The sequence below is a fragment of the Zosterops lateralis genome, assembly GCF_965231275.1.
Source record: "Zosterops lateralis genome assembly, chromosome: W".
Lineage (NCBI taxonomy): Eukaryota > Metazoa > Chordata > Aves > Passeriformes > Zosteropidae > Zosterops > Zosterops lateralis.
In genome coordinates this window covers 13,202,849-13,332,092 of record NC_139801.1, presented here as the reverse complement: position 1 = coordinate 13,332,092, position 129,244 = coordinate 13,202,849, and the positions used below count along the sequence as shown (strand labels likewise).

The 129,244-nt window shown below is 43.9% G+C and overlaps 1 protein-coding gene and 1 pseudogene across 3 annotated transcripts; both read left to right on the top strand.

The window, feature by feature from the left end:
• Positions 1–12,285: 12,285 nt before the first annotated feature.
• On the top strand, positions 12,286–72,752 carry LOC310922118 (moesin). 2 transcript variants are annotated; one of them, XM_083882492.1, is made up of 13 exons: positions 12,286–12,330; positions 46,394–46,477; positions 61,458–61,553; positions 62,062–62,336; positions 62,797–62,880; positions 63,225–63,371; positions 63,846–63,942; positions 64,997–65,160; positions 65,629–65,759; positions 66,407–66,567; positions 67,071–67,163; positions 67,579–67,812; positions 69,559–72,752. In XM_083882492.1, the coding sequence occupies exons 1-13, from the start codon at positions 12,301–12,303 to the stop codon at positions 69,721–69,723; spliced, it is 1,761 nt and encodes a 586-aa protein (XP_083738618.1). In that variant the 5' UTR covers positions 12,286–12,300; the 3' UTR covers positions 69,724–72,752. The 2 variants fall into 2 exon arrangements, with proteins under 2 accessions (XP_083738618.1, XP_083738619.1); XM_083882493.1 differs by lacking the exon at positions 12,286–12,330 and adding an exon at positions 13,222–13,339.
• An 11,609-nt stretch (positions 72,753–84,361) lies between these two features.
• Positions 84,362–90,158, top strand: LOC310922083 (adrenodoxin, mitochondrial-like; annotated as a pseudogene). The gene is made up of 4 exons (XR_014592773.1): positions 84,362–84,369; positions 84,565–84,822; positions 89,232–89,356; positions 89,785–90,158. The product of XR_014592773.1 is annotated as an adrenodoxin, mitochondrial-like (transcript).
• The last annotated feature ends 39,086 nt before the right edge of the window (positions 90,159–129,244 follow it).

The window sequence follows — 129,244 nt, the reverse complement described above, 5'->3', positions numbered from 1 at the left end:
TGTGGTATGGTCTCTGGGTAAAAGTCACTTGCATCCTTGCTCTGACCCAAGCCCTGAAAATGTGGCCTTCTCCTTGAAATCTATCAACCCATGCCATATATTTTCAGACGTGCCTGTGTGGCAGGAAAATTCAAAGAAAACTTTGCCAGGGAGATCTTTTCTGTGACTCATCTGTGCTAGGAGGGTAGAGTTTCTTTTTCATGTCTCAGCTGGGAGCGGTCCATCCTCCAGTTCCTCAGCAGGCCAGTTTCTGACTTGTTTCTGAGCCACTGCACCAACACAGTATGTGCAGGTCCAGAGAGGGAGGGCTGTGCTCTCTGTCAGTGATTTGAGGATAATCATCCTTTTTTTAAAATATGCCTTTCTGTCTCCCTCCCCCACTTTCCTTTTTCCTCCTTCAGTGTTGCCACCTTGTAGTATTTTAATCAGAGGAAGCAGATATATCAAGGAAGTCAATGGCAGGGGCAAGGCGGGTGGGGGGACAGAGAGGAAGAGGAGGAAAATCACATCACAGTCCAGTCTGCCAGTGTAAATGCTTGATGATTTCCTGTTATTGTAGCCTAAAATGTACCATGACATCATTTGCAGGCCTCCCAGAATCACTCAGAAGGAGGAAAACCCAGCATTTCCAGCCCGCCCCCAGCATGAATCCAGGGGATTCAGACCCTATATGGCAGTGAAGCTCTGCAAGCAGCAAAGATAGTGTTTCAAAAGCTTTCTTGTTCCTGGCAATGTGGAAATTTCACAAACAGGAAAAACTGCTTTTACTTTTCCTAAAGGGGAAACCATTTATGCCTCATGAAATATTAATGCCTTGAACTATGGTTACTTTAGAGGCAGAGCTGAAACACATGAAATGTTCTTAGTTGAGGACAAACACAGGGAAGCCCCTCACCAAAATCACATCAGTTCATCATTACCAGACATCGACTTTTTTATAATACCCACTTTCATTCCAGATCACTCTACACACAAGGCATTTAAGTCAAAAGCTGTGGATTATATAGAGTACAATATGAAATTAATCTGATAATTTTGAAAGGTGAAGCTAGCTCTCAATATAGCAGATATTGCCAGTGAAATGTTCTTCCTTTATTTCTGAGCATTAAATCAATTCCTGGAAAGTGAAGAGCCAAGCTCTGTGGAGCCTAGATACACAAACTATCCTAGAATTTGACCCAAGTCAGATTTCTGTCTCAGTTACAGTTAATCACTTAGTCTGCACCACTGTAAGGAAGAACAGAATCAGGTTCAGAGAGATGGGCTCTCATAACTTTTTTGAGAAGGATAATAACTAGGTTGATTTCACAGCACACCCTTCAGCTACAATCTCTTTGGGCAGACTTTCACATGACCACAGTGAGATATCTGCAAAATCGTTTTTTTTTTTTTTTCCTAAACAAGGTTAAAAACTTCATAAATACAGTACTGTATATGTAATCATTTGGACTCGTACCCTCCCTTGCACACCTGCCAACTGCCTGGCAAACATCAGTAACTACAGTGTAACTTTTTGTTATTGAAATATGAGAAATCAGTGTTTTCATGTTATATGTAAGGAAAATGATACACTGAGATTAAATGAACCTCTGTTCTACAGAATTAAATGAATTGTCTTAATCTGGGTTTAAGCCAATCCTATGCCTCTGGATAGTATCAGAATGTTATATTTGTTTTACCATAAAGTAGACTTGAAATTCTGGAGAGAGTCAGCCTAGAGAAGAATACAAGCAAGTATAATAAATAAAGCACACCTGAGACTGATATTAAAGGGAAACAGAATGGTCTTGCAGTTTACTGGACAAGAAGTAAAATCATGTATAAACTTTGCTGTATAAATTTTACTCTCACTTGGACTTACTGGAATACAAAAGTGGGCTGTTCCCCATGAGCTATTTATGGATAATAGAACCAAGCCATTCAATTCTTCACTATGCTGAGCTCTTTTCAAAGCTATATACACAAGATGATTATCACTCATTAAGTAGTTTGCTCTTCATTCCCAATGCTGCAGGGTGCAGCGCTAGGAACTGAAATGAATTTATGCACAGCTGTGCCAAGACCCTGCATCCAGTGAAGTCAAGTGCTAGGTTCTAATGAAAACATAAGGACCTTACAGACTTACGTTCAGCTGTGCTGCAAAAAAGGCACCAGGACAACAGTGCTCAGGCACCATTGTGAGAGCTGTGGAGTGTCAAGGCCTTGAATTAACTTCTGTTATTCTGCATCATTAGAGGGCTGAGATAATCAGGTGGGCTTTGCAAGGCAGGAGAGGAGATTCTTCTGAACAGTGAACTTGCCAGGTCCTTTGTGCAGTTATCATGTCTCTGGGATTTTTGCTGAGTCATATGAAAGCTCATGGCCTGCACACTGAGAGGGGAGATGGCAGCAGGGCTGTGTGCCTGGCAGAGAATGGGTGGTCACAGCTTTGGAGTCAGGGGACAGGTAGGTACCTGTGGAGCTTTGTGAGGTGTGAATGTTCTTCTAAGATACTGGTTTGTGTGTTCCTAGGATATTGATCTGTGTTTGTGCAGGAGGAAATCTGGGTCATGTGCTGAGTGATTTCATTCCCACAGCACAGGGATGACTTTTTACATGAGACTGCTTTCACTTGATGCTTACACACTGTAGGCTGCTTCAGTGCTCTGCATGGCAGGTTTTTTTCTGGTGATTTTTGATACAGGTAGTCTTTGTTGCTAAATGTTTCTCATTTTGGTTTTATGGCACGATGTGATGCCATGTTTCCTGGGTCTGGGTGAGATAATAACACAGTACTGTGATGTAGTATGATTGGGATTTATGAGAATACTTAATCCCTTATGACAAATACGAAATGATGTAGAGAGAAGATCAGAAAACATGACAAAGTAGAACTGATGGAAGTTTAGGTTATGATATATTTGGAAGAGGAGCAAAGTGTGCTTGATTCCCACTGGTTTGTACAGGATTATCTCTGTTTATAGCCAGGGTAAATCACCCAGGAAAGTTTGACTCCATTTATTGGGAAAAAACTAGGCAAAATCAAAGTGAAAGTGGAAAAGCAATCATTCATTAGGGCAGTAAAGCCAGATTTAGAACTCTGAGTATCAGACCGGAAACAAATTAGTCTGGTGATACTAAGAGCCAGACCAGAGGTGGCTCTTTCTTCCAGTTCAAATTTATTAAAAAACATTACTGCATTTGTTTGTTCCAGGAAGACAGATCAGACCACCTGTCCACATACCTATAGACTTATGCCAGATCAAATCTCATCTCTGCTGAAGTGTTTTAGCATTAAAGCATGAAATCAGCAAAACTCAAAATGCCCTAGCTAATCAGACAGAAATGTTGTCTGCTTCAGACAAAAAGTTTACTGTCAGCGATACAGAACTGTGTGAATCCAGTATTAGTGTTCACAGAAACACAGCTTGTGTGAAAAAAAAAAAAAAACAACTTCTAAAAGAAAATAAATACCTTATTTGTATTTTGTTGGTCTACTTGCTCTAAATTCTTTAAAATGGAAATTGCCAGAAAATTCGACAGAAGGGAAACTGACACAGCTCACATCTATGGTTTGGCATAGATTCAGGTAATTTGAACATATATTCTGTCCTCACACTTGGCCTTTTATGTTCCCTGAAGCCAAAAGACAAGATTCACATGGCAAGTGGACAGATATAAAATTAATGACAGGCCCAAGAAATGGTCCATGTGAAGTAACTTGAGAGGAACTTAGGGAAGGTGTTGACTTTTTAAGCTTTGTAGTTCATTGGTGTATTTTTGTTTTGGCCTGCTGTGGACATGCAGAGGCCTGGGGCAGGGACTGAACAAGCATGGCAGGGTGTGGCTGTGGGACTCATGCAGTAGGTTAGTCCATGTAGGTTTTGAGGCAAGGGAAGGGGATGTCTGCTACATTTTAATGCTAACAAGTAGAGTATGTGATGTATCATGTAGTACAGGAATCCCTCCAAACAACATAATTTCAAAATCATCTGCATCTTCATGGAAAGGAGGAAAAAGCCTGAGGAAAACAGAGTTTTCTGTGATTGTTTGTGGTAGACGAAACAGCTTCCTAATTTTATTGTTTGAAGTAGGTGTCAGCAGTCCGCACGTCTTCAAGTCACTGGTTTTGTCTGCAAGTCATGCAAGGCCAAGGAATACCTTGGGAGATCAACTGCTCAGCAACCCAGAAAAGTAGGTGGGCACTGTTTTTTTGACATGTTTTATATGTATCTAAGCTACAGGATCTTTTGTCTGGAACAAAAACGACCAAAAAGTCAGGCTCAAGGCTTTTACACAAGGAATGGAGCTCGTACAGGGTAAGCATTGCACTGTTTCAAGATCTCCTTGTCCCTTTGTACAATATTGGTACCAGCCATCAGTCTTAGGTGGACTGGGCTCTAACAGTTCAAGTAACACCACTTGTATTCTGAAAAACAAGGAGCTACTCAGCACTTCTAAGGCAACCCCGCAAAAAACAGCATCAGTTTTCTTCTTCTTTCCTTGTGTCTTTTATTTGTCCAGAGAATCAGGCTTTATATTCCCTGTTTATTCACCAATAGCAGCAGTGCTGGGGCAAAGGGAGTGGATCAGCTCCCTCCATGCAAGCACTTGGGCAAAGATCTGGCATATGAAATGTCTTCTTGTGATTCCTGCAGAGTCCTTAGCAGAGGTTTTAACAGTATTTTTAATGCTTTCTTACCATAAGATCCCCACACTTTCTCAGGGACCAGTGGTTTGTCCAATAAGATATGACAGATTCCCTGTCAGTCCCTCAGAATACTCATACCAAATGAATCCTGGAAAGCTAATGCCATGATATTTTTTGCTCTTGGGCCTCAGAGTGCACTGCAATAGTTAATTATGACTATCAGCATCCCAGTAATTAAGCATTGACTGGGGAAATTGAGGCAAGACAGAACAACTTGCAGTAATTCCTCTTGAGATAAATGAGCCATTCTTTCAAAGCAATCCATTTTCTCAGAGAAGGCATCAGCCCAGAGGTGGATTAATGAAATACAGTGTGGTCTTGTGATGTACTTCACCATTTTTTTATGTTATAGTGGGGCAATACAGGGTTTAAATTTTGTTCCAAGAAAGCTCAAGTTACCTTGGCAGGCTGTGCAGGTGGTTAATATGAAAGTGGATTTTGTTGTCTGTGTTCCTGAAATGAAATATTTACTGAATTGACATTGCCTGAAATCTTTACTATAAATTATATTTTTATTGTGTCTTTACTATACTATACTGTATTTTACTGTATCTTTACTATAAATTATGTAATTGTAAACATTGAGTTGAGGACATGATGACCAATGATAAGAACAAGTTTGCTTCTGTGCTATGCTCTGCCTTGCTGTTCTGTCCTACCTTACACCGTCCTGTTCCTATACTTACTATGCTTCTGGAAGCATTCAGCTCCTACAAATGCATCAAGTAAAAGGGTTAGTAGAAAATAGGAATGGACTTTCAAGAAACCACCTAGTACGTATTCCTTTCTTTAAAGCAAAGTTAATTCTCCAACTTCATATTTTCTGACAGTGCCAATCACACTGCAGGAAATTAAATACTAAGGTCAGCCAGTGGAAGCCCTTGGAGCTCTATGGCAAAGTGAGTTCAGTTTCTAAATCTGTCCTCCACTGTCTCTGGTGGTAGTGACAGGGTCTGCATGCTAAGTCCAGGATGGGGCCTGTCCCAGTTTCTCTGTATGAATGAAAACCTCTCTGGAGCAAATTGGCTCCAAGCTCAAGCAAAATCATTGTGCTGAGGCCCTATCATAAGGAAAATGAGGGGAATATGTATGGTGGGGAAGGGGAAAACTCCTGGGCTTGGAGATCTTCTCAAAATATATTTTGACTTTAAAACTAATTTTGACATTAGAGGGTTTTATCCTTGTCATTTTAACTCAGGAGATTTTCTTTTCTTAAGAATGAAGAAATAGAGATGGGTTAAGTGAGAGAAAAAAATTATAAGACAAAGCAAAAAAGTCATGGCTGTGTTTTAAAGGTAGAAGTCTGTGTTCCTTATGAAGACAGAAGAATTCTCCTGAAACAGAACAGGCATAATTGGGACTGAGTGCCTGCTTCTTTGTGTCTATTGCTGAAGACAGGAAGTTCTGTGAAACAGAACAGCCAAGAACACAGTATGTATCTATATATATAGATGTGTCTACCTGTCAATCTGTGATCTATCTATCCACCTGTAAAACTTCTTACCCACTTGCTCTGCTTGTACAAATATCCTGAATGCCTTAATTCTCTGCATTTTTTGATCAGAGATACCATCTGTTTAGCAAAAACCTAAGAAAAATAAATTATGTAATCTCTCATGCCTTCATCTATCTGGGCTGGGTGGTGTGTTCTGTGTAGTGCATCATCGTGTTTTACCATAGGGAAAAAAATGCTGGGTGCAGAGTGTGTGTGCAGAGTTAGGCTTGCCCAGGCGTGCCCATCTCTCTCAGTCATGTAACCCTGACTGCATATCACACCCTGTGATGTTAACAGGGTGGGAAGGAATTCCCTTCACTTGTGTATGTCAGCTGAGCGGGAGAGGTAGCATCAGCAGTCCCAGATTAGACTTGTGCTCTAGGCAGCTTCTGCACAATGGAGTTCTGGGTTTGAGTCCACTTCATGTTCTAGCACAGAAACAGATGCAATACTTACCTAGACAACACTGCCATGGGTCAGGGCTGGGTGTTCACCTTGAAAAAATCCTGATATTTGAGCAAGAGCCAGGAGTAATGCCTTCAGTATAAAATGTTCCTGCATTGGAATAAAAATGGCTGGCAACTCCCTGTATATTTTTAAGGTTTCCAAAAATAGATCTAAGTCACAGGCAAAAATGAATGGAGCTGAGGCTTAAATGGAAAGAACTGGTAAAGGGTCATTTGTCTGAAATGGTTAGTGCTGAGATCATCTTCCACATTACATGCCACTACCTGGAAACATGAGCCAGTTTTCTTTTCCCTTTTTATGACTTTCTGAGCCCTATTTTCCAATGCATTGATTCACTTGACCAAGTTTCAGTACAGTGGGGAGAACTGACTTTAATATTAGTGTTGAGACTGAGAACCCCACCCCTGTTCTGATTCTGCTCTGTAGGAGCTGGAATTCCTGGAGCACAGAGTCAGTCTTGCAGCCCTGGAGAAGCAGAAGATTATAAGCAGTTGCTCTGTCTGTGAGGGAGAGAAGGTTTTTAAATCACAGTGTCAGGTGAGAAGGTCAGGGACACTTGAGTGGGAGTAGGGGCAAACTGGAGGGTTAAACCTCTGGGAAGGTGCACTCCTGTTCCAGGAGGAAATTGATGTTTATCAGTGAAGCCTTAATGCATGGGTGAACCTGGGGCATTTTGTAGAGGGGAGAAGGAGAATTTTGAAGCCAGCTCCAAAACTGCAGTTTGGTGCTAAACCTACCCATTTCTCCCAGGCATGGCCTGGGGCTGAAGGTGCTATTCTGACCGCATTTGAGACTGTCTTCCTTGGAGGTTACTGTCCCCACAGAGGTGCCAGTAAATTTGCATGTCTCCTTGCTTCCTAACTGACTTCTGTCACCCCGATTAAAATCTATCTTGCTAAAAATGTTTGAACAGGTTCTATAGACACACAAGCAAGTCTGGATCATTTTGATAGGTAAACATGCCTACATTAACAAGTAATGTGGTGTAATAAGAGCAGATATGGAAAACAAAAGAGCTGCTGCTGACTATTTAACATTACCACTAAATGCGCTTCACAGTGAGATTATTTTGGAGTTGCTCTGTTCTGGTTTAATTAACTGAATGCTTGCCAACAGCTGGAGCATGATAGGTACACTCCTGGAGCACATTCAAAAGAATTCAGTTCACCAGGTATGAAACTACACCATGATGGAAACAAAATGCACTGAATTAGGAAATTAACTTCAAACTCCTGGTCTGAATTAAAAAGCTAATGTAAATGCGACTTGCTCATGCAGTTGGTGGCTGAGAAGCTGATAATCCCCAGGAGACCTAGAGGGTGGTGATGATGGGGATGTGGGAAAACTTTTTAACAACTATTTGTACACTGGTACAGGGTGTATGCAATGGGTAATGTAGGTTTTTTACCTTTAGCTTCCAGTATGTTTTAAGCTGACCATGATTACTGTAAATGCTTAATGGCCTCTGAGAAATACATGAGTAAGCATGTTTCCTTTTGGATACACATCACACCATCAAACCTATCAGAATAAATACCAGTGGAGTTACTTTTTAGATTAGATACGTTTTTCTAAAACTGAAAACCCTACCTTGATTCTTCCCATCACCCACAGGAATCGCTTTTCTTCACTGGTTTGAGGTGGAACAGAGCAGTGGGATTTACTCCACCTCCTTGCTCTAAGGAGAAGGTGTCAGTATCAGTCTCCAAACCTCACATTGTTCCAATTCTGCAAAGATTTAAGAGCATTTCTACATGTTATATATATTTTATATAAAGTTGGCTTTTCGCAAGATGTGTGCTATATAGTAAATAATGTTGTGGTAAGGATATAGAATATATATATATATAAAATATAAGTTTTTTAATTCTGCTTTTAGAAAAGTAGGTATAGTGGTAATAACTGATGCAATATGCTTAAACTGTCTGTGTGGTTGGGATAACATTCAGCAAAAATGTAAAGAGGACCCTCCTATTGATACACTACCTATCAACATCTACCACCTGAAGAAAGCACGGACCAAGGCCCAAGCTGGATGCGATAAGAAGGACACAGCCACGAAACACGCATGCTCTAAAAAGGCGGACCCAAGGAGGGGCCATGCAAAACAGTTCCTGGAATATGGAAACTAGTTTATGGAATTTTATGAATATTCATATATCGATGTAACGAAAAGAGTATTTAACGAGCGTCTCTGAGAAAGCAGTGTGGACTTGGCTGAATGCCAAGTCACCCGGCCGGCCGTAACTGGCTTTTTCTTATCTCCTAATTGTCTTAATTATTTTATTAAACATAGTTTTTTAAATTTACCAAAAAGTGAACCTCGTTTTTCACATACATCAGTACCTTTCACGCAAACTGGCAAAACATTCCCATTAATTGTTTTGTCCTTCCTAGTGATGTTATCTGTTATTTGGGTTGTAAATATTTGGAGTAAAGTCCCAGAATATCCATTAGATTTCTCTTTGTTCCCCACATTGCTTCAAGCAGTAAAAGATGTCAAAGGCACGAGCATTTTCTCCCATATGGTACAAAGAAAAACTTAAGATGAGACAATTCTAGCAGATAGGTTGTTCTTACTTTTTTTTTTATATGATCATTGCATTCATTGCAAACCTTTTGTCTGATTTGAAACCCTCCTCTTTAGCCTCCCCCTGCACAAACAGCATATTCCCAGCACATCCCCAGACATACAGGAAGAGATGAGTGGTGTGGGCCATACAGTGAGTCATTGTTCCTAGTAAAGCCTTCTCCATGTTCCTTGCAAGGCTGTCACTGCCAGTGGGGGATTTATATACTGGAGGGAATGAGGAACTAGGGCTTTACAAAGCATCTGGCAGACACAAATCCCTGGGATTTCCAGGCAGTTTCAGCTTTTTCTGCCCTGGTGAATGGACAAGCCATATACTGTAATGAGTTCATTTGCTTGAGGTAGAAAAGAGATCAGAAAAATGGGTTCACAAATCCAGTGGCTCCATCAGCTTCTGCCCTGTCACTGCAGCTACATGTGAATGGAATTATTTCCAGCCTTTTCAAATCCTGCCTTCCTGAATGAGGTATGCTCTCCCCTTTACCCCTCTCATCATTCCAGCTTGAGAATCACTGCAAAAGATTACCCCATTCTCAAGACATAAAGGTGTGATTGGAGTGATAGTATTTGTTTGGGAGGAAAAATGCTTTTTACCTCTAAATACAATTAAACACTAAAAAGATGCAAGATCATCACTGACAGCAAGTCACTGTGAACCTATAGGCATTAATGTCTGAGCAGAAGGAAAGCAGTAAGAACAGGAGAAAGAAGTTTAGCTGCTATTCAAAGATGACCTCACAACCAGAGTGGTTAATTTTAAATAGTCAATCCAGGACTACTGTGTGTTGAAGGTGCAGTTCTCATACTATGGTAACAATTTCATTTTGTGCCTTCCTTTACTTATGTGAATCAAACTAAATTTCAGCCCTCTGAAATACATCTCTAGTATGAAACACCTTTGGCTTCTATCCTCTGTCAAAGCTATGCAAAGGGGAGCTCAAATTACTCCTCATTAGTCAAAAAACTTGTATGCTCATGAAACAGCCCCTTGTTTCGTGCTCATGCTAAATAATTCTGTTATGTCAGACCAAATAATTTATGTGTTCTTTCTGCTTAAAAGAAGCTACTACAAAAGGCTTGATGAAGATAAAACCAAGACAATAAATCCCCAGTGAAATACCAGACCTCTTCCCAGGAGAATGCTTAATGTCATCCTGGCCTAATCTAATTCTGAAATACTTAAATATTATTTGGGATCTGAGCAGTCTGAAAGTAACAGCATTTTCGAGGCCCTGGGTAATATTACTCATTTCTCCAGCCTCCTGTAAGGAGGACTTTTAATCAGCTGATACTTTTGCCCCTTGGAATTTCATCCTGAAGTTAGAGGGAGATGTAACCCCTGCCTGCAATTCTCAAGGAATCCACTGATATGGTTGTTCTCACTCATAGCCAGGCAGGGAGGTCTCAGCAAAAGGCTGCTAGATTACACCATCGCTCCTCAGCAGCTGGTAAAGGAGAGGTCTGTGGGGAAGGTCAGGTCTTGGTGCAGCACCTCCACTGCAGGAATTCATCATGGAACTGTGGCTGGAGTGCCATGAGGTTCGAATTACAGATGTCTTGTTCTCCACCTCAACAGTGAAGTGGAAGGGGAAAAGAAGCAGGAGAGGAAGTGAAATGTAGAGACTCCTGTCTGTCACAGGATACTCTTGTCTTTCAAAGTGGCATGAATGGTATTTTGTTTGGTTATTGATATGAATAATGGGGAAGAAGGACAAGAGAACTGGCTGGGGTCAGAAACAAGTGTATGTAATGCTGAAGCTTTGTCTTAGCCCTTCAGATTGTTTGGGACTGTTTGACATGGTTTATGACTTTCTGTGGACATGGCCAATGCCTGGCACACTGTAAGTGGGAATACAGTTGCTTTGGATCTGATTGTCTCACTGGCATAGGGATTCATTTGCCTCATTAGCACTCCTCTCATTAGCACTATGAAGAAAATCTTAGGTCCCTGGATGTTAAACTATGGCCCCTTAAATTTGGCAAGGAAATTGCTAGACTTTTATAATCTAAAGTTTTATCACCATTGCAAAAAAGATTAATGGATTTATCCAAACAGTTACCTAGTTATATGGAGGAATGTTGGTATAGAAGTTTTAATAGAAGCAGAATTGGGCTCTCCCCATCATATATGTTGCTAGCATAAAAGAAGTCTCCACAGTCTCTTAATTTAGAGAGAAAGTTCACACCTAACATTTCTGGATCCAAACCTGGCAGAAAAATCACAAGCAAGTGACTTTATTATTCTGTATGTCTTCTGTCAGTATCTATTTCTGTAGGAAGTAAGTGTAACTCTCTCATGGACCAGTCTTGTTTAACCTATTCTAAGAAAGTCTCAATGTAAAAAGGAGACAGAAAAGGAAGAAAACTTTGTAAAACAGCCTCTTAGGCATGCTGTGACTTTCTGTGCAGAAAAGTTACACCAATGTGCATAAATCCAATTATACTCGTGTTTTTTCCTATGTTGGCACAGCATAGAGATTCTAGTTTAAGTGAAACCTGCATATTCAGCTGAAGCAAACAAAGCACCTGGACCCTGTTTGCATCTCCTGCCAGAAAAAAATATTTAACAGATTTGGCAAGAAGACACAAAGTCAAGGAAAAAAAAAAAAAAAAAAAAAAAAGAAAAAAAAAGTATGTTCCTATTTTCTTTAAAAATAAGACATTGCGTTTATTTAATTTCCTTCTTCTGGACACTGTTAACTTTAAAAAGAATGACTTATAATTTCCTGGGAGAAAATAGGACTTAGTTTGCTGTATGAAAGTTATGTTCAAAGTCCCAGATGAGCTGGCTTCTTTAAATCCCCATGAAAATGCTGAACCTTGTTTCCCTCCATTAGTGGTTGCATAACAGAGATGGCAGGAGGAGCTTTGGTGGATGGCCTACCACTGGTCCTCCACTATTTTCATCCTTGAATTTGATTGCTCATTTATATTGTGTGATTATGGGTGTGACCTTGGAGAAGGCTTGAAAAGCAGATGTGACTTGCCAAGCTTCAGAGAGTTGCAGTCCCTTGGCCTTTTGAAGCACCCGGAACTTGAGAGGGAAGATGTGTGCTAATGTCTTTACAAACAATTCGATGGGTAAAGGTATGGGTGTTAAAGTCTTTGAAATGGGTCTTAATGTCTCTACTAACTTGGGGCAGTAGGTTTGTTGCAGATCCCAGAGAGCTCGGCTCCTGAAACAGTCAAGTGGGTCTGCACAAGCTTCAGTTTCTGAACTTTGGGGTAAAATATCAGGTTCAAGGGGGGAATACACGGTAGGCGGTTTGGGAAGGCTGTACCTTCCTAGTACCTCAGCCAATGGGGAAAGGAAGAGGGAAACGTAAACGTGCGGCTGGGAGTTTAGGATAAAAGGAGGCTGCGCCCTCCAAAACCTTGAGAGAAAAGACCCTGGGGATGTGTGTATGCATGCCAGTGGACTCTCTCCCTTTATTCGAATAAAGTTACAGGACTCCTCTGCCTCTTTCATGGACACTGGCTTTTATTAGCGTGATTTTCCTTACAAGCTGGAAGTGTGCTTTTTAGTCAAACAGATGGCTGTGAAAACCTTGTATAGAACAGCATACTGACCCGCCACACCATGGGCCGAGGAGCCTGGGCTGAGCTGCACCTGTGTGCACACGGCTCTGGCTGCACGAGGGACAGGACTGGTCACAGGTCAGTGCTGCGGTCTTACTTTGAACAGTGCAATCGCCGACAAAATAGCATCATTTTCTTAAATAATGCTTTTATCAAGGAGCAGAAGTCCCAATGACACTGATCTGCGCATAAACTTCTGCGACCGGGGCTGTCAAGGCGCTAGTTTATGGGCGCTGGAAGCCCTCGGCTCTTGCACCGGTGGGAGTGTGCCGCAGCCCCCGAGGCCGCGCCCCGCCTGGGCCGCTCCGCAGGGACCGCCCAGCTCGGCCTTACCGGGGCGGGGGCGTCGTGGCTCCAGCCCTGCACGGAGGCGGCCGGGCGGGACCGGGCGGAGCCTAGCCGGGCAGAGAGGCGCGGCACGGAGTCCCGTTAGAAGCAGCGCGGAGTTCGTCCGGATCCTCACCGGCGCAGGAGGAGCGACGGCCGTGCCCAGCCCGCCGGGAAGATGCCGAAAACGGTGGGTGCCGCTGGTGCGGGGCAGAATGGAGGCCCCGCCACGGGGTCCGGGCGGGCGCAGCCTGGGGGCTCCTCCCGCCCGGGCTTGGCTGCGCCCCGGCCGGTGGTGGCCGCCCCAGAGGGAGCGGCGAGGGGCACGAAGGAGTCCCGAGGAGCGGAGCCTCGTGCTCGCCCCTCCATCTTGTGCTTCCTCTGCCCGGCCGCCGAGGCTCTCCGCGGGGTCTCGGCGCGGCAGGGTCGCCTCTCCGCCCTAACATGTCCGGCGGAGCGCGGCGGCGGCGCCGCCCGCCCGTGTGTGCGCCCGGACGGGGACGGGGACGGGGGGGGGGGGGGAGCGGGGCGAAGCTTCTGAGAGCCTGGTGGGAGCGGGTGACTGGTATGGCCGCCTCGTGCGCTCCATGAAGAGGAGAAGTTGGGGTTTTCACAACTTGCAGTTAGTCAGTTTGGGTTGCCAGGGAACCTTGTCCCAACTTGTCTTGAGGTATTTCTTGGCTAAAGAGATTTTAGTACTTTAGAAAGTCTAGTCGAGTCCGTACTTGACTCTCCTCGCAGCAGGAATTTGGTGACTAATAAGAGCATGGGGTTTTTCCATTTAATTTCTCCTGGTTGGAGTAAAAGAATTGGTCTCAGCTCTTTATTGATAAATGAGGAAGGAGCAGGCTGGAAGTCTCTGGATGTTTCCGTACTGGAGTGATCTGAAATGGCCTAAGAAAATCTAATGTTTAGGCTAAGAGTCTGTGGTTTACATAAAGGAGAGAAAAAAAAATTCCAAGCAAAAACTCATCCCTATGCAAGTAGAAGTTGAAATGAAATCCACCCTGATTTTCTTTTCTTTTAATACTTTAATTTTTTTACTTTAGATGATGAATGCCTATTCGATTGACAGCTACTTTTCCTGATGTCTTAAATGCCATCTCTAATAGCATGGATAGCTAGATGATGATATCTTAAAGGATATCAAACTTCAAGGTTAAGACAGTATTTTTTTAAGCTTTAGAAAGGCCTTCCATCAAATATTAATGATGATTAGTGAAGGTTTACTTACTAAAAAAGCTAAAATACAGGCAACAAGTTCAGTAAGATTAACAGAAATAGCACAAGTTAGGGGACTTCTGTGTAAAATGCAGTTGAGACCTTTTAGCCAGAGAGTTTACAGTCGTGATTAGTGATTTTTTTTTAGTATGTGGATCAGCCAAGAAATCCTGAACATGAGAGACTTGTGGGGCGGGGTTCCCAGCACCAGGCTGAATCTGAATGCTGAGTTCGAGGTGCTCACTGCAGCCTCCGCAGACACACCCTAGGCTGGATTCACCTTCTCAGTCTGTGGCTTTCTGGTTTTGACAGAGCAGTTCTGCTTTCAGAGCTTTTAAAAACTGGAGCAGATAGAGAAATGCAAGTGTTTTGATGTAATGCTTTGTATTGCACACTGAAGATTCTACAGAAAGCAGTTCCAGTGTCTGTGCCTGTTGCAGTACAGAGCTGCAGGCCTGCTGCTGTATCAGCCTTTGGTTTCCTGCCCCATCTGCTCTAGTTACAGACCCAACTGAAATATTTGAAACATAATTTCTTGATCTTTGGTTTGCAGGAACAGGATATGCTGGCATAACTGTGTAATCAGTTCTTCATGTTAAATAAACATGACTACTAGTGTACTAGCTTAAGATTTGTTAATAGCTGCTTAATTAACAAAACAATAAAAATGCAAGAGACTTTCATCAATCAAAGAAAAAAATCAAGGTCAAATGTGAGTGAAACCTGGGCAGTTAGATGTAGGTTTATGTGGGCTTCATCACAAAAATAAATCCATTGTGAAGAAGACAGATGGAGGAAATGTTCTAGGGAACAGTTCTGGCTGGGCAGGAAGAGCATTTGTGTCAAAACTACTTGGTTGGTAGCTCTTATTCATCTCACCAGGCTTACAGAAACATGCTGCTGCATGGCTTAAGCAGCAAAACCTGTTGAGTTCTGGGTCTCTACACTTCCTCAAGCTAGGCTAAATCTTAGTACATGTAGCCGGAAGTTTCCATTTTGTTATGTGAGGTTTGCTCTGAGTGACACTAGGCTGTGTAGCACTATTAATAAGAATCCAAGATTAACTCTGGTAACCTTTGAACTAGTGCACATGATTTGTTGTTGTGACATGTAATGGACGGATTTGGTTGCTGGAGGCTTTGTAGGCTGTGTAGAAAGTCCATCATGCATCAGCCTGCTGATTCTGCCATATTCTAAATAGGAAACCATCACTGTTTTATCTAGTGATACAACTCTGGTTTAAATATTTTGTGTTCTGGAAAGTTTGTGGAGTGTGAACAGTTAAAGCAGACACCAAAAAGAGCATATAATTCCCCCCATGCTTTGTATTGCAGAGGGTGAAAGTAGAGTGTTATAAAAATGAGCTGTTGTCAAGCTCTGAAAAGTCTCGCCTCCAGTTGTCAGCAGTTTGTGTATTTGCCATGAGTAGGCTCTGATCTCTCCCTGACTGATGGGTGCAAGGCTTCTGTATCAGGATTCATTGACTATTTTGCTTATGCACGTGCTTACTCTGTGGCTTTGTGAATGGATAGGCCACCAAATGTGGAATATGAGCATTCATCACATGTGAGGTGTGCACTCAACAGTCCTGTCACTAGGACTTAGGCAGTTCTGTTTTAGGTAACATAGTCTTCACTCATTGTAGAGAAAGGGTTTTAATCAAATCTAGTCTTGTGAATACAGAAACTTTTAGGAAATAATAAAGGAAAAGGTACCAGTCCAAACTTTATTATACCTTAGTTCAAAGCTAAGTGTAGCAATAGTTATTAGTATTCTTAGAGACCCCGTCTGTTGTTTGAATTGATGGTCCTAATTCCCAGCAGGACTCAAAAGCTTTTTTTCCATTGTTCTTTGGAACTTGAAGGTTCTGATTAGAAGAAAAGTAACTGAGAGATTGAGGTGTCTATCAGGAGAACTCTGGTTAATTAGTTTCTTGTGTGTAGATACTTGCTACCAAATGCTGCAACAAGATGGCAACTATGAGCAGAATGCTACACTTGTTTGAGAATTTTTCTTCTTTTTCTTTTTTTTCCTCTTGTGGAATTTGCTTGATGTCTTGAAGGGGGAAGGGATAGTTATGAAAACTGTGACCTTAATAGATGGGCACTTCTCTCTTGATCCTATTGTGCTATGAAGGAACTCTAGAAGCATTCTAGATGCCTTCTCTCTTATTTCATGACTGACCCATTGGTGCTCTCTTCCTTTCCTCACTCAGTATGACTTGGGAAGCTTGATGACACTGATCCAATTTTGACATGTGTGCTAACTTGTTAGGCAAACTCAATCCATTATATGTTTCTTCTAATGCCATCAGATATATGACTTGCTGTAGAGGTGTGTTTGAATGCTACCAAAGACCTTTCTTTATACAAAAGTGTTTCCCCTGTTGGTGATTTTCAGATGACTTTGTACTTCAGAAGCAACAATAGCTAAAACATGCTTCGTTTACAGTGGAACCAGGTAAACTACTGAAACTGGTAAGCAGTGAATTATCTATAGCTTTAAACCTACCATGGGATTTTGCAGAACAGGAAAGGCCTTTACACCCTAGCTTGTATTGTATTCAGCAGCATGGTTCCTAGGTTCTGCAAGAATAGCAAGGTTTTACTTCATGTCAGATGAAGCAATTAAGCCTGACAGTGAGAAAAAAGCTTGTTTGGTACTTTTAGGCCTTCTATATTAAACAGGGATTTTAAAGTACACCATTGATGATAAACAAACATTCACTTGGTTTACATACTGGTGAAATCTTCCTTTCTCTTCTTATGGCAAGCCCTGAGCTTGACTCGGCAAAACCCATCAGTCATAGTGGTTTTACACTGTTGTGGCCAAGAGCTGTTTCAAGTGCCTGATCTGAATTGGTAGTCATGATCCAGTTTACAAAACTTCAAGGTGACGGTGTTAGGTCTAAGAGTGCTTGTCATACAAGAGGTTTTAGAAGATTAAATGACTTAGTTGAGTCCTTTATTTAATTTTTGCCCTCTTGATCTGTTGCCTGAGGCAGCTGAGCAAGAAGCAGGTTGGTGAGGTGCACCCAATGAAAGGCCCAAGGAGAGCTTTAGGTCTGCTGCTTCTGTTGTAAGACAGGGGTACCTCCTATCAGGGGTTCATCACCACTTGCTTCTTGCAAAGATCCTGTCACCATAACGTTTACAAGCAGCATATTTTTAAAACCTTCAGGGCATTACAGCCCTTTCCTTGGGATAATTCTACCTTGTCTGATTAGTCACCCCTGAAGTTTAATTACAATTCTTACTTTTCTCATGAGGATGGTTCATAAGATGTCTTAATATGGACTCCTTTATTTTGAAAGGAAATGGCATCTCTGCCTCTAGAGGAAATTTGTTTCAGTTGTTTTATATATAATGTCTAGTCTGAAGCGAAATTCTCCTCAAAAAGCTCACTAAGTCCCTAGTAGCTGCTTGAAAGACAGCTGATGAACTGAAACCGAAGGATTCAAAAACCTTCTGCTTGTGACACTGGATGTGCCGGGGGACAGCACCCTCCTGGGGCTGCTGGCCTGGTCACATCCCTGATGATCAATGGCTACTCCACAGAGAAGCTCCCCTTCCTCCACAGAGGTGGCTCTGGCTCTGCTCCAGGGTATGAAGGAAACTGACTAAAAGCTTCCTCTGGCTGCGTCATCTCCTGGACTCTTTCCTGGCTCCGTGCAGCTCAAGCAACCTTATTTGGCTGAGTTCATTTTTTTTTTCTCCCCTTCTGTGCAGCAAGAGAGCCTCCCTGAATTTGCACAATAAAGCTGTTATCTGTGCTTAATCACTGTTCTGAGAACTACAATGGGGTTTGTTTAAAAAGAGGTCCAAGATTTCAGCTCCTTGCATCTCTTATCATTCCTGTCCCTTTCCCTTTTGTCTATTTGCTAAGTGATTCTACCAGAAACCAACTCCATCGAGGAGTCTCTGCTGCTCTAGTCACACTGTGGGAAATTCTGGCACACTATTGGAAAAGAGGAAATTTCTCTCTACCCAGGAATAATCCAGGGCAATTAACTGATGTAAATTAAAAGCGATAGTAAGCAGCCAGTTAATTGCTTGCTTTTTTCCTAGGGATACTTGGGAGCAGCAGGTATTTGCATAGTTCAGCCAATAATACTGAATTAAGAGTTTGTTTCTATCCCATCTGAAACTTCCAAACTAGGCTGAAGTCTCTAGGTTGATGGAAGGCTACTCTTTCAAGCACATCTCTTTGTAACATTCCTGTGGCTGTTTCTAGGTGGAGCATTCAAGTGTTTTGGAAGTTGTGGGCATAAAACCCACCCTTCTGAGTCCAGTAGCTAATGCTGACTCTTAAGGTAATGTTTAAAGCAAATACTTGGTGGGGAGGTAGGAAGAGACAGTCATTGGCAGGCTTGGTGGTTGTAAGACCACAGGGTCATCTACAACTGTTTGGATGTTTAGAACCTGAAATTGCAGAGCTTTGGGTGTTATATTGACAAGAGACAATTATGGCTGCAGCAACTGTGGCTATCAATAGGTAGGTGACCTCTAGTGCTGCTTCCTTCCTATGCAGCTGTGAAAGGATATATTCACTTCTATGAATGTGTGATCTAGTGTAGTAGTGGGGCAGTCAGAAACTCCTCACCTTTGTATAGCAGTTTGTTGAACTTAAATGGGGAAAAAAAACACCTTTTGAAGATGTTCTTAAAGGCATGACTCCTGCATAATGCTTTTTCTTAGTTGCTCTAACATCTGAGGCTGCAGTAGTTGTTCTGAGGAACCTATTGAAAAATACAAACTGTGGATGAAAGAACGTTGACCAGTTCTCATCCTGTTGCCAGGCTAAGGAATAGGAGTACTTGGCCATGCTAGGCCTCTTTCCCTTTGGCTGTTGCTGATTGATGCAGGGGGAAATGGGGCACTGAATAACAGAACCAATACGATTCCAACAGAAGCTGTTTATTGTTTTCATTACATGGCAGATATAGATTCTAGGTCTACTGTCCACGTGGACATGCATCTCTGGGTTGGCTAAGCTGCTTCTTCATGAGGCAGGCACACATCCTTCAGGACATCCAATTGCTCAAGCGTCCATCCTCTCGTTGTGCTTCCCCTATCTAGGGTTTACATTTTTTGCAGACATTTTCTCAGGCTCTCTTCTTATTTTTGATCCTGTTGTTTTCTCAGTAACCTTGATGAATTCCTGAGAGCTCTAACAACAAAACTGCAGGTGGTTTGATAATATTACTCACAACCAGTTTGGCTGGTGCATCAGAATGGCCTGTTATACAGATACATTGCTACAGGTTGATGAATAGCAATGGACAAGGGCACAGGAGTGCTCCTAAAGGAGGAATGAATGAAAAAGCTCTGAATCTGATCAGCTCTGTAGAGAAACATGTAATTAGGCAAGAATGAGTTGATGGACTAGAAGGGGAAGAGACACTCCTTTCTCTGCCAGCTGAGATTCTGTGTAGAGTAAAATGAAATCTCAGAAGAGCTCAGAAAGAATACCTGAAACAGTGAATCAAGTGCCATGGTATTCATGGTCCAGACTGAGCTGTATTCTTGCAAATTTCTAGTTCTCTTTGCCAGAGGAAGGCTTCACAGGAGACAGAATTTTACTGTCCTGGAGTGTGTATACTGTAAAAACTTGCTTGTTGTATATTTTTTTTTTATTTTTTTTTTTTTTTTTTGGTGGGGACAGTGGGGTTGTTAAGTTGATATTAGAGAATATTGCATGCAGCATATTAGAGAACAGTTATTCTGCCATTGTATGCCTTCCTATGTTCTTGAGGTAGAATCATAGAACCAGTTTGGTTGAAAAAGACTTAAGGTTGAGTCCAGCTGTAAACTGATGACTTTCTACAGCCATGAACCATTCTTGTCTGTATGTATATCACTGATTTGTACTATTTTCCTTTGTATGCCCTTATCAGAGCATTTTTTCCTCTCTTGATTTGGAATCTAGTTCTGGTGGTGAAGTGACTTAATACAGGAAAAACTTGCCATTGCAATCTGATCAATCACTTAGTCACAGCATTTAATAAATGTATTTAGTTTTATATAACATAGACTAATAAAGCATAGAATTCTAGGTTAAGTAATGGAATTCTGGGCTAAATTTTTCCTTGCCATAGCTTTTCAACTGTACTGTACAGTTGAAAAGCTATGGCAAGGAAAAATTTAGCCCAGAATTCCATTGTGCTTGGTTACAGTGCAAAAACTGAGCTGCCAGATAAATTACTAGGATGAAGTGTCAAGATGCTTGATATCTTCCATCCCTCGGATGTGTGGCTTTTCATTCATAATGTCTCTAAGAATATAAATATAGCACAGATTTTTTTAAATTCACTTTTCCAGAACAGTATACTCAGAGAGTAAAAAAAAAAAAATTAGTTCATCAATATGCTAAATGTCTTTTCAGGCAGTTTTCTGGATGGAAAAGATGGTTTTGGTTGTGTATAGTTTTTTTTTTTCTCTGTTAGAATCCAGAACTTGATATCTTCCTGACAATTGTAGTATACAGGACTTGCAGAATGTCAGCAAATGGTTCTGAAGGCACCACTGTAAGAAATAAGGCAGTTCCACTGCTGACAAATTCAAGCAATATCAGGTTGCCCAGTAAAAAAGTGGTAATGCAAAACCCACACAGTACTTGGTGGTCCAATACATCTTATATGAAAAGAATCCTACTAGTCCTATTAGTTAGAAATGATAGAGAAGGAGGGATTTGTACATATATATTAAAAGTAAGGACTTGCTTACAGATCATTAAGTAGACACTTTAATGAAGATAACCTCTTTGGACTGGCTGTGTTTGATGCCCCCTAGGGTGTTTTGCCCTCTTGTCTACAAGGGCACAGTGCTGGCTCCTCTTGGGTCTGCTGCTGACCAGCACTCTCAGATCCCTTTCTGCAGGGCTCCTCTCCTGCCACTCCTCTCCCAGTTTGGACTTGTGCCTGGTGTTACTCTGCTCCATGTGCAGAATCTGGCATTTGTTCTTTTTAAATTTTATGCCACTGATCAGTCATGCTCTGATTTATCTAGATGCCTTTGAAAGACCTTGTGTCCCTTGAGAGAGTCAACAGCGCACCCAGTGCTGATATTGTCAGTTCCTTTGCTAATGGTGCATTCAGCTCCCGCAATCCAAATAATTGATAAAAATACTGAGCCACACTGGCCCTATCATGGAGACCTGGGGAACATCACTGGTGACTGGTTGCCAGCCAGACACAGCCCCATTCCCTGCAGCCCTCTGAGCCCTGCTGCCACTGGTTCTTCATCCAGCACACTTTGAATTTCCTTATCTTGCCACTGAACAACTTGTCCAGAAGGATGCTGTGAGAGACAGTATCAAAAGCTTTACTAAAATACTGAAAAACTACGTCCACAACCTTTCCTTCATCCATTGAGTGGGTGACCTTATTGTAGAAGGATGCCAAATAAGTTACGGCTTTCCCTTCATGAGCCCATGTTGTCTGTGCCTGATAACTGCATTGTCTTTTAAATAGTTTAATGTCCTTTAAATGTCTTTCAGTAGCACACAGTAACTTGATTAATCTAATAACTCTCTGACTGATAAAACAGATCTTCAAGAAAGCAAAATTGCCTGGAAAGCTGGAAGGATTGAAAGAAACTTGCTTATATTGTAGCTTATAGTACAGCTGAGACAATAGAATACTTGGTGTCTAAGCAATAAAAACATGCGATATTGTGACATGTTTCGTTTGGTGTATGGTTTGTGTGTGTTTTGTTTTTAAAATCAACAAAGTTATTCTTTGGGATGTCACTAGATTATATTACTCATTATATTCATATGTTCCTCTAAGTTTTGACAGCAGTCATTAATGGAGACACCGCACAGCAGGCATAAGAAGGATGTTGCTTCTTTAGTGTGTTGCTTGTTACTACTGTACGTTACATCCAAATGTTAAGAAATGTCTGTGAGATGAGATTGAAAGCTTAAGCACAAATAACTGTTTTGCCAACATCATGTTTATTTCATTTGTTCCTACATGTATCTCAATATTAAGGAATCATAAAACCACTTTTGAAAAAGTGACTGATTAACTTCATTTGTTTTTTTGGATAGACAATGAAAGTTTCAGCCGAGATGTATTGAATCCGGGGTTTGTCCATATTCAGTGTTCTGTGGCTACAGTTATCCTTCTACAGTGAAAAATCAGGATCAGAGGTTGCCTAAAGTTGAGAAACCTGGTTTCTTCTGTTACTGAAAATGTGCTGTTTGAGCAACTGGATTTTTGTTGCAGTACCTGTAATTTTCACTAAGGCACATTCAACATGTGAATTTGTTTGCATTGGTGAAATACTGGAAGCAGAGAGCAGTAAAATTATTATGTTCTATCACTTCAGTATTCACAATCCCCTAGACAACCAGAAGCTGCTGTATAAACTGTTAGACATGACTGCTGATTTTTGTGAGCTGCCTCAAAAACTCTAAGGTTACTAGTAATTTGAACAATGGAGTCAGAAAAGACTAGTATTAGTAAAAATGTTAGGAAGCTGAGGCATAGATTTAGAAGAATTAAAGACTGTAGTCAAAATAGATAGTGCTGAGATAATGTAGCTAGGACTTCCCTTTTGCTAACAGAAGCCAGACTGAAAGAACTGATAATCCTTGGAAGGAACCGATCAATCAGAGGAGCTGTCAAACTAGGGCTTTTGCATCCTGAATAATCAATAGACCCCATGAATACAATACAATCATAAATCAAACAGTCCTGGGAAAAACAGGATTTAGCTGTCACAAACACTAAAGGTTAAAAAGTCAGAGCTGAGGAAGACAATCTTACTTCATCATTTTGGGACCCCACCCCATTAAAAAGACCACCGACCCATTTCAAAGAACAAACTACGCATGCTTGGTGGCTTTTTGGGCTAATTACCATAAGAAGCGGGGAATGGGAGGTATCAGAGCTATGAATATGCATTTGTAGTTTGTGTATTCAATACTTCTGTAGATAAAAGGCCCTGTGATGATCTGTAAATTGCGCGTGTGTTTCTGGGAGCTATCCCGCACGCTGCCCGGCGTCATAATAAACATACACTTTCTAACTTTAAACTGTTAGAGAGTCTTTGTCCGTCATAGTTGGATATTGGTATTAGATCAATGTCCATAGTTTTTTAATAAATCAAAGCTCCAAGCCCATGGTTGGGACTGTGGAAGGCTTGAAGAGTGTTATAATTCAACACCATGAAATGCTTTATAACTAAGCCAAGAAAACATTTTGATAAGTGATATCAGTCCTCCAGCCTGCCAGCTCCATTGTGCTGATTTTGTTACAGAAGCTGGACTGTAATTTATTCTTTGCTATAATACTGAGGTGACATACTTTCTTTGTTGCTATGCTAGTCCTTCACTTCAAAAACTATCGAGGAACCCCTCTTACCTGAAGTTGGTATTGAAAAAACCCAAGTATTGACTTAATATTTTTTTGTTTGCTTGAAACACTAAACTGCACCTGAAATTGATAGTATTCTGATCCAGCCATGACAAACTAGGAAGCAGTAAGTTCCTGAAAATTAATTTTCTTACTCTATTTGTAATGGCTTGCTGCTGCATGTGTCTTGGGCTTTGTAAAATCTAGACACCAATGTCTTCCGCACTGTATACCTGGGGTTCTGTTGACAGCCATACATGCATATGGTCCTTCCGAGCTTGTCTTCCTGGCTAGCTCTGCTCTTCAGATACCATATAAACCTTTGGGTCCAGATTTCAGACAGAGACGTGACCTTGCTTGGAAGAAAGGAGCAGCTCACACTTGGTGTTACTTAGGAAGGGGTTTATTCAGGGCAAAGGCCCAGGTGGTCAAAGTGTGAGAGTGTGAGTATTTTGGGTCTCCCCTGCTCTTATGAACATGGGCGTTACTGATGGAAATGAGGGGGAGCGATTTAGGTATGGGGGGCGGGGGGCGGGGAGGGAGGGTTTGACATTGCCATTTAGGGGTAAAAGGGGTATGGGGATACCTGAAGCCTTGTTTGAGCCACCTGGCTCAGCCAGGGCCATCAAGCACCAGGGAGTGTCCATGATAAGATACAATAGGTATACAATACACTGGGACAGGGCTATTAAGGAGATACAATGGAGGGAGCTAGGCCTATTGTGTGGGTTAATGACAGTGATTAAGGAAAAGGGGTGTGGGGGTAGGAATGAACCTTTTACAGAAACTTAATAACAAAAATCATACAAGACTTTAGAAAATCCAAAATGCACACAGCAACACATGCAGAAGTGCAAATCTCAAAAGCCCCCAATTTAGGGATTTTTTTTTCCTTTATCTTGCTCTGTGGTTTGTTACTGTTATAAACGCAACGGCAAAAATCGGATTAACAAAGAAACAATTTATTAATAAAACAATCCCAGTCACCGATAAAAAGAGAAAACCACAAAAGGATTCACAGCGCAGCGCCGGGTGGATGGGGGGACCGCACTCTAAGGCACGGTTTTCCCAAATCCACATGGAGCAGGTCGCAGCTCGGGGTTTTATAGGGGTTTTCATGTCCCGAGGCAGAACAGGTGCCCTGGATAGTCCAAATAGTCCAAATAATTTTCGGATGGGCTTCCTGGATTTGTCGGACTCTGCAGACCGTATTCCGGGAAGGTCCTTTCACATGCGGATGGAGCTCGCCGGCCCATGGTTATTTCAATGTGTATTCCTCGGCAGAGAATTCTCTTTTTCGTTTGGGGAGGAATTTCTCTGTCCGGGTGCGATGCCGATTCTTATCTGGGTTGGCTAGTGTCTTTGTTTCTCCTGATGGCCCTTGTCCCGTTCTTTTTGTCCCAGGACTGAGGACAGTGGAAACCTGGCTGGGGAAAGGTTTCTACAGACCATACCCTTTTCATATTTTATATTAACACCAATCTAACATATCTTGCTATATTCTTTAATTACGAATTTTTACCCAATGTCACATTGATCACATTACTAACATCTCAAATTGAAGGGTGACTGCAAGAGGCAATGCAATGTATTATGCTCAGTTTGAATACCCTTTTTCACATCCAGCAATTTAGGGTAGAGATCTTTTTTTTGAAAGAGGGTCCATGTCAGCATTTTCAGCTGTAAGAATATATCAGTATAGTAGTGTTGTCTTGAATCTACCAAAAGACAGAGCAAATAGGACTGTTATAAATGAAACAGCCATATTAGGAAAAATAAAATTAAAAAATAAAGTTTATTTTTGCGTAACAATAATTTTGAAAAGCTGTGATCCAGACATGAAGGGGTGGTCACCATTTGTTACCCCTGCACTTAGAGGGATAACAAGTTGCGACGTAGGTGTGGACCCTCACAGAGGACAGCAGGCAGCAGCAGGGACAAACATGGAAGGCTCTTTTTTATCTGACTCCAATTCTACTTATATACACTTTTTACAAAGGGCCCAGATTGGCCCAAGGAGGTTACAACCTCCTGACTCCATTGGTCAATATGACCATCAGTCAAATTCTCTCTCAGAGAACAACTATGCAAAACATACTGATAAATTCTAAGAATACAATATTGTTTACATGAAGCAGTGTGAGAATCAGGCTGCAATGACTCAAACACTCGAAAGCAAGAAAATGCAGGGGCGACAGAAAGCCACGGTAAAAGGACAGCCCCGACCCCGGGATCGGGACTGGGTGAACGTATGGACAGGCCTCTATCGCACCAGTCCTCCCCCATTCACAAATCTCACCACCATGAGTCCAATTTTTATACAGTTTATTTTCCCCGCGGCTAGATCCTTTGTCCACTATTCTGGGATGATGTATTCTTGAAATTTTCTTTTGAGGCTGTTCCCCTCCTGAATGAATTTCTGGGCAGAGTAGTTGAGTTGATTATTCTTTCCGGGGAGGCTGCATTTAGTGGGTCGGGTGGTTGAGTCTTATCTAGTTCCGCTCCTCCCTGAGTAATTGCCATCAACAGCCCATCTCCAGGGCAGGGGGGGCTCTCTTTCAGGTGTTGATTTCTATTATTCCCTTGCTGGAGACACCCAACCTGAAATGCAAGCCTAGTTTTCCCAGAACGAAAAAACTATTATTTATTAACATTTTATTTCAGCACGAATTATTAAATGTATATTCCCTATAACATTAGTAACTTCCAAATCATTAAAAGATCTGATCAATCTGAACAGTTCTTGCTTCAGCATCATGCACAGGAAATACAGTGCTATCTTAGTGTTTGTTCTGACATGCTAAATAATCAAGTAAAAATCTGACAGAAGGCTGTCCTGCTCCTTTGCTGCTTCAAGTTCTGACAGATTTAATACATAGGCTTTGCTGTTTGCTCTGTACTTGATTCACCTCTGTGCAAAGTCTCTTCTGCCCCTAAGCACCAAATGTATCTTAGAGGTGACCAGCCACTTCTCCCATGGCTACATTTTGAATGTCTTTAATATTGCAAAATAATGCTTGGTGAGTTTCTTTTTTTTCTCTATAGAACATTTTGGACCATGTGCTGCATTGCTCTGTCCTTTCAAGTTTTTCCTTGTCTTTTTACAAATAGCTTTGTGCAAATGATCTGGACTCAGAGAAGTTTGGCATAGAGGACTTTCCCATTAAATGCTTTTACCGTATTCTAATGATAGCTTTGATTTGGCAGTGTTTGGAAGGATTTGAAATTAATTGTGATCTGAGAAGATTCAGACAGTCTTATAAAGCAAGTGATTTTGCTGGTCTGCCATTCCCTTAGAGAAAGATGGGTGCTTAGATGCATTTCCACAACAAGCCTGAGCAGGAGTAGTTAGCTGCTCTTGCTGCTCCCAGTGTTCTGGAGAAGTGCAGTTAGGGGTAAGATATCTGCATGCAGGAACACTGAAGGAGCCCCTAACTTTGATCAAAGTTGAATTCATGTCTGCCAAGCCTATGCTGCTGTACCTTAGCATATGGAACAACCTGAAAACATAAAGCCAACCCTACACAGCAGGTCTGGGTAAGAGCTAAACTCTCAAGTTGGCTTCTGAATGTTCTTTGCAGAAGGCTGGTTTTCAGGCTCCCTGCCTCTCTTTAGTCCAGTGTGAAAAACGAGGTTCACTTTTTAGTAAATTTTAAGGAATATGTTTAATAAAATAATTAAGACAATTAGGAGATAAGAAAAAACCAAGAACGGCCGGCCGGGTGACTCGGCATTCAGCCAAGTCCACACCTTGCTTTCTCAGAGACACTCGTTAAATACCCTTCTCGTTATATCGATATATGAAATTCCATCCATATTCCAGGAACTGCCCTGCATGGTCCTTCCTTGGATCTGCCTTTTTAGAGCATGCGTGTTTCGTGGCTGTGTCCTTGTTATCGCGTCCAGCTTGGGCCTTGGTCCGTGCCTTCTGCGGGTGGTAGATGCTGATAGTTGGTGTTATCAGTAGCAGAGTCTTCTTTACATGTTCACTGGATGTTATCCCAACCAAACAGACAGTTTAAGCAGCTGCTACATCAACTACTCCCTTTATATCTAGTCTTACCAATAGCAGAAATAAACTTTATATCTTTATATCCTTACTATGTTATTAATCATATAGCATACATCTTGCGAAAAGCCAATTTTATAATACACACATATAACAAACCCCACCTCTTCTTTTTATAATTCATTTGGCTTTGAGCCATATTTCTTGTTTTCTAGCTTCCATTATTTCCTCTTATAGACACTTACTTTCCAACCAGTCACCACTGGTCCTTAAGTTTTCCACAATTTAATATTTTCCCAATTATGAATACAACTATCTAATTTGGATGGGTTATAACAGTGACTGTCGATATGGGAATGTGTAATAAGAAAGGAACCTCGGTGTCTTTTCATATAGAACTTTCAGTAGTATCTGTAGCATGATTTTGCCAATATCCTATAAGGCAAAAGACAAAGAATGAGTGAAGTGACAGAAAAAGGAATAACAGAGGTCTGGTATGGCTTATACCTCCACCCTCCATGCCTATGGGGTTGCTACCCACAGCAGGAGTATATGATCTTCTTGGTGGCAAGTACAGCGGCCAACCCAGTCTTGCCCTCTATTTCCTTGTTAATTCTTTTTGTTTGTTTGTTTGTTAGTTTTCAGACAAATTGCCTTTGACCTTTTTTTTTTTTTTAAACCGTAATTCTCTCCACTGTTCCTCAGGTATTTCCCACTCAACAGGCACTGGTAATCCCCATTTACTGGGATATATGTACACATGCATCACTAAAAGGCAGTAAAGTCTTTTAATCCAAAGGCCAGCTGCAAAGCCTTTTTAGAACTGACAATTAATTATGCTGGCCATAGCTGCACTCCGAGTAAAACTGCATCTTTAGTTCAACTATTCCATGTCACTTCTGATACCATTTAATTTTTGAAAGCTTCCACCTTTTTAACTGTAACTAGGATTGAGGGACAGGTTAAAAAGAAATTGAAAGAGAGAAAAAAATTTACTCAACAAAAAATAACTTAAACTACAGAGTGAAAAGAAGAAAGAAGAGAAAAAAAACCAACAAAAAACAACAGAAACTTCTTTTACCCCTTCTGATGTTCGAGTTTTATCATATTGAAGGTTTCTGTTGGGCCAATCCTCTGCTCAGCCTATTCTTAGGGCAGGAAGACAATGAATTCTTGCTATTCTAGAAGATTTTCCTTCACTATTTAGGAGAACTCAGAAAGATACATACACTATAAGATTTATTTCTATCTAAGGCAAACACACTCACTCAATTTGACATGCATTGATTTGAAAGATTAGATGCTCCTTAGAAACTTCGATAAGAACCCCCTTTGACAATCAACACCACCAGTTTTGTGAGCTAGGTCTTATCTGCAGCCAGCTGGAAAACTAAGAAAAAAAACCTTCCAAAACAGTTTCTGCAAAATTCATAGTAACTTATCAAGCAGGGAAATAAATGAAACTACTAGAAAAATTGTGCATATACCACAATAATATTTCCAAGCAGCAAGTATCTTGTCATTCATACTATCTCTCCTTATATTCCACAAGAAAATCTGACATCTTCTTATATAAAAAAAGAAAACCAAAACACCTTCAAAAGTTTCTTAACAAAGACACACAAAGAACTGCCCACAGAAAAAGAAAAAAAACAAACAAACAACAACAACAACAAAAAAAACTTCTCAACCAATATCTACATCTCAACCTCTGTCTAAGAGGCGAATGACAAAGTTTTTCCACCTTATAAAGTTATATAATTAGTACCTTAAATTATTTTTGATCCACCCATTTGAAGAACAAATCTTTATATCCCTTCTCATGACTTCTAAATAGTAGAAGAAAAATTTGCTCTTGAGAATAAACTTGACAGAACTAGATTTCTATCAGTAATTATCTGTACCTTTTTGTGGGGACAACGCTGCCAGCGTAACTGAAGAATGTCCTGTATTGGTTACAAATGTTGTGTGTGTACACAAAGGAATCACAGCTCCTGTATTAACTTTGACACAGTACCAGTTTAGTTGAAAACTCTTTCCTTAGTTCCCACTCTGTCGGGTAGTAGTTCACCCTATATTTTGTGAGCACTAACATATCCTCTTGGTATTTCACATAGGCGCTCTTCTCTGCCCTCCTTCTTTAAACAAAACAGATTAATAAGTAATAAAATGCCTTTAAGTTAGTATGAAAGAAGTACCTTAAACACACACAAAAATAGAAAAAATAAAAGAAGCAAAAACATATTGTTTGTTCTGTAAGATATAAAACCTAAAATAAATTAGCCAAAATGTTAGGGATATGGAGCCCGTCTTCTTCTTGTGATTTTCATGTACCTGCAATATTATACAGTGGAGTGACATAAACACTTTCAAAAAAAAAACCAATATTACATATTTCAATTTCAACTCCCCACACTAGAATTACTTGAAAGTCCATTTCCTTTGTAGCTGTGAAGAAACAGAGGTAGCATTTGACAGACCGGACTGATTTTTAGGTGTTATGCAGAGAAGTAAAACAGAGAAAGTCCTTTGTCCATAACTTCCAAATTTACTTGAGTCTTTTCCAGTTCATGACCACTCAGCTCTGTTTAAAATTCAACTTTGTATCACCTGGTTTAGATGCTACAGTTCATTCTTGGGTTCTCACACCGGTCTCTTGATTTTGCTGACGTTGATTCAAAACTTGCAGCTTTAGTTTTTCAGCCATACCGCAGCTTCAGTTGCCTGCAATACCTGAAAAAGCATCTTCCCACTATGGGGTTAAAGAACTTCCTCTCCCATTTTTGCAATTGTAAAGCTATACCCTCTTAACATTAATTTCTCTTTATTTCATAATTTAAACATTATCTCAAAGGGTGTTACTTTCAGGTTCCAATCTGGGTTGCATCTGGACTCCCAACATACATTTTACTCATGGCATTTGAGCATAAATTTTGTTTAAAAAAAAATCCCCAATAACAAAAGATCTAATTTCATCCATAATTCCTTCTTCTTCTAATTCCTTCTTATCAAACACCAGAACTCTCACAACTCTTTTGACTCCAATCTCCTGTTTCATTAAAACTATTTCTTCCTATTTCTGAGGTCACCCCCCAGCATTTGATGTCTTATAGCTATCTCTTTAGGCAATTTCAATGCACTCCCAAAAAAAAAGCCAAAAACCAAACCAAACAAAAACAACTTCTAAGACCTCTAAGAATTTCCAAAATTCTCAAAAAACCTTTCAAGACCTCTAACATAAGACTCTCCAAGCTTCTGTCCCACCTTCAGGATTCCATCCAGTCACTGCCTGGTCTCCTCTCTGCCATCCAACAGCCCGAACATCACCCCCTCCTTTTTTCCCCCGAGGCACAGAAAACTCATCAGCTCAGCAGCACAGCACCATGTGCTGCATAGACCATCTTTCAAAACAAAAACTCCTATTTTACTTCAGCAGTCTATATTACACATACATTCACTCAAGAACAACAATAACAACAACAATAAAAACTCTTCAAAATGAATTTCCCCATTAATCTGCAAAACTGCACCAATCCTCTTTTTAGACAGCCCTCTTCTTCTCCCAATCTTTCCCAGGTATGCATTATTCCCCAGTCAGTAAACATTTTACACCTTTTTTTTTTTTTTTTTTTTTTAAGTCCCATTCTTTTCTTTAAGATTTTCTTACAAACTATCAATACATTTTCTCTCTTTTTCTAAGAGGATTTTTTTTTATTATTATTATTATTATTTTTTTTTTTTTTTTTTTTTTGCCAAACTTTCTTTATTCTTCTGCTATAGCCTTCATTCCCAATAATATTCTTAGATCTTTTCCCAACACATTAAGACCCAATTCAGGCATTAATAATATATTTCCCATCCATATGTTGGTACTCCTTTTAATTACTATGTTTTTTATAATGGATGCTTCAAACTTTTTCCCTTCTGCAGTCACCATTTCTGAGATTTCTTTACTTACTTTACATCCTATGGGGCTTTTAATGATACATGTTTTCTCTGTTTTAAGATCAACCAAAAATTGGAATACTTCCTCTTTAGGACCTATTTTTAAAGTCACTAAAGGCTTTATAAAATATTCATCCCTTGAAAACCGAACTCTTTGTTTTTCTTTTAGATGTATCTCTGTCGGAGTTTGGTTTTCTCCCTTCTTTCTGTCTTCAAAACTCAAATCGAGACAATTTTGGATTCTAACTAGGCTTTTTGTCTCAAAGAGAAAGTCATTCATTACAGATGTAAGAACAGAATCTGTTTCATGGATTAATTCTTCTAAGGCAGAGGGGAGAAAAACAGGACTCCACGCCGAGTCCTCCGAGAACGAGGGGGTGTGAACCACCTCTGTTGTAACAGAAGCAGGTGAGGACAGGGCTGCGGGGAAAGTGGACGGCGGTGGAGTGGTCGGAGCAGTGGGACCCCCGGCGTGGCAGGCGGAGCGGCCGCGGTCAGGGCAGCCAAGGCTGGGTGAGACTGAGCTCCCGGTGGGTTTAGGGCTGGCGCGGGGGCCAAGGGGAACGGGAGCACATGCGGCAGTGCCAGTTGTGGGCAGGGGCAGAGGCAGGGGCAGGGGCGGGCAGGCAGCAGCACAGGGGCCAACGCTTCAAAGAGACCCCAATCCTTCTCCTCCCCCTCCCATTCCGCTTCCCGCGTTTCTGTCCTTGCAAACAACCTTCTTGAACCTGAATTCTTCATTAATTCCCTCGCAGTTCCCCCTTTTTGTGAGCACAACTCCTCAGAATTCCACTCTGGCCTGCAGTTCCCCTCTTTCCATTCAGACATTTTAACCGTTTCAACAATTCACTTCTTTAACACAAATAAACTCCACAACAAGCACACCTCTTCAGCTACACTTACTTCCACTTACACAAAGACAACACAAAAAGATTGGTACCCTTTTTTTAAAAAAAATTGTTAGTTTTTACTCATAGGTATTTGAGTAACCCCCAGATGTTCTTAGATTATCACACTTTTCAAGCCTTTAGTATTCCTCAACCTGGCAGCCTTTTCCAAAGCCCAGGTGTCTTGGACCTTACACCTGCAAGGCTTTTTTGTGTTTCTATCCTCAATCTGGCAAAAACCCCAAAATACCTATATTTGGCCAAACCCTAAATGCTCTTGGGTCTTACGTAACCCTTTTAATTCAGCAGCAAGTCTAGGTGTCCTTTGCTCTCTTCCTTTAAGGGCTCCAGCCCCTTTTCCTGGGACCCCGTCCCAGACCAGGGGGTTCAAATGTTTCCCCCCCCCCAGTATCCCGTTTTCCCAGTGGGTTGTATAGGAAAACTATCGGCTCCCTTCCTGAGGGTCCAACCCCTCCCTGGGACCGTCCCAGCCACCCGGGGTTTTTTTACAACCCCTCTTTCCTCTGGGATCCCGTCCCAATCACCCGGGGTCACATTCACACTTTTTATCTTTTGCTTCACCTCTGTGCTGGCCGTTTCCCTAGTGAGATAACAAACAGCATGAGAAGCCACACTACACTCACTTCACCAGTCTGGAGTACCCAGCCAATGTCCCATTCACACACCACGCAGACCCCCCTTTTAACCCGCTCCCCTGAGAATTACTCACAACCATTTTCTTCCTCAGGTTCTTCGTGCACGAGGTTTTTATGGAGCAAAAATACTGCAGTTTTAGGGAGCCTTTTCCCTTTTCCTTACTTGCTTTTTTCTTTCTCCTTGCTTGTCTCTTTGGATGTTTACCTGCAATCCCCAATTCTCACCAGGAAAAACAAAGTTTTGGGCCGCCAAAAACCCAGGCGGGGCGCCTCCCTCACTCCGCTTTTCCTGGGGTTTCAGGGTCGAGGTATATCCCGGCAAGAGCCCCCAAATTGTGAAAAACGAGGTTCACTTTTTAGTAAATTTTAAGGAATATGTTTAATAAAATAATTAAGACAATTAGGAGATAAGAAAAAACCAAGAACGGCCGGCCGGGTGACTCGGCATTCAGCCAAGTCCACACCTTGCTTTCTCAGAGACACTCGTTAAATACCCTTCTCGTTATATCGATATATGAAATTCCATCCATATTCCAGGAACTGCCCTGCATGGTCCTTCCTTGGATCTGCCTTTTTAGAGCATGCGTGTTTCGTGGCTGTGTCCTTGTTATCGCGTCCAGCTTGGGCCTTGGTCCGTGCCTTCTGCGGGTGGTAGATGCTGATAGTTGGTGTTATCAGTAGCAGAGTCTTCTTTACATGTTCACTGGATGTTATCCCAACCAAACAGACAGTTTAAGCAGCTGCTACATCAACTACTCCCTTTATATCTAGTCTTACCAATAGCAGAAATAAACTTTATATCTTTATATCCTTACTATGTTATTAATCATATAGCATACATCTTGCGAAAAGCCAATTTTATAATACACACATATAACATCCAGTGAGTTTTACTGTTTGCTTTTTTAGGTTATATCTGCATATATGTTGACCTATTCAGGAGATGTACTCAGCATCTGGCTATTTCTCTTCCTACTACCCAGTTGAGTTTCTCAGTTTTGACCTCCAGCTTTAGGAAGACCACTAACAGTTTGGCTTATCTGCATGTTTGGCTGCATAACGATGGTCCATAACATCTCTGTAGAGGAGAATCAAGGATGTATATATTGAAACTGCAATTCATGTAAGGAAATTACTCTTGCTCACTTGATACAAGAAGTCTATTTATGTTAATAAGTCTTACTTGACCACTGACATTCCTGGGCATTCAGCAATGTCTTCATCAATGCATCCCAGGACACAGGTGTTAGCTGAAGTTTGTCAGGCTTGCTTTCTAAAATAGCCCCATTTCAAACAGTGTATTTCAAGAAGTGTATGAATGTGAACCCAAGAGTGTGGATTTAATTGCAGCTTTGAATGACCTAAGTCAACTTGATCGCTTGCTTGAGAGCTTTGATGGTGTACTGCCACTGTAAAGTTTTGCATCAGTCTGTTCTGAAGTTCAACAGAAAACAGGGTTAATGGCATGTATATATGTGACTTGATGGTAAATCTCACCAAGGGGTTGTGTACCAGAGCTGCTGCAAAGGATAAAGCAGGTATGCCTGGGAGTGAGGAATAAGAGTGATTCAATACCTTGGTCCATTTTGTCCAGTTGTACCCAAAAAGCCATCTTGCCCTTTCTCTTCTATGGCCTGTAGCAGTGCCCCTGTGTAAATGTAGTGAACAGGACCAATGCAATTATTCTGCTGGAGAAAATAACAGAAGAGTTATTCCCACCCTGATTCATCCTTTTGAATTCCTACTTGTGATGTAGTTGTGGAGTACAAGAATGAACCCAGAGAAGTGATTGGGAGGGTGCACGTTGTTTAGGATGGCTTCCTGTGTGGTGGATACAGACACTGCATGTGCTATGTCACTGCTCTCCTCAGCTCCTGTGCCTTCAGGAACCTTTTGGAACATGAGGTTCTGTCATGGTGGTGTAGCTACTCTCCTCTGTATTAGGAAAGCTCAAATGCTTGAACTAGACAGAGCTTAAAATAACAAAGAATACTTCAGCAATTCAGAAGCTGGTCTTTTATAAACTGTGGACAGTCCCAACAGGACTATTAAAAATCTAAAATAGGTCAGTGGTGAGGGAAGCAAATATGGGTGGGGAAACTGAATATTAAAAAGAAGTGTAGAACTGAGCCATTTAGGGGAAATCATGTGTTTTAGGGAACTATGACCTAAATAGATATGAAAATGCAGCCACCCTAAATGAGACCCTGTACTGAAAGGAAGTTGCAGGATTTGTCTAGCGTGCTGGAAATGATAATGCTGAAAATCACAGGATGATTGTAGCACCGCGTGGCTACAGTGATCATTGTGTCCAGGGAGGTACAGGCGCCAGCAGAGAAACAGACGAAACAAGTCTCTGCTTTGTTAAGCACGAGAGTCCATTTTATTCCCCCTCCCTGACTCAGGGAGGGAGGAGAAGGCAAAAAGAGCCCGCAGGGGCAGGGTGGTGGGGTTTTATCAGGTATTGCAGGGGAGGAGTCTTAGGGTTTGGGTCAGGGGAGGAGATAACATAAGGAGAGTAAGATCAGATTTCAGCTTCTTAAAACGGGAGGATTCCACAGATGATGAAACAGCTTTAGCTCATATTTGACTGTGCATGTAGTTAAATTTGGAGGGATGGCTCATAGTCTGGGCAGTCAGATCCCACAGTATGACTGTGTTCTAGCTCCTAGAAGTCTGGCCATTGTTCAGAGGTTCAGTGAGGGCTGTGAGCTGGCCAAGAACTTGATGTGCCACACCCAGGCCATGCTCTGGGTGTCTAGAACAGGCAGCCCTGTGTTCAACTCCCCTCTCTGTAACAGAGCTAAACTCCTAGGAATCTCTTAGTTGAAGGACAGAGGGAAACACATGAAACAGATAAGCTTGCTCTGACTTTATCTAATTGTGAGTCCTTTAGAAGGAAGAGTTTGGCCACAGCAGTTATCTTTATGCTTTCTTCCCTGTGGAAAGTGTCTTTTGCCCTTGATGCCAAGTCACCTCTGAAACAATTCTTAACTGCAGGTGAATTTAGAGGCCTTTACATAGGGACTGAGTATTTAGTCTATTAGCTCATGAACCTCAAGTACTTACTGTACATCTGATGCCTCAATGCAGGTCACACTTGTCTTGTTAGCATCCTGTCTTGATCTTGTTTTGAGCTCCTTCCAGCAAAGTAGGTGCTTGTGATTTTGGCAGACGTTCACTGGATGCTATGTTTGGAAAGCTCATTGGCTTTATGAGAACATATCTTGGCTCCCAGTCTTGGCTGATCAGCCCCTCAAACTGGGTCTTTGCAACCGTTAAACAGTTCTGGGAAATTCCCTGCCCTTGGCTTGAGGATGGAAGGGGCAGAACTGGACTAAGGGGAGGTTGGGGGAAAAGTTGCCTTCTAAGAGCATTCTCAGAAAACCTGAAGTGCCTCTGATGGTGGTAGAGAGCACAGAGACTGTTTTGCTGATCGAGTGACTGCAGTCACAGCCAGGATCATGACACCTTTGTGCGGTGTACAACATAAGGAGGGTGGCACAAAACATTTGTAACCTGTGAGTAGGATTGCCTGGGAGGAGCACACAGTAGTGTGAGGAATGTCACCCATACCACTGCTGACATTCAAACATGCCCACTGCCTGCTAACTGCCCTTAAGTTGAAGAGCTTTAGCAAGGGATATGGTTAAGCTCTGACATGTGAAGTACAACTACCAACCCTATTAGTGTGCAGAGCCCATAATAGGTGTGTATATTTCTTCAGAGAAAAGCTCTTCTAACAGGCACAAAAAAAAAAAGGTGTTTACAAAACAAGCAACCTCACCAAAACAAAACCCAAAGCTGCACAGATTATAAAAGTTGAATGATGGCAACTGCACGTTGCTAGATTTTGCTTCAAGTTTTACCTCCTGATCCAGATGTTGCGGAATAGGGGTTGGGGATTTTCCCCATGGTATTTTAATTTCCTTCTGGGTTTCGACTAGTAAAGGATGTTCTCTCTAAACAGCTTAAACAACAGGTATAAAAATAGTTATTCCAAGGGCTTCTTCAAACTGACTAAAGAAACAGAAAATGACAATGTTAATTACTTGGAACAGCTACAGGAACGCAAAGGGAGGTGCATGAAGAATCTATTTATGGAAGAGGAAATGACAAAAATAGAGGAATTGATCTATTGCACAAGGTTGGGAATAAGTAGAGTAATAAGTGGCATACAAGTATCTGGTCTTGACTGTAAATGTGGGGATCCACCCATGGCTGCTTCTACTGGCTTAGTACTTTCATCTTGCAACTTCTTTCCTCTAAGTGAAACTTGTTTGCCCACTGGAGAGGATGCCAAGCTGCCAGTAGACATGGTGTTGAAACACCACTGGTGTGATGTGACTGGTTGAAAAGTAAGGAATTACATTTAAGCAGCTTTAACCTGGAAACATCATTAATGATTTTGGAAGTCATGCTGTGTAGGCAGTAGGGGAATTTTAATAATAGTTTTGAATTAATAATTTTGTAGTAGTCTTTGTAAAGTAGAATTTTTGTTCCTGAAAAGTTTGCCAGCCCAAATCAGATCACTGATTAAATTGGGTAAATGATACCTCCAGAGTTCTAAAATCTGGAGTTGTCCAGCCCTATGGAACCAGCATTGGCATAGCCCTGGCTTTGAGTGCTTGTGCAGTGCACTTACGAGTGTGTGCTCACTGGTGCTAATGAAGGAAGGTCCCTCCAGAGCAGTGGAACATTGATTATGAGAAAGCTGCAAAGCTGGGGCAGGATGAGTGAGTGAAAGCATCTAAAGTAAGGCAACTGCAAACAACAGACCCTTTGCATGAGGAGTAGGCTTTTTTGAAGTTTTCTTGTGAACTCTGAACATGGTTTGAAGGAGACCTCATTTTTTAGAGAAACTGTCCTTGAGGGTAGTAAATCTGATTCTCCACCATTTGAGAGAAAAAATGAATCTATAGTTTATATAAGGGTGTCTGAAGTAGACTCCCTGACTTGATATGAATAACTGATCTCTGGACTGATAAACACATCCTGCAAGGACGATCCCCTCCAACTCCACTTAGTGATCCTCTGCTTAGGCCTCTCTGAGTACCAGGTATCAATCACGTGCAAAGGAAGACTTTATCAGGAAGGTAGCTGTGGCTTCTCACACTTGGTCTTGAGGACTAGATAAGCAACAAAATATTGCTGCCTTGCTGTGCTCTGTAGGCATTGCCTTTTCAACAGCAGCAGCTGCCTTCAAGGAAACTGATTTTTTTTTTTTTTTTTTCATTTTTTAAATGGGAGCATTCCTGATTACCACTTGCTGTATGGAGGAATTTTATTTTCCTTCTCATCACTGTGAGATAAGCAGTACAAATTAACACAGGAATATTTTGAGATTAACAGTCAAACAAATACACCAGGGCTCTGACACTATAGTATGACAGGGTTTATATTAGAATAAATCACTTGGTTTCCTTCTTTGAAACTGACTACTTTAGCATTATATATTGTAGCAGATTTTTAGTTACAGACACATACACACAGAGAATATTCTGAGTTTGAAGGGACCCACAAAGATCAAGTCCAACTCTCAAGTGTATGATGTGTATGGGGATTGAAATTGCAACCTTGGATGTTATTAGCACAGTGCTCTAACCAACTGAGCTAATCTCATTAATCACCTCAGTCAGTTTCTTGTCTTTACCCTTTTCAAGAATAGGGTTAGGGTTTCAACCACTGGATGCAATGACCACTATAAACCTTGTCAGAAACCTCTTATGGAAATGCAGTTGGAATGGGCACAGAATTGGCTTATTTTGAACTCCTTTGTTAGGTAAAGCAGAAATCCTCTACTCTTCCAAGCTCCACATAGGAAAGCTTATCTTTTTTTTTGGCTGGTGTAACTATGTTTCCCCCCTACCCAGTGTTTGTAAATTGGTGCTATGAAGGTGAGTTTTGCTGGAAGCTATGGGCAAGCACTGGCAGCATCCCTTGGTGTCTGCTGCAGTGAGGTATTAAATGCCACAGATGACACAGAGCATGTCTGCCTAGACACTGCTGCTTCTATCTTTTCTTAGGTGCTGGTGCCTCTAGCCTTTCTTCATCCAGTTTTTGCAAGCAGACTTCTTAAAGCTGTGAACTTTCTTGGTTTTGCAGGCTGGTGCTCTGGCCTGCTTCCTCTTCCTGTCCTCAGCAGCGTGGCTCCTGAAGCTGTGTGGATACTGTGGTTTGTTGCCCACATGAGCCATCTTTGCTGGGGATGAAGAGCAGTTGCTGGTGGTGGGGATACAGCTCTGGTGTGACTGCTCAGGTGTGGCTTCACAGCAGCTTCTGAATCCAAGCTGGCTTGCTGCCCTGCTCCTTCACAAGGAAGAAATAAGTCCATATGAACACAAATTTAGTTAGATTTAGCCTGAATTCTTCCTCAACCAGGCTTGCTGTTGCTCACAAGAGAGGTTCACGAAGCTGGGCAGTAGCAGCTGCCCCTTCACTGCTCTCTGTCTTCAGGCTCCATGCTAAAGTCATTAGGGATGCTTTAAAAGGTGCATTCCTGCTACAGGCTGTATTTAGGTACCAAAAGAAAGCCACATACTCTATAGGATGTAAGTACTACTTCTGTCTCACTGGTACCAGAAGTAACATGGGAAGCTTTCTCCTTAGGTGGTAGCTTTATTCAAATAGTGGGGTGGGATGGGATGCCTTCTGTGGACTTACTGCCTGCCCTGTGCTTCAATCAAATGAGAAGTTCTGTGTCCCCAGCAGAGCAGGATGGGGCTGGTGGAGAGAGCTGGGAAGCTCCCAGGAGCTGCTGGGAGGGTTAACCTCTCTCTGGTGCCTGCAGTGTGGTGCCTAGGGTGTCCCTGCTGCTGTTCTGTTCCCTGATGAGCTTAAAGGTATGAAAAGGCCCTTTAAGACTGCTGGAAGGGGGCTTGGTTAATTAAGTGTAATCCTTTGAGAAATTGCAAGCGCTTTCACATGACCCGATCCCAGCCTCCCCCTGACACAGAGGAGCCAGGGCCAGGGCTGTTTCGGCAGGGTGCTGGCACTCGGGAAGGAGCCAGATGTCTGTGAGTATGGCTGGTGCTGGAGGTGTGGGGCATCACCTCTAATTCCTCTCCAAGGCAATGCAAAGCTCTGCTGTCCTGGCAGTGGGCCCGTGTTGGCTGACCAGTGTGGTGGGAAGTGCAGCACTGCAGAGCACCTCGTACTCCAGAATCCACTTGCGTGTTCTGAGGAACAGGGGGACACTTCTTGTTAAACTTACTATATTGCTGCTAATCTTGCTAAAAGCCTAAACTGGGCAGGTTTTTAGATTATTAAGGTGCTTTATGAGATCTTAGTTCGTGCAACTCCAGCTGGATTTGATGTGCTTCCCAGGTCAGACCTGTTGGAACTGGTGAATGGTATTGGTCTAGTATTTTTACGTGAAGTAACTGCTGGGTAAACTGGTGCCTTTCAGTGCAGAGGCTATAAATGTTGGTCTGGAATTTCTTTTTAATTGAGCTTACTTCTGTTCTGTACCAGTCAAATTTGCAATAAAGTACAAGTTTTCCCTATGTTACATTCTCCAGAAATAGTCTACTTGGTGGCTTGAACCTGGGAAGCAGGGAATATCTGAAGCTTGAAGCCTCCAGCCCAGCAGAGTATAACAGCTTCCTTGCATACAGGAAATGCAGGGAGGAAAGAAGCTTTAGCTCAGGGTCAGGGTTTTGTAGAGGTCGATACTCTGTTGTGCTGACTCCACTTATTATTCTGACATTAATTTCCTAGTACTGTATTACTGTCTAAACTTGTGACAAACAGAATTGTCTTTTCTACCTCTCGTGCTGCTCAATGCACTGGGGCATTAGCACAAGCAATACATCTGTTACTGAGCGTGACAGTATCAGTCTTTCCTGTTTGTCCTGCCATATGCAGCTACACATTTTCATCTCAGGATGTTGTTATAGCACACTATTAGGAGGACTTTATTCAGAGACCTGGAAGATATCTGAGAATTACTGCTGGTAGTAAAATTTATTTGGAATCACAGTGGGGCAGAAAGTGAGACTTAAAGGTATATGGGCAATATTAAAATACCTAGAAAGATGCTGCAGATAGGTGCCTGGTACCACTGTCTATGAAGTGTGTCTCTTGTAGGCTGCTGAACACCATGGGGGGGTGGGGGGTGGTGGGGTGGTGGCATGTGCCTTCGGAAAGCTTTTGCTGGTCAAAGGGAGCTTTCTTTGGCTGCAGCTACTGTGGGGCTGGAAGAATATCTCTTCCATGCAAGAGGTTCTGTCTGTGCAGGAGGTATCACACTTGACAATACTGTCCTTGGCAGCAGGAAGCTCTTTAATGTACTCTGGCAATGGCAAGCTTTAGCAGTGCTTAGACTGGTGGAACTATGGTAGTTCCCCAAATAGAGAAGAGGAAGGGTTGCTAGTTTTCTATCTCTTTCCTGTAGCTGTTATGAAAAGAATCAGTTAAATATGGGCACTTTTTTGGACATGTTTTTTTTTTAATTTGATGAGTATAAATTTGCCTGCTGAAATGTGATAGTTGAATGTTCTTGCAATGTGCAAAATGGCATCTGGAAGCATTTCATATAGTGTTACTAGCTGTTTGTATGAGAGGATATTAAATGATGATGGAAAGACAAAAGACTATTTAGAGGCCACCTACTAGAATAAATTTCTGTTACTTTAAGATCCAAGTAGAATTTAGAGAGTTGCAAATATTTGCATGCTGCAGTGGGTATATTATAAATGCTATGATGAATAAATTCAATTAATTGCTTTAAATAGAGTTTGAGGGTAAATTACTGCCTTAGGATAGTTTTTTTTGATAAATCTGTTGAAATCCAGTAAACCTTCTTAAAACACCTCCTGAGTGTTGAAAGTTTGATAGATGTTTAGTAACAAAATATTTGGAATACGAGAGTAGTGTACTTGGGGATGAGTGCTGCCACTAGACCTTGTGATTGAATCACTGGTGTGCAGTGTCTTTCTCTTGCACATTTCTCAGCACTGTGCACCTTACCTTTCTAGACTGACAGAGCTAAATTTGTATATGCTCAGCAGTCCAAGTCAGATACCTTATTGACATTTTTTCTGTTTGCAACCCAAATTATAAGTATGCCAAGGCTTATGCCAGCCCTCAAACCTAGGAAAACCTTATTAGATGGTTTAGAAATACAAAATCTAATACCTTAATGCTGATGAATCTTGAGGCTTTTCTTAGAATAATCACTGGTAGTAAACTAGATGGATAAATGGTTTAAAAGTGCTTTGGCAGGGTAACTCAAGGAACAAAGCAAATGAGTCTAAATTATGATGGGACTGCATAGGGTTGGCTTTGTTTTGCTATAGCACTTTTATTCCTATGTGTAACGTTTGTGTTGGTCAGTACTCAATGTTGCCCTCATATTTTTCAGCCTTCTGATGTTTGCATTTTTGTAGTGGAGTTTCTCACAGATTTTCAAGTAAACAGTGATTGTTTATCATTCCCTTCTTGAGGAGGGACAATTGATAGACTTCTAGTTTGACCAGTGTAGTTGGAGAGGTGTCAACCTTATTGTCCAATCCGTAGTCATTGTCCAAAATCTATATAAATCGAAGTAGGAAAATAAACTTCCTTCTTTTTGCCCTGACGACTAACTGTGTGCGTGTCCTTCATTTCATGTCCTATAGCGACAACTTAGTTATGAATAACTTAGTAAAGTAGTTTTACTTAAAGTGAGACTTTAAATGAATGAGGAGAAAGAAGGTAAGCATGCAGTGCCTGGCAGGTACTTGTCTGGTAGAGATTATAGTCTGTAGATCTCTTTTGTAGCTTGTTTGAACTGCAGGCAGAAGGCATTAAGATCAGTGCCTCCCACCACCTGGAATGGTAGAAACCTCCCTTTGAGCCAGTTGTTGTGAACTGGAAAAACAAAACCACCCTGGCTTGGTAGTGTATGGAGAAAAAATGTCTTTGTGTGTTGTTTTCACACCAATGAACCTTAACAAAGCTCAATTTTATAGCAAACTAGCTTCTCAGCCAAGTATTAAATTACCACTGATGGTTCCAACTAATGGTTAAAATGTCACTGGCACAGCCCAGGATGTGCTCTCTCCCCAGCTCCTTTCGCTGACAGTTCACAGCAGTGAGCTGTTGAATGTGTTAAAACCGTGTTCAGCTTGGGGAAACAGCACTACCGGGGTGTGGTTCTCCAAAGCACAAGCCTGTTTCCTGTGGTATTTCAGCTTCTGCTCTCTTAGATCAGGCTGAAGTTGCAAGTGCAGATCCATTCAAGACTTTGCTGCTCCTAAACTTTAGGTTGCTACTCATCTTGAACACAGGGGGCTTCGGGGGGGGAATGTGTAAATCTTCCTATTGAATGTACTAATTGAAGGATAATATTGGGTCAGATAGCTTAAGGGCATTTTAAGTGACTGACAGTGAAGGAATTTTGCTGGTTCCAGCATGGGACCTTATTTTACTGTGCTAACAAAGATGTGAGTCTTAATAAGTATTCTGCATAAATTGTAGGGTTACTGAAGCAGCTTTATTTTATATGTTAGGGTGTGATTTGTTCTAAATAGACACAAGTTGCAAAGAGGTGCCACAGATGTTTCAGTTCTATTTTCTGGTGCTCAGATATTTGGCTCTTAATCACCTATGCACATGATATCAGATAAGAGTAGCTACTGTGCTTTGTCCATAAACAGTGGAGCAAAGACTATTTTCTTTCATGGTAGATGATATGTTAATGCTTTAGGTGAACAGGAAATACTTCGAAGCTAACAAAACGTAAGGTGTAACTTAATGGCTCATTTAATGTAACTCTTCTTATACCTGAATGTAGCTTATGGACAGCTTTGGTCTCACTGGTGGCTGTGCTGCGTGAATCAGGCTTACAAGCCAGCACTCTTTCTGCTAGAAGAGTCTGCTTCCAAGTGTAAGTAGCAAAGCTGTTTTGGGGGGCATTCAGCCCTTCTAGGAAGTGGCCAGATTCTTGTTTTACCAAAGCACCATGAAATTAGCCCATTGTCAAGGTCTAGGATTCAAAGAGAATAATTTTGGGAAGGTGTACACTAAGAGAACTTAGGGCATCTGCATGCTATTGAAAGCTGCTAATTTAAAAAAAAAAAAAAAAAAAAAAAAAAGAGCTTTGTTCTTACAAGTTAAAAGCTTTGTTCTTACAAGTTTAGGCCATTCGTGATTCGTGCTTTCCTTGCTACTTCTGTGGGATGGTTTTGCCTTAGTTTGACATTGTGTCAGAAGGTTTAGAGGGCTTCAAAACCAACTTATTCCTGATATACTTGGTAATATCTTTGTTCTTGTAATGTCTAAATAGCATTCCTTTTGCATGAAACAGCTAGAACTTCAACTTATGTGTGCTTCAGCTTAGCTGTGCTAAGCCTGCCTTTAACCTTACAGAATTTTTAGCTTAACGTAAAACAAGAAAACCTTTAGGTTTACCTCAAGAGGATCTCAAGTACAAAATAGTGGTGTGCCTAGTCTGAAGCAGGCTTTCTGGGAAACCTCAAAAAGTATTTGTTATAGTTAATGGTCTCTTTTTGGCACTTACCTAGATTGAACTAGCAAAACATTTCTTGCTTATTGGGAAAAAACCCTGGTTCTACTTCTCTTGCAGTCTGGTTTCTTAATAAACAAGATATAAAATCTGTACATATTTTTGGTAAAAATACAGGAATCAGAACTCTGATCATATTGGTATTATGTGGTTCCTTGAATATTTCTCTGCTTACTCTTGCTTTTTGGTCTCATGCAGTTAGCTTATAGTCCAAATAATTTTGAGTTGTTCTTAAAGCTGTTCTCAGTGTAATTCCCTTCACCCCTCACCACTGGAAGCCTGGTAGTGTCTACTAATAGGATTGATTACACTGAAGAGCAAAAATATTAGGATTTGTTGATCTGAGGTAAATGACTGTTGGCAAGAGAGAGAACTGTTAATGCAAGGCCTGTGTGCTGGGATTTGGTGCATTGTGAGTATCTTGTCTGTACAATTTCAAGCCTTGAACCTTTGCTTTGATGGAAAATATTTTAAATAAAGCTGTTTTAATGTGTACCACTTGTGTTCAAAGATTACAAAATATCTTTACCTTTTTCAGTTGATAGGCATGCAAATAGAATTGGATTCTCAGGCAGCTTGGTGTACTCACAGACCTAACTTTCCCTGGCCTAAAGTTAAGGCATCTGCTTTCAGGCCAGGACTGTTTCTGTCTAGCCCCAAGCATCTAAATCATGTTTTCCAGTAATTATCAGGAATTTTGAATGGGATCAGCAGTGTTATACACTAGCATTTGAGGTGAAATGCCTCTGCTGTTTAACTTGCTTCATGAGAAGTGAAAGGTGTGTGTATGTCTTCCTGCTTCTGTGGGATGAAGCTGCTAACTCCCTTGCTGCAGTTCCTTGCCACTTTCATGCCACAAGTGAAAATGTGATGGTGAGACATTACTGTCAAAATAGTGCATCATATAACATTTCTTCTGGAAGACCATTTATGATCTTGCATCTAAGGCTAGTATAGTTGTGAAATCTTGATTGCAATTTTAAATAACACCTAAACAATTTCTGCAGTTTTTAGAAATCTTTCATCCCCCTGAAAGAATTGGAAAGCAGTATTGGCAGCTCTACTGCTATGGGAAGTGTTCTCATGTTCAGCATGCAGCCTTTTTGTTTTAGCCTGTGAGGGCATCCTTGCATCCTGTCTGCTTCCTACTCACAGCCCCTGGAACATGTCAGGGATTGTGCCTTATAACTTCTCCAAATACTCACAAAGACTGGAAGCATATTGTTATTATTGACCAGCCTTCTGTGGCAGACTGAGTTGTTATTGCTTCTGGCAACTTCCTCAATGTTCACACTTCAAACAAAAGGGTCTTCTTGTGTGCACCAAGTTTTGGAACATCTCTGCTTTTGTGAATGACACCAGAATGTTCTACTCCAGAAATTAAACTTTGTAAGATGTAAATGGCTGTCATGTGTGTCAGTACATGTGAATATTTGTAGGACCAGAGAGGATAAAACCACTGCAAAACAGGAAAATTATATTCTACAGGAAAACTGCGAGTACCATGCTGACAGAGCAAATGACTTTGTGACTGCTGGCAGTGAAGTTCCTGGAGGCTTGAGAGCTGCTTCCTGGTCTTGGGCAGGTGTTTGTTTTCATTATTGGGTAGCATCACTTCAAGCATGTGTAGTAATGATGTGTTTTTCTGTCTTCTAGATCAGTGTGCGTGTTACCACCATGGATGCTGAGCTGGAGTTTGCCATCCAGCCCAACACCACAGGGAAGCAACTCTTTGATCAGGTAAGCGATGGAGCTGCAGAAGATATAAAGTTGATAAAGACATTGTAATTCTATTGAGGCAACAGCAAATAATTTCTAAAGGACTTCAAAGATTGAGTGTCACTATATGTAACAGCTCCAAGAGAACTCAGCACAGTAAGAAATTGTACTTTTTTTTCCAAAACTAATGCATTTTTTAATCTCAAAGATTGCGTTAGGAGCTATTACTTCTAGTGAAGTACTGAATTGGTGCTATGCCTCATAATAATAGTAATTGGAAAGCAGTAGATATCTGCAGTCTTAGTTTGTAAGAAAAGTCTTATGGGGGACTGAGTAAGCTATTTTTGGTTGACTTACCTGCAAGCATTGTGTAATTGATTCCAAAGGGTAGTTGGTCTCTAAACCAGGAGAGACTTAGCTGGGTTTCAAATGCTGCTGCAACCTTTAAGTGCAGGTAAACTGATATTCTGTACTCCCATAAAGCCCTGAGGGAAACCTTAAGAGCAGTGAACAAGTGATACTACATTGGGTTGTCTGCATGGGGTACTTCAGCCTTCCCCTGCTTTCACTGGGTAGGCAAATTTCCTGCTGCTTTGGCCCAAACAGAAGCAGGGAGGCATGTGCAGCTCAAAGTTGGAGCAGCAGAAGACAGACATTATCAGCTGCAGGGGGTGAAACTTTGACAGGCTCCACTGTGTTTCTCTGCTGTAATTTGCCATAGATTTGCTCCTTGGAAAAAAATGGGAACAGTAAATTCATAGCTCAAAGATATGCAAATTGAATCTTGGATTAATGACAAGATGAGGGAACTGCCAGACCAGATATGTCAGAGATTTGGGTGTGGTTCAGTAGAGCTAAGCATTCTGGGGTCAGCTCTACATAGTACCTATCATAAGGAAGAGAGAAAATTAAGGGCTGATTCACCCATTGAAGTCAGCTATTTCATTTGGGGCCAGCAATTATAATTTAATTTTTAATTTTTTTTTTTTTTTTAGATCTTTAACCACAAACTACTGTTTTCTCTTGTACTCAGCTGGATGATTCAACACTAGATGGTATATTGCTCTTTGCAGCCCAGCCCTGAAGTGGAGTGAGATCCACAGCTTTAATGAAAGAGCATCCTTTCATAATGGGAAAAGTAAAAAGGCTTTCAAAAAAGTTCTGAATTGCAGTGTAGTTCTCAGCTGTCTTACTATGTAGTAGCTCCTGCATATTTTAGCCCTGTGTGGTCTCAGATCTGACAGGTTTGGACTGATAAAAGTGAAAGCCAAGTTCTGTCCAGAATCCATGTGTGCAACATGGAACTCTGCCACAGTTGGTTCATGAGAGTGTTTGCTAATGAAGCTGAGGTGACATGTCCCCAAGTTTATCAAAAAATGAACTGGTTTTGTTTTGTTTTTTTGGAAGGGGGTGTTCTTCATGTGGATAGTTCCCATGATTATTTTTCAATATCTGGCTTCTGCTATTATCCAAGCAAAGCACCAAATACTGAGAAACAATTCTACTTGCATTAGTAATATTTTTAATCTGCACATGATATTTTCAGTCAGCTCTAGGTCATCTGTGGTTTCTGCTGCAAACTGACATTGCTGGCAGACTTGGGCTTCATCAGTTTGTCTCTGAGAAGCATCCAGTCATGTTTCCAATATAGCAGCTCTTCATGTCTAGTAATTGATTTCACTCCTTTGTCATGCTCTTGGACAGCTGCATGTTTTCCTCCCTTCAGTGTATTTCACACAGCACCTGTCTAAACAGAAGTTTTGTTTTGCTTTTTCCACAGTAAACACTTTGCCAAGGGAGAAAACAAATGCTGTTGCAGAACTGAGTTTCTAAGTTGAGGCAGTGCTTGCTTCACCTAAATTGGATTGTAGGTGAAGTTGGAAATGGAAGGGAAAAAAAGTGTCTGAAGCTAGTTTTAAACATTTGTTATTTCTAAAAGGTCTGTTTGACATAAAGCTTGCTCTCTTTAGGAAAGGGATGGACCTTTAAATGTATCATCAGCTGTTGCATATCCAGTATCTTTCACATGACTGAGCTGTTTGTGTGTATTGGTTCCTGTAAAGGGATAGTCCAGTGCTGTTGTCCCTGCTGATGTTGTGACTGCTCTCTGGCTGGACATTGTTCACTCTGCCTCAGTTTCTATCTTTAGGTCGTCTGGGGTCCCATGATGGGGTGTGTAAGAACAAAGTTACTTCTGTTTATTTTCTAGCTCCCTTAAGCCATGTTGTGGCACTAGACTTGATAATTAGTATTTTCTGCATGATGCTAGTTCTGAAAATAGATCGGCTTTCATCAGTGCTTTTTTGAGGGACGGTAGAGCTCCTCTACAAAGCAGATGTATGGTTTTGCTGTTGTAGGACATTGACTTCTGGTGTGAAACTTGATTTTTGACTCTTGTACAGAAAATTTTTAAGATATCCAGCATCTTTTTGCCCTGGGGTGCCCTTTCCACTTTGAACTGTCAGTTCTGAGTTAAGCAAGAAGGAAGCTGCTAAGCATTACCAAGCATTTTAGCTGCATGGCTACCTCCATGCAATCTGCTGGCTTTGCTCAGTAACATTTAGGCACTATTTATTTTCACCTGTTGTGTATAAAGGCAGATAAATGTATTCATTATGCCACACATGATTCTGGCCCACTCTGAACAGGATTCAGATGATTTTGGAAAGCTTGTAGCTAGGTTTTAGCTTAATAAGGAGAAAAGCATTTGAGTCTAAAGTTTCATTGTAATATGTGAATGGGCATGAGGTAGAAATGTTCCTGTCTTCCTCTTTCCTGCTTGGTTAAATTTCAAAGTGAATTTTTGTAGTGACAGAACAATGCAGATGCTTCACTGCTTTGTAGGAAGTGGTTTCTGCCTGTCCTGGGTTGCAGTGTAGGATGTACACAAAGTATTTATTCTATCACCATCTTCATGAACTGTTGAAACCAGGTGGGCTAGTGTTTTCCCAAGCCCCTGCCTCTTCTGCTAATGGCCTTTGGGGTGTCTTCTGCTAATGGCCCATGAGTCACAGGTAACTCCCTCCAGGGGTTATCTCTGTTAATGGGCCATCAAGGACCCATTTCACACTTCTCATGCTATTGTGAGATGCTCTGCCCAGGGGGAGGAGCCAAGCATTCTCACCTGGATATAAGCTGGTATGTGGGACAGCGCAAGGGCACTTATCCACTGGATTCCCAGAGGAGCAGGGCTGCCAGACCTTTCTACAGGATCACTGCTTCAGGTAGAGCACCTCACCTGGACTGCTTCCACCATCCTGCTCAAGTTGTATTCTGACTCTGTCAGTGATCCTTTGTGTTATTGCATTTATTTTATTTTACTTTTATCTTTTTACCATTCTTCTTATTAAATTATATCTCTGACTTGGAGCCTCTCATTCGTTTTGCTTTCAAACCACAACATTTTTTGGTGCCCAACGTGGGGCAGAGGCACTGAGAAAAGTCAGAACTACAGTTTTGTATTTGAGAAGACACCTGTTTGCTATGATGCTCAACATGCTTACATGTGTCTTATACCTATCTCTCTATATTTTTCCACACATGGGGTACTATCTGCCGGTCTTAATGCTCCTGCATAGACCAGGGTATGGTACTAAAATTGCCTTATTGGTCTATTATGTCCATTGCTTGATAAACTCCGAGGCAATGAACAGCATTCAGAATATATACCCAGTTTTGGATTCGTTTTCTGGTCTAGGATGCTACATCTGGGGCCTCAACAATCTTACCCAGCCCCTGTGGGGAGTAGTAAAGAATGATTTTTACAGCTTTTTAGGCATCACACAGCAGTTTTTGAAAATATTGAGTACCCTCTGGATGCCAAGGACAGTATTATGTTATTGTCAGCCCTGCTTTCTCTTCTCTGCACAGCCCTTTGTTTTTTCTGCACCATGCTTAAGATCAAAACACTACCTGGTGTGATACAGCATGTTCCTAAGGAAGAAGAAGAGGGAAAGAGAAGCAAAGCAACATCATCAGCATCTACACAGACTGTCACAGAGGAGAAGGGAACCAAAGGCAAGGCAACAGTTTCCTCATCTACACAGACCATTGCAGAGGAAGAAGAAGCCAAAAGTGAGGCAACAGTGTCCACATCTACACAGACTGTCACAGAGGAGAAAGGAACCAAAGGTGCCATCAGCATCTCCACACAAACCGTTACTGAACTGGAACAACCTAAACCAGTAGCAGTTGCCACCACTCAGAAGAAGAAGTCAAGGAGCAAATCAGTCCGTGTAGTGACTGACGAGAATGCAGCAGGACCTTTGCAGCCAGCTGAGGAGACAGAGATAGAGATCATCACTCGCTCTCTATCCCTGGGTGAGCTGCGTGACCTGCGAAGGGAATTCACCCACCAGACCAACGAGTCCATCCTGACCTGGCTGCTCCACATCTGGGACGCTGCAGCCAATGACACCATTCTGGATGGAATTGAGGCCAGGCAACTGGGATCGCTGTCCCGGGATGTGGTCATTGACGAGGGGATTGGGAAAACCCAAGAACCTCTCAGCCTCTGGCAGTGACTGCTAACAAGTGTGAAAGACAGATACCTTTGTAAAGAAGACCTCCAAGTGCACCGAGGCAAATGGAGCACAATAGAACAAGGTATCCAATGCCTGAGGGAATTGGCTGTGCTGGAGATCATTTTTTCAGAAGATGAGAGATTTCCTAAAAACCCAGATGATGTCCAGTGCACATCACGGATGTGGCTGAGACTTGCACGGCTTGGACCAGAGATGCACTCGCGTTACCTGGCAACACTGCAATGGAGGGAAGGTGAGGACAAAGTGGGTGTCTTGGCTAATAAATTAAGAATTTACGAGGACACTGTCACCGCCCCAGTTCGCACCCATGTCTCGTCTGTGGAAACAAGACTGTCTGAGCAAGTCCAGAGCTTAATTGAAGAAGGCCATCAGAAATTAAACAAACTTAAGGAAGAAATTTACCTTATCTCACCAGAGCCGACGAGAGTCTCTGCCATTAGGAGCAGGCGTCCCCCAGCCAGGGAGAGAGGATACATACTACGGGGTAACCTCTGGTCTTTTCTTCGAGAGCATGGAGAAGACATGAAGAAGTGGGATGGAAAACCCACTTCCGCCTTAGCAGCCCGGGTACGTGAACTGAAAAGAGGAACACCTACCGCAAGAAGCCCATCTAGAATCAAGGTTGCCCCAGTCTCTCAGAACTCCAGACGGTACAGGAATGATGATATGACTGATCCTCTGGAAGGGACCTCAGAAACATACGTACAGGAGGAGAACAATGTATGCCATGACCAGGAATAGGGGTGCCCTGCCTCTAGCCGGGAAGAGGAAAGGGATAATCGGATCTACTGGACTGTGTAGATCCGATGGCCTGGCACATCTGACCCACAAGAATATATGGCGTTGGTTGACACTGGGGCCCAATGTACCATGATGCCATCAAGGTATATAGGAACAGAATCCATCTCTATTTCTGGGGTGACAGGAGGGTCCCAGGAACTGACTGTATTAGAGGCTGAAGTGAGTTTAACTGGGAACGAGTGGCAAAAACACCCCATTGCAACTGGCCCAGAGGCCCCATGCATTCTCGGCATAGACTATCGCAGGAATGGATATTTCAAAAACCCAAAGAGATATCGCTGGGCTTTTGGGATAGCCGCAGTTAAGAAAGAAAACATCAGACAGTTGAATACTTTGCCTGGTCTCTCAGATGACCCCTCTGCTGTGGGACTGCTCAGAGTCGAAAAACAACAGGTACCAATTGCCACAACAACAGTACACCGCCGCCAATACCGCACTAACAGAGACTCTGTGATTCCCATACATGAGATGATTCATAAACTGAGGAGCCAAGGGGTGGTCAGTAAGACTCATTCACCTTTCAACAGCCCAATATGGCCTGTGCGTAAGTCCAGTGGAGAATGGAGACTGACGGTGGATTACCGTGCTCTGAATGAAGTCACGCCACCACTGAGTGCTGCTGTGCCAGACATGTTAGAGCTTCAATATGAGCTGGAGTCCAAGGCAGCAAAGTGGTATGCGACCATTGATATTGCCAATGCCTTCTTCTCCATTCCTTTGGCAGCACAGTGCAGGCCCCAGTTTGCTTTCATCTGGAGGGGCGTGCAGTACACCTGGAACCGACTGCCCCAGGGGTGGAAACACAGCCCCACCATCTGCCATGGGCTGATCCAGGCTGCACTGGAGAAGGGTGAGGCTCCGGACCATCTGCAGTACATCGACGACATCATCGTATGGGGAAACACCCCAGGGGAGGTCTTTGAGAAAGGAGAGAAGATTATCCAAATTCTGTTGAAAGCTGGTTTTGCCATTAAACAAAGTAAGGTTAAGGGACCGGCTCAAGAAATCCAGTTCCTGGGAGTCAAGTGGCAAGATGGACGTCGCCAAATCCCCACAGAGATAATAAACAAGATCACTGCCATGTCCCCACCTACCAACAAGAAGGAAACACAAGCTTTCCTAGGTGCCATAGGCTTCTGGAGGATGCACATTCCTGAGTACAGTCAGATCGTGAGCCCTCTATACCTGGTTACCCGCAAGAAGAACGATTTCCACTGGGGCCCTGAACAGCAAGAAGCCTTTGTTCAGATCAAACAAGAGATTGCTCACACAGTAGCCCTTGGCCCGGTCAGGACGGGACCAGATGTGAAGAATGTGCTTTACTCTGCAGCCGGGAACAACGGTCTGTCCTGGAGCCTGTGGCAGAAGGTGCCTAGGGAGACTCGAGGCCGACCATTGGGATTCTGGAGCCAAAGTTACAGAGGCTCCGAAGCCAACTACACTCCCACAGAGAAGGAGATCTTGGCCGCCTATGAAGGAGTGCAAGCTGCCTCAGAAGTGATTGGTACTGAAACACAGCTGCTTCTGGCACCCCAATTACCAGTGCTGGGGTGGATGTTTAAGGGAAAGGTTCCCTCCACACATCACGCCACTGACACCACATGGAGCAAATGGATTGCTCTCATCACACAGCGTGCCCATATTGGAAACCCAAATCGCCCTGGGATTTCTGGAAGTTATAACAAACTGGCCAGAAGGTGAGAAGTTTGGATTATCGTTTGAAGAAGAAGAAAAGCAAGTAACGCGTGCCGAGGAAGCCCCACCATATAATGAGCTACCAGAGACTGAAAAACTATATGCTCTCTTCACTGATAGCTCCTGTCGAATTGTAGGCACTAACCGGAAATGGAAGGCTGCAGTTTGGAGCCCCACACGACAAGTTGCACAGGCTACCGAGGGACAAGGTGGGTCGAGTCAGGTTGCAGAGCTTAAAGCTGTCCAGCTGGCTTTGGATATTGCTGAACGAGAGAAATGGCCGAGGCTCTATCTCTACACTGACTCATGGATGGTAGCTAATGCTCTGTGGGCATGGCTGAATCGCTGGAAAAAGGCCAACTGGCAGCGCAGAGGAAAACCCATCTGGGCGGCTGACTTCTGGCGGGACATCGCTGCCCGAGTAGAGAGACTGACCCTGAAGGTTCGACACGTGGACGCGCACGTACCCAAGAGCCAGGTAATGAGGAGCATCACAACAACGAGCAGGTGGACAAAGCTGCCAAGGTGAAAGTATCACAGGTGGATCTGGACTGGCAGCACAAGGGAGAACTGTTCTTAGCTCGTTGGGCCCATGATGCCTCTGGTCATCAAGGAAGAGATGCGACATACCGATAGGCCCGTGACCGAGGGGTGGACCTTACTATGGACAGCATCTCACAGGTCATCCACAACTGTGAGACCTGCGCTGCAATCAAACAGGCCAAGCGAGTGAAGCCTCTGTGGTATGGTGGACGATGGCTGAAGTACAGGTATGGGGAAGCCTGGCAAATTGACTACATCACCCTTCCCCAAACCCGCCAAGGAAAGCGCTACGTGCTGACCATGGTGGAAGCCACCACTGGATGGCTGGAAACCTACCCTGTGCCTCATGCCACTGCCCAGAACACCATCCTGGGCCTGGAAAAACAAGTCCTGTGGAGACACAGCACCCCTGAGAGAATTGAGTCGGACAATGGGACCCATTTCAAAAACAGCCTTATAAACACCTGGGCCAGAGAACATGGCATTGAATGGATATATCACATTCCTTATCACGCACCAGCTGCCGGAAAAGTTGAACGGTGCAATGGACTACTAAAAACTACCCTGAAGGCACTTGGCGGGGGGACCTTCAAGAACTGGGAAATGAACTTAGCCAAAGCTACCTGGATGGTCAACCCCCAAGGGTCTATTAATTGAGGTGGTCCTGCCCAGTCTGAACCCTTGCACACAGTGGATGGAGATAAAGTCCCTGCAGTACATATGAAAGGCATTTTAGGGAAGACTGTTTGGATTAATCCCGCCTCAGGAAAAGGCAGACCCATCCGTGGGATTGTCTTTGCTCAAGGACCTGGTCACACTTGGTGGGTAATGCAGAAAGATGGGGAAACCCATTGTGTACCACAGGGAGACTTAATTTTAAGTGAGAACAGTGTGTAACATTTTATTCTCTATGTGTATGCATATCTTTGTAAGAATGTATTGATTTGAATATGATGTAGATGGTAATAGAATAAGGGGTGGATTATGTCCTGGGTTGCAGTGTAGGATGTACACAAAGTATTTATTCTATCACCATCTTCACGAGCTGTTGAAACCAGGTGGGCTAGTGTTTTCCCAAGCCCCCTGCCTCTTCTGCTAATGACCTTTGGGGTGTGTTCTGCTAATGGCCCATTAACGCCTTTGGGGTGTCTTCTGCTAATGACTTTTGGGGTGTCTTCTGCTAATGGCCCATGAGTCACAGGTAACTCCCTCCAGGGGTTATCTCTGTTAATGGGCCATCAAGGACCCATTTCACACTTCTCATGCTATTGTGAGATGCTCTGCCCAGGGGGAGGAGCCAAGCATTCTCACCTGGATATAAGCTGGTATGTGGGACAGCGCAAGGGCACTTATCCACTGGATTCCCAGAGGAGCAGGGCTGCCAGACCTTTCTACAGGATCACTGCTTCAGGAAGAGCACCTCACCTGGACTGCTTCCACCATCCTGCTCAAGTTGTATTCTGACTCTGTCAGTGATCCTTTGTGTTATTGCATTTATTTTATTTTACTTTTATCTTTTTACCATTCTTCTTATTAAATTATATCTCTGACTTGGAGCCTCTGATTTGTTTTGCTTTCATACCACAACACTGCCCCAAAGTAGCTGGCTGTAGAAATACCACTGAACTGATATACATGTGCAGTAACATCATGATTTATACTAGAGCTCTTCCTATTCCCTAATCTTGTAACTGTACAGCTTTTTCTTAAATATCTTAGGCTTGTGTGCATGGACAAAACCTGGATTAAATGAGACAGCATTGTACTGTCTGTCTTCTACAGCTTTGCTGATGTACCTCTTAACATCACCTGCTGAACTCCAGCGCTTGCTGACTCGCCAGCAGAACTGTAACTTTGCTCCCATTCCTCAGCTGCCAGTGATGGATTAAAAGAGGAGCTCAAGGATGGGCTATGCATGTCAGGGGTGCTGCTTATCCCATAGGCCTGATTACTTCCCAGGTACCTTGAAATATTGCTTTCCTGTGGATGCAGAGCACAGGCACTGCAACAGTGATAGCTGCTTGTTTTCCTCATTTGACCCTTTTCTGTATTGGACTGAAGTGCAGCTGGTCTGGAGAGTAGTCAGTAAACCAAAGCAGTGCTTTGCATTGTATGTCTTCTAAACATAAAAGATTAATCTGTTGTCTGGTGAAACTTCTTAGTTACTTGTTGCTGTAGATGGCTTTGAAATTGTCTCTCTCCACTCTTTTGTCTCTCAAAATTCCTTTTTTTGGATACATTAATTCTAGCTTGAATCATTGAGCATCCAGTCTCCTTAAAGATGATTTCTGTCCAATTAAGAACCATGAAGACAAGTCACAGGTTAAAGAAAATGTGACATGAGAAACTTCAGTAGATATCATTTCAAACTAAAAACATGTGGTTAACCTTCTGAAGATGCTTTTCATCATTATTGTGAGCTTTTGGGGTCAAAACTAAGCTTTTAATAGAAAAGTGCATTTATTTATGGATTAAAATTATAACAATAAGCATCTCTCTTCACACTTTAAACCTGGTCACTGATGCTGTATTTTATATTCAAAATTGAGTCTTATACATAGTGGAATGTGTGTTGAGGGGTATTTTTGTTTCATTTTCCTTTTAATTCTTAAGGTTCTTTCAGATTTCATGAAGAGCCAGATCTAAGATTCTGAGTTCGTGTGCCCTGGCTTGTCTTGCCTTGCTTTTCTATCTGCATGGCCACCGAGGTAGTTGTGCAGCTAGAAACCTTGGTAATGCTTACAGCTTCCTTCTTGTTTATCTGCTGCAGTGAATTTAGTAGTTTTGTAGAGTACCAGTTTGTCAGACTTCTTTCATGTTTGCTTAAGCTTACAGCACAGGCTGATCAAACCCCTCTTGAATTTTGAGTAACTCCATCTGAGTTGAGCTGTGTTTGGAATGAAGGTGGTTGGTGTCTCATGGCCTGCAAACTAAGCTTTTTGAGGAGGGATAAGAGAAATCTTTAGCCTTGGTAAGGTCCTACCTAGTAGTGTTTAAACACATAGGAAATGGCTCTGGAACACTTAATCCACTAGGTGAAAGCACTGAAACCAAAACTCACTAAGGTAGTTTCATGGTAGAAAGCAGCAAGTCTCAGGATAGTGGCTGGTTGCCCCAGCAAACCCCAGAACTCTTGTTCCTATAATGAAGGCTTGTGGTTGAGTGGTATGAAAATGTGTCTCAGATTTCACAGGAACATGTGGAAACTTTCTGACTTTTAGAAACGCAGTAGTTCCAACCAAAAATGGACTGCTTGTTGCTAAAGATGTCAATGGCAAACTGCAGTAAGTACAAAAACTTGAAGATCCTGTAGTTTAGCACACTGGCATTTTAGCACTTTGGAGGGAAAATTAGATGTACATCCACCAGCTAAATGGAGGGGGAACAGTTGAATATTTGTGGCTGTAGATGAAGCCTATCTTGGATACTAAGTTAGAGTACCTGGAAGACCACATTCTAAGTTGTTTTTGACTGGCATATGAAACTGCAGGTGTGGCACCAGTTCAGAGCTCCTCCAGCAATAAGGTTAGCTGGCAGTTTTCTCTCAAATGTACTCAACATACCTGTAGTAGAAAGGGAGAGACCTACCTCACCTTTAAGTAAGGCAGCATTCAAGGCACTTGTACCCTGATATAGCCTGAGATGATTTGGCCTTTGATGCAGGAACGTGATCCAAGTGGAACGCCTTTTCCTCTGCTTGCATGCTTTGGTCTTGCCTGTGTGTAAATAGTGCTTTCATCAGAATCTGTACTTGTTTGCCAGTGTGGTGGTGTGTTTCCTGGGCTGAGAATGACAGCCATTTTCAGTCATCATCTTGATGCTAAAGTGTACATTTAAGAGGCTGCTTATGGCTTCCTCTTCTGCTGTGGAGCAGCACCCAATGGCAGGAACATAGTTCAGAGGGAGCTGGGTGAGTGCTGAGGGAAAGGACAGGAATTATCATGCAGACCTAGAAAACAGAGTAAGAAGGAGTGAGAGAAAAGGTTACCTTAAAGATCTTCTGTTTCTTCTCTGAACATAAGTAAAAAAATCCTACTAATTTGTGCTTAGACTTTCGGCAGAGGATGAAGTGAGTCACCAGAAATGCATCTTTTTCCTATGTCAGTATGGCTTACTGAGTAGAATTTTAAGCTAAAGGTAGTACTCAGTTAAGAGTTTTGTAGTAGCTGGTCAAGGTACCATGAGACAGCTGGATTTTAAGGCTGCATCCAATCTGTTGCCCATTGTAAACTGAGCTTTATCCAGCAGGCTAAACAAGACCCAGGGATTGGCTTAATGCTCCCCCTGGCATGAACAAAAGACGCTGCTCTCCAGATGAGAGTGTAGATTTTAGATATTTAAGTATTGTGGTCTGTGTTAAACAGTACTCTCTATTCTCCTATCATTTCTGCCAGCCCTTCTCCATCCATAGCCACTGTCAGTAGCTGTTTGCTTTTTGGAACATCTCACAGTTCATTAGGGCTCTGAATGCTATACACCCCCAGACATAATTATGCTGCTGCCAGCCAGATTCCTTGCAGATGTAAAAAGCTGTTTCTTCTTCATGCTTTTCCCCTTGCTAAATGGAACTAAATAGCCTGCTAAAGCTGAGGAAGGAGGAGGACTATCCTCCTTGCCTTAGTTCAGTGGCAGCTTGGGACTGTGATGGTGAGTGCTGTGTTGTCTCCCCTCTTCTCTTCCCCCAGCTCATTGTTGTCTCTGCTATTGCGGTGCAGGCTTCTGCTGTGGAATAAAAATCCTTTTGTGTGGGACGACAGTGTGGAGCCTTTCAGCTCCTTGCTGGCAGTCCAGTCTGTTGAATTCCCAGGCATAAGCTGCTGTCAAGTGGAAGAGAGGAAAGCAGACCTATGCAGTTGAGTGAGGAGCTTCCATCCCATTCATATGTTAATTCTTCCAAGAACAGAGCTGTCCTTGGGCTCTAGGACAGCCTTTCTCCCCCTCCTTGAACCATCTGCTTCCAATCACAGAATCGCAGAATATGCTGGGTTGGAAGGGACCCACAAGGATCATTGTGTCCAACTCCTGGCCCTGCACAGGACCATCCTCAAGAATCACACCACATGCCTGAGAGTGTTGTCCAAATGTTTCTTGAACTCTGCTAAGAGAGGTACTGTGACCACTTCCATGAGGAAGCTGTAGACTGTGATGAGGTCCTCTCTGTCTCCTCTTCTCCAGGCTGAACAGACCAAGTGCCCTCAGCTGCTTCTCATACGGCTTCCCCTCAAGGCCCTTGATCTTCGTTGCCCCCTTTGGACCCTCTCTAATATCTTAATATCAGAGATTAATAGCTTTCTTATATTGCAGTGTCCAAAACTGCATGTACATAGCAAACCCTGAATTCTTCTCCAAAAGTCTCCTTAGCTGTGTGCATCCTGCTGTATGATGCACAAGGGACCTGTATTCCCCTGAATCTGCAGGGGCTCTAGCCCAGCTCTCCAGTTCATGTTCAAGGACAGGCTGAATAATTTCAGGAACCCCAGTGGAACGATTTACATAGACTACATGATCTAGTGTAGGTTTTGTCTCTGTGTGTGCCACCAATGGCCTCTGCTGAAAACTGTGTTTGGTTTTTCTGCCTGAAAGGAACAAAGACCCTAATGGTGCTTTTAAAAGCCCAGAAGAAATGTCTGATCCAGGCCCTAAACAATCTAATTAGTCATGTGTTGGTGGGGAATCTATGTCTTTGGTGTTTTATCTTGCCAAAGTAGAGACCACATCAGAAGGGAACAAAGTGTGCCTTCGGGGAGTACAAAATTATAATCAACTGACTTGGCAGCTGGTTTTCACAGGGCAAGTCTCAGTCTCTGCATCTGTTAGCCCCTTTGAAAAGGGGAAGCTCTGAGCAAGCCTGAGTTGAATGGTATGTGAAAACAGCTGACAGTGTTGTACTTTAGGAACCATATCAACCTGAAGACAGATGTCTTCTTCCTTCCCCTTTCTTGTCCAGTAATGGAGGTGAGCAGTAGGTGCCTTGTTTGCCAAAATGAGACTAACTCCTGGGTGTTCAGGAGGGATGTGGAGGAGGTTCACTGTGTAGACTTGCTGCACCCTGTGGCATGTCCCAGGCTTTTCAGGGCACAAAGGGAGATGTCTTGATAGCAGTCAGGCTTTGGAGAAACTTCTCCCTCCTTTTAACCAACAGTGGCACTGTACTGCAGTAGTCTTGCTGTCCCACCATGAGGCTCTTGTCTCTTGTCACAACACGTCTTTAAAGCCTTAATTCTTATTTACATAGCATGCCTGGTGTGCTTGGGAAGTAACTACAGAGAGAGATTACATAATGGTGTAGTTAATATCTGTTGTGGTTTGAAAGCAAAACGAATGAGAGGCTCCAAGTCAGAGATATAATTTAATAAGAAGAATGGTAAAAAGATAAAAGTAAAATAAAATAAATGCAATAACACAAAGGATCACTGACAGAGTCAGAATACAACTTGAGCAGGATGGTGGAAGCAGTCCAGGTGAGGTGCTCTACCTGAAGCAGTGATCCTGTAGAAAGGTCTGGCAGCCCTGCTCCTCTGGGAATCCAGTGGATAAGTGCCCTTGCGCTGTCCCACATACCAGCTTATATCCAGGTGAGAATGCTTGGCTCCTCCCCCTGGGCAGAGCATCTCACAATAGCATGAGAAGTGTGAAATGGGTCCTTGATGGCCCATTAACAGAGATAACCCCTGGAGGGAGTTACCTGTGACTCATGGGTCAGGCGTTAATGGGCCATTAGCAGAAGACACCCCAAAGGCCATTAGCAGAAGAGGCAGGAGGCTTGGGAAAACACTAGCCCACCTGGTTTCAACAGTTCATGAAGATGGTGATAGAATAAATACTTTGTGTACATCCTACACTGCAACCCAGGACAATATCTGTGGTGGCTCTTTGTCCTGGCAGAAGGGATAGCATATGGATTTAGCCTCCACACTTTCTCTTAATGCTCCTGCTCAGTAAAGAGCTATATGGAAGGCCTGTCTATACCTATCAGTGGAGTAGAAACAAATCTTAAAGTAGCACAGCCTAGCAGGGTGATTCATGACTTGTCCCGGAATAGTCCATTTGCATGATAAGTGTGGGGTGTACCTGAAAATGGAGCTGCGTTCCTCATTCCTGGCAGTTACTAAACCTGTCAGAGCTGTTGCATTGTATTTTGGCTATACATGTTGGCTTATAAGTAGCTGAAAAAAATAATGTCCCAGATGTTGTTTATAAATAGCAACAAGCCTTAAAGAGCTGAAGGCGAAGAAAGAGTATTACACACATCCACTTAAGACCTCTTAGATGCCAAATCATCTTTCTGTGCACTGCCACAGGAGAGGCAGGTGGTCAGGGCACCGTCTGTCTTTGTCTGAACTTACCTCTAACACATTCTCAGCCACTGGTAAGTTCAGTCCATCTGGGGATCTTGCTAATAAAAAGCTTTCTTTCAGGTTGTCAAGACAATTGGTTTGCGAGAGGTCTGGTTTTTTGGACTTCAGTATCAAGACACCAAGGGTTTCTCAACATGGCTAAAATTGAACAAAAAGGTATGTTTGCTCCAAGATTTTGCTTGTCCTTGTTCCCTTCTCTGAGAATGCAGGGGCAAATTCAGTCTCCATACTTCTGTCAGGGATCTGTTCTTGCCTATCCATGCACCTCAAGTACTGCAAGATCAGTGAGTTGGTGTTGTGTCCATACACTCCCTCCCCAGGGTGTGAGGAGTTGTGGTATCTGACCTGGTCCTGCATCTACCTCTGTTTGTTACCAGGCCAGATCTGTTACCCTTCCTGGTAAAATGCTGATATGCTCATGTGAGCATCTTGGTTGGGGAGAAACCTGGAAAGTAATTTAGCTGGTCAACTACTGGCTTGTGTAAGTCCAGTGGGGAGAAGTGATGAGGTATTTAGCAGTAAGTAATTGAAAATCCTTACTTTTCTGCCCACTCTCTTCTGCATTGGAAAGGAGAAAAGTTTTTTCTAGTGCATGCTTGCCTTCCTGTTTGTAAACTGCTCCCCTTCACTTGGTATATAGCCTCTAAAATCTGCTCTGTTCCAGGTAACAGCACAGGATGTACGTAAAGAAAGCCCCCTGCTTTTCAAATTCCGTGCCAAGTTCTACCCAGAGGATGTGGCAGAAGAGCTGATCCAGGACATCACACAGCGCCTTTTCTTTCTCCAAGTGAAGGAGGCAATTCTGAATGATGACATTTACTGTCCTCCAGAAACAGCTGTCCTTCTGGCCTCTTATGCTGTCCAGTCCAAATATGGAGACTTCAACAAAGATGTGCACAAATCTGGCTACCTTGCTAGTGATAAACTGCTCCCACAAAGGCAAGTGAACCTGGATAGTCTTAGACATTCTCTGTCTTAAAGGGTTTGTGATTTTTCAAAATTTTTTTAAATGTAGGGGGTGTTTTGATTGCAATGCTCAGAGTAAAATGTAGCCTTGTGCCACTTTGAGCATTTAGATTAGTATTCAGTTAATTAAGAGCTTAAACTTCCTATTACTACTCTGAAACTCCAATCAGAAGTAGTGAGAGAAGCTCCAAAACAAAATAATGCTAGAAGGAGAAGCAAAACTGAATAAAATTTGTCATTTGTTAGAAGTCTGAATACTGACCATTGTGTCTCTATCTAGCCTTTTAATAAAACTGTATTTCTTGGAATATTTTTGTGGGGGAACTCTGATGCCAATGGAGTATTTAATGAAGCATTATTATAGTGATGTGATTGTGTGTGTGTGCATATATGTAATGCTTGGTTTTAAACATCCCATGTATACTCTTTCTAGAGTTTTGGAGCAGCACAAGCTTAACAAGGACCAGTGGGAGGAGAGGATCCAGGTGTGGCATGAGGAACATCGAGGAATGATTAGGTAACTGATGCAGTGTGAAACTGCTGTATTTAAAGTAGTGTTAGTGTGTAGTGTACGAATGCATACAAAAATCTGTGACTTGCTTCAGGATAAGTTAGCATTCTTCAGGTTATTTTGCTCAGAGTAACTAGGTTCATGTGCCTCTGCTCTTGCTGGTCCACATCAGCTGGCTGTTCTTAGTAAAAAAAGACTGACTTTGCAGAGTTTGTAATTATCTACTAGGGTGATGCTTAGAACCTTTGCCAGCTTGTTGCTGCTCTGTCCACGTGGGAAGATAGCACCTTCTTGCTCTAATGGCTTAAAGACTCAAAAAAGACTATCTGTTTTCTTTTTACATGCTGCAGAGAAGATGCTGTCTTGGAGTACCTGAAAATTGCACAGGATCTGGAAATGTACGGTGTGAACTACTTCAGCATTAAAAACAAGAAAGGCTCTGAGCTCTGGCTAGGTGTAGATGCTCTTGGACTCAACATTTATGAGCAGAATGATAGGTAATAAACCCCTCTCTCTTCATCATTGCCTTCAGCTCCTTTCCAATATAAAGTCATTCAAAATCAATCTCTCCTGGAATTCAAATCTTTAACTAAACTCCACAATTTCTGTATCATTCTTGGCTGTGTTTTTGACATTGCCAGAATAATCCATAAAATGTGCTTCTTTGGACCAACAAATAGAAGAAATTGGTAAATCTTTTCAAGATAGTTTCACTTGTATCCCTAGTCTTCCTACTATAGATGCATTCTCAAGTTCTGTTTTTCATAAAAAAAAAAAAAAAGTGGGATTGAAAAACTGCTTCTTATGTTTATATTTTGTTTTTGTGACTAATTTTGTCTGCTGATTTCAACTACCATAAGAGCACTGAAATATGAGGGTGGATTTGGTGTAATTTTGAGCTTTGTATTCTAAGTCAAGAATTTGGAATTACTTTGGGCTCTCTTATTTCTTTTTGCTTCCCATTTCTGCAGGCTAACACCGAAAATTGGATTCCCGTGGAGTGAGATCAGAAATATCTCATTCAATGACAAGAAATTTGTTATTAAGCCTATTGACAAGAAAGCACCAGTAAGAAGCAAGATTCATATTAAGCTATTAAACTTTCAGCTTCTTAGCGGAATGATTTCTGTGGGTTTGATTTTGGGGGCTTTTTGGTGGTTTTTTTTTTTCTCAGAACCTTTTCATCAATAGCATTAATGCTGATGTAAGCACAGAGACCTGTTCAGGGCAGTCAAGTGATATGATTTTTTTCTGGCTAAGAGGGTAAAAATTTAGGATAAGCTTAAGCTTTTAAGGTCAGTAGTAGGGAGTAGCTCTTTGCTTGTTTCTGATTCTCCTAAGACTGTTCAGATTCTCTGATAATACAGTTAGGGATCTAAGGTACCTCTGTTAGCTGTGGATGCTTCCTTTGTAACCTGTTTGCTTTAATAGTGTGTGAGATGATCTTTTGCAGGTTTTCACCTTACTTAAACTAGAAGCTTTAGGTCATTTTGTAGGGTAGGCTGGAAGTTTTTTCCTTTCAAATTTATATTGAATGTAATTGCTTTCATCTTTAAGGCCTAATAATTTCCACTGCTAGCCAGTACCTTCTGTTCTTCTGGTCATTCTTGTTCCATTGCTGCTTGAAAGCATTTCCCTGCTGCTGTTGCTCCTTTTTAACAGAACAAAGTTATTTTCCATTGATTGTAACATTTAACACCCTTTCTGGCATAAGCCAAGACATTACATTCAATGTGGCTGGCCAGGCTATTGTACAGATTATTGAAGTGGGAAGGAAGGTGGGAGAAGCCAGCAACTCGGTGTGCCTGGTAAACCAGCCCTGCTGGTGTTTGTAATGAAATGGTGATGCTAAGACACTGTGTGCTTGGTGCTAGGGATGTGTTACAGTGAAACCCAGAACACTGGAATGGCACACTAGGTGCTCCTGCCCTGAGTGTGTTTGTCAGGTTGAAATCCATTCCAGAAAGAAGTGTCTAACTGCCACCACCAATGAATTAGACATTATTAGGAAAAGCTGGCTGGCAACTCTAAAAAGCTTGGGGTCTTGGGAGCATAGTGCATACACAAGGGGGCTTCTTATGCTGAAAGAACAGGTCTAATGGTGCCTTTTTATTGTCCCAAGGATTTTGTATTCTATGCCCCTCGGTTACGGATTAACAAACGAATCTTGGCACTTTGCATGGGGAACCATGAGCTCTACATGCGCAGACGTAAACCAGACACCATTGAGGTGCAGCAGATGAAGGCACAGGCTCGGGAAGAGAAACATCAGAAACAGATGGAGAGGTTGGTGGGGTTCTGAGTAACCTGGGTGTGACTAATCCCTGCATAAGTAGCATCATGTGCTAGATAAATGGCTGGCAGCACCTTAATCTGCTTGAGCCAAAAATAGAGCAGGTTGCTTTCTGCTTCAGTAGGTCTAATGGGTTGATAGTAATGGTTCTCATCACAAATGTGACTCTCCATTACTTTCTTGGACTTAAAGATTTGCCTGTCCATTTGATGGGACTAATACAGTTCTTGAAATGTGGAGATTTCCCTTATAACATTGCTATCATGAACTTGTCATTGAGATGAATGCCATCAGAACTTTTTATTTTTGCACTTCTATAAAGGGGTACATCTGGAGTAAATACTCATTATCTGAATGCTGTAGGGCACATCTTGTATGTGCTCTTTCTGTGTATTTACTAGGAAGTGCTCCAATCTGGGTGATAGTTGGTTTGAAATTACATTGTGACTTCCTTCCACCAGAGCCCTGCTGGAGAATGAGAAGAAGAAGAGAGAGTTGGCAGAAAAGGAGAAGGAGAAGATTGAGCGTGAGAAGGAGGAGCTGATGGAGAGACTCAAACAAATTGAGGAGCAAACCAAGAAAGCTCAGGAAGGTAATAGGAAATCTTTCAGTGTTTCCTTTGATGATGAATAGTGTGAGTGAGAAGGGTTCAAATAGTAAAGCTATGAGCATCTCTTGAGTAATTTGTCTCTCCAGTGCTGTGTGCTAACTGGTGTTAAGGCCCTGGTTTAGCCTCCTGAAGCTGAATGTAAGCCCTCCATATGCAGTTACTGAAAAAAGATTTGCATTAAAGAAATGGGTAACAGCCAAGGTGTCTCTCTTGGCAGTGGAAGTACCTTGCCATTGTTCCTGTGCTGGCTGGAAACTTTATCCCAGCATATCTGTAGAGGAAGGAGTAAAAAAGTTTAGCAGGGGTCACACCAGCCATTGCTGTGGTGATTTACTATCTAATTGCTTGGCTAGAGTTAGTGTGGTGTTGCCCAAGCAAAATATTGAATGCTTCTCTGCCCTTAGGTGTATGTAATTTTGTGATGGGTGCTTCCCCACAAATCCATTGGAGGTGGGCCTGACTTTTAGTCTTACAGCTCCAGGTAAAATGCAAAGTAGAGGAAAAGGGACAGTTGCTTGCATTCCTCCTTTACCTGTCCCTCTGAAGGAAAACCCTTATCCAGACAGACTTTCCTCTTCTACTGCTGTTCTTTACTTATCTGTCCTGAAATGTGCTCCCCTATTTTTCAGAATTGGAAGAACAGACTCGCAGAGCTCTGGAGCTGGAACAGGAGAGAAAACGAGCTCAGGAGGAAGCAGAGAAACTGGCTAAGGAACGTAGAGAAGCAGAAGAGGCAAAGGAGGCCCTATTGAAAGCATCCCATGATCAACAAAAGACCCAGGAACAGTTGGTAAGTTGGTGAACTGAAAATCAATTAGGGAAAATAGTGAAAAGGGAAACATCTAAGCTTTTGAAGCAAACCAGGCTATAAATATAGTGAGGAAGCACTATATTCATAGGTTCTTTAATTTTTATCCTCAAGTAGATGAAATTATGCGTAAATACAAGTGTATTTGTACAGTAGATTTGTATTGCTTTTTGCCTTTTTTTTTTTGTATGTGATAATGATAAAGTGTTGCTTTCCCTGGTTTGGATTCAAAGAACTGAGTTTTGTAGCTCTGTTTTGGGGAGAAAGAACCAATCCAACAACCAAAGAAAACCCCAACCCACAATGAAACTCAAAACCTTTTTGGCTTCCTTTCCTCTTTCATCATGGAGGCATTGGTAGGACTGAAGTTAACAGGAAAGCTTTCTTCTTACTGAAAAAATGTGTTTTCACTCAGGACTTGAAGTAAATGCTTCATTTAGCAAGTACCTTGGGTTTTGTTTCCACTAAAAGCCTTTCTTCTGCAGGCTGCTGAGATGGCAGAACTCACAGCTAGGATCACACAGCTGGAGCTGGCCAGGCAGAAGAAGGAGAGCGAGGCACAGGAGTGGCAGCATAAGGTAAAGCGGAATCTGAGCAAATGGCATACTTTTTGTGGAGTTGCTCTTTGTTCTGGGCTGTAACCTAAACTACTGCACTGGATTCCACACTAGACTCAATGCTTGCAAGCTTGAGGCTGTTGTAAACATGCAGCTTTGGTTTTCTCCATGGAATGGGTGACTTATTCTAACTCCATGTAGCATTTTTTGACTAATTAGACCTGTAGCCCATTTTCCATTAACAGTAACCATTCTTCAAATCTCTGAAGTGTTATACAGCAGAAAATTTTGCAAATGGGGGTGGCTTAGTAGCTTTGGAATATACTCCTTCAGAGGTGCAAGGTTTCCTGTAATAAGCACCAAGTGGTACTTCTGTGAGAAGTCTCAGGCAGTCAGGATTATACTGACTGACTCACTGTGGCATATCCTACTGCAGGCACAGAGGGTGCAGGAGGACCTAGAGAAGACCAAAGAGGAGTTGAAGACTGCCATGAGCACCCCTCATGTCACTGAACCCATGCACTCTGAGAATGAGCATGATGATGAGCAGGATGAGAATGCAGCAGAAGCCAGTGCTGAGTTACGGTCAGAGGCCACCATCAAGGACCGTAGCGAGGAGGAGCGCACCACTGAAGCAGAGAAGAATGAGCGGGTCCAGAAACACTTGAAGGTAAGAAGCTGGCAGCAGAGTGTGTATGTGTGGGTGCTGCTTCTACTTTTCTCAACATTTCTTGCAGCTGGAAGGTATTACTGCTATTTAAAAAATAAGAAGAGAAGCAGGGAAGAGAGATGATCATGATCTTGCCAGATGGCTGCTTAACCATTGAGTAGAGAGGCAGATCTTGTCTCCTGTCACTTGACTTCCATTTTACTGGAAGCAGTGAAGTATTTTGAAGCAGTGCCAACAAATAGCATCTGTCAGATGTAGTCTGCTTTCTGTGAGTATTGCCAACCACCTGACAGCTGTTCATAGCCCTGGTTGCAATGAATTGAAAAACTTGGTCTGATTCTTATCCAGAAGCTGTCTCACTGTTGAGTCTGGGTTGCATTGCAAAACTCTGCATTGCAAAACCCTGGAGCTACTAGGGCTCAGCACAGAGACAGCACTACTGCACCATCTTGTAAGGAACTCCAGTGTTCTGGTGTTAAATTCCAAGCATTTAGTTGTGCTGCCTGATTTGCATCAGGGTTTGCTCATTCTGCATTGCACTGTGATGGTTACACACAGAGGGGTAGAGGTGCATTTTATCTTCTGCAGTGTAGGAGCATCCGAGGATGGCTGGGACAAGGAACTCTGCTGACCTGAGATATTCTAGAATACATGGTTTTATTGCAAGGGTCGTGGGTAAAAAGGGCCTTGCCTTCAGCCACCAGCCTTGGCTGAAGGGAAGCCCCAAAGAGCGAGGGAGAAAGAACAAGAGGGTAAGAGCTAAGAGAGAAGGGAGCGAGAGAGCAAGGTGGCAGGGGTTAGAGCGCAGGGGGAAGAGAGCAGAGGTAAGAGAGCAGGGATAAAAAGAGCGCGAGAGAGCGGGCGAGAGTAGGGGGAAGAGAGAGCTAAGAGAGAGGTAAGAGCGGTTAGAGAGAGCAAGGACCTTATTACAATACATTATAGCTCCTTTTGTGTTGAATATTCTAATTTACAGTGACCAACCAGCGCAAGATACAAAACCTACTAACTTTGCATGCAGCCTATGATAACTACTATATTACCATATCATCCTATATTCTAAACTCCAAAGACTACTTTTCTTATCTACTTTTTCCCTGATGCCTTGTCAGGGTGGAGAGGGGCTGCATTCTTGGGTCCTTTTGTTTTCTGTCCTTCAACCTATTTCCAGCTAATCACCATCTTCCTGCCTGCCATGATCACATCTCAAAGCTGGCCTTCATTTCTATTTCACTCACAGGTTTTACATCTCCAGTATTTCTTACCAGGCAATCATATCCGCAAGCCCTTCCTGTCCCATCTTTCCCAACACTGCAGCAAGTTTCTTTTCTGGTGGAAAGCTAGTAATTCCTCACAATCTGCAAGATGCTCCTGCTGTCTTCAGGGATCCTCCCCATATGGTCATTCTTTTAAGTACAGACATTGGAGACAATCTTTCTTAACTGTGCTAGATGAAGATAAATAGGTGACAGATTGCCTGATGTTTTCTACCTTCAAATATTAGGGAGAAATATTAACAACTTCCACAAAATCATAGATCTGTTTAGGTTGGAGGGGCCTCCATGAGATCATCTAATCCCACTTCCTTGCTCAAGCAAGGCCAGCTAGAGCAGGTTGCCCAGAAGAATACACTGGAACTTGTCTCTATAGATACTGAATCTTTAAGAGGATCAGCAGGAAATCTCTTTCTCCAGCTTTGAGTCTCTGGCATGTACTAACCTGTTGCTATCTGTTTCTCCTCCTTCAAAGGCTCTTTCCTCAGAGCTGGCAAACGCTCGGGATGAAACCAAGAAGACAGCAAATGATATGATCCACGCTGAAAACATGCGCCTAGGCCGAGACAAGTACAAGACCCTCCGTCAGATCCGGCAGGGTAACACCAAGCAGCGCATTGATGAGTTTGAATCCATGTAAACTCTCCCCTGAACCTGCTGCCCTGCACTCTCTTCTCCCCTCTTTCCCATCCTCTCCCATCATTCACTCATAATCGTGCTATGCTGGAACCACTACAGAAGAGTGGCCATGGTCTTATTTATCAAGTTTTGGGCAAATGCTGGAGTTAAGTGACAGAAGAAAGAATAGTAATTACAGCTGCCTGGTGTGGCTTGGGAAAGCAAACATGTATTGGGGCAAATCTGAAGTTGTTTGGCTTGGAGTAAAGTGTTAGTGTGTTGGGTTTGCCCAGTGAGGTGGCTGTGTTGCTGTCTTCCCCTGTTGTGTGGGGAGACCAGCAGATACTTGTACTGGGTTATATACAGCCAAGAGCTGACAGTCTGACACTGCCTTCCTACTAACCTATGCACACTTCAGGATTAAGCTTAGTAGCCAGGATCTGAATTTCTGGCTTAACCCAGAGTCTGAATCATGTAGTTAAAAACGGGAAACTGAAGCATAGGAAGAAGGATTGAAGGTAAAATATGGACTTTCTCTCTAAAAGACCAAAGTTTTTGTCCTGCAAAAATAAGCAGACCAGATTCTGTGGTGTTCCTGCTGGTGTTACCTTTTGTTGTTTAATGATGGAGCTTTGAATTTCCTAATCATGAGGAGGCCTTTGGAGTATTTCCACTGATACAGTGTGGATTGAAGCCTTGAATTCCCTGCTTTCCAGAGGTTTTGTCTCTGGTCAATGGCTTTGTTCGCTATCATTTTTCTGACTTCAATGTAACCAGTGAGGCAGAGATAGCTGAAGTATGCTGCCTTCCTTTTTGGTTTTGCCAATGAAAACCTGAAATGGGAGGTAGAAATGTAAAAGACTAAAAATTACTGTAGCTGTATTTTCCCTTGCTGAACAGATACTTTTCTAGTTACGTGAACAAGATTTCAGGTTTTTCCATAAGAGGCCTTTTAAGCACATAGTCGTTGGTGCCTTATGACTGTGTAAAGATCTACTGTAGTTCAGATATCTTTAGTTTAAACTCGATACAATCATAAAAAGTGATCAGCAGCTGGGGACCAAAAACTGCTCTCATATCTGAGTCATGTACAAGACTGCATCTGTTTTCTTGGCTTCAAGCAGCATTTGAGGGGAGAAGATCCTTGTCCAATTATTTTCTTAATCCTCACTAGCTGTCTGCCACATCCCTGGCTCAAGTGCTTTTCCTTCCCCAGAAGGATGCTTTGGCCTTTTGTACCTTTGAGAACAGAGGGCTTTATCTTAGAAATGGGATACAAATGGTTGTGAGACTGGTTCTGAGAGCTGCTTGTGCCAGTTATTATAATAACCATCACCTCCTGTTATCCAAGCTGCCCATGCTGTAGCTACCCAGAATCCTCCCTGCCATTTCTGTGGAGGAAATAGCCATGTATGCTCAGGGTTGAATTGGATGTTGCCTTGATCCCTCATAAAAGGAACTGTTAACCTTCAGGAGAGTCATCTTAAAAATGAGTTCCACCTAAAGTGAAGTCCTCCTTTGTTTTGCCCTCCTTGGATTGGCTTGTCCCTATAGGAAGTCATTAGGCTAGCCTGGGATTTATTTTCTTGCCTAGAATAATCCCAAATTTTGTGACTTGCTCGGTTTTGTTGATTCTCCCTTTGTATGATGTTACTGGTGATGGTGATAGAAGGAAAACATCTGAAAACTGGAGCATTTTCAGCTCCCTGGTGGATGAAAAAGGGCAAAGGGGGACTGTGCCAAAAAAGAAATGTTCATGATAGTGTTAACAAACTGCAGTATTTCCCCAAGAATTCTTTGGGTGGCTGGAAACAACCTTACCAGTTCTGTGTTACTTTATTTTCTGAAAGCAATGTAAGTCTGTGTGGAGATTCATACAAATACCAGCCAACCTCTATTCGAAGCAACATGCCAACCTATGCTCTTAAACATCCAGGTGTGTCATGTGGTAGCCCCCTTCTCTCCCCTGGACACAGAGTGCTTTTTGGGGGCACATGACATGGCAAGCTTTTTGTTGGCCAAGAAAAATATGCCTCAGTACCATGAAAGTCACGAATGAAAGATTGCGGTTAAATTTGTCAGAATGTATTTGCGTATCTCTGTACTGAAGGTGATTGGCATTGGCTCTGTGTGGATCTTGTTACTGGGGAACAGACAACATTTAAACTTCTGGTTTGGTGCTTTAAAGCTGGTTCTCAGCACTTCTGCTCTGTCCATGGCAACTATTGATGGATTTGAGGGGAGAAAAGCCTATCTAATATTTTAATAATTTCCTAACAAGCTGATGTATGGTGCCTGGAATATGTGTTCAAATAATAAACCAGTAAACCTTTTCTGCTTTGATGGGTCACAAAACACTGCTGAGTTCTCATGTATTATGATGTTGGCATGACTTCTGTTTATATGGTTTTTTAAACGTTCTAATTCCACATGGTCCAATAAAGGAATAGAACGGCTTGTGCCAGTGAGTCCACCTAACTCTTTGTAGTTGTTTCAGCCCTGCCTTCTTTTTAACCAGTATTTTATTCCAGTGGTATCTAATGATGTTTGATTTCAATATTTCTAGCTATGCACAAATAGAAAATATTAGTCAAGGGATAGAGAGTATGTTTATGGTCCTCCTTCCCTTGGAAATGTATACTGTATTATAAAGATGATATTTTGCAAGAAAACTAATGTAAGAAGCTTTCAGTATTATGGTGAGATTTGTAGACACAGTTTTTATTTGTTAGAATACAGTGAATTGTTCTTCCTCTTCATGTTCCAGTTTAATCGGATAACTATTCCTCTTTGGGGTGGGGGGAGGGAAGTACTTTATCACATGTTGCCTGGCTTATTTTTTCTTGTTTTATTTTTTGTTGCTGTAAATTATGTTGAAGGTTTTTGACTAGTTGTTTTACTGGATTATAATAAAACATCACTTCCTTAAGATTGTGGAGTAATTAATATCTGCAGAGAGAACCTTGATTAAGATGTTTTTCCTGTTCAGAGGAATTGTTAAAATCCGTACCTTGTTCTTCCTGAAGTGCCAATAAAGTTCAGAGAAATTCAGCAGATTGTGTCTGGCTGGTTACTTAAGGTTTGCTTTAAGTCCAGTGTTGTGTCTCCTAGCTGAGCAGATCTGCCTTGTGGTGCCCAGAGGTCAGCCTGGGAGCTCCCTTGCAAACAAGGAGATCTTGCACTCTGAAAAGGAACTGCTTCAGTAGCAGCCATTTCCCCTCCCCAGCACCCCCAGCTGTCCAGCTGGAGCCAGTACTGGAATTAACACTTTGTGGAGGCACTGAGTATAAATGTTCAACTTGCAAATGGACTGGCCAGATGGAGAGGTGGGAGCTGCTGTGGGTGAGCTCCTGCTGTGCCAAGCCCAGGCCCGTGTACATCCAGGTTATCCTGGAGAGGGTGGCTGGGCCTTGGTGCTGCTGCTTGCATGGACACCCTGCCAAGTCTGTGCTGCCATCAGCCTGTACTGGGGATTCTGGCACAATTTGCTTCACAGCTGCTTTGCTGTGGCTGTCTCTACCTGCTTCCCAGCATCTCGGGATGGGTTCCAGAATGGAAGAGTGGCTGCTACCACCTTTCTGCTAATGAACTGTGTGATCTTTATTTGCAGCTGCTTTCTTTGCGGTTGTGAAGAGGGGCCTCACAGAACCTCTGCCTAATCGCTGCACTACAGAATAAGTTGGAGATTTCATTGGAACATGTTAGTGATCAGATCTGGTGCTGGGGAAGAGACCTGAACTTTTCTATAAACAAAACATGAAGTGTGGAGCAATAGAGGCTTCTGCAATCTCCACCAGGCATGGCTTGGATTCAGTTTCTACAGGTGAGTCTTTTTTTTGTTCCTTCCTACCAGGATTCAAAAAACCTGAGCACTGGAGGAATTGCATGTCTTCTTTAATGCTACAGCAGCCTTCAACTGAAGGTTGCACTGGTCTGGAAAGGTTGATCCTGTTCTTGCTGTTTTTAGTGCCCTTGCTTCTCAATGGATATTACCTTAGATGCTTGAGGCTTAGTAGTTCTCCATTTAGGTTTATCTATATTCAGTTTGTCTTTGAAGAAATGGAAGTGTAAAGCATTAAAGGCTGAAGGCTGCTTCTGTACAGGACTGTGGCGGTCCAGTGTGTCTCTCGGGGCCCGTGTTCCATGTCCTGGCTAGCCCTGGCACCAAAGCAGCAGTGAAGGTACAGTTCGGTATCCTGAGATACTTCCCCGATCCTGTGGGTCTTTGCCCTGCAGAAGCGTGAACAGTGGCGAAAGAATAAAGGGAGGACTCTGGTGGGGAACTTCAGCTGGGTTTTATTAAGTCCATGTGGAACTCCTTCACACCCAGAGAGTCAGCCTGCCAAAGCTGGGTTTCCTCTCTGTACAGCACCTTAAGCATGGGGGTGGAGAAATGGGAAGGGGACAGCTTGGAACCAATCCAAAAGGTGAAGGGAATGACCCTGAACATAAATGACAGTCAATAGGACAAATCAATAAATCAAGGGAGGGGAGAACCAGGGACCCTGCCAATCACTCAACGTCCTCACTAGAACCTTCTAGACATCAGGGCGAGGCTGTGAAGTGATGGACAGGACCCATAATTATGATTGACACCTGACAATCACTCAGGGGAAACCAAAAAGGAGTTAACATGGGGGTAGATGGGACAAACCATTATAACTTATATAAAAACAGTATAAAACAAGGAACAAATGTATGCAGAAAACTGGTAAAACCAAAAATGCACCACCACGCAGGACCATGTTAAATAAAAAATCCACCACCACCCTATTCTTCTAGTTGGGTGTAAGGCATTCTGTAGTTTAGGATCAGAAATTTGCATTTAACCTCTAATTTTTGTAGACAGCTTCTGTTGGATTTGCTAGTCTGTCTTGGATGTTTCAGATCCAGTTTAGGCTATATCTATATATGTTTGGGGCCCAGCTGCTTTTGTCTGTGGGACAGGGGCAGATGAGCATAAAAGGCTGGGGGACTAGAAACACTGTCTTTGCAGGTTCTGCATTGTTGCTTTATTAAGAACTCTAAAGAAAAGCCAAAGTAACTCTGTAGAGTAAAATATTCATTGAGTTCAATCTGTTTGGTAGACTAATACCTTTGTCCTGAGATGCACTGACTCCAAGTAGGACAAAATAACTGCAGAAATAAGACTGATTGCTTCCTCCTCTTGTTTGCTCTTTTTAAAGCAGGGAATTGCAAGGGCATTGTCTCCAAATTCTGATTTGTTTTGATGTAGACAAGCCCTGTAGGGATTTCTCTAGGTAGATGAACAGCTTATTAGTTTCTTGCTCAGGATAATATGTTTGGAGGGAAGCACAAGCATTTTTCCAGCATCCTAAGCTTGGTAATGCAATGTACGGGGTAAGGTATGATAATTGTAGGCACTCATATGGCAGCTGCTTGAGCACCTACAAAGACTGCAATGAGAAAGCAGAGCACCCAAGGCATGACTTGTTTGCCCATGGCTTGTTTGTACCATCAGTATGACTGTTCTGTTCCCTGCCAGCTTTGCAACTGTGCATAACTCAATCCTGGCTATATAGTTTAAATGTCTTATACCAGGGCATATAATCTCCGAGCATGTGACAACTGGCAGAGAACAGAATGCCTCTGTGACTGATGTCAACCCATAACTGTTGCATACCCATATGCAAATTGATGGAATGTTAATGTCTCCCTTGCAGAAAAATAACTTCTGTAAGAAAAATGCTCCATCCCTGGAAATGTTCAAGGCCAGGTTGGATGAGGCCCTGAGCAACCTGGTCTGGTGGGTGGCATCCTTGCCCATGGCTAGAGGATTGGAATTAGATGATCTTTATTCCTTCCAACCCAAAGCATTCTGTAAAAAAAGGTCTGGGCCTCAATATATGAAATGCTAGGCTGAGGCTGGCTTTTGTCTTGCAGGTTTGCAGTTCTAAGTGCAGTTTGTAGACAAGGGAGCAGGTTCCTGTGTCTGAACAATGCCTAAATGAGTATCTAGCTCCAGGTGATGGGTCTCTAAACATTGCTAGCAATTCCAAGATGGAGCTTTTCAGGACAGGTGAGGGGTACAGTGAAAAGTGGAAGAAAGAATGAGGCGATAGTAGAGAAAAAGTAGTGCTGAAACTGCAAAAAGTAATACTGGATGCTTGTGGAAGGGACTGCACCTTCAGCTTCTGGTCAGAATGCACTTGCTCAGAGCAGGTATTAATACACATCTTTCTGGTGAGCAGAGCTAATTTAAAATTTACAAGCCCCCATGATTGCTATATTCTTTAATGAAATGCAAGATGGGATTGGTCTTGAGTCAACAAGTTTGACTGAAGGGGGTGTGAAATAAACTGCTCTTGAGCTGAGAGGTTATGGTGAAGGCTGTCTATACCCCACATGCAGCAATATTGCACTCCCATCCATCTTTGAAGCATCCTTGACTGGATGCTTGAAGGAGAAACATGTGCAAGTGAAGGTCTTGGCCGGGGCACTGTAACTTCTTAGTGGCCTTCACCCAGCCAGGCAGCAGCTGCATTGTCAGAAGTGGCTGCTGTCCAGAAGCCCTGTTGTGAATTCATTGTGCTTTCTTGTTGCAGTGTCAGCCCATCTATGATTGCATGTCTGTCCTCGTGCTTCCAGTGGTGAGAATATGGTTCTTGCTCCTTTTGTTTGTGTCATTCTCAGAAGGTTGCTGAACATCTAGGGAATGCTAGAATGGGGCAAAGTCTTGTTTGGGAGATGTAGAAACTGAGGCACATTTACAATCTTCTCCCCAAGCATCAGCCTCTGAGGCAGTACCTGTGACTTGAGCTCACTTGGTGTGCGCACTTTGTCCCAGATCTGTGCTCAGTGCATCTCTTTTGAGGCAGCAGAAGCACTCTGTCTGGGCTTGTAGGCTTGCAAAAAGTCAAACCAGTACAAGTTGTTCTATTTGCTTTTATTAGTAACTTGCTCTGGAACAGGAAAGGTGGTTAATGAGTTTTTGAAATGACAATGGGAAAGGTGAATTTTAGTTTTGTTCAGTGCTTTAGTTCTGAGTCAGCAAGCAGCCCATATCTGCTTCCCTACAGGAGTATTTGTGAGGCAGTGGGCTTGGTAGGAGGAGAGGGGTAAGCTGTTCTTGCTTTTCCAAGTAGTGAAGGCTGCCTTCTGGAAATCTTCATTATTCCCAGGTCTGTGTGCCTGCTGCTCTGACTACAGTCCCTGAGACTTCCCCCATGGGAACAGCACGAGCTTACCTCTATCCACACCTGAATAGCATGGGCAGTGACTGAGCCAGGGCAGCTCTGCTTGCTGGCAAGAAACTAACAGTGATCAGAGGAGCTGGGTTTGGTATCTCAACAATCCAAGTATGCTTCTCAGCTGTGGAGGGCTGAAAAGATGTTGTGTAACTTCTGGTTGGATTAGGCCAGTGCTGATTTCTGTGTTTACTTCCTTGTGCAGAAATCGGGGCTGAGGTGGAGTTAACGGCAGCCCAAAGGTGTTTTTGATATTTGCATGAGAGTCCCTAGACTGAGGGGAGGGAGGACCACATTGTTTGGTGTGTGGTACAGAAGATATTGGACAATGTATTTCAAGCTAGAAAACCACCTCCTTACCAGCATGTGCCAACACATGACTGGATGTGTGGGCATAGACACTGCACTGACACTGTGGCCTGCTGGCAAGAAGCTGGGGAGGTGGGGGACAATGTGCCTGTGTGCACTGCTGGGAAGTTGGTTTCTGCCAAACCATATTTGAAACAGAGCTAAGGGTTCTCTTCAGCTCTGTCTGGGCTGCTCATAAAATATGTGCTGACCTGTGAAGCAAAATTTTGAGGGTTTTTGGGGTTTTTTTTTCAAAACAATGGTATTTTTTTAGTTGGTATAGTTGGTTGTTTGGTTTGGGTTTTTTGTTGGCTGGTTTGTTTTTTTGTGGGACGGGTGGTTATTTGCAAAGCTTTCTATTTTTGCGGCCTTGGCTAAATGAACAATGATTTACTCTGGAAAGGAGATCTTGCTTCTGCCCTTTCTCAGTATTTCTAAGACCTTAAAACAGACTATCCAAAATCTGTAAGGGCCTGATTCTCTCCTGCCCTAGCAGAATTGTTTTGCTTTCACCAGGGAGCAGTTGTCCCCTTTGCTGCACCTCGTCTCCCTGACTTCCCTCTCTGCATTGGCTTCTCTTCCATCAGGTGACATTGACCTGTCACTTGCTGTGCTCTGAGTTCCTGGCAGAGAGAAGAGTCAGTGCCAGACAAACACACAAATGTCCTTGCTGTGGAAACTGCTGTGCATATATCCAATGTATCTCTCTCAACTCAAGGTTTTCTGGAGAGATAAGATGCTTTGTGGTTTATATGTGCTGTGGCTCCTCTCCTTGTGTCTCTCATGGCAAGCCTTGCTTTCTTTCCATGGAAATGGCTGAGAGACAGAACTGGGCTGTCTGCTGCCTCTCTGTAGTGCCTGAAAAGCAAAGGTAGAACTGGCCATAGTCTCTCAGCTGCAGAGGCTGCACAGAGTGGTTTTAAGTTTGGAGGTGAGATGGAGCTCAAGAAATTGGCTTTGAAGTCTGAAGCATTTGGGACAGCTTGTAGGAGAGAGCAAACCACCTGGAAAAGTTGACCTGAGAATTTTTTTGTTTGTTTTCAATCCTTTATGCATTGCCCATGAATTTGTCTCCATTGGAGCTGTCTGAGGGGTGTTGTTTGAATGTTTGAACACTTGCCTTTGAACTGAAGAATACATTTCTCTCCTGGCTTATGGAAAATACTTGCATTCCTTAATGTCTGATGCTTTTTTCAGAAAGTTAAGCATCCCTTTCCAACCTGAAAGCTTTGGGTGGAAAATTTTCATTTTGGGGCAAAAAGCCAAAACTTTCTGGTTATCTTCAGAGCTATGAATCCACTGTGTGTGTTGAGGCAGGCATTTTCTATCTTATGCTGTAGTTTTTCCCCTGTACAGCTTCATTAGAGTCCAGTATCAACATTTTTTTGCTTATACTGGCTACCAATATGTTACTGCATTAAAAAAAAACTTGATTAAAGCAGACATCCTACCAAATGGTGAGCTGTTAATTTGGTGGAAGGAACCATTTAGACTCTTGAGGTGAGAGCTGTTCCCTAACTCCACAGAAACTAGGAACTGAAACTGTCTTTCCTGTTGTATTTTTGGCCCTCGAATTCATATTGATTCACCCTGTAGAGGAGGGTAGACTAAACCAGTGACCGTGTTTCTGGGAATAAGTTTGGAGTTTTCTTCTGCAAGGCTTCAAAGCTTAGTAGCATGGATTATCAGTTAACATGAAATGAATGACAGTTATCTGCACCTTTATGGTAGTTTTCAGCAGAGAGTTTAGCAAATGAGCTGTGTGGCTGTTTCTCACCATCATCATGTGAAGTAAGTGAATATTCACATTTTAGAGATGAGAGCCTGCTGTCTCGGGGTTTAATCCGGTTGTTTCCTCACCCGAGATTCCAAGGCTGGCTGGTGGTTCGTGTGGGCACGAAGGGAGTGATTTTCCCTCCTGACCTCTGAAGGATTTAGGGTCTGTTGTCTGACTCTGTGTCTCTGTGTTCTGTGCTGAGCTCGGTGTTCGGTGTTCGGCGCGAGAATGATGAGGAGTCTCAAGGTCTTGCTTTTCTGGTTTCTCGCGTTGTTTATTAGTTCTTATCTTACAATTCTCTGTGTCCGGCCATGGTGTTCACAGCAGCTTGGACACGAGGTGACTCCCCTTCCCCTGTGTCCTGCCATGATGTCCACTGCAGCTCGGACACAAGGCGACTCCCCTTCCCCTGTATCCGGCCATGATGTCCACTGCAGCTCGGACACAAGGCGACTCCCCTGTGTCCGGCCATGGTGTTCTCAGCAGCTCGGACACAAGGCGACTCCCCTCCTGTGATGGGAGGTCGCTACCTCTTATACAGATAACTACGTACCCATTGTTTACAATTCTATGCCAATGTCTATCACCTATACTAACAGGGTCATTTCTACTTTGATCCAATCCACTGAAACTATTTTGTGCCCACGTCACTGCAGAAGATGGATGCCAAGGGAGAAGAAGAAGAACCCAGGGCTCTGCCCTAAAATCACCATCTTGTCCCTTTGCATCTACATTCTAAAAATCCATAACTACAAAATCTTCCGCACAGTGATAACTACACTACTCTCAGTAACACCTTTGTGACTTGCAATTCTTCTCTCTGTTGGATGTTTTTCTCATGGACCAAAATCAAAGACTGTGTCTTCCTGGGCTCTGTGCCAGGCAAATCCCCCTGCACAGACCCCAGACCCTCTTTTTTGGGTCCCAGGCCTCTCTACCGAGGTCTGTGACTTCCCAGGGCGCCCAGAGGGATGCCCTGGACTCCAACATCTCCCCCCTTTGTTTTCACCAAAAAACACCTCTTTGGCTGCTTTGCCATATGCATTAAAGCAAACACGACTCGATCATGAGAAGAATTACAAGTCTCGATAAAATATATACAATTGTTTTCAAAATTTTCTTCCACAACCGTGAAAGGTTGAAGAAATCAAACATGCCATTCATCCATGATCTGGTTTCTTCTCCGAGTTTGTTCACTCCATTTCCCAACCTCTCTGTGCTCTCGTGAATTGATTCTGAACCATCTGACAAATTCATGCAATACAGAATGAAAAGAAAACCCAAGCCATAAGTCCTTGCACGCAGATTGAAAGACGTCTGCAGTCTTGACACTGGTTCACATTGGTCTGCATGCTTTCTGCTTCCCTCTTGAAGCCGTCAGAGCTTCTGCGCTTGACAGAAATTCACTTGTATTCTGTATCTGCAGAAACAAAAGCTACTTCTTTGCCATAGGTTAGTAAAAAACTGTACTTTGATGGAAAATGCACAACTCTTGTTCAAACCTGAAATCCATCAGGAAAAGTTTCACATGCAACATCTGTGCTTGTTGATGAACACATCTCTCCTCTAGTTAAAGTCAAAGTGTGGCCAAAACCCTGGCCTTATCTAGAGTGATATCCTTTAATACATTTTTGGAACAAAGCTCTTAACAACAACAATTATGAAATGCTTAAGCAACTAAAGAACATAAAGAATTTTGAAATGTATCATGATACAATTCACAGTACTTATTACTTAAAACTTATTATCTTAAACTTATCTTATTTTACCAACTTATCTTACTTATTACCTTATTATTTTAACTTATTTATTATCTTAACTTTAACTTACTTAACTTAAAACTTAACTTATTATCTTAAAACTTATTCTCTTAACTTATTTATCTTATCTTAAAACTTAATATACTCAACTTATTTAACTTATCTTAACATAAAATACACTTAAAACTTACATACAATAAAACTTTAAATTTATAAAATATAAATCTATTACTTAAACTTTATCAATCCTTATCTTAAATTCAACTTTGCCTACTTAACAAATCTTAAAACCATATAGAAATCCCTTCTAATGTCAACACAATACTAAAACACAAATCAACTTGGATCCAAATACATCAACACTATAATCAAAAATCCTTTTCCATGTCATGACAATAAGTCTTTTGCTCCTGATCATGCAGCTGCTTTGCAAACATCCAATGATTTCCGGATCTCTGCTTCTGAATTCACAAAACCTGTAACTTTAATTGAATTATTATTTTGCCTGAATGCAGCCCCTCCTAACCCCGAGGGTTACTGCCTTCCCCGGCATCCCTCCCTCTCCTGGATGAGGAGTGGAGACTTTAAAACTCTTGTTGCTGCACATAATCCCAGTGCAGCCCTGCCTAAGAAAAACCCTCCCTCTCCTGGATGAGGAGTGGAGACCTTAAAACTCCAAGAAAAGGGTAAAGCCAGCATGTAGCCGAAGGATAAATGAAGAAAGGGTGCGTGCAGTGGATTCAAGGGAAACTTGGCTACCTTTTGCTGAAAGGAAAACTTGAGGGAACTGGACTGACAATGTCAAAGTGCCGCTTGTGGGCGGGGTCAGGCTCTGCAGCACTTGCTCTGAGGGGGTGGCGCCTTGGAGAAACTCTCCGCCCTGGCCACGCCTCCTCCCTGCTTGCTCTGCCTTTGCCTGCCCCGGTCCTGCCTGTGCTGGCACCGCCTGCCTCGGCACTGCCCGCAGGAGTGTCTTCTCTCAACCCGCCCCGCGGGGCTCCCCGTCTTGCTCTCTGTTGGGGTTTCTCCCGCCCGGAGCGATCGTGGTGCTCCAGCTGCGTCCCACTTACTTCCTGTCTGCCGCAAGGCTTTCTGGGATTTGTAGTTTCCGGCCCTGTGTGTGCCGTCCATCTTGGCTGTGTGGCTGCGCATGCACCAACCGCAAAGCTTTCTGGGGTTTGTAGTTTCCAACTCTGCCTGTCCCGGCTCCTGTCCGCGCCGCAGCCCCACAGCTCGCCCCGACCCGGTGCACTCTCCCACTGCCCCCAGTCGGGATTGTTTTCGCGCGCACACGCCGCAGTGTTATCTCTCACCACTGACGCGATCTGGGCTTGTTTTCCCTGTTTTCCCGGTGTCTCCTTCACTCCCCCTTCCCCCCTCTCTCTGTCTGTCCCTGCGCTGAAGGGGAAAGGGCAGTGGAAAACTTCCAGGCTGTGTTTGAACGCGCTGTGTCTGAGGGGGGCTGCAAAGACTTCTGGATGCACTTTGTCTCACTTCTCCCTCCCCCACTGCTGCGGCAAGTGTCCCGTGCTCACGGAACATGCCTCGAAAACAAGCATGCCCTTATCTCGGGATGGATTAGAAGTTTTGACTTTCCCGAGACGAATTTCTGGGACTGAATTCCTGAGGACTGTGGCGAACCCAGGGAAAGTTGATGACTTTTCTGTGCTAAACTCAAGGAGACCTGCTGACTCCCCTGTCTCGAGGGTTTTTTTACCTCCCTGCGGTAATCCTGAGGGTGCTGATATCTCTCCTTTCCTATTAAAACTCAGAGGAGGCTGATGGCTCTCCCCTTCCCCACCTCCTGTAAGAGGTGTATGAGACCCGTCTGCTGATAACAGACGACAGGACCTGCCTGGCTGCCGGCCAGCAAAAGAACCCGCTGCTCGCTGCTGGCCACAGACAAACCCGGTGCTGGCTGCAGGCCAGCTGATAAAGTGCTTCTTCCTCCCTCCCCGCTACACTGCTGCTGCACGGAGAAAGTTTTTCCCTTATTTTTCCCGGGAGAGGGTCTCCTCCCGTGTTCTAAATTTAACTGTTCTTACCAAAATCGAAGAATGCAGTGCAGGTGTTCTCAAATTCAGTTCGGAGGTTTCCTGATCACCGACCTGCAGATTTCAGGAGACGAGTCCTGGGCCCTTGGAACTCGTCGGTCCGAGGTGAATTTGCAATCAGCTGCCGTCTCTGGTTAGAGATTTCTTCCCCTGTCTTCTCAGCTTGTCTTCTTTCCTTCAGAGGTCTTGCTGTGTCCACTGGAAAGCACCGATTCTGCCCACACCGGTGTCCATTCGTGCCCGTTCATGCCCATCCATGTGCCCACTCGTGTGCCCACTCGTGTGCCCACCCAGGGACGCCAATTCTCGGGGTTTAATCGGTTGTTTCCACCCGAGATTCCAAGGCTGGCTGGTGGTTCGTGTGGGCACGAAGGGAGTGATTTTCCCTCCTGACCTCTGAAGGATTTAGGGTCTGTTGTCTGACTCTGTGTCTCTGTGTTCTGTGCTGAGCTCGGTGTTCGGTGTTCGGCGCGAGAATGATGAGGAGTCTCAAGGTCTTGCTTTTCTGGTTTCTCGCGTTGTTTATTAGTTCTTATCTTACAATTCTCTGTGTCCGGCCATGGTGTTCACAGCAGCTTGGACACGAGGTGACTCCCCTTCCCCTGTGTCCTGCCATGATGTCCACTGCAGCTCGGACACAAGGCGACTCCCCTTCCCCTGTATCCGGCCATGATGTCCACTGCAGCTCGGACACAAGGCGACTCCCCTGTGTCCGGCCATGGTGTTCTCAGCAGCTCGGACACAAGGCGACTCCCCTCCTGTGATGGGAGGTCGCTACCTCTTATACAGATAACTACGTACCCATTGTTTACAATTCTATGCCAATGTCTATCACCTATACTAACAGGGTCATTTCTACTTTGATCCAATCCACTGAAACTATTTTGTGCCCACGTCACTGCAGAAGATGGATGCCAAGGGAGAAGAAGAAGAACCCAGGGCTCTGCCCTAAAATCACCATCTTGTCCCTTTGCATCTACATTCTAAAAATCCATAACTACAAAATCTTCCGCACAGTGATAACTACACTACTCTCAGTAACACCTTTGTGACTTGCAATTCTTCTCTCTGTTGGATGTTTTTCTCATGGACCAAAATCAAAGACTGTGTCTTCCTGGGCTCTGTGCCAGGCAAATCCCCCTGCACAGACCCCAGACCCTCTTTTTTGGGTCCCAGGCCTCTCTACCGAGGTCTGTGACTTCCCAGGGCGCCCAGAGGGATGCCCTGGACTCCAACACTGCTGTATTAGGTAAGGCAATGATGTGACTGGATGCCATGTTGTCAAGAGCAGAATTCATGTCTTGCTTTCACTCCATTGCTGTAGGAACTGTGTGCCCCTCTCCTCAAGGCAGCAGTCATTGGCACTCCTGCCTCTGTTCATTCAGCCCTCAACTTGCAACTCCTTGTATGATTAGACATCACAATGAATATTTCTCCTGAAATTTGATTTAGTTCTGGCTCCTAAAAGGGAAGTCTGTAAGGAGAACAAAGTGAGCATTGCTCGGAAACTGGCATGTGGAGGTGATGTTTCACATGTTCCTGTGTTTCGACCAATTCCCATGCCCTGATGGGCTGGACTGCAGCAAGATCCAAGCACAATCCCTTTGCCCATTCTTCCTTCCTGCTTCCCCTCCCTCCTCCCTCCCTCCCTCCACCCCCAGGGAGGCTGTACTACTCTTTTCTCTTTTTTTCTTTCCTTCCCCCCATCCTCCCCAGTTGTATATATAAGTCCCTAATCAAGCTGTCCTTGCATCAAAGGACAGCTCAGGGGACATGGAGCGGGGCCCAGAGCAGCAGGATGGTTCACAGCATCTTGGGGCTCATGCGGCCCTTGAGGAGTGGGCTGAACGTGAGCAAAATTCACCTCATTTTTCTCTGTGGTGTAACTGAGCAGCACCACAGCCCAGCAAAGTGGTGGTCAGAAAGAGGCTTCAGCTCCATGCACAGGTTCCAGGTTGCCCCTAGGGAATCAAGGTGAGTCAAATGCTACCTTGCTGCATCCAACAGGACGGGCATGCACCTCTGCCTTACCCCGTGACAGGAAGAGGAGCGAAGCCATGGCCTGTGGGATGTGAGGGATGAGACCATCACCTTAGGTGAGCAGATGCTGATGGGAGGAAGATGGTGCCAGGACCCAGTCTGAGAGGTGCTACTTCCTGTCCCTGGAGCAGTGGGGACCTGTCAGAGGTGCTAGTCCTGCCTCCAGAGCTGTGGGGGCCACAGCTAATGGCTGGGAACCAGCTTGTGAAGGTGACAAAGAGGCACAAGAGTCCTTGGGCCCATTTCCACAGCAAGAACTACTGCAGGCTCCCTGCCAGCCTTTCCTCTGTCTGCTTTAGGGATAGTTCAGGAAGAGATGGTAAAATAAATGTAATTTGTGTATCTCCTAGACTAGTATGATCTGAGTCAGACTGTAATCTGCTAGGCATTGAGAGAGAGAGATCCAACCAACATTGCAGAAAATACAATAAACCATTTTGCTATCTGACCTTAGAGAAAAGTCATAGTGATAACCCTGCTTGGTGGGATTTATGAAGACTCATTATCAATGGGATTTCTTTCTAATTGGTTTGTTGCTTATGAAATTATCTCTGGGAGTACTTGTAGGCTTCTTGCTGTTTTGTATGGCTTGGAAAGTATCTTGTAGGGAAAACATTGATGGGGAAGAACTACTTTCTTGAAATCTCCTTCACCTCCTGTGTCACAAAAGGTTTGAGATTTTATTTTTTAAAAGGGAATAATCAGTTGGCATACACTGAATTTTCAGTGTTGAGTTTATCACATCCTGATAAGATCTTTCCAAACCTCTGACCATGTATCCTGTGACAGTGATGCCATTGTAAAATAGTTCAGACTAAATGAAGCAAAATTTAGTCTAACCAATTTTGGTGGTTTTTTTTTTTTTTTTTTAATCCTGGTTCAAAATTACCTAACAAAATGTGAAAGGATTTTTTTCATTGCTTTAAAAACACCAATAAGCAAATTCAAAAGTAAATAAAATAAAAAGCTGCAGATTTTGTTTCCAGCTTTGGGTACTCAAAAGCAGGAGTCTTTCAGAGGAGACTTGAGCCTGAGATCGATTTGAGTGATATAAAGACAATGAGACCAGTATGCAAGTCAGTCTGTTACTGAACTGAACAATGAGAACGGGGAGTCATCACACTGGGTTTATGCCCCCAACAGAGGCCCAAATATTGAGAACACAGCCAAATACCTTAAATGTTCCCTTCAGCCAGCATAGAGGGAAGCTGCTTGAAGGTGCTCTCTGCATCATGGTCAGGAGTGCTTGGCATCATCCCTGCTCTTGAGAAGAGTGAACTCTGCAGCCAGGCTTATCCAGAGTCATGCAGGATGTCTCACAATAGCATCTGTCCTTCCTTGTACCTAACTGGACACCCTGTGTGCTGTCCCTGGCTGCAGCTTGGCTACCTTGGGGCCCATGTAACTGGCAGCAACAGCCAAAGCAAGGTTGGAACTCAGAGGAACTGCAGGGAACTGGATTTGTGGGAGGTTGGTGCAGAGATTCTCTAGCAACTAATGTTGGCTAAAGCTCTAGGTGCCTCAAGGATAAGAAGATTAAGTTTTCTGACAATAAATGTGTGGACAGTTTTCAGGATTTTTGGATCCAGCAGTGTCTGCAGACAGTCATCTCTCATTATCCAACTGAAAAATCCATTTGGTTGCAGCACTAAGTAGAATTCTATCACTTTACCATTTCTATTGTGTAACAAGTTATTTCACCCATAAAGATAAACCAAACATTGCCTAGAAACATGCCTATTTGCCATACAAACGGAATAAATTACTCTGATCCATCAAAAACGAGGATTGTTTTATTTTGTTTTGACATTTGAGGACTAATCTTTAAATTGTGTATTTACAAAGAAATATCTGTAGGTGTCTTTATGAAGAAAACGGTGGTGTATGCTGTCAGCCTGATGAAAGAGAAGCTTCTGCCACTGGAGAATGCCCTGGGCTTTGGGATGATGGGCACTTGGGCAGGGCCACACTGAGAGTTACTGGGCAAAAGGCCCAACCACCTCCAGGGTGCTGCCTTCTTTCAGCCCAGGAGGTGGGACCTTTGGGTAACTGGGACCTCCTATATCTAAGTGAGTATTTGGTATGTACACTAAGAAAAAAACAGTGTTTGCTCATGTACTTCTTCTGGCAAATATAATAGTCTCAGAATATACCGTGTTGGTGAGAAATTCTGAACACTGCTGTCAGGGTAGCAGCCTTCTCCAGATTGGTGTGAGAGCCTGGTCAGGAGGAGATGAACTGGATGCTGTTTCCCTCTCATTTGTAGATGCCCTTTCTGCAAGTTATCATTAAGAGAAGCTGATGGCCATTGTTATAAATGGAATGGGTGGAGATAATATTTTTCTCCTTAAAATGCCTTTATTAATCAGCTCTTACAATGGTGGCTCAAGGGGTTTTGGCAGCCCGGTTCGCCCTTGAGGAGGAGGGTCCTGGTCAGCTCTGCAGCAGGAAGTTCAGCAGGGCTGGAGAACTCCTCCCTCGTCGGGAGTCTCCGAGAAGTTCTGAATTCCGTTTGTTTGCCTTGGGGTCTCACTCCTGGTTTGGTACTTTTAAGTAACAGTGAGTTACAAAAACTGGACTAATCAGTTCCACTGATGCTCTAGGGTACACCCAGCCCAGTATTGGTTCTTGTGGGTTTAAATCTTACTTAGGTTTATTTTTATAAGGGGTTTTTGGTGTTAAAAAGGGTTCCAAGATGCACCTGGGATTTCTAATTTGCATATTCTACGGGGTCTGGGGCAGGGGCTGCAGCAGCCTGCAGCAGCCTCGTGGTTAGTTTCGCAACAGTTATTGGCGAGCTGGTTGCGCTCGGGGAGCAGGCGTCTCGGAGGTTTCGATGGTGGCGGGCTTGGGGTTTTTCCGCGCTGGGCTCGGGCCGAGGTGGGATGGGGCCGGCTGGCCCGTTGGTCTGCGGCGGCGGCTGGCTGCCCGGCGGCGGGAGCCGCGCCGGGGCGGGGTGGCTCGGCAGCCCCGTCGGTCTGCAGCGGTGGCTGGCTGCTCAGTGGCGGTCTGGCGGGAGCGCCCGGCCCCGCGGCTGCCGGGGGACGCGGCATGGCTCCGGCGGTGGTGGCAGTGGCGAGGAGTCCGGGAGCGCGGCTCCAGCGGCGGTGGGGCAGCCCGGGGCAGACTCACAATGGCGGCTGCTGCGGGCAGGGATCGCGGGGGCGCTGGGAGCCAGGAGCCCGCGGCAGCAGCAAGCGGGGGTTGGGGCCGAGGCGGCCCCACTCACTCTCGGCTTCTTTGGCGGCTGGGGTCTCCACGGTGGGTATGGAGGAGCGGCAGCGCCGGGGAGCCAAGTGGGAGCCGCGCGGCACGCCAGCAGCCACGGGGGCTCTCCCGTGGCCTCGGTGGCGGGCGGGCAAGCTCCCCCTCCCCCGGCCCCGGCGGCGGGCGGCCCGCTCCGGTGTCTGGGGGGGGGCAGGCTCCCCGATGACGGGCGAGCCCGCTCCGGCGTCGGGGGTGGGGGTGGGGGCTGCAGGCAGTTTCCAGCGACCAAGCAGGCCCCCCCCCACTGCCCCCCCAGGGGGACCACGGAGGTGGCTCTTTACTGTTACATTACAATTTTACAATTTAGTATTATTACATTTAAATATTAATACACTTATTTTACGACAATCAAGGGTTTCAGTTCTCCAAATTTCATTTCTTTCAGCCATGTTCCTAACTCTTGGCCAGATTAAATCTTGCAGGCTGTCAAAATAACTAGCAATTTTTCCTGAGCGTGGATCACATCAGCTCAGAGGAAGTTACTCAGCCCGGTAGCTCTGTAAACTGGGGCTGGGCATGTCACCACAAGAAGGGTCCTTGTGATGGAGTTAAGGATATGAGTGGGCACTTCATGGAAGAAAAAGCAGCAGAAAAGGAACAATCATCAAGTAATCCTCTTGGGAAGGGGAAGCAAAACATGAATGATAACAGCCCTTCTTGCTAGATTAGTATCTGATCCTGAGCACTTTGCTTGTTATTGCATCACTCTACCCAGGATTAACATCCCAGGCCTGAGACTTGCAAATGCTCTGGCTGCCTACAAATGCTCCCTCTGCCAGCCAGCCCAAGCAGGGGCAGCATGGGCAGAACACCTGCACTTGTTTGTGCACAGAGAGACATTTATTCTGTGGGCTGTTTGATAAAGTGAGAAATATTTTGAGGCAACTCAGATTTGCCTGCCACTGAGAACTGATAATTTGAATTTTTTCTCACGTGTATTGCATAATCCTTTGAGAAAGTGTTTGTGTGCATATTTCCCTCTAAGTGCCATGTCTCTAGCACTCAGCCAAAATACCTCAATTTTGGATATGCATAAAAGGGTGGACTCCTCTGATTTTTGCAAATTTGTCTTACAGCTCTGAGGATCAGGTGACAGTGCATTTTATAAATTGGGATGGAGAGTGACTTATGACCACAGCCAAAGAAGGGGAGAGTTTGCTGGAAGTGGTAGTCAATCACAACTTGGCCATTGATGGATTTGGTAGGTGTTGCAGCAGGATATGTACATGTGCTGTTAGGGCCAGTGGGTACTTAGGAATAGTGCAGCAGTACACATGCCACTGTGTTCTGCCAAGACCATAAACAAGCTTCCCTTCCCCACCAGCTGTTTGCTGGGTGGCTCACCATGCTGAGATGGCAATGTAACCTCACAGGGTCACCACTGGCATTCCAGCAGCCTCTGTCAGTGCTTTTGGCTGCATAGAGTTGATGTAAAAATTTGAAAACTGATGGTGATTCTCCCAGAGAAGAGGCAGGCTGGAAACTGCATCCATCTGTTGTGTTTCCTAGTATCTCTTTTGACATGCTCCAGATCTGTTAAAGGGCCTTTTCTCACACTGTTCCTAAAGATGGTCTCTCTTACCCCCTTATTTTTCCTGATTTGCTCTCATTCCCTTGTTTCTCCACCAGGTGCCTGTGAAGGGACATTAACCTGTTCTACCTGCCACCTCATCTTTGACAAGGACACCTTCCAAAAGCTTGATGCCATCTCAGATGAAGAGCTAGACATGCTGGACTTGGCATACGAACTCACACATAAGCCTCCCTGCTGATCACAGGAGATCCTCAAGCCTCTAAGGCAGATTCTCACCATGTGGCACTTCTTTCCAAGGGGATGGGGCTCATTCTGTATTATAACTGTGCCTTGAGAGCTGCTTTTTCTTGAGGCACAGCAGATCTTTAACAGGAGCTTTAGTGAAAACCCATCCTGAACCAGACATCCCAGTGTGGGTGGGGAATTTCTCCCTTTAGTTTGGGAACAGAGGAGCCTCACTTCATGTTTTCTTCTCAGATCGCGCCTTTGCTGCCAGGTGTGCATTAAGAAGTCGATGGATGGTCTGACAGTGAGGGTCCCCATGGATGTGTCAGACATGAGGAGGCAGCTGGAGCTTGGAAAGCAAAGCAAACAGTAACTGGAAACGACTGCTGCACACCTTACATCCTCATTTAGGCGTGGTAGGGTACTTAGCTTTTGGTTGACACTATTGCTTTTTGTGACTGCCTTGCAGTAGGTCATAAAAGTCTGATTCAGTATAAAAGGCATGTTTGGCAAATCTCTTATTTAAACAAGGCATCATGTTTAATAGGGTCTTTGGTACATATTTTATGTGCTTAAATGCTCTACTGAACACAACTGGATTCAAGTGTATGGCTTTATATTTCTCTGGGTGGGTGTCAGTAAATATTTCTGCTCTGCGACTTGCTTTCTCCTTTGAAATTTAAGAATTCTGCTGTTCTGAGTAACTGCTGAGAATTTTGCAAGGCTTGGCTCTTTAAAAGTGGAACAGGCTTTTCCAATTTGGGGAGCTTAAGAGATTGCTGTTTGCAAGACAGTGTACTGATGGGCTTGGTGATGCAGGTGACTTGAGTTTGGTAGGCAAGAGCATACTGAGGACATTTGTGTGCTGACAGTTCCTGTAAGCAGGAACCACTTCTATGAACTTGAGATGTTTTGAGTCCCTGAATTGTTTTGTGCTGGGAGCAGCCACTTTCTCCAAAAGTTAAATTTTCTCATTGCTGCACTATCTTATGTGTCAAATAAAATTCTAATAATGAACCTTTTAGACCTACAAGATGCACTGTTCTGGTACCATGAGCCTGGCTGGAATAGAATGAGTTGGATGGAAATTTGATTGGCTGCATTAAGTGCAGCACTGCCGGCTGATCAAAGGAGGTGATTGTCCTGCTGTACTCAGCACTGGTGGGGCCTCATCTGGAATACTGCATGTAGTTTTGGGCACTGAATATAAAAAAAACATTATTCTGTTAGAGAGGGTCCAGAGCAGGACCATGAGGATGATGAAAGGTCTGGAGGGGAAGCCTTATGAGGAGTGGCTGAGGACATTTGGTTTGTTCAGCCTGGAGGAGACAGAGGTCAGACCTCATTGTGGTCTTCAACATCTTCACGAGGGAAAGCAGAGGGGCAGGTACCAATCTCTTCACTCTCATGATCAGTGACAGGACTCGAGAAAATGGCATGAATCTGAGTCAGAGGAGGTTTAGGTTAGATCTCAGGAAAAGGTTCTTCACCTAGAGGGTGGTTGGGCACTGGGACAGACTCTCCAGGGCAGCAGCACCCAGCCTCTCTGAGTTAAGAATCGTTTGGACAATACTCCTGAGCACATTATGGGATTCTTGGTATGTCCTGCACAGGGCCTGGAGTTGGACTCGATGATCCTGAAGGGTCCCTTTCAGCTCAGAGTATTTAGTGATTCTATGATTCTGTGATTTATGAAATTTCAGTGTGACCTTGGGGCCTAGGCTGCAGGGGCTGCTCTGGCGGCGCTGTGGCGCCAGGGGGCGCTCGCGGGGCGGCGGCGGCTGTGAAGAGGAGGAGGCCGCGGTGGCAGCGGGGCCGCTGCTCCGTGCCCGTCCGTCCTCCTTCCTCTCGCACTGACCGGTGGTTGGGCCTGTCTCGGGGAGCCACAATTGCCATTTGTGTCTGATGGTCTCTGTGCACCTCCATGCCTTCCTACTGCTGACACAAGCCCTGCCACGCCCGTTGTGTCCTGGTGTCCCTGTGGGCACAGGCGCAGGTGATGAGTGGCACTCTGTGAATCCTCTCAATAGGCTTTGTCTTCCTCTCTGATCCTTCATGCAAAAATCAGTACAAATGTTTATCCATGTCAGAATTTTATCCTTAGCAGAAGGGTACATGCAGGAAGGATTTCCTGGCATGGGCCAGAACCATGTGCTGTAGGAGGTGATGGCAGAAGGGTGGATTTTTGCAGGGTCCCAGCCCTGTTTGGGGACCACGGATGTGGTGATGTACTAAGGCTTCGGGCTCGTGACTGGCATGTGACAGGGTAGCCTTTTGCTTTGTCATACATCAGAAAAGCCTTCCAGGCTGTGCCTGTTTCTCCCAAACCTCTTCTCCTCTAACTTGTCCCAGGTTTACTGTAAAAAAAAAGCAAAGACAATAAATATGGATTAAATAAAAGCAGTTAAGCCATCATCTTCAGTAGCACTTCAAGTCTCTCTCCCTCCTGATGCCACCACTTGCAAAGCCAAGGTGATCTGGAGCTTTGCAGTCGCACTCCTCAGTACCCACCTTTATTGTGAGCTTGTTGGAAGGATTCCTCTTCAGTGTGGATGACTTCTGAAGAGTTTCTAGGACAAGCTGTTATCATTGAAATGCAGGGAGTCAAAGTAGCCCATGCTAATCTGGTGGGGCTGTCTGTCCCTTGAAGGTGCCATGGGATAATGGAGAGGCCTCTGCACAAAGGAGCTACCTGCAAAGGATGAGGGACAGTATGTAGCAATGTATCTGTATAACAGGCCATTCTGATGCACCAGCCAAACTGGTTGTGAGTAATATTATCAAACCACCTGCAGTTTTGTTGTTAGAGCTCTCAGGAATTCATCAAGGTTACTGAGAAAACAACAGGATCAAAAATAAGAAGAGAGCCTGAGAAAATATCTGCAAAAAATGTAAACCCTAGATAGGGGAAGCACAACGTGAGGATGAAGGCTTGAGCAATTGGATGTCCTGAAGGATGTGTGCCTGCCTCATGAAGAAGCAGCTTAGCCAACCCAGAGATGCATGTCCACGTGGACAGTAGACCTAGAATCTATATCTGTCATGTAATGAAAACAATAAACGGCTTCTGTTGGAATCATATTGTTATAAACGAAATAGCCAGATTAATAATCCAAAAAATAAATTTTATTTCACTACAAACAGTGATCACGGAAAGCCACAATAAAAAGTACAATATCAATCCTGGGATCGGTATTGGGTGAACCTGCATTCGGCCTCTATCGCACCGAACCTTCCCCATTCACAAATCTGGCCACTGAGGGGCCGATTTATATACAGTTTATTTCCCCTAAGGCAGGGTTCTTTGTTCACTTTTGCTCAGATCGCATATTCATGTGTCTTCTTTTGGGACTTCTGTGCTCTGAGACTGCTTTCCGGGCTTGATTAGATTTCCGAGAAGTCAGCATTGGGATGCACATCCATGATGTCTCTGATTGTCTTATCCCAGATGCATATCAGGTATCAATCACCCAGGTGTGCCAGACCCAGCCCAGCCCTAGTAATGACTCATCTCTGTCTGCAGCAGCTCTTTTCTGTTGTAAATTTGTATTTCTTCCTCAGTACCGCCCTGCTTCTCAGTTGCAAATCAGCTTTCCCTGGTTGCAGCTTGCAAACCTCCAGTTTTAGATTCTTTAATTTCCAAGCACAAATTACTTTATACAGATATTACATATAGCAGTCCCTCCCCTTTTATATGAACACATTAATTCGTGCTTTTATTGACCAGTCTTTTACCTGCGTCCCTTCTGAGCAAGATATTCTTAGTGGACTATTCTAGGCAGCTATTCTACTCTTTTAATTTTCTAACCAATTTTCCCTTATACCCATAGTGCTCCCTACACTTTATAGTGACAACAAACATCTATAGAAACTTCCCTAATCATCTTCCCACCTGTCTGAATCATCCCATTCCTCTTGGGACATTTCACAGTATTCCTGATAAGTTATGTTTCCTTCCTTCATTTTCTCTTCAAATTTAGCTAAAGCCTCGGCAGCTTTGCTTCTCTTTCCCCTCTCCCCCAGTTGAAAAAAATGAAATTCGGAAAACTGAAACCTTTAATTGTCATACAATAAGTGTATTAATGTTTATTGTGTAAAAAGCCCGGCACTGCGGCCCCCCCCACCCCCAACAACGGAGCGAGAGAGACCAGCAGAGCAGCCGGCGCTGCCGCCGCCGGCAGTGCCGCTGCCAAAGACCGAGAAAAAAGGCTTCAAAGAAAGGCGAGGCGTGGGGCCTCGCCCCCGGTCTCCCCCCCCGCTCCCGGAGCGAGTCGCTGCGGCAGAGCTCGTCCCTGCCGGCGCCGTGCTGCGGCACGGCGGCGGCGGCCTGAGGCGAGAGCGAACAGAACCGGCCGCTTCTCCCTGCCCACAGCGGGGACCCCAGTGAGCGGGGCCGTCCGGCCCCGACCCCCGCAGCCAGCCGCTGCCGGAGCGGGAGAAAGAGGGGCCGGCCGCGCTCCCCCAAGCCCGGCATGAGGAATCCCGGACCCCCGCAGCCGCCTCCCCGGCGTGGCTCCAGCTGCCATGCCACCCGCCCGGCTTAAGCCCAGTCGCAGAGAAGCCCCAAAGCCCGCACGTGGCTCAGCCCGCCCGCGGCCAGCCGCCGGATGGCGCGTCCACAGGCCCGCAGGGCTGCGTCCCCGAGCGCGCCCAGGCCGCTGCCCCGCTCCAAGAAGAGAGAACCCACGCCAGCCACATCTAGCAGCCCTGGTGCTGCCCAGCCCCTCCGAAACGCCATATTGGATAAAACCCACAGCCCCTGCCGCCCAGGCCGACCCCGCATGCAAATAAAAGACCTCGAAATGCATCTCGGGATCCCTTTTAACACCAAAAACCCCTTATAAAATAAAACCAAGTAAAATTGAAACGCACAGAAACCAATGCTAAGCCGTGTGAACCCTGGAGTAACGAAGGAGCTGATTTCTCCGGTTTTTCTTACTAGCTGTAAGTTAAAAAGACCAAACCAGAGATGAGACCCCCGGAGAAAACAAAAGAAACTCAGAACCCTGGGGTTACTCCCAGCGAGGGCAGGTTCTCCAGCTCTGCTCAACTCTCTGCAACAGAGCTGATAAAGACTCTCCTCCTCCACGGCGCGCACGGGCAGCCAAAAACCCCTCGAGCAAATATTGTAAGAGCTGATTAATAAAGGCATTTTAAGGAGATTAATATTATCTCCGCCCATTTTATTCATAACACAGTGCCATTATCTTTGATACTTTAGAGATTTGGCCACCTCTTTCTACTGCAAATTCTGGATCTGTAGGCAGGGTTGCTATTTGCATGCCTTGCACTACAGAACGTATCAATCGAATAAAGCAAGGTATCAAACAGGGCAGAAATATAACCTCAGCTATGGAACATAAGATGAAGAATACTACCTTTTTCCACCAAACTCCTTCCCCAAACAACTGATCCCACCATGAAGCTTGGAGGATAGAGTTCCATTTCTGAACCGGTACATGGGCTACCTTTTTTATTTTGGCTGCCAGACCCCTGATGGTCTCTCCATAATCATCAATCTCTATGCAGCATTCAGACTCATTGAATTTTCTGCAACCCCCTCCCTCTTCAGCTAACAGGTAGTCTAAAGCTATGCAGTTTTGATACACCTAGGCCCGCATTTGGGAATTGTGATAGATGTAGTGTATAAATTCACATATAAAATATTGTATGTGGTAAATTTATAAATTGTCACTAAAAGTTTGGACTCTCGAAAGCTGCTCAAGGGTGTCTCCAAAATTCCAAGGCCCATTGTACAGCTGTGAAACCACAAAATTTGCAACAGAAACTACAAGGCTGGACTGGAGATGGCCCATTCATCAAGGGTGGACCTCCACAGCTAATCAAGATCTGATATCAATCTTGGTGGAGGATCCGGGAGGATGATCAAATCAGTGCCCCAAAGGGAGGATCCGGGAGGATTCTTGGGACGTCTTTCATACTGTCAGGAAACTGTTATAAACGTAATAGCAAAATCAGATTAATATAAAAAACAATTTATTAGAAAAACTATCCCAATCACCAACAAAGAGAAAAACCACAAATAGGACAGACAGCGCAGCACTGGGTGGACCGGGATCTGCACCCTAAGGTACAGATTCTCCCAAATCCACACGGAGCGGACTGCAGCTTGGGGTTTTATAGGGTTTTTCATATCCCGAGGCAAAACAGGTGTGGGGCATAGTCCAACAAATAGTCCAAATACATCTTTGAATGGATTTCCTGGATTCGTTGAACTTTGCAAATAGCATTCCGGGAAGGTTCTTTTCACATGCGGATCAGGCTCGCCCGGTCTCCGTCTCCGTCCGAAGAGGAAATTCTTCGTCTGGGTATGACGCCGATTCTTATCTTGGTTGGCCAGTTTCTTTGTCCATCTTGATGGCCCCCGTCCTGCTTTTTGTCTCAGGCTGAGAAGCGGTTGCTGTATGAGCAGCTGCCTGACTCGGGAAGAATTTTTAAACAGACTATACCTTTTCACATTTTAATATCAACACCAATCTAACATATATTTCTATATTTTTCATCACAAATTTTTACCTCAATGTCACATTTATCACAAAACCCTTTAAAAACCTCACTTGGAAATAAAGAAATACATGAATATTTGGACTTTCAATAGACATAGCCTCTGGGCAGAAAAGCTATATAAAAACCGTACACCGAGACCCAGCATTTGTGGGCAAGGTTGGACAGCACCCTTGCTGCTGTTACTCTGTCCACCCAGCATTCGATCAATGTTGTCCAATTTTATTGTGGCCTTTTAAAATTGATCTTGGAAATTGCTAAATAAATTCTTTTATTTTGGATTGGCTCTTAATCATTTATAACAGGAATGTTGTCTGGCTAATATTTCAAGAGCATCTGATGTGTGGTTTGACACAATTTCCACCACAGCCTGAAGTCTTATTAACCTATTCAACAGATAGATTGAGGTCCTATATCCCCAACTCCCATCATGGGCCCAAGTTGCTGGGCCATAATATTCTATTATTCTTTCTGCTGGCCATTCCTCCTCCCCCCACCTTTGACTCCCTCCTGCTATAGGAAGTTCTTTCTTCAATTCCCTTTTCTTCCTGTTTAATGTTTCATACAGAGGGGCTCCCAATAAATCACTCTCTGATCTGGGTAGTGTAAAGAAGAAAGGCCAGATCATTCCCAGAGTACAAGATCCTTTCCACCCGCGGGGTAACTCACTATAAGCTTTCTTACCACAAATCCAGTATATTCCATCTGGGGCCTTCCACTTCATATTCACATTCCCTGGGTCCCTCCAGTAATCTCTTAAACTTTCCAAAGATTGGTAAGGGTTAGCTCCAGAACTTTCATGCCAGCACAATCCAATTGAATTAATCCACTCACAACCTTCCTTTTTAATCCGACTCCAATACCCTGTCGGGGGTTCAGGTTGGCAAATTTTGGTTTTGTTGTTTGAGTTCTCTGCCAAAGTGGATATACAGGGAGTGTATCCCACCACCTCAGTGTACTCTCTCCCTTCTCTACTAATACAAATTATCTCAATTATCCTTTGATCTAAGATCAACCCTTCAGGTCTCTGAATTATCTTGGAAATTTGGCCATTATCCCATTTTAGCAGTTGTTCTGGAGACAAACTCTCACCTTTCCATGGCCACTTCTCAGCTGACTTAAGACCACCACAGATCCAACAATTAGACAAACCTAGTTCAGTTGCAATCTCCTGCATCAAGTCTATGAACAGATTCTGATTAGAAGCAGGCAAACTCCAGTCACTATATTGTTTTTCTAATTGTTCATAGTGCTTGCTTAAGGTTTTTAACCTTTCCTGTTCCATCCTCTTTTTCCTGGCTTCTGATTCCTGTCTTTTCAATTCCTAAGATATCTGCTTCATTTTATTCTCTGTGTCTAATCCCTCCTTGTTCCTTGAAAAGCAAAAGGTTTTATCGTACTGCAAGCATATCCTGTCATCATCATTTCTAAGGAGATCAAGTATTATGTGTTCATTGCTTAGTGAAGACCTTTCATTGTGTCTCACATTCTTTCCTACCCAATAGCTCCTTCCACCCATTATGCACATTTCCAGCTGACTGCTATCATAAGTCATTAACTTTAAAATATCCCACAAAGGTTGATTTTGTTTTACCTTCTATCCATACAGTCTGATTACATTGGTTACAAATAGGAATAGCAGTGATTCCTCCTGTACCTCTTTTGTGTATTGTATGGGTAAAAGAAGCTTCTGACTGCGCGTTCTTAGATTTCACCTTTGGGTTGTGGCATACTATCCTCCCTTCTAATTTACACATTTTATATCGAGTGCCATTATAGGTGCAGTACCCTCTCTCCGTGTCACTTTGACAGTCATATTGGGCTTGGTTAATCATGACTTTTGGAGCCTCTTACTCCTCCAGGATTGTCTGTAAACACTGCTTACACTCATCAGTTAGGCTCTGCCTTTCAGTGCTGAATTGATCCCCTGTGTGCACCCCAGATATCTCGCACATGACTAGGCTCAGGACTATCAGGATTTCCCACCGGCATACCCCTCTGCCTTTGCCTTCGCCCATTGGGTTGCCACCAATGGCGAGGTAAACCATCTTCTCGGCAGCAAGTGTATTTTTCAGGGGTCCCACAGCTGGTCCAAACTGCAAACCTCCTTTTAAAAGTGCCCCACCTCGATAATTTGACAGGATCAGCCCTGCAGGGTACTTTATTTGACCTTTGGCACTCGACTGCAAGGACTTCTGCTTTTGCATCCAATTCTCCCCTTACTCCCTTTTGGTATAATAGATACCACTCCGGGGAGTCTAACTCCAATATACCCAAGTTCGTGGCAAGCACTAAGGCACGGCTAGTCAGGCTTTGTTCTTCTTCTAAGCACTTAAAACACAGACCCCTAGGCCTATGCCCCCTCTGCAGTGGGTAACCCAAACCTCGTCACAATATACACACTTAAAATGGATAAAACATTCACACCCAGGCACCAAACAACTTATCTGGTCCCTGTCAGTCATTTACTGTGACGTTGTAGTTTTATCTTTAAGTCCCCTGGGGAAGAAGTCACTTTCCACTCGGGTGTCTCTTCTCGATGTTCAACCTGCTTCACTCGAGATGTGTGTGTCCAGCCTTTTTCTGCAGTCTGAATGGCTGTATCTGTGGTGAGAAGGACAAGAAAGGGACCCTCCCAATGAGGTGCCAGCAGGATTTCTCTCCAGGTTTTGATCAGTACTTCATCACCAGGTCATATCTTGTGGATAGCAAACCCCAATGAGGTGCTTTGGGTTACCAGCCCCTGCTTCCGTAGCTCATGCTGGTTCTTATTTATGGCTATTAAATAGGGTTGAATTTGGCCATCTTCTATAAGGGGGTGCCCCACAGGCATCCCATGTTCATATGGCATCCCATAAAGCATTTCAAAAGGTGAAATTCCAGTCTCAGAGTGAGGCATAGTTCTTATATTCAGTAGTGCTAGAGGGAGACACTTCACCCAGGACATCTTGGTCTCTAACATCAATTTTGATAGCTGTGCCTTTAGTGTCAGATTCATTCTTTCCACCTGTCCCAAGCTCTGAGGGTGCCATGGGGTATGAAATTTCCACCGAATCCCTAGAGCATCTGCTAATTGATGATTTTTGAGGTGAAATGTGTCCACTGATCAGAGTCAATATGATCCACTACCCCATATCAAGGTACAATTTCTTCCAATAATATTTTTGACATGGTCTGGGCTGTGGCCCTTGCACTTGGAAAAGCCTCTACCCAATAGGTCAATTTATCCGCTATTACTAACAGATATTTGTACCTACCTACCTTAGGTAACTTGATGAAGTCTATCTGAACCCTTTCAAATGGGCAATAGGCGAGGGGACGTCCCCTCAGAAGTGCTTGCCTCGACCTAGCTCGATTAATCTTTTGACAAATCATGCATCCTTGTACCTCCTGTTTGGCCAATTCATAAATCCCTTTACACCCAAAAAATTTGAGAAATTGTTCCACAAGAGCTTGTGCTCCCCAGTAAGTCTGCTGATGGAGTCTTTTTAAGATTTTTCTAGTATACTCCTTAGATAATAGCTCTCTCCCACCTGGTAACTTCCATCTGCCTTCCTCCAGTCTTCCCCCTATTTTCTCATATCCTTCAATTTCCTTTTTAGAGGGACAAGGGGGGTACTCCTGAACCCCATTCCCCTCAACTTCTGGTGTACTTACCATCAATAATGCTGCATATTTGGCTTCTCTATCTGTCAGGTTATTTTCTCGAGTTCTAAACTGCATTCCTACCTGGTGTCCCCTCACATGCACAATGGAAATAGCCTCTGGCTCTCTGATAGCCTCTAGGATTTTTTTTATGATTTCCCCATGAACCAACCCCCACCCATGAGTACTCATTAAACCTCTTTCCTCCCAAATTTTCCCAAAGGTATGAACCACCCCGAAAGCATATTTCAAGTCTGTGAAAATGGTTCCTTTCTTTCCTTTCAGTCTCTTAAGTGCTCGTAATACTGCATATAGCTCACAAGCCTGAGCAGACCAACTAGCACTGAGAGGTCCTGACTCCACCACTTTTCCTGACTTACCATCCACTATTGCATATCCAGACTTTCTTTTTCCTTCCACCACCCTTGCTGACCCATCCACAAACTATTTCTCTCCCTCTTCTAATTCTTCCTCTTTCAAATCTGGCCTTTTTTTTGTCTGCAGCTCTACCACCTCTGCACAATTATGAGTAGGCTCCTCTAATGCTTCACCAAATAGAAACTGAGCTGGATTTTGAGCTCTGGTTGTCCGTAATTCCAAATCATGTGAATGAATCAATATAGCCTCATACTTAAGGAGTCTAGTGTCTGTGAGCCATTTGTCTGCTTTTTGCTGTAAGATGCTCCTTACATTATGGGGAGTGTATATCACCAGTGGAGCTCCGAAAGTGACTTTCTTAGCTTCCTCTACTAATAATGCAACTGCTAAAATTGCTTGCAAACAAGTAGGCCATCCTCTGCTTACAGGATCCAAAAGTTTTGACACACGTCCTACAGGTTTTCTAGCCCCTGCCCAATCCTGGGTTAATACCCCATGGGCAGTATGGTTACTGACATCCACAAATAGCTGAAATTGCCTTTTTACATCGAGGAGGCTTAATACCGGGGCTGCTATAAGCATCTCTTTTAGTCCTTTGAATCCCTCTTCATCCTGCTCTGTCCATTTCAACCTATCAGTAGTTAGTTTCTCATATAGGAATTTTAATTTCTCACTGTACCCTTCAATCCACTGCCTGCAGTATCCCAAAAGCCTCAACAACTGCCTGATTTCTCTTTTTGTCCAAGGAGAAGGTAATGCAATAATAGCTGCTGATAGTATAGGGTTAAAATGATTTCTGAAGTAGCAGGGCCCGAGAACAGGACATTGGCTTCACTGTAACCAGGATGTTATTCCATGCTATTGTTTTAACCAAACCAAGTATAACTTTGCTTAGGTAGTGGGGGAGAAGGGGGGGACGATGGTGATTCTTAATAAAGTACATAGGCCTTGAGAATAAAGTTAGGTCAGGAGGATCTGTACCTGTACAATCATCAGTACAATAAATATTATTGTTAATTGTAATGTTAGTTTGATAACTAAATATGATTATTCTCTCAAACCAGAATCTTAAGCAAGAATCACGAGAATCATTGTTACTTGGGTAGAATCAATGGAACAATGGGGTTTAATGATTAACATGAATCCTTATGTAACAAGAAAGGTATAAAATTGTATCCATTTTGAACGTCTGATGAAGCCGAGATCTGGGTCCTGGGACCTCCAGCTTCCAGAGCTCTCAATAAAGCACCGCACCCACCCAGTCCGTGATTGTGTGTTCTTTCCTATGCTAACACTGCTATCCTCTCAGGATCTAATTTCTTCTTACCCTTTGTAATCCAATGTCCCAAATATTTTACCTCTGGTTCTTTAAACTGCAATTTCGACTTATCTCGGGTTTAGGTTTCTCACCCGAGAGACAGGTTGGTGGTTCTGGTTGGTCTATTTTTGCTCTCTGCCTTCTGAAGGCTTTAAATTGGCACGAGAATGATGTGGAGTCTCAAGGTCTTGTTTTTCTTGGTTTCTCACGTGTTTATTAATTCTTATCTTACAATTCTCTGTGTCCGGCCAAGGTGTTCACAGCAACTCAGACACAATGTGACTCCCCCCCCCCCCCGATGGGAGGTCACTTTGCTTTTATACAGATAACTACATACTTATTATTCACCATTTCATACCAATGCCTAGTGTCTATACTAGAAGGGTCATCTCTACTTTGACCCAATCCTATCAAACTACCTTGTGCCCGCATCACTGCAGAAAATAGATGCCGAGGAAGAACAAGAAGAACCCAGGGCACTGCCCTAAAATCTCCATCTTGTCTCCCAGTCAGTTCCATTCTAAAAATCCCAAAACTACAAAACTTTCTATCTGGTGATTAGCTACACTACTGTCTGTCACACATTTGTGACTTGTAATTCCTCCCTGTGTTGGAAGTTTATTCCATGGACTGAAATCAAAGCCTGTGTCTTCCTGGGCTCGGTGCCAGGGTCTGCAACCCCCCCCTGCACAGACCCCAGACGCTCTTTCTCGGGTCCCAGACCTCTCAACTGAGGTCTGTGACCTTCCCAGGGTGCCCAGGGGGGCGCCCTGGACTCCAACAGACTTAGAGACCTTCAATCCCTTATCTCCTAAGAAATTCAATAATGCTATGGTACTTGTTCTCACATCTTCCTCCTTTGGGCCTGCTACCAATTAATCATCAACATATTGCAACAATTTTGTTCCCTCTATGGGCACGAATTGACTTAATAATTGTTCTAGAGCTTGGCCAAATAAATTTGGTGAATCAACAAATCTCTGAGGCAGAGATGTCCACCTGAATTGCTGTTTTCTATTTGTCTTAGGGTCCTCCCATTGGAAAGCAAAATAATCCCGAATTTCCTCTGCTAGGGAGCAGGTCCAAAAGGCATCCTTTAGGTCTATCATATTGTATCAAATATTCTCGGGGGAAACTCGACTTAGGAGAGTATAAGGATTTGCTACTACAGGAAATCAGGTTTGGGTTCTTTCATTTACAGCCCGAAGATCTTGTACCAACCTGTAACTTCCATCCGTTTTCCTCACTGCTAGGATGGGGGTGTTGTGTCTTGACATACACGGCTCCAAGGTTCCCTTTTTCACCAGGTCATCTATTACTGGTTTTGACCCCCTTCTTCCCTCCATGGACATAGGATATTGTTTAATTCTAATTGGATCTTCAGGTCTTTCTATCTCAATGCAAATAGGTTCTATTTCCAACCTTCCTGCTTCTCCTTGAGTATGCCAAACCTTAGAGTCTATCTTATTTTCATCTTCTGTGGTCAATTTATACAAGCTCACCACCAGCTGGGACTCTTTCACAATTAGATTTATACCAAGAGCTATAATCATCTCTTCCCAATAGATTATAATCTGCTTCTTCCACTAACAACATATTTCCCAAACAAATCTTAGTTTCTGATTCTATTTCTACATCTTTAATCACGGGCACTTTGAATGGCTCGCCCTTCGCACCTATGACCAACATTGTTTCCTTGCTTTTAGCGTGCCCTGGTGGTAACTGCTGCAAAGTACTCCTTTCTGCTCTCGTATCAACCAAAAAAGTGACAAGTTTTTTCTGGGGACCTACTCTTAATTTTATCAAGGGCTCATTAGATGTTCTGGTCCCCAAAATAAAAAGCCCTTGACACCCCTAGTCCTCTTGAAAGATCTTTTCATCTTTTATCCTTTTTCTACAGTCCCTTTTAAGATGTCCCTTCTTTTTACAATAGTAGCATTCCAGGACTTCCCTCTGGCTATTAGGGTTCTTCCTTGAGGGGGAAGACTGCCTCCTCTGAGCATCCTGATTTTGAATTGGTTTCACTGGGTCCTGGGTGCACTCTTGTTTCTGGACTTCTCTGACAGCTGCCACCAGTACCTTTGCCTGTATTTTCTGTTTTTCTTCATCCCTCCTCATGCAAACCTTCTGAGCCTCTCTTAATAACTCCTGTAACCCTTTTTCCTGCCAGTTCTCTAACTTCTCAAGCTTCCTTTGTATATCCTCCCATGACTCGGTGTCCTGGATTGCAGTGTAGGATGTACACAAAGTATTTATTCTCTCACCATCTTCATGAACTATTAAACCAAGTGGGGCAGTGTTCTTCCCAGCCCCCCTGCCTTTGGGCTGTCTTCTGTTAATGACCCATTAACGCCTTGCCCATGACTCACAGGTAACTCCCTCCAGGAGTTATCTCTGTTTAATGGGCCATCAAGGACCCACTTCACAATTCATTATCCCATTGTGAGATGCTCTGCCCAGGGGGAGGAGCCAAGCATTCTCACCTGGATATAATCTGGGATTTGGGACAGGACAAGCAGCCCTTACCTACTGGATTCCCAGAGGACCAGAGCTACCAGACCTTTCTACAGGATCACTGCTTCAGGAAGACCACCTCATCTGGACTGCTTCCACCATCCTGCTCAGGTTGTATTCTGACTCTGTCCGTGATCCTTTGTGTTATTGCATTTGTTTTATTTTATTTTTACCTTTTTACCTTTCTTCTTATTAAATTGTATTTCTGACTTGGAGCCTCTCACTCGTTTTGCTTTCAAACCACGACACTTGGCTACAAACTGGGTTTTTATCAATACTTCCCCTATTGGGGAGTTAGGATCTGTCCCTGAGTATACCTGCAAGCACTTTTGCAATCGATCTAGCCACTCAGTCAGAGTTTTGTCCCTCCCTTGGCATTCTCCAAATACCTCACTGATGTTTTGTCCCCTTGGTACCGCCTCCCATATGCCCTGTATTACAATATTCCTTAAATCTATCATATTCCACCTACCTTCTTAAGTTGGGGCATTCCATCCTGGGTTCTGGCTTGGCCATTTCTGTTCTCCTGACACCCCTTGTGGATTCTGGTGTTCCCAATCCCGTATTCCTGCTTGTCTAATCATTTCCCTTTCCTCATTATTAAATAGTGATCTTAATATTGAGCTAATATCCTCAAAACTGAAAATACTCATGCCAAGGAATTCATCCAGTCTGTCAGCAACTCCAAAAGGATCATCCATCAGTCTCCCCATTTCCCTTTTAAAAGCTCTCACATCTCCTGTATTAATAGGCACATTCACATAGCCTATGACCCCCGGTGCCGTTGGCACTTCCCTTTAGGGAAGAAGATGGTGGCTATCTTCTTCACTCTCACTGTCCTCCTCATTAGTCTTCTTTGCTTTACGCCGCATTCTCAGGGAAGAGTATGTTACCTCAGTGCGTGTGGTTTGCTTTTTGGCTCTGACTGGCTGCGGTGCATGTGGGGGCTGAACCTGTGAATAGGCCTGTGGGGGTTGGGACACAGGGGTCTGTGCCAGCGGAGGTGGGGACTCTGTGGGTTGGGAGGGCAATGGGGGCGGAGGCTGAGGACATACCTGTGGGTATGGTGGCCCAAGAACCTGTGGGGGCTGTACCACAGAAGCCTGTGGTGGCTGGAGGTTATGGGGCTGTGATGGAGGGGGAGGTGGGAACAGCGGAACAGCCTGCGCAGCCTGCGGAGGGGGCAATATGGAGGCTTGCTCTGGCATGGATGCCAAAACCTTCAATGGAGGGGCTTGAGCCTGCACAGGCTGAGGCATGGGTTCTGGGGGCACAGGCGGAGATGCCTGGGCTTGGGCGGGCATGGATACCAGATATGGGGGCGGGAGATTGTCTAGGGGTTCCCATGTCTCACCCTGGGTCTCAGTCCTCTTCTTAGTTTTCATTGGGAATAACCCCACCCTTGGTTCCTCCCATATCCGTGCATAGTCTTTTTCCTCCTGATCCTCCGGCATTTTGCTATCCACATAATTATTTAAGGCTCGGCAAGTCCATGTCTCAAATGTGCTGAACATGGGCCAGATCAGATGATTCCTAATTTCCTTACCTCCCCATATTTCTATACAGTAATGTATCATTTTCTCCTTAGACATTCTCCTTCTTCTAGGACAATTTCCCCCGTTTTCCAACATCTATGCCAATGGGCTATCCCTTGAGATTTCGAGAGCGCCACTCTCTTTCCCTGACCCAAGTTTTTCCAGGGTCTTTTTCTGAACCTTGCTCTTTCTCTGTCCCATTTTGCTAAGGACTTCAGTCCTTCTTACTCACCAGTGACTCCTCGCAGTCTGGTTTTAGATCTCTGCACAAAAGCCTCTAATTTTTATTGGTACCGAAATGTGCCTACCTTTGACCAGTATTGCCAGACTAGTGACCCTGCACTGAACTAATCTGCAGGCTTTCGACTGGCAATGAGCTCTCTATCACCTTTCCTTTTTCTCCTGTGTTGCCATAAGGCCTCCGTTAGCAGTAGTTAGGCTAAGGAGTTGGTCCCTGTGCAGGCCCATGGGAACCAAACCTGAGAAATGAGGCCTGAGAATCTGCTGATGCAAGGAACAACGTTTAAAGGACTTAGTAGAGCATGTAGTACATATAGGTATACAAATTACTTGTGAAATATGATTACATGGTTACCAATAAAATGTTTTCTATGGTGGGAGTTAAGCTTAGAAAATTAACCTTTATTTTAGCTAGAGCAAGCGTGCAAAATTTATAGCCTTTAGAAAGGTTACCTGTAAGATGAATGTGAATGTACGTAGGAGACTGCACGTAGGCTGATGAAGTAAGACTTGTAACAAAGGTATAAAAGATGAGCATCTTTTGTAACCAACATGGGACGCTGACTTTGAGACATTCGTCCTCAGGTCCCCGGGGCCTCAAATAAAGCACCGCATAAACTGACACTCTGTTGGTTTGTGTTTTCTCTCGGGAACGGGCAGCAGTTTTCTGGCGACCGCGGCAGGACTCCGGAGGTGGCTGGGGCGGTTCGCGAGCTGATCAACTCCACGCTGGCACCAGGTGATTTCTGGGGAGTCATCGACCCGCGCCCGACCCCGCGCCTGACGGACAACTGTGGGAAGGTAAGCCCAAAAGGTGCTTTATTCTTTAGGTTTGGGTGCCTGCCTAATAAGACGGGACGGCGATTCCCGCAGGGTTGGGCTAAAGACGTCTATGGTCTGGGAAGCCTAGGCGCCGACCGTCAGACGAGGCGAAAGTCTCGCAGGATCGGCACTTGCCCCTCGTGGCGACGAGAAGTGGCAAGATTGGTATTGGTATTGGTATTGGTATTGGTATTGGTATTGGTATTAGTATTAGTATTGGGGTGTGTGTGTGTGTGTGAGCAACTTAAGGTGAAAAAAAAAAAAAAAGAAAAAGGAAAAAAAAAAAAAAAAAGATGATGCCGTTTAAAACCTTTAAGGCTTTGGTACAATCTAATGATAAGGTCCCAGGGAATTCCCCCTTGGGATGTTTACTGGGAAGGTGGAAAAAGGAAGGATTCCACCAAGAGTTACATAAAAGTAAAATGATTGATTATTGTAATCATCGATGGCCACTATATGAAACTGGTGGCCCAGAGTGGCCTTTGAATGGATCTGTTAACCCTGATGTTATAACCCCCTTGATGTGCTTTTTACAAAATAATGAGAAATGGGATGAAATACCTTATCTTGATTTGTTTTATGCTCTCAAAAACAAACCAGAGATGGCCGGAAAATGAGTCTTTACAATCAGAACTTATATCACAACTGATGCCACATTGTAAACGAGAATCGAAACTTGATGAATTGCCATACATAGATCTTTGCTTTTATTTAAAAGAGAAACCGGCATGGTTAGTGGAATGTGGAATACAAGCACTGGTCTTAGAAAATAACCATTGTTTGGCTTGCGTCCAAGATAAGTGTTGTATAGAACACCTGGTTTTGGAAAAAAAAAGGGAGGAGATGATTTGGAAGCTGATTTACTTGTAGGACCCACTGCCCCTACCAACGTTCCTTCAGCATTAAGTTTTACTCCACTTACTCTCACCCCACCTGATTCTTTTTCCTCTCCCCTGGTTGCGCCTATCCAAAATGCTTCTCCTGGCTATCCCCCTTCTCTGCTGACACTTGCTCAACTCAAAGATTTATCCCTCTACCGACCCTCTTCTCCCACCTACGCCTATGTCATCGGCTCCTGTCCCCTATCCCCAGTCCTCCTCTGCCGGAGTTGCCCATTGCTTCTATCCCTGGCAGCGATCGGGATTTGACTGTGGGGCGGGGATGAAGGGAAGGGAGATGCAGAAGGGACAGGGCGGAGAGCAGTGGTGGTGGAGGGGATGGCTCGGATGCGGCCAGGAGGTATACTGGTCTTCAGGTGGATGGTGGGCGAGCGGGGATTCAGCTCGCCTTTATTTTTCTAGACCAGTCACAGGAGGACATTAGGAAAAGTTACAGGAACTGGAAAGCGGAAAGTTAAGAAGTTTGGACAAGCTTTTAGAGGTGGCGAGGACGTAGTGGCAGAACCGGTCGGGACAGTAATAGAAGTGGTTTTGGCAGAGGCTGTGGAGTATTAAGAATAAATAAATTAGAAGGACATTGAAAGCGAGAGTGCCCAAACTGGTTTAGTCAGTATGTTCAGCCTCAGTTGAGTAGCATAGCCAGAGTCATGGATCTGTGAGGGGAAGCCAGGATTAAAGGAACAGATGGTCACTCTGTGCTTAGAAGGGAAAGATGTCACTTTTCTTGTAAATATTTCATATTAAATTATGTAGAAGGGTAGATTGGAAAAAAAAAAAAAAATTGACTGTAATTATTGGAGCCACAAGGAAAGAGGAGATCTGGCCATTCCTGCAACCCCTAGATCTGAGCTTTGGAAATAAAACTTTAACACATAAATTTTTATATATGCCTGGGTGTTCAGCTCTGCTTTTAGGATGTGATTTTCTGGCAGCTCTAAAGGCAGTGATTACTTTTTGAGAATGGTGAACTTGTAATGAGGATACCCGAGTCTAAACCAGGAAAGATTTTAACGGTAAAAGAGAAACCAACTCCAATATTCCTAAAAAGGTAGAAGAAGTAGTGATTCCCTCTGTGTGGGAAACGGATATACTAAGGAAATCTAAATTGGCACAGCCAGTACAGGTAGAATTGAAGGAAGGGCAAGTCAAGTGCCATGCAAATTAAACAATATCCTATCAAGGCAGAAGCACGATAGGGAATAGTAAAGACCATTGATAAATTCCTAAAGTACCAAATTCTAGAAGAATGTGAATTAAAATACAATACTGCAATATTCCCAGTAAAGAAATTTAATGGTGAGTATAGACTTGTACAAGATTTAAGGGGCATAAATGAGATAACTAAAAAGACATTCATTTAGTAGTTGCTAATCCTTATACATTGCTAGCATCAGTGAAAGAAATATACAAATGGTAAGTATAGACTAGTGCAGAATTTAAGGGCAATAAATAACATTGTCAAAGACATCCACCCAGTGGTGGCCAATCCGTATACTTTGTTAACATCTGTGTCAGAGAAATTCCAATGGTTTACAGTTATCGATTTAAAAGATGCCTTCTTCTGCATCCCACTGGCATTAGAAAATAGGAAATATTTTGCCTTCGAATGGGAAAATCCGGATACTGGACGAAAAAGGCAGCTCACTTGGACACGACTTCCCCAAGGATTTAAGAATTCTCCTACAATTTTTGGAAATCAATTAGCCAAAGAGCTAGAGGAATGGAAGACGACTCAGGTAAGAGAATCACCCTTCTCTTACGTTCTCCTCCACTCTGTGGACGACATCTTTTTGGCTACAGAACAACGGGAGGTCTGTTTAACCCTAACCATAGAACTGTTGAATATGCTGGGACAAGGAGGATATCGGGTTTCGAAGGAAAAGGCCCAATTAGTCCAAGAGAGTGTGATATACCTAGGCTGTGAAATCTCAAAGGGGGTAAGGAAATTGGGAATCAATAGAGTTGAAGCTATCTGTGCAATACCCACACCCCGAAACCACCAAGAACTAAGATCCTTTTTAGGAATGGTGGGTTGGTCTAGACTCTGGATACCAAACTTTGGGCTAATGGCTAAAGCCCTTTATGAAGCTTTAAAGGAGTCTCAGCTGCAGTGGAACAAACCACAGGAAAAGGCCTTCCTAGATCTGAAACAGGCCTTGAAAGAGGCACCTGCACTCGGCCTACCAGACTTAAATAAAGACTTTCAGCTATACGTCAATGAGAGGCAGCGACTAGCCCTGGGCGTACTAACCCAAACCCTCGGATCGTGGAAGAGGCCTGTTGGGTATTTCTCTAAACAACTGGACACTGTGAGTGCAGGATGGCCGGCATGCTTGCGGGCAGTGTCAGCCACAGTGATACTGATCCAGGAAGCCTGAAAATTGACTCTGGGGAGAAAGATGGAGGTGTTTGTGCCCCATATGGTACTGGCGGTTTTGGAACAAAAAGGGGGGCATTGGATGTCCTCTAGCAGATTGTTACAATACCATGCATTGCTCAGAGAACAGGATGATGTTGAGCTCAAAGTGACTAATTGCATCAATCCAGCAGAGTTCCTCCGCAGTGAGCAGAATGAGGGCGAATTAACACATGATTGTATGGAAACCATTGAACAGGTATATGCTAGCCGACCGGACCTGAGAGATGTGCCCCTGGAGGTGCCAGACTGGGAACTGTACACCGATGGATCCAGCTTCGTAGAGAATGGAACCAGGTATGCCGGGTATGCGGTGGTGACCCTCACGCAGGTGGTGGAAGCTAGGGCCCTCACTCCAGGAACATCTGCACAGAAGGCTGAAATTATAGCATTAACCAGAGCCCTGGTCCTGAGCAGTGGGAAAAAGGTAAATATATGGACAGATTCAAAATATGCATTTGGAGTTCTGCACGTACATGAGGCTTTATGGAAAGAGAGAGGACTGTTAAGTTCACAGGGGACATCCATTCGACATCGGAATGAGATCCTGCTGCTACTGGAAGCTGTGTATAAGCCAGTGGAAGTGGCTGTGATGCATGTGAAAGGACACCAGAAAGATGAGGGAAAGATTTTTCGAGGGAATCGGCTGGCTGATTTAATCGCACGAAAAGCTGCTAGAAAGGTCTGGACTGAAATGGCGCTGATTCCAACGAAGGTAGGACCGGTACAACCTTATATGGGACAAAAACCCAGTTATTCCGCTGAGGATGAGAAATTGGCACAACTGGTCCAGGCCCAGAAGAATGCAATGGGATGGTATGTGACTGGGACTGGCCAAGTAGTGGTCCCTACCAAATTGATGAAGGTGATTTTAGAAACTGAGCATAATAAATGCCACTGGGGAGCAAAGGTATTGGTAAAATTTCTGAAGAGGGAAATTATCTCTAACCAGATGTTAACAATGGCTAAACGAGTGAATGCCATGTGCCCAGTGTGCCTTAAAAATAATCCAATAGTGAGGAAGCAGATACAACTAGGGAGATTACAGGTAGGAGCAGAGCCAGGAGATTATTGGCAGATAGATTTTTCCGAATTGCTCTGATCACAAGGATACAAGTATCTGCTGGTGTATGTCTGCACGTTTTCGGGATGGCCAGAGGCATTCCCTTGCAGAACTAATCAGGCCAAAGAAGTAGTGAAAACATTAATGAGAGAAATCATTCCGAGATTTGAGGTTCCATTAGAGATCTCTTCTGACAGGGGACCTCATTTTGTGGCAGGAGTGGTACAGACAGTCGCCCAACTGTTAGATGTTACCTGGAATTTGCATACCCCATGGCGGCCTCAATCCAGCGGGCAAGTAGAGAGGATCAATCAAACCCTGAAAAGACAGATTAAGAAAATCTGTCAGGAGGCCAAAATCCAGTGGCCTCAGGCCCTACCATTAGCCTTGTTAAGAATTAGGATTAAACCCCGGGAGAGGATAGGAGTAAGTCCATACGAGATACTGTATGGCAGACCATATCATGCTACAGTATTAAAGGGAGACCCTCATGTAGTAGGGAATGATGTGCTTTTTAATTACGTGTTGTCTCTGAATAAGGTACTTACTGCCCTAAAAGGAGCCCTGCAATGGAACAGACCCCTGCCGCTGGAAAATCCTGTCCATGACATCCAGCCGGGAGACCAGGTCTATGTGAAGAATTGGAACACAGACCCTCTGAAAGAAACATGGGAAGGCCCGCGACAAGTGATCATGACTACCTTCACCGCAGTAAAAGTCGAGGGGATCGACAACTGGATACATTACACCCGAGTCAAGAAGGTGCCGACCCGTTGGGAAGTTCAACTGTTAACCCCCACTTGAATGGTGTTCCGGCCCAAGGACAGATTCTGATGGTTGGGTTCTTGCTGATCTGTTTATTACCTTTAACCAATGTGTCCTGGATTTGTGAGATAAGAATGTATTCTATTTGCCATCTGTTGGAGGTGGGGGGCAGTTATCTTATCTCTTCCAAGAACAATGTCTCCCTCCGGGGAGATGTCTCCTGCTAATGGGCCATTAAGTGACTCACTGCATGACTGATAAGGTACATCATCCCATTGTGAGATGCTCCACCCAGAAGGAGGAACCAAGCATTCCTACCTGCATAAAATAAGCTTGGTCTAAGCCATCGGCCCCAGTTTTCTTCACTGGATTCCCAGAGGAGCAGCCATCTTCGCTGGATTCCCAGAGAAGCAGCTTCTTCCCTGCTGGATTCCCAGAGGAGGACCAGGCCCATCTACTCTATCACCAGACCTTCACAGAGAACTATACCCTTCTACAGGATCTCTGCTTCAGCAGCATTTCATCTGCCACTGCAGGAGGCACAGCCACCATCCAACTGGACTTTTACCAACACCCTGACTCCTCAGGGTGTCAGGTTTTTCTGACTGTATCAGTAGTTTTGTTTGTATTAATTACATTTGTTGTTTTTTTTTCTATTTTAGTTTTTTCTAGTAAATAACTATTATTCCCATTCCTATACCTTTGCCTGAGAGCTGTTTTTTTTGTTTTTATTTTGAAATTGTGGTAATTCGGAGGGAGGGAGGGGGTTTACCTTTCCCACTTCACAGGAGGCTTTTGCTTTCCTTTACAGACTCCTGTCTTTTCAAACTAAGACAGATCTTGGCGCCCAACGTGGGGCTCGAGGGCATTGAAAGGAAAAAGGGAATAATAGTTCTTAAGTAATCTAATTGTGTGTACTGATATAGAAACATCTTTGAGTGTCACCATGTGGTCTAGCTTACCTTGGTTTGGGTGGCACGTGATCGTGGCTGTATTTCTCCCATTTGCAGGCCCTTATCTAGATATGGGTCCTATAACTAAGGCTACTGTGGCTGTTATCCAGTTTGGCTTATGGGTTAATAAGGTGAGGAATTCATGGATCTTTAACTTCCTCTGGAAGGCAGGTACATGGATTCAGAGCTATCATACACTAACTGTGTGTTTTTGGGGTTACCTTAATAATGGTACCTATTGTGAAGAAATGACACCAGGGGAGATTTTCTCCCAACCTTTTAACCATCTTTTTGGGTCTGCTCCACCAGTTTTTGAAGGGTTAAGATCCACTCTGAATGCTAATGATGTCATACAATGGGTGGTGTTGTTGATATGCCTGTTATATTTAGCACTCAGAGATAAGGGAAGATTAACATGGAGAACTACCCTGACACCTGCCCCAGAGACTAGAGATGCTGCTGTTCCAGAGCCTGACCCTGCCCCACAGTCTGTCTCAGAAATGAACCACCCAGATTGGGTGGGGGTTCTGGTTAAGGAGATACGTGAGATGAGTCAGATGCTGAAGGAGTGCATTTCCCCAGCTATTGAGAAACTCTCACTTTGCCTTCAAGAGGGACAGCCAAATAGTACAGCAGTGGAACCCACAGGTGTTACAACTGTCCAGGGTCCAGCCGAACCACAAAGGCAGTCACAGCCAGCAGCAGTTGCCCCGGTAGAAACAAGGAGGTCTAAGATGAAAGCTGAGCACCCAGATAAGGATAGGAATGGAGGAACCTCACAACCCACAGGGGAGCCAGAGGTTGCAATCATCACCGAGTCCCTGAGGTACGAAAGTCTCCGTAACCTGCACAAAGACATTGTGCGACGGGGACGTGAGGCTTATACTACCTGGTTACTCCGGGTCTGGGATCTTATGGGTACAGGCGTGCAGCTGGATGGTGGTGAGGCAAGGAACTTGGGACCCTTGACCCAGGACTCAGGTATGAATCAGATTTTTGTAAGGGAGCCAGGGTCTCTTTCTCTCTGGGAGCGGCTTTTAATGAGTGTCAGAGAGAGGTTTGTCCACAGGGAAAGAATGCAGGAGCACCACCATAGGATGCGCTGGAAGACCCTTGAGGAAGGGATCCAACAGCTGAGGGAAGTAGCAATATTGGAGGTACTCTTCGGGAGGGATGGACAGCATGACAATGACCCCGACAAAGTCAGGTGCACAGGGCAAATGCTGTGGAGCCTAGCAAACCTTGGGCCATCTCAATACACCACTTTTATTGCAACAATTGATGCAGATACTAACCGAGAGACCGTGGGTTCTGTTGCCAACAAGCTGAGGAATTATGAGAGCATGATCAATGGCCCAATGCAGGCTCATATCTCAGCTGTGATTAAGGAGTTCAAAGAGGAGATGAGGGAGATGAGGGAGGAGATGAAGAAAGTTAATGCAGCCCCTGTGCGAGTTACAGGCCCCAAATTCAGTGCCCAACATTCCCCAGCTAGAGACAGAGGGTACACCCCAAGGGCCAATTTGTGGTTCTTCCTGCGTGACCATGGGGAAGACATGGGTAGGTGGGATGGGAAACCCACTTCTGTCCTGGCAGCACGGGTGCGTCAGCTCAAAGAGGGAAACTCTAATCGAGGAACTTCCACCAAGGTGAAGGTAGCCTCGACCTCCCATGACCGAGCTGCCGGGTATGATGTGTCAGATCCCCTTGAAGGAACCTCTAGTATGTATGCCCAGGAAGGGAATAATAACCAGTGTTAGAGGTGCCCTGTCTCTAGCCAGGGAGAGGCACGGGAAAACCGGATCTTCTGGACAGTGTGGATCCGATGGCCTGGCACATCAGAGCCACAAAAATATGATGCTTTAGTTGATACTGGTGCGCAGTGTACTTTAATACCATCGGGACAGGTGGGGGCAGAGGCTGTTTCCATTGCTGGTGTGACAGGGGGATCTCAGCAACTGACCCTGGTGGAGGCCGAGGTGAGCCTGACCGGGAAGGAGTGGAAGAAACATTCTATTGTGACCGGCCCAGATGCTCCATGTATTCTAGGCATAGACTTTCTCCGGAACGGCTATTACAAAGACCCAAAGGGACTCAGGTGGGCTTTTGGAATAGCTGCTGTAGAGGCAGAGAACATTAAGCAGTTGAACACCTTGCCTGGATTATCAGAGAACCCGTCTGCAGTAGGACTCCTGAGGGTGGAAGAGCAACATGTGCCAATTGCGACCTCGACAGTGCACCGCCGGCAATATCGGACAGATCGAGATGCTGTGATCCCCATCCACCGGATGATTCGTGAGCTGGAGAGCCAAGGGGTGGTCAGCAAAACTCACTCACCCTTCAACAGCCCCATCTGGCCTGTGCGCAAATCCGACAGAGAATGGAGATTGACTGTGGACTACCGTGGCTTGAATGAAGTGACTCCACCGCTGAGCGCTGCCGTGCCGGACATGCTGGAACTCCAGTACGAGCTGGAGTCCAAAGCAGCAAAGTGGTATGCCACTATTGACATTGCTAACGCGTTTTTCTCCATTCCTCTGGCAGCAGAATGCAGGCCTCAGTTTGCTTTCACGTGGAGAGGTGTGCAGTACACCTGGAACCGACTGCCCCAGGGGTGGAAACACAGCCCCACCATCTGCCATGGACTGATCCAGACTGCACTGGAAAAGGGTGAGGCTCCAGAACACCTGCAATACATCGATGACATCATTGTGTGGGGGAGCACAGTGGCAGAGGTGTTTGAGAAAGGAGAAAAAATCATCCAGATTCTCCTGAAAGCCGGTTTCGCCATTAAGAAGAGCAAAGTCAAAGGACCTGCCCGAGAGATCCAGTTCCTTGGAGTGAAATGGCAAGATGGACGCCGCCAGATTCCCACTGAGGTCATCAACAAGATCACGGCGATGTCTCCACCGACCAGCAAAAAGGAAACACAAGCTTTCCTGGGTGCCATAGGATTTTGGAGAATGCACATTCCCGAGTATAGCCAGATTGTGAGCCCTCTCTACCTGGTTACCCGCAAGAAGAACGATTTCCACTGGGGCCCTGAACAGCAGCAAGCCTTCACCCAGATCAAGCAGGAGATTGCTCATGCGGTAGCCCTTGGCCCAGTCAGGACGGGACCAGAGGTGAAGAACGTGCTCTACTCTGCAGCCGGGAACAATGGCTTGTCCTGGAGCCTTTGGCAGAAGGTGCCTGGTGAGACTCGAGGCCGACCCTTGGGATTCTGGAGCCGAGGTTACAGAGGGTCCGAAGCCAACTACACCCCAACAGAGAAAGAAATCTTGGCTGCCTATGAAGGAGTTCAAGCCGCCTCGGAGGTGATTGGCACGGAAGCACAACTCCTCCTGGCACCCCGACTCCCGGTGCTGGGCTGGATGTTCAAAGGAAAGGTTCCCACTACCCACCATGCCACTGATGCTACATGGAGCAAATGGATTGCCCTTATCACCCAGCGTGCCCGTATTGGAAATCCAAATCGCCCTGGGATTTTGGAGATAATTACGAACTGGCCGGAAGGTGAAAACTTCGGTCTCACTGATGATGAGGAACAGGAACAAGTGACAAGGGCTGAAGAAGCGCCACCATATAACCAACTACCAGCAGAGGAAACATGCTACGCTCTTTTCACTGACGGTTCTTGTCGCATCGTAGGGATAAACCGAAAGTGGAAAGCAGCCGTATGGAGCCCCACACGACAGGTTGCACAGGCTACCGAAGGAGAAGGTGGATCGAGCCAACTCGCTGAGCTCAAGGCTGTTCAGCTGGCCCTGGACATTGCTGAAAGGGAGAAGTGGCCAAGGCTCTACCTTTACACCGATTCGTGGATGGTAGCCAATGCTCTGTGGGGGTGGCTGGGAAGGTGGAGAAAGGCCAACTGGCAGCGCAGAGGAAAACCCATCTGGGCTGCTGATATATGGAAAGACATTGCCTCTCGGGTGGAGAAACTAACAGTGAAAGTCCGTCATGTAGATGCCCATGTCCCCAAAAGTCGGGCTGATGAGGAGCACCGAAACAACGAGCAAGTAGATCAGGCAGCAAGAATAGAGGTGTCAAAGATAGACCTAGATTGGCACCATAAGGGGGAGTTGTTCCTGGCTCGATGGGCCCATGATGCGTCAGGTCATCAGGGCAGAGATGCCACCTACAAGTGGGCACGAGACCGAGGGGTGGACCTAACCATGGACAGCATTTCTCAGGTTATCCATGACTGTGAGACGTGTGCTGCCATCAAACAGGCCAAGCGGGTGAAGCCCCTATGGTATGGTGGACGGTGGTCCAAGTACAAGTATGGGGAGGCCTGGCAGATAGACTACATCACACTGCCCCAGACACGCCAAGGCAAGCGCTACGTGCTGACCATGGTGGAAGCCACCACTGGATGGCTGGAGACCTACCCTGTGCCTCATGCCACCGCCCGGAACACCATCTTAGGCCTGGAAAAGCAAGTCCTGTGGAGACATGGCACCCCTGAGAGAATAGAGTCAGACAACGGAACCCATTTCAAGAACGGCCTTATCAACACCTGGGCCAGAGAACATGGTATCGAATGGATATATCATATTCCCTATCATGCTCCAGCTGCCGGCAAAGTTGAACGGTGCAACGGACTCCTTAAGACCACCCTGAAGGCACTTGGTGGTGGAACTTTTAGAAACTGGGAAATGAACCTGGCAAAAGCAACCTGGATGGTCAACACCCGAGGGTCCATCAATCGAGCTGGTCCTGCCCAGTCTGAACCCGTGCACACAGTAGATGGAGATAAAGTCCCTGTGGTACATATGAAAGGTATTTTAGGAAAAACTGTTTGGATTAATCCCACCTCAGGCAAAGACAAACCCATCCGTGGGATTGTTTTTGCTCAAGGACCTGGTTATACTTGGTGGGTAATGCAGAAAGATGGAGAAACCCGTTGTGTACCACAAGGAAACCTAGTCTTAAGTGAGAAATGGGTGTAAGATTTCATTGTGATGCAGATGGAAATAGAATAAGGGGTGGATAATGTCCTGGATTTGTGAGATAAGAATGTATTCTATTTGCCATCTGTTGGAGGTGGGGGGCAGTTATCTTATCTCTTCCAAGAACAATGTCTCCCTCCGGGGAGATGTCTCCTGCTAATGGGCCATTAAGTGACTCACTGCATGACTGATAAGGTACATCATCCCATTGTGAGATGCTCCACCCAGAAGGAGGAACCAAGCATTCCTACCTGCATAAAATAAGCTTGGTCTAAGCCATCGGCCCCAGTTTTCTTCACTGGATTCCCAGAGGAGCAGCCATCTTCGCTGGATTCCCAGAGAAGCAGCTTCTTCCCTGCTGGATTCCCAGAGGAGGACCAGGCCCATCTACTCTATCACCAGACCTTCACAGAGAACTATACCCTTCTACAGGATCTCTGCTTCAGCAGCATTTCATCTGCCACTGCAGGAGGCACAGCCACCATCCAACTGGACTTTTACCAACACCCTGACTCCTCAGGGTGTCAGGTTTTTCTGACTGTATCAGTAGTTTTGTTTGTATTAATTACATTTGTTGTTTTTTTTTCTATTTTAGTTTTTTCTAGTAAATAACTATTATTCCCATTCCTATACCTTTGCCTGAGAGCTGTTTTTTTTGTTTTTATTTTGAAATTGTGGTAATTCGGAGGGAGGGAGGGGGTTTACCTTTCCCACTTCACAGGAGGCTTTTGCTTTCCTTTACAGACTCCTGTCTTTTCAAACTAAGACACAATGAATTTTTAGTTATTACAGAACTCGAACCCAAATAGTGATGATGGAAGGAATGAATGTGTCTATGACCTGTCTGTTCACGGACAACCAGAAAGTTGGATCCGAAGAAGTCAATGTAAGGTGAAGGAGACAGGGAGCAGAACAAATTCATACAGGTATAACTATGGTTTGGGATAAGGATGAGCAAAAGAGAAATACCACCCTGCAACTATCCAATGTCACGATAACTGACAGCGACGTTTATCATTGCGTGGTCTGGATAAGAGAAAGCTTTGATTATGGGAATTTCAAATTGAAGGTTTTACCATGGGATACTGGGAAAATAAGTGAAAAAAACTGTAGCTGTAAATGTAACTCCAGTCTCAACTCAGGTGGATATGTGGGACGGACCTCCTTTGAGAATAAATTGTACCTTCAAATTGGAAAAGAAATGTTATCAGGATATCCAAGTCAAGTGGTGGAAACAGAATAAACATCAGCAATGGGAAAGACAGCTGGGGAATATAAGTTGGTGGACTCTGGGAACATATGGGAAGGGGTGGCTGAATTATACTGATCCGAAGATAGGAGAGACAGAAGGTATATATCTGTGCATAGTGTCCTGTGGAGGGAAAGGGAATTTTGGGTTACGAAAGGTGGAGGCAAGGGCCCACTTAGGCTCTGAAATTAAGGCCCAACATGGAGAATATCAAGTGACCAAAGGGAAGGATGTGATTTTTACTTGTGAAGTTAAAGAAGGCCAGCATTTTTCCGAGTATGGATGGTGGTTTGGGAAAAATTTAACATCTGGAGGGAAGTATCAGATAGAAAGAAGATTAGGAGAATCAATTATCCTGATAGTAAGGAATGTGCAGCCAGGGAAAGATGAAGACATTTAATGGTGTTGGATAGCACAGGATGATTGGTGGGCACATGCAAGAACGATGATGTACCTAGGTGAGATGAGAGTGACTCGGCAGGTAGATAATGAGGTAGGGTTACCAAGAAACTCTAAACAGGAAAATCTGGTAGTAGGACTGATACGAGACTTTGGAAAAACTCAGAATGTGTCATCCATAACTGCTTGTCTACCTTTACCCCATGCAGCAGGGGATCCCATACCCTGGGGAATTATTCCTATCACTGAAATGCCTCCGATCACCAGAAATGGGACAAAGGAATGTAGGAAAGAGTTGCATAATCGTACTGAGTGGACAGTTAAAACAACTCTCCGCAAACAGTGGTCATCACCTGGAAGCAGAGGGGATTGTGAAGCCTTACCCAATTCCAAATTCATCACAATTGGACAATTCAAAAATGTAGGATGGTGTGAATATGATGAGGTACAATCGCATAAAATGCCCACTACAAAATATTACTATGAAGTAGTTTGCCAGAATGGCAAGGAAGAGTAGACTACATGGCAAGCAATCTGGGGGCCAAGCTTGCTGGAAACATATAGTTATCTAGGGAAAATTGGATGGTGTATACAATGGACTGGTGGAAAGAACCAGACACATGCCCATGTCCTAACAGCAGAAACAAGTCATAGGAAAATGACAGAGAAAGTAGAGTCATGGAATTGCACAAGGGTAATTACGTGTGATACACCAGGAGTGCAGATAGGGCTGGTACCGGTGAAGATTTTGCTGAAATGGGGATGTGAATGTAGAGGATACAACCACTCTATAAAAGGGGAATTAAAAGGACAAAAGCAGGTGAATTGCAAAACTACTACCATAAGGAGTCCAGGGAATTTAGTATGGGTCATGGGACATGGAATGTGGACCACACATATACCTATAGATGGATTGGTAACCCAAATAACGTTGGGAGTGCCCATATTATGCCCATTCTGGAAACAATCAAGATTGACAGATTTGGACATAGGAAGGAGGAATAAAAGAGAGGTCATGGAGGGAATAGATCCAGAAGATGAGTGGCATGAACCATCAGGAGGAGTCAAATTGGGTTGGATGTTAGAATCATTATTTGCTCCCATATCGACCTATAGAAATAGGGAAATGCTCTACCGGCTTTTGGGACAAACTGAGAGATTAGCATCAGCCACTAAAAAGGGGTTTAAGGATTTGAATTTGCAGCTACAAGCAACTAGTAGGATGGCTATACAGAATTGAATGGCATTGGATATGTTGTTATTAAAGGAACATGGTGTCTGCGGGTACCTACATGATAGAACAGATCATTGCTGTATCCATATCCCAAACGTTACAAAGGAAGTAGAAAAAGACATAAGTCAATTGGACGATATAGAGTCTAAAATACAGGAAATCAAAGAAGATGCTGAATACAATTGGATTAGAGCAATATTTAGCTCTTTAGGGATCCAGGTTTCTGGTTGGATATCCTCTGTTATTCAATATGTAATAATGATTATAATCTTGGTTGTGATTATTTTTGTAGCATATCGTTGTTTCTTAGGAATGATCTTTAGGGAAAGAATGCATACGAGAAGAGTCATGAAGGCCATGACCCGAAATGAAGTCATGACAAGAATTACTCCACCACCATCTTATATAGAGACTGCTGCATGAAGAAGAGAATTGAGCATCCTTGCAACTAGTTGAAGAATGCTCAAAAGGGGGGAGTTGTTGCCATAAGGCCTCCGTTAGCAGTAGTTAGGTTAAGGAGTTGGTTCCTGTTGCAGGCCCATGGGAACCAAACCTGAGAAATGAGGCCGGAGAATCTGCAGATGCAAGGAACAATGTTCAAAGGACTTAGTAGAGCATGTAGTACATATAGGTATACAAATTACTTGTGAAATATGATTACATGGTTACCAATAAAATGTTTTCTATGGTGGGAGTTAAGCTTAGAAAATTAACCTTTATTTTAGCTAAAGCAAGCGTGCAAAATTTATAGCCGTTAGAAAGGTTATCTGGAAGATGAATGTGAATGTTTATAGTAAAGTACGTAGGAGACTGCACGTAGGCTGATGAAGTAAGACTTGTAACAAAGGTATAAAAGATGAGCATCTTTTGTAACCAACTTGGGACGCTGACTTTGAGACATTCGTCCTCAGGTCCCCGGGGCCTCAAATAAAGCACCGCATAAACTGACACTGTTGGTTTGTGTTTTCTCTTGGGAACGGGCAGCAGTTCCATGATTTATCATTTCCTTCAATCCAGCTTCTGTTAACAAAAGGGAAACTTAGCTACCTTACCTCAGCAACATCTATTTTAACTAAAGTCCTTAATTCTTCTAAATCAATGCTTCAATGCCTCCACTTCTTCTTTAAAGTGAGTAAATTCCTTTACTCAATATAGAGTCTTCCTCATCAATGCAATCCGTACAGCTAGTGTCTCTCAAGACCAAGCCATACGCCTTTGATAGTGAAGTTAAGGCTGCTACTTGCCATAGCATCCTCTAATTCCAAACAAGCATCACAACAGGTAAAACTAAACTTATACTAACCAGAATAAGCAACACAACTATAGGGTGGACTAAGGCATTTAGTATACCGGTTGCTGTTGGAGACCACCCAAAAAGCACATCTCACCAATGATGAGACAAATGTTCCTCAAGCCTCTTAAATACTCCTTTGATGATCTCTGTGTCATGGTGCATTGTAATTAATGTCATTTCCCCCCCTTCCTTAATTTCTTTTAAGATTTCTCTCAATCCGAGATGTTTCATCAATTGAGTGACTAAAGTCAAATTCATTCCTATGGGCACAGGCAGTATATTCTGCACATTAGTTAGGTTAGCCTTTATATATTGATGTGGTATTACAGGTGCCCAATAGGAAAAATCACATCCCTTAATTCTAACAAAATTGCAAGCACACGAATTTGGTCTCATTTACAATTTGGTTGTCTATTTTTATGATGCGGCATGCTGTCCTTAGACAGACACGACCTTGCCCTGTATACACCAGTGAAGTTTTCTGTTTGCCTGGATGCATTTCAAAGTGACAAATATTCTGGTCTGTATCCAAGCAAGTGTCTTTGTCACCTTCTAATGTCCCTTCACATATGTATCCTAACTGTCTTCTCACAGTACATGGCTTTAGATTAACAGTTTCCCATTTTCCTTCAATTTCTCGTGCCCACAACCTGTGTTCAGAAGGGTACAATACTGTTCTCTCGTGATTTAATCCTAAGGGGACTATTGGATGTATTAGGTCCACTGAGGTGTGGGGGTGCTGAAATGGTATCATAGGTTTCTTAGTTGTAGGTTTGATGTGATTTGGACTTTAACCCTAGCCAGGCAAAGTTCTTGTCTTGGAGGGTTCTTATCAGAAGTTGATAAGAGTTACTAAGGCAACCTAATCCTCTGCCCAGGGTTTCGGTCATCCTATTGTATTTTCCCCCATCCTATTGTATTCCCCTCCCCATGTCCATCATCCCCCAGGCCCCAGAACCCTCAGGAGAGGTGTCTGACAGTGATTGGTGGGTCTCCCAGGACTCCATCCCAAATTCACCTGATTTGTTAGTGTTGTGTATTGCATTTTGGCCTTACCCACCTGGCTTTGTTTCATTGGTCTTGTAACTTGTGTCCACCCCCGAGATTTTGGGGGAACAAAAACCCACTGCAACCGAGGCCGGGGGTCACTCCCCAGAGGCACAGGCCTGGAACCAGGGACTGCCCTTGTGTTCCCCGAATAAAACCTTTCTCCCTGAGCCTGGAGTGTCCCCTCTTTCGAACCACGGCCGAGACAGCTAAGGCAAAGGTACTGCGGAGCCAAAGACCCACGCAAAGGCACTGTTGGGCGTATCAGAGCTAGCAGGGTGGCCCAGCCGACGCTGAGCTGACCTGAGAGACAGATACGCGAAGCAACATGAGGCATCATGTATAGTTAAAACAAAGGCTGTCACTACACTAGTCACAGGGTTATAGGTGAAATTGACCAGCACCCACCAAGACTGGAGTTCCTTCTCCATATCAGAGGCATTATCCCAAACAATTTTGTGAATTTCGGCAGGGAATGTTCTCTATCCGCCTTCCCTGATAACTGCAGCAGCTACTGATTGCACCACAGTTGTGCCTGAGTACACCCTAGAGCCAGAGAAATGTTTTCACTAGCTGTACCTAGTGCATTAATTATTACCTCATGATCTCGCTCTTCTGTGTTTTCCCATTCTGGTAGTATTTGGGTCAATTTCCAATGATTGTTACCCAATGCAAGTAGAGAGGATTGCAAAGGTTGCTGTAGTTGGACTAAATCATTCCCTACTGAGGGTAATTTATTCATCTGTACCTCTGAATCTATTGTATTTAGTACTCCCAACCCTGTTCCTAGCACCCCAGTGAGATCTCTCTTACTTCTAAAATTAGGAGGCATACTTTTTTGGAGCCAAGTGGTCCAGTCCATAAAGGAGTTTTTGAGAAATGGAGCACATTCTGGATGAACGTGAGAAGCATTTACCTCTACTCCCATTTCTACTCGTTTTAAAGACCACTTTGGGTTAATTATCAGCTTCTGAACTCTTGTCTTTTTAATAGCATATGGCCCAATTTTGGTAATTACAGGAGTTATTTGTTCCTCTTCTTCTGGGATAGCTGGCACCTGGGGGATCACAGCCTTTCTTGGCACTGGTGGAATCATCTTGGTTTGGTTCTTATGGAGCTCAGTACATACTTGAGTAATGTTAAAGTCGATGTCATACTCTCTTATTGCACACCCCTCTATTTTGAGTCTAAATTGAGGATATTTACTCAAGCATTTGTCACAGCATTCAGGACTAATCCAGATGGGTCTCATGGATGAGTGGTAAGCCTCGTGGAACCCGTCCTGTATGAATGCATACTTACATCTCCAAACATTTCTTCCTTCCCATAAGCTTGCATTCGTAACTCTTAGCATCTTATTTAAAGCCTTACGAGAGTAAGCATCATAAGCTTTTCCTTGATACCTGTTTATCTCAGTCACATTGTACCTACATGGTATTGCGTTGACTCTTGCTATGGTTAAGGTTATTACTGCAATAATTACAACTTTCCACATTGTCCTGGTTTAGGGCAAATTTGGGAGGAAACCTCGGAATGGGGTTCCTCAGGAGGGCAAACCCAAATGGCCCCTTCCTCCCCCAGCTGGTCCGGGAAAAGAACTTCCTCGGAGAAAAGTGGAAAAAACTTTATTTAACAAACAAACTGCCCACAAGCATAAGAAATGAATAATATGAAACAATAAAACCTCTCGCTGCTCCTAAGAGATGGCAAAACTGAGAGAAGTCCTTGCTGTGAGTTAACTCAGCTCTCTCAGTCTCTTATCAGTCCCAGTCCCTTTGGCGCTGGAAAATGCCGAGGTCCAGACCCCGGTGAGCCACAGGTGCAGCTCCTGGTGGTCCTCTGGGTTTTTCAGTCCAGAGCAGATTTAAACAGTCCCAAGAAAAAAGGGAAAAAAACAGTCTAGGAAGTTTTTTTGCCCCAGCTTGCTAGACTAACTTAAAGGAAAAAAACCTCTGGCCTCTGTCTGTGCGTTTGATGAACACACAGTCCAAGGACGAAGAAGTGCAGAGGAGTGAATAGTATTTCAAAACAAACTGCGCACTTCTTCTTTCTCTGCTCGCTTCCAGAACCAGTCTTAAAGGTACAGAACACACAGAACAGACGATTGGGGATACAAACATCATAGTCACCTTAGGACACACATAATATCCATAATAATAATTAGTCCATCTATTTGTGGTTCTGAGTGAGCTTCAGTTTCAGTTCGTCATCGCCTGGTGTGATCTTCCAGATTCTTTCTCGGGCTTTCTTCACTTGGGAATGATGGATTCAGGCCTTCTGTTCTTTGATCTTGATTGCAGTGAAGGTGGTGAGAAGCACCTGGAATGGTCCTTCCCACTGTGGCTCCAAGGTCTTTTCTGCAAAAGACTTAACATATACATAATCCCCAGGTTGTATATCATGTACTGGCCCATCTAATTCCCTGTTTTGAGCTCCAGCCACATATTTCTCAATTTCTCTAAGTTGTCTATTTAGGGCCACCATATACCTGTGTAGGGTTTCCTCCCCTACTTGCATGGGTGCGGTTCCATCTTGAACTGCATACGGCATTCCGTACAATATTTCAAAAGGACTTAGTTTCTCTTTCGCCCTTGGTTTTGTCCGAATTTGTAATAATGCCAATGGGAGAGCCTGGGGCCAGGGCAAATTAACTTCTTGTCCCAATCTCACAATTTGTAGCTTAATCAAGTGGTTCATTTTTTTCACTTGGCCACTAGATTGAGGGTGGTATGGAGTATGCAATTCCCAGTCTATTCCCAGGTGGTTACTTATTTGTTGTACAATTTTTGAAATAAAGTGTGGCCCTCTATCTGAGGATATGGTGGCTGGAACTCCAAATTGCAACAGTGCTTTGATTACCTCTTGGGCTTTAGCTGTCCTGGCAGGAAAGGCTTCTGGCCATCTTGAAAAGGTATCAATTAACACCAATATGTAACGATATCCTCCCTTCCTGGGCAGCTCTGTAAAATCAATTTGCCATTGTTGCTCAGGTCCACAGCCTTTCCCAATTTGTCCCATTTTAGGCTTTGGGGTATTTTTGGGATTAGTTTGGAGGCAAAGACTACACTGACGGGTTACCTGTATCACTGTACCTTGTAACTTTCTGGCCATAATTCTTTCTTTTAAATATCTATACAAGGCATCTATTCCCCAGTGTGTTTTCTCATGTTCCCTTTGCACTAATGACCATAACAAATAGGAGGGTACTACAAGCTTCTCTTCCTCTGTCACGGCCCACCCCTCCTGATTATAATTTGCTTTCTCTGCTTTAATAAGTTTCTTATCCTTCTTATTGTATACTGGCTTACCTTCAATTTAAATTTTTCCATCTGGATAAGTGCTGCCTCAATTGTCTCATTGGGTACCTCACCTTTAGCTGCATCTTTTGCCTCTCTGTCCGCCAGCATATTCCCTTCTTCCAATTCAGAGCTCACTTTTTGATGCGATCTGATGTGCATGATTGCCATCCTCTCAGGTAGCTGCACAGCATCTAGCAGCTTCAGGATTTCTTGTGAATGTTTAATGCTTTTCCCATGTGAATTTAATAGTCCTCTCTCCTTCCAAATGGCTCCGTGTGCATGGACTACCCCAAACGCATACCTTGAATCTGTATAGATGTTAATTTCTTTCCCTTTTGCGAGCTCTAAGGCTCGGATCAAAGCGATGATTTCAGCCTTCTGCACAGAGGCGTTGGTGGGCAATGGTCCAGACTCTATTACCTCCCTGCTGGTGGTAACTGCATACCCAGCATGCCGCTTTCCACTGACAACGTAGCTGCTTCCGTCAGCAAACCAGGTCTCAGCATCCTCAATAGGAGTGTCCTTCAGATCGAGGCGACTGGAATAGGTGGCTTCGATGGTCTCCAGGCAATCGTGGATCACTGGTTCTCCCATACTCCCACTGAGGAAGGAAGCTGGGTTCACAATGTTAGTTACTACAATCTCAACATCATCTTGTTCTACCAGTATAGCTTGGTACTTCAGGAATCTCTGTAGGGAGGGCCAATGTCCCCCTTTTGCCTCAAGGACTGCAGACACCGTGTGGGACACTAGCACAGTCATCTTCTGGCCTAGGGTGAACTTGCGTGCTTCCTGAATATTCACAGCCACTGCTGCAACAGCTCTGAGGCATCCTGGCCATCCTTTAGCAGCCGTGTCCAGTTGTTTGGAAAGATAGGCCCCTGCCCTCCGATATGGGCCGAGGTTCTGTGCTAATATTCCCAAGGCGATTGCTTGCTTTTCGTGAGAGAACAAGAAGAATGGTTTGCTTATATCTGGAAGCCCTAGTGCTGGAGCTGACATGAGGGCTTGCTTTAGCTGATCAAAGGCTCGAGTAGCTTCCTTTGTCCACTGAAGTTCTCTGATTCCATCCATAATCAAGGCATATAGAGGTTTAACAAGCAATCCATAATTATAGATCCACAGTCTACACCACCCTGACATGCCCAAAAAAGGTTCTAAGTTCTTTCACTGTTTGAGGCTTTGGAGTCTGGCATATCGCCTCTTTGCGGTCCTGCCCCAAAGTCCTTTGTCCAGCGCTCACTTCATAACCCAGGTAAATGACTGTTTGCCTCACCAGCTGGGCCTTCTTTTGGGATACTCAATACCCCTGCAGGCTCAAGAAGTTTAGGAGGCTTACCGTCCAGTCTACACATGTCTCCTGGGTCTATGTGGCTATCAGGAGGTCATCCACGTACTGGAGTAGCTGTCCTTCTCCTGGTGGGGGTTCCCAAGACTCCAAATCCTTTGCAAACTGTTCTCCAAATATGGTGGGGGAGTTCTTGTAACCTTGGGGAAGAACGCACCATGTGAGCTGAGTTCTTCGTCCAGTTTTGGGGTTTTCCCACTCAAATGCGAAAATTTTCTGGCTGGCTACATGGAGAGGGAGGCAAAAGAAGGCATCCTTCAAATCTAAAATGGTAAACCAGGTTAACTCAGGTGTTAAGCGAGTCAGCAGTGTATAAGGATTGGCAACTACTGGGTACAGATCTTCAGTTATTTTGTTGACAGCTCTTAAGTCCTGTACTAGCCTGTATGACTCGTCAGGCTTCTTCACTGGCAAGATAGGAGTGTTGAAATCAGACTGACACTCCCTCAATAGTCCTATCTTCAAAAAATTTTCAATAATTGCACTAATCCCTCTCCTATTTTCTTTCTTTAGGGGGTATTTTTTAACCCTTACTGGCTGTCCTCCTTCCTTAAGTTTGATCTGTACTGGTAGTGCATTCTTTGCCCGGCCTGGTATGTCAGAGGCCCACACTCTCGGAAACACCTGATCTATTATTTTCCTGAAATTCTCTTCTTCATTTGCAACTTCAATTTCCGTGGTTATCATCATTAAACTTAATAGTTCTACATATTGTTGATCCTTTACCTCCAAAATAATTTCCCCATTCTTAAATATTACTTTTGCTTCCAGCTGCTCTAGCAGATCTCTGCCCAAAAGTGCAGATGGAGCATTAGGCATATATAAAAATCGATGGATTCCCCATTGTTTCCTCAATTTAAACTTCAATGGTTTGCAAAAGTAAGCCCTTTCAGATTGGCCAGTTGCTTCTTTTACCATAACATAGTCATTGGTTACAGGTATTAGGGCCTTATTCAGCACTGAAAATGTTGCCCCTGTGTCTATTAAGAACTTTACTGTTGGAGTCCAGAGCATCCCTCTGGGCGCCCTGGAAGGTCACAGACCTCGGTAGAGAGGCCTGGGACCCAAGACAGAGGATCTGGGGTCTGTGCAGGGGGTTTTGCCTGGCACAGAGCCTGGAAGATACAGTCTTTGATTTTGGTCCATGAGAAAAACATCTAACAGAGAGAAGAATTGCAAGTCACAAAGGTGTTACTGAGAGTAGTGTAGTTATCACTGTGTAGAAGATTTTGTAGTTTGGGATTTTAGAATGTAGATGCAAAGGGACAAGATGGAGATTTTTAGGGCGGTGCCCTGTGTTCTTCTTCTTCTCCCTTGGCATCCATCTTCTGTAGTGACATGGGCACAAAGTAGTTTCAGTGGATTGGATCAGAGTGGAAATGACCCTGTTAGTATAGGTGATAGATATTGGCACAGAATTGTAAACAATAGG

Excerpts from the sequence above, each read along its gene's own strand:
- LOC310922118 (XM_083882492.1), top strand. The coding sequence starts at position 12,301 with ATGTCTTTACAAACAATTCGATGGGTAAAG. Across the intron at positions 46,478-61,457 it reads GGAAGCAACTCTTTGATCAG|GTTGTCAAGACAATTGGTTT; the intron begins GTAAGCGATGGA and ends GCTTTCTTTCAG. Across the intron at positions 65,760-66,406 it reads AACCAAGAAAGCTCAGGAAG|AATTGGAAGAACAGACTCGC; the intron begins GTAATAGGAAAT and ends CCTATTTTTCAG.